We start from the raw sequence: 139,631 nt of genomic DNA, 5'->3' as shown, positions 1-139,631 counted from the left end.
AATACAGTTTAGGGCTGATTGCTTAAATCTCTCTTTTTTTCTTTTTTGGAAAGCTATGCATTTGGAATCCACAGTATTACAATGATTTCTCTCAGTAGATACAAGTGATGCAAGTCTCTTGGAAGTGTGTGGTGCCAGCTTAAGACTTAAGGGGAAAATCACAGCACATTGAAAAAGATGTAAATGTTCAATTGGTAAAAAAGGGGGGAAAACCCGTGCTAAAACATGTGCCTATTTCCATTAAGCTTAATTTACTATTCAAAACAAGTTTTTCCTAATAAGCTCTATTGTTTCTTTCTGTTTTGTAAAATTTAATATGTGTGAGACAAAAACCAGATTCAGAATGTGAATGAAGTCTGTTTAGCGAAAGCTTGTTGGAGCTTACAATTCAAGGAGGGCCTCACATTAAAAGCCACATCACCTTATAACACTGATAAGATATAAGGAAGCAATTTTCTTAGGTCAGTTCTAGAACCAGTTTCAACTAGATTGCTAACGTCCTCCCGCCTCAGAGTTCCTTGTGAATGAATTGGTACAAAGTGCAGCAAACACTAGAATATTCAGAACGATGTTACGTTGATGTTTACTTAATAGCTTTAGCTTTCTCTTTATTGCAGTCCTCTTCTTTCTGAAATCTCAATCCCCAAATAGAACAGGAGTATAAGTTCTCAAATACATTATTTCCTTGTCCTATCTGTACAAGGTTGTTTGTGTTTAGGTCACTCACACTTCTCCAGAGTATTTGCACCTGATTATGGAACCCCTTGATGTTGAACTGGTATCCCTCATTTGAACATCTCCTTGGAATCTGGAATGCCTGGATAACCTGGAGTGTGCCCATGCTTCCTTTGTTATTTATGGCTATATCGTAAATAAGCCTTTAAAATATCTTGCTTGTATCCTTTGGAAGCAATATACAAAAGATGAGTTGTCGCTTATTAATTAATTCAAAGAATAATTGTTTTAGAAATATCAAAATCTTAAAGATCACATAATCCAACGTTGTTTTTGCGTGGACAAAACAAAACTGGGTCTAAAGAGAATGAGTCCACAGGGTGGCCGGTTAGTTCAGTTGGTTGGAACATGTTGCTATTAATACCAAGGTTGCGGGTTTGTTTCCCTGCATGGGCCTGTGTGAGCTGCGCCCTCCTTAAAAACAAACAAACAAACAAACAAATAAATAAAACAGAAGGAGTCCTTCAAACCCACTCAAATAGCTAGAACCCAACTCAAATTCTTGTGCCTTGGAATCCACTATTTTTTCCATCATAATCCCTCACTTCAAAAAGATACACTTTTTCATTGGCTTTGTATTTGGCTTCAGAGGAAGCCTCAATCATTGTATCAGAAGTCTTTTCTACAGAGAGACTAATCATTAGCTTAAACCAAAGAGACAGTAGGGAGCCTGACATTCCTTGACCAGTGAGGTGTATTATTTATGGGTTATCAATTTATCAGCCCCCAAAAAGGGTCCAAAACATTTTTGCTGGGAGGAAGTAGCACTTTAGCACACTGAGTGTTGAGCCTTTCTCACTGCGTGCCCCGATGAGGGAACAGCCAGTGTTAGAACTTATTTTTGAAGCTTGAGACACCAAACCAAGATCAGAGAGAAGGCAAAAAAAAGATTTGTACCTCTAGAGCATGGAGTTAAGCCTCACCATAACACCGAAAACACAATGCTAACTTTTTAAACACTCCAGATTCTAAACCAAAGGTTATATGGGAAAGAAAAAAAAAGTAAACCAGTATGAACTGGAAGGGCGCCTATGTATTTTCTAAAACTATTAAACTGGAACTAGAGCATTCTCTAAAGCAAACAAAGATTTCATTTGGTTCAAGAAGAGTTGGCCTTCACTTGTCTTGCGACAGCCTTGAGGCTCCTCAGGAGGTCTGGGCATTATATTATTATTATCTTTCCTCAACTGTTGGTGAATGCACTCTGAAAGCAGCTCTCGTTAGACAAGTAGTCTCTCCTTTTTAAAGTTGTTAGATTGCAGTAATCGCCAGTGAGAAAGGGGCATCCTGTATGGGTGTATTCATACAACTTCAAGCAAAAGGAACCAAGCTCCCTGGGAGTCCAAAGAATCAGAAAGGGTGATAAAGCTTCCTTGAAAAAGCTTCTTTAACCAGGACAGAGGAAGAAATGCCTGCAGCAGATTTCCTCAGTTAAGCAGCTCACTCGTACACACACACACACACACACACACAAAACTCGCACTCCAATATACAAAGACCCCTGTTTTGTTTGTTTGTTCCTGAGGTTTTACCATTGACACTTGGAAAATTTTTTCTTTCAGCATCTACAAGGCCCGGATGAGATCTATTTGTGGGTTAGAGCATGTGATGAACTTCAAAGCAGATTTTGCTCTGTCCTTCCGCCTAGGAAGTTTTCAAGTCCCAACTTTGTTTCTTTCAAAATATAATAAATACCAATGAGTAATGTGGCTCCATAGTAAGAGTTCAGAAAAAATATATAATCCTGACATAGGAGTACCATAGTAATGGCCACTCTGCTTTCAGACACGCTAAGGTACCATCTACTGTACTAGCTTGGAAAGGAGCCAGCCTCAGGGAAGAAACGCTGGTCCGTTTTCTAGACAACAATGACACTGCCACTTCCTACAAAATATAAGGACATTTCCTAGCGTTTCAGTCATTTCTTCCTCCTCCATCCTACATGTGCTTGGAAAAGTATGCTGTGGGGGTGACTCATTTCCTTTAAAAGGCAAAGTCCCAATAAAAATGTCCCGAGTTTCCTGATATACATCAGAGAATGAGCCTTGATTCTTGTATGGTTTCTTCAATAAAGTATTTTTTTTTGGTTATGATAGCCACATTTAGCAAATAAAAATACAGGATGCCCAATTAAATTTGAATTTCAAATAAACAACAAATAATTTTTTACCAGGTACGCCCTATGCAATATTTGGCAACCCTACTTTTAATATATCAGACTATCAAGACGTGAAATTAAGTCTTACTTAACAGCTTCTTGCTTTTTGTGGGTTTTGGGGAGAAGGGTTGTAGAGGCAGTGATTAGGTGAAGAGCAAATATCCCTTTTTGTGTCTGGAATTTTCTTTCTTCGTTTCTCATTCTGCAGGGAAAGTCTCAGGGCCTCTTAAAATATCTCTCAGCATTCGCTGTACGTACTACTCCCCTAGCTTTTGATTATACAATGTTTTGTATTGTGTTTAAATGTGTTTATATAGTCTCCTCCATGATAATGTGAGCTTTTCAAAGAGAGGGAATGCGTATCACACCGCTCCCTCCCTTCCACAGAGTTCCCTGGCGTCTTTCTTGCCTCTCCTCCTAGGCTGCCTCAGGTGAGTCAGGAGACACTCCGGGAATTCATCACTCCCACATGGGGCCCAGGTGTAAAGGGAAACCGAGACTCGGGAGTTGAGCCCCGGGAGGCGCACGTTAGGGAAAGGCGAAAGCACGGTGGGCTTTAGGGCCCTTCCAGCCCTGCTCTCGGGGGTGAGGGCCTGAGACAGGCCCTTCCCTGAGGCCTGGACTGGAGGCCGCCTGCCGGCGCCTTCGCGGGACTGTCCCGCCCGCTGCCTGCTGGAGCCGGCGAGGCCCCGAGCCCTGGCGCCCGGGCCCCGGACCCCTCTGCCCGGCGAGCGGCGCGGGCCACCGACTGCTCCGAGCGCCCGGGGTCGCGGAGGCCGGGAAACCTCGGCTCCGGGGCGGGGGGCGCCCAGGCCTTTCCTGGCCCCCGGCTGCGCCGCGCTGCGCCGCGCTTCAGCCGGGCGATTCTTCCCCTCAGTTGTTGCATTGTTTGCATTAATATGAATATCTTGTTCTGTTTGTTTTGTCTCCTGGGAGCCAATAAAGCTGTGAGTTTTTTCTTTACACCAAATGCAGCTCTACGGGCGATCAATCAATGGGTAGTCTTCGGATAATCTGTGAGAGTGAGAAATCTAATAAAGCTAGCGACTAAAAAAGGAAAACAAAATCTATTTTTCTCTTAGGTTATCTACGTCAGGATGAGTGTGTTCCACTTACGCTGCTTGAGGTGGGTTTAACTCTTGTTTTTTTTTTTTTTTTTTTAAACAAATGTATTTAAATGTCAAGATGGGAGGGGAAGAGATCTGAAGGAAGAGTGAGAGAAAGAAGAGGGCTGTTTGGGGGCCTCTTACATTTTCTGGTGATTGGTGGATTCTTGCAAAAAGAGGAAAGAAGGTACGCTCTAACGACCCAGAAAAAGAGAGATGCAGGATTCTAATAAGATGCACTTGGCAAAGAGGTCCTTCCGCAATTTTCCAAGCAGACAGGAAATGTAAATTAATAAGGAAGTTAACGAAGTAATGATAATAAATCAAGTAATTATTAGTGTCCCCTGCCCCAATCACTTGTTCCCTCCTGCTAGACGCTAAACTCCCAAAATGCATCTTTGGAAGGCCCCTCATCTCTCCTGAGCAATTCAAGACAGATGAGAAAGGTCTGCCTCGGCTGCTGCAATTCTCCTCGCAGCACAATGCAACCCAAATCACTTATAAACAGATCAAAATAACAATCTGAATTATCTAACAGTCACAGCTGAACTGAAGAGCCCAAGATTATGTGATGAATTGTTAAATTGCAGTAGCATTGTTTTGGATTGCTAATTAAAAAAAAAATAAGCAAACCCCATGACTCTAGATATGACAACTGAAAATACCCACAAATTATTTAATAAATGAAGCGTCTAACAACTTTAACACTTCCTGGTCGCCTTGTTAATAAATGTAATTTGAGGTAGATTTTTAAAATCTTCAATCTAAACAGTGAATTCATTACGCGCCATTCAGATCTCTGGATGCCTATGGACTTCTTGGAATTAGGTGTTAAATAGACAAAAGTGAACCAAACTGCCTTTAAAAGCACAGCATGACCATGTAATTCTTTTTCCAGTTTGTGGTAAAAAATGATGAAACTTCTTTCCAAGTAGCTATCACCCAGATTTAGTGTGAAAAGTAGTGTAATTGTAATTCACGCCATCAGGGTCTATCGCTGATAGACGATCAGCTGTTCTGTAGTGGGGAGAGGCTTTCTTTTCAAATAGGAAAGCTGCCAAGTGCTCTGCGATACCTCCAGCAAGCTTATCGGATTGAGTTCAGAGCCAAAACAGCAGCTGCACACATATGCAAATTGGCAATTAATAGTATAACATTCTGGGAAAAAAATGTTAAAAATTTTTTTAAAGAAAATAGAAAGAAGCTACCTGAACATTAACCTTAACAGTAACTGGGACTTCTAGGATGAATAACTAAGGATTAATTACCCTCTGGAGAGGACTTGCTCTTTATTTCCTTCTCTCCTGCAGATCAAGTCTTTGTTGTCTTGCTGAGTTTTGTCTGTGTCATGGAACACAACAATGGACTCTACAGGAAGAAGTTTAAAAATAACTAAAAAGCTCTTATATTTTGGTTCCAGAAAAGAGGGCGATTAAGTTCTTTCCGTTGATCATTCATTCTATACACAGAGGTCACAAAGCAAGAGCTTTAGCATCCTGGTGGAGAAGACATTTTGTTCTGGATGTCATCATCTCCTTCCACTACAGCTCACAGTAGAAACAAGCTTTGCATCCTGGGGGTGCTGCCTAACTCTCTCTTGATTTCTGTCTGTCTCTTCCATTGACAGGGAAGCTGTAGGCTTCAGGCAGCAGTTTGCAGAAATCCAGCAAGATTTATGGTTTCTGTTGCCCAGCATGTATAAACACAACATTCTCAAATGTTTAAAGAAAAAAAATCACATGAATTTGTTAAATTTCTTAACATTCTAGTCCCCCCCACTCCCCACCCCAGTTCTTACACACAGGTACACTGTTTCCCTGATACAGTCACACCATAGTTGTGGCTGGGATTAGGTTAACAACTTAAACCCCAAGAAGGGCCTGGCATTTTCACAGCAGGCTTTTTTCCCCTAATGCTTTCAGTCTTCTTCTCCCTTTAGTATGGGAGTGGGGTGATTAGCAATTGTTTCAGAAAATCTGTGAATTCTTAATAGTCATATTTCCATGGTTGAAGATCTGCCTATTCTGGGATGTGGTAGGTTTCAGAAACGTTGATGGTGGGGGTTTTTACAGATATTTCCAAGTTCCAGGAGTTTGAAATTTGGGTCAGGATCCTGATTCCCTTCAATGTATAAGAGTGAAGGAGGTTTTATTTTGCTTTATTTTTCTAGATGTTTTGGGATGAGATTGTATCAATCCTGGCTGTAACATGTACCATAAATGCAGAGTTTTGACCATTATTTCTGCCTTTTTCTCCTTTTATCACCTACACTTCTGGCGTTATTACTTTCAGTTTTGTTGCAAATCAAGTGTGACTTTAGTTTCAAAACACTCTTTTTCTTACACCCTAGGGATACTTTATAATCAAAGACAAGTTATGGGTTATTAACATTCTGGTTGAAAGGATACCATATACTCTCATTGCCAATATAGGTTTTGAAGCTTGAATATCAAATTTTTAATAGGAAATTCATCCATGTGGAGTTTAAATATATTTGTTTATATTTCTTGGGAAAAAGATTTTAAATAACTGTCCATTAAGCATCCAGTCCCATTTGAAGTACAGAGAGATTTGAGCCCCCTAATCAGAAGGACCAGAACCCCTTCCTCTAAATAACCAACTCTGGGTCAGTAAATGGCATTTTTGTAAATATTTATGATTAACAAAACTTTTTTTGTCTGATTCCAGAAGTATTCTATGTTCTGAAGATTATAAGGAATGAGAGAAAAGTTGTCAAGCCTAAATTTTATTCGTAAGTATTATTTTTCTTGATATGTGGTTGATTTGAATGCATTGTTAGACTTTTCTTTATTCTCGTTACTAAATGAAAAGTGGTTTAAAATGATGTAGCAAGTCAATTGAGAAGTTGCTTTTGAATAAAACAGAACAATGGGAATGCCACTTTTCTTTCCTTCTCTATAACTTCATTAACATGGTTATGTAGACATTTGCATGTAAAATGTAGTTAACAAAGATTACACAGAAGTAACTTTAGTCCTTTAGTGCCTACCTCTGTGGTAAAATCAGACCATTTGGCATAGTTTGAAGTCTTCCAAGAAGCCTCGTTTCCACCTGGAAAATAAATCACTAAATTCGAATGTGTTACTTATATATGGTGAGTTGTCTATCTGTTACATATTATTTTAGTGCATATACTAGAAATTGTATTTAGAGTTTTCTAAAACTGTCATCTGTCAAGGTAGAGAATTATAATAATATAATTATACCCAGAAAAAGTATTCTGACTTTAGATTATTTTGGTACTGTTACAAATATGATGCCATTTTTAAAAATTCAAAATTTTTGTCACAAATTCATTTTTTCTTGTCAAAATTTCAGATTAATGTAGATTAGCTATAACTGTTGTAACCAAAGTTTATTTTCTTTGCATTTTTTGATGCATAGATAATACTTATGTATGGGCTTCAAAGAACACATATCCACTATTGCAGTCTCTAGCTGGACTTAACTTTGTTCCATCTGTAACTGGAACTTCATCTCAAAATTGTCTAAAGTTGGATAAATATTGCATATTTATCAAAGCATTGTTATAGTCTCAATTTAATATATTCTACTGTTTGCAATCATAAACTGTTTGAGTTATAAGAACTATTTTGATTAATCAAAGATTCTATGTTGAATGACACAAAGTATCATGAGGTGATTGGTGAGATGTCATGGATAGTGAAGACAGCACTCAATTAACTTATCCAGAGAGTGACTACGTTTTATCACGCTGCAGGTGTACACAGTGGGAGGAGGTGAAGATGTGGGACACTGGCTCAGTAAAAATTTGTTACCACAGTTAGTAAGAAAGGGGAAGCCATGTATTCATTACAATATATTTGTAGATTTTTCTTCATCTGAAGGGAGTGTGTATTAATCTCCTAAAGGAAACAATATTTCTTTTCCGAAGTATACATTTTCTAAGTTGAGTTAAATCACCAGAAGAGGTGTGGTTCTGAAACTCTACATTCTCAAGCCCAGAGACTTTATAATTCACTACAGTATATGCATATATGTCTATTTCCTATACCACTTTCATAATACTTATAATTTTTATATTTGTCATTTTTTAATTCTAAAGCACTTTGTGAATCCAGATGAATATATAATAGATACCACCTTCTGTGAAAAGAAGTGAAAAGAAGAAAAAATTGATTCATATTTAAATGTGTTATATTTGAGCAATATGATATTAAAATATTTTATCTTAGCACAGGGCATTTGTTTTGAAGAATATATCTGGAGGACTCAGGACATTTTTCTATATAATAGTAAACTGAATGAATAGCCTTTACTTCAGATGTTGAAAGGGTAATATTTTTAGAAAGTCATGCCTCTAGGATATTTAGTTGGTCATTGGGTTAATAGTCTAAGAAGCGATGGTGATAGAATAATAATAATAATTTCTTGGTTAAGTAATTTCTCTGTGATAGACACTTCACACGTATTCCCTCATTCAATCGTAATAACCCCCTTCTGAGACCAGCATTATTGTCTTTATTTTACTAATGGGGCAAATGAGGCTAAGTTGAAGTCACATAGCCAGTAATGGATGAGCCCCTATGGATGTGGAGCTCCCTTACCATGTGAGGCATTCCACCCTGGTGTCTGAAGGATTGAGGGATGGAGGTTAGAAAACCGTATCTCCCTTCTTAAAACTCCATTTTTCCTTTACTAAATCAGAAAGAGTCAATGAAGTCGTCCAAGACTTTAGCAGTGTAGTTGAGGTCCTTTTGATTAGGAAATCTTTATAGGACTAGAAACAGGATTGCTTTGGCACATGCAGAAAGACTCAGGCGATCTACACCTCCAACCTCAATTTTAGCAATGCGAAGCAGTTCGCTGCACGGACAGTTTTGTATGCATTGCTAAATGCAGACACAAAAACTGCATTTGCAAAAAGAGGAAACCCAGTTAAACTAGGTTGCAAATTTGGCCCTAATTTAGCGTAGCATTTGTGATACATATAGGTTAGAGTGACATTTATATAATGGTGTGAAATATGAGAAAGTTCCAATGCTAGACACAAAGACTTTTTAAAATTGCTTTTGCCTACTTTGGTTAGTTTAAGAAACAGGAGGGAGAATTTGGTTTTTCAAGTGATGGGAAGCCTTTAAGGATGTTGGAACACTGTTCGGTCCCCTGGGGTTCTGCCTGCTGTACAATTTTAAATGTCTTTTAGCTAAAAAATTGGCCAACAAGGGAAACATAGACATGAAATCTCTTCTTCCTTATCTGGAAAGTGAGAAGCTATAGGTGGCTAGCATCATTCAATTATGATAGTTAAATAAATGGTCAGCTTTTGGGTCAGAATGCCATAAGCATTTCTCCTAGCTAATGTTTCTGTTTAACTGGAGTAACTATCTATAGATTAGAATTGAATTGGGGGGTTTGTCCTTATGTTTGGTTGTAGACATAGGTTTCAGCTTAAGAAATATCGCTAGAAATGAGATTAGATAAATACACGGTGTTTCATATAAATGCTGCAATTATGGTACCTGAAATTATTTCCATTTTTTCCAATGACGACCACTGGAGGGCAGTGTTTTCTCCTTTGGGAACAGCACCCGGTTTTAGATGGAGCACGCAAGGATGCTTTAAAAAGGCATCTGGGTTATGGAAAATGAGTAGCACTTGGAATTTACCCCCTTCTGTTTACATGTCATTCAGGTTGTTGCTTATACTGCCAGCCAGATTAGTTATGCCTAAAATCAGATCCTAAAAGAAGATCACATAAGATATTTGTTACTTGGAAGTCTTTTAAAGGTTTGTATTAACTATTTGAGGATTATGCAAAGTTTGCTTTACTAACATAAATAGCAAATGAAAGGATATATGAACAAGAAGGTAGTTTTAACTAACTGCTTTACATGTCAAAATTTTAATATTTCATTAAGTTCACATTTATTTTACTTTCAATATAATATGTGCACATATGTTTGCCACCAAATCAACAAATCAGCATTTTCTAGAAAGAACAAATGAAGACTTTTCCTAGAAATTATTTGCCATATTTTATGGTATGACTTGTTCCCTAGGGATAGTATATGGAAAACTATTTCAAAAATTTTTATTAAAAATTATTTAATTCTGAGTACTAAATTTATAAAACTATACTTTTTGGTGTTCTCATTAAGCCAAAAAATGTAGCTGGATTATATAATTTGAAGGAGAGAACCATTTAATCTCAAATGCATATAATGATAATTGAATTCTTAAAATTATAAGTCATTTGTTTCATTTTTTAAAATAAAAATATCGTATTTTAGCTCTGTGATTTTTGTCTACCAAAAGATTGCTCCTTTTTACAAAATCAACATATAATTTTATTCTAATGATTTATTAGAATCTGACCTGGGATTATGCCTAAACTGCACAAAGGAACCCAAAACAACCATCACTTGAGGAAAAACATAAATTTCAATGTCCGTATCATAAACATTTGTTTAAAGTACTTTATTTTATAACATTATTTCTGATTATAAAACTATTGTTTGTTGTGGAAGTTATGGAAATAATATAATAAAATAAAAAACACCCATAATTCAGCCAGTTAGAGATAACCGTTGTTAAATATCCTTACAGCATATTTTTCTATGCAATAATATATATTAAAAATAGTTTGAATACATGACACCTGTCATTGTGAGCTACACTTTTCATTTAAAACATATCACAAATATTTACCATGTCATTAAATCTTGTCAACAGAATTATTTTAATTACTATGTAGTATACCATAGTTTATCTAACAAGTTTTCTAACACTGTATATTTGGTGGTTTCTAATTTTCCTACATTATAAACAATACTATGACGAACATCTCTGTGGATAATATTTGCATACGTCTATAATTATTTCCTCCACACAAATTTCTAAAAGGGTTATTTCAGGATCAAAAAGTTGTTTTGTTTTGTTTTGTTTTTACAAATTTTGAACATAAGGCCAAAGGGTCTTCTAAAATAGAAGTGGATGAATGTCCATTTATCCACATCTTCACCAGCACTAAATGTTTTTAATCTTCTGTAATTTGATGTTTGAAAAAAATTTGTTCTAGTTTTTGTTACTTTGGTTATTTGAAAACTTTAATGTGTTTCATGCATTTATTTGCTATTTATATTGTTTCATTATGGCTTGCTTTTTTCTACATGATTCGTTTTTTTCTATTGAGATGTTTGTTTTTTTTAAATTAATTTAGGAGAGTTCTTCATATAAGAAGAGTAACACTCTGCTATACATTTTACAAGTAGTTTTCCAAGCTAATATCATATTTTTATTGACATTTTCATTTTTTAATTATCAATTTCTCAAATGTTTTCATTAAAATTTCTACCCTTGCTTACACTTAGAAAACATTTCTTACAAAGATGAGATATTCACTTATATTTTCTTACATATGTACATAGTTTGTGCATTTAATGCTTTAATTACTCTGCAATATATTTTGGTTTATCATGTGAAGTGAGGATGTGATCCTTTTTCCAGTTGTTAAGCTATTGCCCCTGAATATTTAGTGAATAATATACTTCTTTCCTACTGATTTAAAAATACTTTGAATCATGCTGAAAGCTTTTATAGTCCAACGTCCAATCCTGAGATTAATTTCTGCTCCACTGATTTCTCTGTCGTCCCACCTTTATCACAATGTTTTAATTATACATTCTTACATCTGGTATTGCAAGTCCCTCTTCAGCAGTCTTTTTCTTCCCAAAGTTTTCTTTGTCATTTGTTTTCCCATTTATTCTTTATATACTGCAGAATTACTTTAGTAAGTTAAAAATATTCACTTGAGAACATATGTTTTCCTATGGAAAAATGCCCAAGATATATTAAGTGAAAAAAGCCGATTGTAGAACAATATGTATGACATTATACCTCCTATAATTATAAATAAGTCAGAAAAGGCATAGAAGTGCGTGTGCATGCCCATGTGTATGTAAGTATGTGCCTTATAGATACACACAAACTTTCTGGAAGAATAGACAAAAAAATTAGTAACTACAGTTACCTTTGGGGAGTGGGAATGGACATTGTGGGGAAGAGGAAATTTTGCTGTTTTGCTATAAAGCAGTCTTTTTAGGCAGTTTGGATTTTAAAATTCACCTGAAATTCAAAACAGAATTATATTAAATTTATAAACAAATTGAGACATCCTTATAATATAGTCATTTTCTATATAGGAACACTTTTCAAAAACTTTTATACTTCTCAGTAAAGTTTTGTAATTTTCTTCAGATGGGTGCTACACAAGTTCTATAGTTTATTAGTTTATCCCTGTATTTATATATTTATAAATATATGTAAATTATGTATCTCTATCTGTAGATTTATATACAGAAATGTAGCTATGTAATATTATAAATACACATTGCATAATTGCTATGTTTGTAAAATTAAAATTTGTCTTATTGAAGACTATTTTCTAATTGGATTTTTTCTTTAAATAATTGAGGGAAACTGTTGAGTTTTAAATTTTCTTGACAGGAACTTTAAAAATAATCCTAAAGTAATTGATCAGTTCAAATTGATCAGTTCAACTTTACGCATGGTTAATGTAGATTTATGGTTTATGTAGATGTAAATTAATGGTTTATGTAGAAATCCTTTAAATTTACTCAATGTAATGGTTTTTATTTATATGATTTTTTGAATCATATAAACATGGCTTAAGAGAATAGCAATTATAAGGAGTATTCTAAAATATAAATGACATAATACCTGTCATTTTCTGAAAAGGAATGCAGAGAAATAATGAATAAAAATAACGATTAATATGGATAGGATTTCCACGAACAATTTATGAGAATCTAGACAAGGAAGCAACAGTAGATATAACCTATTTTGAATCCTGTAGACTTTTTTTCCTTATTTGTAGTAGAAAATACTGCTATTTTTCATATTTTTTATTTTCAAAAAGGAAAGTGTTTTATTGCTATTCTTTTTCATTTTTTTTACATTTTTTAAATTTTCAGGTGTACAAAACAATGCAATAGACATTTTACCCCTCACAAAATGATAACACCCCTCCCCCAATCTACTACCCCTCTGACATCGTATATAGGTGTTACAATTCCATTGACTCTATTCCCTATGCTATACTCCATATCCCCTGACTATATATATTAAATTATAGTTGACATACAATATTATTCAACTTCAGCTTCAGGCATGCAGTGCAGTGGTCATATTGCTGTTATTCTTGAGTACAAATATTTAATATTCTCATTGTAAACACATTCAAATATTATAGAAATAAAAGTACTTTTTTATATACACATCAGCCATAACCTTGCCATCTAACCATAGCCAAAATGCTATTTTGCTTATTCTTCAAGAATTAATTGTATTCATTTACATTTCGTATAATTATAAAATGACACCATACTATACATACTCTTTTTAGCCTCCTTTTTTCTTTTAATATATAATCATTATTGTCTTTTAGTGTCCATAAATACAGATCTTCATAATTTTTAATAGCTACCTTTGAAATGTATTTTTTATTTCATGGTGTTCCATAATTAATTTGATTAATTCTCCATTGATTAACATTTAGGTAGTTTCCAATATTTTACAATGAATATTCTAAAACATCTTTTTACATTTGACACATTATTTCTCTGAGAAATGAAAATGCTAGATCAATGAGTTTGCATAATTTTGAGACTTTTGATAATGCTGCCAAATTGTCCTCCAAAAAAATCATAGTGATTTTTGCTCTCAATATTGAGTGTTGATATTATTTTTAAAATCTTTTATAATCTGATGGTGGGAAATGGTATTTCATTGTTCTTTTAATTTCAAGAATTTGATTACTGATGGAGTTTATTGAGTTTTCATGTGTTTATGATCTATTGTTATTTCTATATTTGTGAATTAACTATTCTACACTATTCCTACTTTTATTCTGAAATATATATCTTATTGTTATTGACTTATAAATGGCTCCTTAAAGATTAAAAATATTAATCTTTTGTTTGTGATACATATTTCTTTCAGTAAGTCTTTTGTCTTTTTACCTTATTTGTGTCATTTTTGCCACACAGAGATTTTATGTAATCAAATGTACAAGTTATCACTGAATTCAGTGTCTTTGGTATCATTCTTAGAAAGACATTCTCTATGATAAGATTAGTAAGAAAAAAATTCTATGTTTTATTCTAACTATATTTATATTTTGTATTTATATCTTTAACCTATCTAGACCTTCTTTTTTTTTAAGACATAAGTAGAGATCTACCCAAGTTTTTCCCCAGATTGTTAGTTAATGTTCCCATACCATTTTTGAGCAATCTATATTTTCTCCATTAAGTTTTTGAATATATTGTAATCTAGGTTCAGATTTTATCTTTTGTTTCATTTATCCGTATTAGCATGATCTGTATTAGTGAGATTCTGAGAATATAAGTCAGGTTTTGCTGCAGTAGTGTTGTGTAACAAACATCCCCCAAATTTCAGTAGCTTACAACAACAAACATTTATTCCTCTCCCATGGTTATCTGGGTCAACTGTGTCATTGCAGTATCCTGCTGGACAGAAATGGACTTTGCTTCTGGCTCCAGGTCAGGTTTATGACTGTTCCACGAGCTTTTATTCAGGCTGAAGTAAAAACAGCTCCCTAGAACATACTCTTCACATGACGGATGTCCCTAACAGGGCGGGTGAAAAGTTGGCCACACTTTGTAAATCTCAATTCAGCCCGTTCTCTTTTCCATCCACACTCCCATTGGTCTGAGAAGAACACATAGCCAAGCCCTAAAAAGTGAATGAGAAAGGAAAGTATACAGGGAAGGCATGCCACAGGCTTGGAGAAAATGGAGACTTATAAACAAACAATACTATTTGTCACATTGAGAATTATATTTTGTAGGTCTCGGGTTCCTCACTGTTAAAAATATAATTATTGTAAAGATTCAATGATATAGATAATAAATGTCAAATACATTATATCTGGAATCTAGTAATTCAATCACTGTGCATCTGTTTTCCTCACAGAATACTCTAGCGTTGAGAAATAATTTAATGTATGGGAGGGTAGAGTGGCTCTTATCCTATCACTTTTTCATTCACAGAAATTTTCTGACCATTTTTCCCCAAGTGAATAAATAGACTTTTCATTCCATTATATATGTTCATCTCATTAATCACTGAAGGAAATACCTTCTCAATCTAGTATAATACCTAGAATGATGAGCACGGCCTTACCATAAGCGGGTTGAGGGGTTACTCTTGGGACCCATAACAATCAACATATTTTCAGTTTATTTAAAAAAGTCAAAACTGTATTGCACAAATTTTCAAATTGTATTACATTAATTGAGGTGATTAGGATCCTAGAGAAACGGAACTAATCCAATTTAGGATAATGATCACATAAAAAAATAATGGTCAAAAAAAGCAAAGGCAAGTTGCACTCATAAACATTCAGTGCAACATAGGATTGTACAGAGTGTCTAGGCAAAAAGGACAGAAGAAAAAGACTTTAAGGTTTATCTACAAAGTACAAAGAGTCAACAATGTGGCAGAAAACATAATTTTTATGATTTCCGAAATAACGTTACATAGGCAAAGGACAGTTTTCCATCTGTATCATGTATTTAAGTTTTGTTTCAAAATTACTTCCTGTTGGATTACATTTTTTAAAAATGGGGAGAAATTGAGGAGAGTTCAAAGAACCGAAAAATAGCCAAAGAGATCCAGTTTAGGTCCCTGCAGAAAGTTAAAGGAATTGACATTATTTAGTATTAAAATGCTAAGGTGTGACTTGATTAGTATTCAACTGTAAGATTTACGGTATTTTCAGAGAAAAGATGCCAAGCAGAGATTCTGTGTTTAAATAAGAACAAAAAAAGTTTTATTGTAAAACAGTTTTATGTGACTTTTATAAGGAAGCATTGATTGTGAGGTCAGTGAGACACTAAAGATAAATCTCAAGAAAGATTTTTCAATTTTTTTATTTTATTAAGGAATATTGGGGAACAGTGTGTTTCTCCAGGGACCATCAGCTCCAAGTCATTGTCCTTGTTGTTAAGAGCTTGACTCTAACCAACTTAGCCATCAGGCCGCCCCTCCAGCAGCTCAACGCAGCTCTATGTCTTCAATCTCGTTGTGGAGGGTGCAGCTCACTGACCCATGTAGGAATCCAACCGGCAACCCTGTTGTTCAGCGCTCGCGCTCTAACCAATTGAGCCATCTGGCCGCCCTGAAAGATTTTTAAATTTCTGGAAAGAGAAATACTTCTATTTTATAAGTAAGAGAATAGACAATTATCAGTCTCATTAAAATAGTCATTTGAAAGTCAGTAACAGACCAGATGAATCCTCTAACACTGCAATCCTATGAATTTATCTCAAAATAAGTTGCCTCAAACTTTAATTTGTATTGTTAATAAATTAATTCAAATATTTATTATGTAGTTTCATCATACAAATATATTGACATATTTATGTACATTTTGAACATGAAACAAAAGAGTACAGTGGTCTAACTGCACTTACTTCTTCTTAAATAGCAATAGATATATTAGAAATACATTTGGGTCATTTTGGGATTATTCATAAGTGTCCAATAAAATGTTGTCAAAAGTATATCCATTCTTTTTTTTTTTTTTTTTTTTGAAGATTTTATTGGGGAAGGGGAACAGGACTTTATTGAGGAACAGTGTGTACTTCCAGGACTTTTTTCCAAGTCAAGTTGTAGTTGTTGTCCTTTCAGTCTTAGTTGTGGAGGGCGCAGCTTAGCTCCAGGTCCAGTTGCTGTTTCTAGTTGCAGAGGGCACAGCCCACCATCCTTTGCAGGAGTTAGGAATCGAACCAGCAACCTTGTGGTTTAGAGGACGCGCTCCAACCAACTGAGCCATTGGGGAGCTCAGCGGCAGCTCAGCTCAAGGTGCCGTGTTCAATCTTAGTTGCAGAGGGCACTGCCCACCATCCCTTACGGGACTGGAGGACTTGAACTGACAACTTTGTGGTTGAGAGCCCACTGGCCCATGTGGGAATCCAACCGGCAGCCTTTGGAGTTAGGAGCACGGAGCTCTAACCGCCTGAGCCACCGGGCCGGCCCCTATCCATTCATTCTTGATTATAACTAAAAAACTCCGGGTTTAAATGTGCTTTTAAGCATTACATTGAGATTTAATTTTAGTGCCATATATTTTAAGTTGTTCTCCAAAGACCCAAGTTTTGGAATTAAAATGCTCTTTTCAGTGTTATTTATTAATTCTGAAGACATGATTTTTGAAAGTGGGCATTTCAATGCATTTTAAAAGGGGTCTGTAATAAAAATTAAAAACCAAGAAATTCCCAATAAAAGGGCAATTGGAAGGAGCTGAAATATCCTTTGCTTTCAGTCTTATGAGGCCGATTGTTTCTTCTGTGTATATATATATATTTTTTCTTCTATATATATCTTCTATATATATTGTTTCTTATATATATATATATATATATATATATATGAAATGAGAAGTTTTAAGAAAGAATAAATATCAGTTTGTCAGTTTTCAAAAATATAACACAAACCTGTCAATTAATTTAGATCCAATCATAAGAAATGTGTTTTGGTGGAAAGCAAGAATGAAGTAAAGTGGTTTTTTTAAAATTTAATCTGCCAATGGTTCTGAAAAATATGTGTATATATGTGGAAAGCACATTAGTTTATTGCCAACTCTTGGCTCAGTGGTGTGACCTTTGTGCAAGACAGCAGTGCATTTGCATATTATAAATGGGTCAATTAATCTGCCCAATTAAAAAAAATATTCTTTCAAAACTACTGATATTATTGGCACTAATTTCCTTTTGACTCAAGTAAAGGCGTGTTCTCAATTTTTGTCTGCTTTACTCATGTTTACCTGATTAAACGGCCTTCACCGCTAGAAAGCCTTCCCATCAGTTCCACATTTTAAAAATTGCATTATATCAACTATTGATAACTTCATGTTTGCATGACCAATAGGCTGTCAAAGTGTGTTGATGTCTTTGATAGTTCTGAATTAATTAATTTGAATATCCCTTAAAGTGTTCTTTGCATCGAAGCTAGAGAGATCAATCCATTTGAAAGAATGTGATCAAAAGGGATAGTCTTGCCTTCTTGGTCATAAAATCACCAATGCATGCACAGAGGTGCACAGGTTGGAAATAATTTCAGCTGTCTACTTCAATTTCAAAAATCAATTTAGTTTTAAATTATTTTGTATTTTATTCAAATATTCATTCCTTTTTTGTAAAGCAAAGAGAAATTGCATGCAGGGGTTCTGCTGTCAGAACTAACTATGATCTTGATGTTAGGAGAGCGTTTATTGTACCTTGTAACTTACTGTCCCACTACTAAACAGCATGTGAGGCATGGCAGCACTCAATACTTGTTTGTTGGTTGGATGAACTGATAATGTAATATAATAGTATCAAAACTGGCCCTTTGGTACTTTGAACTAATAATTTTGCTGTTTTTAAAGCTACAGTTTAAAAGTGCTTAGCAGGCATTTTCATTCATTGTGCTGGCAATTTGACAGTGTTCATCAGAATTTAATACACATGAATTTGACCCAACAATTCCAGTTCTTTGAACCTATCCTATAAAATACTCAAACACACCCACAAAGATAGGTATACAAGGCTACTGCGTTGCATCATTGTTTTCAATAGAAAATACTTGAAAGAAACTAAATGTTCATCACTGGCAGATAGTTACATAAATTGAGGTACCTGGAACACTATGCAGCACTCTTAAAAGAAGGAGGTAGCCATATATATATATATATATATATATATATATATATATATATATATATATCTCCAAGATATACTATTGAGTTAAAAAAGAAAACTCCCCAACAAATGTATGTGATGTTAATGCGTAACGCTATGTTCTGAAACAATAGACACTACACTTTAATTTTATTTACCTTTGGGATAGAAATGTATATTGATGATAAAATTATGTGTTTTAAAGTGCTGATAAGGGCTTTCAGTTTTTACTCTATTGTACTGGTGTATTGTTTTAATTTTTAACAACAAACATACATTTATGTATTAAATAATTTTTTAAAACCTGTGATTTTTTTTTAAAAAAACACTACTTATTTACACAGAGAAAAATTTCCCTGGGAAACAATTGTTAAAGTATGACGAGAAATATTTATAATTATTCTCTACATTTCTGTCTTTCTGTCATTCCTCTCTTCACACATCCCACCCATTACACAGCTACAAAAAGCAAACAAATTCTCTAAAAAAACAGAAAAAGGGAAATAAATAAAAGATATACCGAGAAAATTCCTCATTCAGATTATGTCCCTCTCTTTGTTTAGTGACAAAAAAATTCTGTTCAACCCAGTGAATATTATTCATACACATGGTACAGAGTCCACCACTGAGTCTTGGCCTCTCTTAGTAACTGTGCAGGAAGACACAGCTGATCATTTCTACCAAAGGTTAAAGATAGAAGAGTTCTTCAGTGCTTTTGAATGAATAGATACACCCCATGTTAGCATTTTATACGATTGTCTTACATTGAATAGTATCTGACTGGGTTAACATTTTTCTTTAAGTACATCTTACACTGCTTTAATTACACTAGGTATTAATATTTATTAATGTATGTTCTGTTGTGATATATTATTTTTTATTTATTTGTCTACCTCACACAGACATTATTTATTGCTGAGACTAAGTCTTGTCCATGCCTTTGTAATTCAAATGTAAGAACTACTAAAGCATTACTAGTCTCTTGTTATTTCTTACTCTCTACTTTTACATAGACTTATATATAATCTAACACAAGTATAAATTATTTCCTGTTTCTATGTATATTATAATATGAGAAATATTTTAAATAATGAACAAGAAAGAGAAATGCTGATATAAAATGAAAAATTGCCCCCAAAACAAAGTAAATTTTTAAAATGTTACAAATGTTTAAACTTTCTTGTTATATGTAAACTCTCAATTAGATTTCAGCTACAAGTTTTGATGTACACTTTTCAAAACTGAATATCTAAACCAAGTCTTTAATTATTTCCTCTGAAGACTAATTTAATCTGAACAGATTTCTTTCTTGAAAAGAGAAGAAAATTTTTATGACTGAAGCCCAAGTTTGTCTCATTCAATGCCAATTTAAACTGACTTCTAACATAAGACTAAGAAGAAAATGTAAGCATTAGCCTGTCCCATTAGCCTCCACAGAATCTGATCTGGTCAGTATAAGAACTATAAACCAAATAATCGTTTCATAGAACTTACTGATCTTTTCTAAATAAAAAGGCATTATACTAATCAGATGAAACAAAATCTTATCATAGTTACCCCCTTCTGCTCTAACTATTGAAATTCAGAAACAGCCACCAGTTTTCCCAAAGGAAAATTTTTAACTAAACAAGTAGAAAATAAAACTGCTTTCATATATTTTTCTATTAAATCATTCCAAGGAAGAAAGAGGCAGGTTAAAACCTAAAGCAGGAAAATACAGCAAAAAAATAGTATGGCTTTTTGTTTGTTTTTAATCATTCATATTATTTTCATTATTTTTTTAAATCCACTTCCCTTTTCTTTGTAAAAGAGTTGTATTTCTAAAATCAATGGAAAATTATGACATTGTTGCAGACCTAGTAATAAAAGATATGTTAATGATATGGTGAACACACAATGTGATATATAGATGATGTAGTACAGATTTGTACACTTGAAACCTATGTAATTTTACTAGCTATTGTCACCGCAATAAATTTTAATTAAAAAAAAATGTGGAAAATCCCATCGAGATCTTAACGGTCCTTCAGGACATTGGCCTCTCCTTACATCCTATTTTCTCACCTCCCACCACCTCCATTTTCAATCAGTACTGCCATCATTACTGAGATGAGCAGAATAAATGATGCTCTGGGAGCTACAATTTTCATTTAAATTAGTTCATATTTTTAAATAGTTGATGTTCTAATAGGAAAGACAAGATAAGCCTGAAATGAATTCACTTAATACAGAGTGCCAAAAAAAGTATACATATTTTAAAAAAGGAAAAAATTATTAAAATCGTAATACTCAATATATACCGATAACAAAAACTGAATACAACTCATGTTTGACTTCTGCAATTTCAAGAGGTGCTCAAAGTGGTTACCATCAGCGTCCAGACACTTCTGATTACGGCAAACTACTGTTTGAGCAATGTTGACAAAAGTGTCCACTTGTGTACATTTTTTTGGCATCCCCGGTATATGCTAATATGGATTATTTAGTTATTCTAGTTATTTATTTGTGGGTTTGCTTATTATATAAATATTTATATGCATCCATTACACATTATTAAATATGAACACATGCACATGAAAGGGAGGAAGTGGGCAATTGCTCTGTATTAATCAGAGATGGCTTCTAAGGGAAGCAGACTCCACATATTTCAACATATGGATGGCTGATAATTACATGCTTGAAGAAAGCTTTAAGATTATAACAGACTGAAGGACTACCTGAACTTTTTACTTCTGGAAATTGCAGTGTTGTCACAGGAATGATTGTTCTCTATGGGACAACTAACTACACACACACACACACACACACACACACACACACACGGTGCCAAAAAAATGTATACACACTTTAAGAAAGGTAAAAACTGTATTAAAATTATGCTAACGGTAACCACTTTGAGCACCTCTTGTAATTATAGATGTCAAATGTGACTTACATTCATCTTTTGTTATCAGTATATATCGAGTATTACAATTTTAATACAGCTTTTTCCTTCCTTAAAATGTGTATACATTTTTTGGCACCCTCTGGGTGTGTGTATATGTGTGTGTATACATATATATATATATATGAAATATGTGTATAATAATAATTATATGCAATTATTAGGTTGGTACAAAAGTAATTGTAGTTTAAAAGGTTAAAAATAATTGCAAAAACCTCAATTACTTTTGCACCAGCCTAATATTATTGGCCTATTTGCATTAAGATGAAAAACTTCATTTCTTTGAACTTTGTTTTGAACTGAATTTTGAGGAACCGAAAATAACTTTATATGGGAAGAAGAAAATTTTCTTTCTGTATTCCATTTCTATACACAGAACAACACACACACAATAAGCACAGTTTGATAACTGAATTCTACTTTAGGACTATTTTTCACACAAATCTAAAGAATACACATGGAAAGAAATGTCTGCTGTAAGTAGGAACAGAAATTTTAAATTACTAGAAATATGAATGTCCTCATGTAACCTTCATTCAAAAGAGCCAAGAGCAAGATAAATGCATCCCATTTACTGAAACCACCATTTATCTTTCCAATACTGATGATTCAGTAAGATGGTACTTTTTAAAAATAAGCAGGCTGAAAGTGTTACATTTACCTGTATCTGTAGGAAGGAATAAATGACACTGTAAAACTCATTTTATCTTTTATTAGCTAGTCTATGTTTCTATAGGAATCAAGCTTCAACAAATCTGCTTCTAGTAATCTTTTTCTTGTCCTTGTTGGGGTGAGTTGGGATGCCGTGTTTTGATTTTCCTTTTTGAACTGAGGATACTTCCATAGTACTTCCAAATCCAAATCTTGAAGATCCCATCTAGCACAACTTTGATTAAAGATATTATTACCTACCTGCAATCAAAGTGCAAAAGTAAATTTTTGTTCAACCACAAAGTGGGAAAAGTATTCTGAATTATGTCACAAACTTGGTGCATTTCTCTTTAGGGTACACTGACCAATTAAACACTTTTCTTTCCAAATTTTCGTGGTTAAATGGCCTCTCCATAGTAAAACAGGCCACCTAAATGGTTTTCCTTTGAGATGAGACGTCCAATAGAAACATTGGGTTATTTTACCCAACACTTGTGCAGTGACTAACGAACCCATGGTCATGTTCCGAACAAGACGGTGAACGTGCCTTCCACCGCCTGATTTTGCAGGTTCCAAGGAATGCAGCTTCCACTACGTTCCTGGGAAGACAACTCTCCGCTGTAGTCCCTCGAATTCTTTCAGGTAGGTCTTCATTTCTTTAACATAGCTGGGGTATTCACGTTGGAGAAGCAGCTGCTGCGTAAGCAGCCTGACTTAAACTGACAAAAGCAAGGCAATTCTGGATCCATGATTCACCTCCCACCCCTTGACCTCACACACCGCCATATTAGCGCGATCACACCAAAATACCAGCTTGTGTTTACAGTCTCAGTCCTCCTGATGGCGGACGGGCGCGTGTACACGAGCACTCGCTCTGTGTGCACTGAATAGGATCACGATCCGGAGAGCTGAAAATGTAAACACAAGCTGGTATTATGGTGTGACTGGCGGTTTGTGGTTCTTTGTTTGGATACTTTAAAAATGGGCACCCTGGCAAGAACGAAAAGAGGCAGAAAGCAGAACTGCTTCCAAATGACTTCTCTTTGTCCCTCCTCAGGTAGACCCAAAATAACTTATATCTTTGACCGGATTCTCCCCCCCACCCCCCATTGTTTTTGCCTTGTTGGCTACACTTCAACGCAACAATTTTTTTTTCTAATGCAGGCCGTTAATATTTTGCCTTGTATGATTTAAAACTATTTTCTGAGTATTTGCAAGCACTATACTGCTCTAGTTATTATTTGTATGAAAATCTTCCACGTGGCAAATTCATTGTTTGATGTGCTTAAGCAAGAACCTAAATCACTTATGTGGCCAATATTTGCAAATTGACAATGGTTCTTTTACCCCAAATGAGGATTGGCATCGACATAACCCTACTAGACAACATATCTACCTACTGTTCTTGCTTATGCTATTTAGTTGTTGATTTTCAAGTGCAGAAGTTGACCTCAAGAGAAATGGAAACGGTGAAAAACCCTAAAATTACAAGCCGCCTTTTAGCATAACATCTATTTGCATAGTTGGTCCTTTAGTTTTCTCTGCAGTCTTTGTCATTTTTCCATCTTAACACTAAATAAATTTAACCATTGGCTCTTCACAGTGAACTGTGATTCTGAAATAGATTTCCTTATAAGATGAAGAGATGATATCATTTCAGGGAGAAAAATTAGGACATAAAGAAGGAAGTTTGAAAAAAAATATTTCCTGCAAAATGTCAACATAGCTCATAATAGGCTTGATTTTGTGGTAAAGTACCTCATCTTGTTTTTTAAAAAAACAAATTCTTTTCTTTGGAATTAGGTATGCTATCACTATCAAAAATCAGTAACTAAAGGAACAGTGGATAGTTTGGCAGATCCCTTTTCTTAAATAAGAATTACAAATTGATTTTACACCTATTGAGGCAGCCCTTCACCACTGTAAACTTATTTCTGACAACTGTTTCTTTTAGAATCCAGTAAGTAATTGAAAAACCAAAGTAATTTTCTCATACAATCGAAAAGCAGTTAACGTAAAGGCAAATACAAACAACTTACGGTTTTAGACAGTTTGATGTAGACTGCAGTACTTAATAAAGGAATAAGAGGGACCTAAGCTTGGGATTTTTAATGACGTGCCACTCAAATGGAAGCAAGTGATTTCAGAAGTGTTGTCAGTCACTTTAGACTGAAAAGAAATAACAAGAAATAGCTTTTCAGATATCAAATCATTTGCACTAAAATGCTGTACTATAGCACCTCAGCTTTGAATAGGCCAACAATTTGCCTTGTTTGTTTAAAACCTATTGTACTTGATCACTTCATTGAAACTGCACAACTTGACTGACCTTTGCCATCTTGTATCTTGATTATCTCTCTCCATGTGAGATCCCTCACCAAGATAGTTTGCAAGCATTTTGCAAATTATAATAAAGGAACCACCTACATGTACATCAATACTAACAGATCTGGATCATCTTATTTTCACCTGATATATGTTCGGGCTCAATTGAAAACTAAATTATGGAATGAATAGATTTACTGGAAGAGTGAGTTTGGCCTAATATTACCCACACATTTTGAAAACAACTGTATGAAGCTATTTTGGAGATTCAATATATGTAGTAATAGGTTCAGATATATAATTAATGTACAAAGAATTGACATTTTCACAAATTTTTATCCCTCATATCATATAAATTCATATCTTGTGTGCTGCATTTTCAATTCTGAAGAAATATTCCATGCTACAGGATTTGATAGTTTTAAACTAGCTTTTAGTTTTAGAGATTTTTAAAAATTCTTTATGTCAAATATGTAATTGTAATTTTACAGAAAATTTAAAACATCTTTGAGCCTGCAAGCATCCTTATGACTCCTCATAATTTGCTTTGGCCCGTCCAGTTTCTAAGGTCAACACTTTTCCTAGCTACTTCATACTATTAGTATCTTTTGGTAGTAAAAACAAGCAAACGTGACCTTTTAGATTAGAAGATCTTTGGCAAATTTATCTTGTGGAAACCAGCTAGGAAGGTAAAGTGGGGATCAGAAAAACTGCAGCAATGGCCCAATTCTACATCTCTAGCAATAACGATTAAAAAAAAAAAAAAAGATGGATGGAGATGGATGGTTAAAATGATTATACAACAATGTGATTGTACTTAATAACACAGGAACTGTATACTTAAATATGACTAAAATGGTAAATTGTGTGTTATCAATATTTTACCACTATTTTAAAAATAGGTGTTAAGATTAACTTGAATGAAACAGTAGACTCTAATAATCTACTTGCCCCACCAATAAAGCAATTATACTACAGCAAGGATGCAAACATATTTGAGACATCAAGCAGAAAAACCCAACTTTCCTTGCAGTTCATTGATGCAAACATGTAAGAATTGTTTGTCGTTGAAATTCATTCAAACACAAATTATCATGTAAAGTAGCCGAAAGATAATAAAGTAATACAAAGTTTATTAAATATTCTTTAATCCCTCCTCTATGTATTTTTCTAACTGGCCATCTTTTTCCCCCCAGTTTATTCTTTTAAAGCCCATGCACATGAGCATATAACTTGTCTGCATGACTATTTATATAAATGAAAAGAATAAAGTAAAAAGAAGTGAAAAATAACACTGCCTTAAATACTAATGAATTTTAAGTACTTGAATTTTTGAAAGCAAACTCTAAGTCATACTGTAGGGCCTACTTTCCCACCTTTTAATAGCTTTCTAAAAAAACTCAGACCTTGAAGTGCATGCAATTAGAAACATGCAACAGTGAGGCTAGGCTTAGTCACAGTACTATTTCAATGCAAGCTGCTTCTATTTTTGGTGTCCGACAGAGAAATAGAATCAGAATGTTCTAACCTCAGCTCATGCTGTAGGTGAGAGTGCAAAGCTGACTGCTTAAAAAATTGGGGTGGAAGGGGGCATCCTTTCTAGCCAATTCTCTTGTTTTATGTATTAGGTGACTATTTTACTATGATGTAGACAATGAAGGACAAATCATTAATTCTGTATACATAATTGGATCCAAACTCTCCTGGACAGATTGCCATGAATGTGGCCTACGAGCATCAGAACATGGTTTCTGCCTCATAATTCTATCACCCTAATAATTTTGTGTGCCCTAGCTGTATGTTTTTTAAGGCTTCTCCAAGATCTAAAACAGAGCAGCATTACATAAATGTAGAGAATCTCAGGGATGGACGAATTTTAAATGTATCCAGTTCAAACACCCATCTGATGCTTGAATCTCTTCAACTACTTACACAGCCTTAACATGAATACGTATTCTAGTGATGGTAATGCTTACTTCTGCTGGAGCATGTAGAATTGGCAACAGGAAACCTAAAAGCCAGGAATAAAGTAGTTTCTTCATAAGCCAAAATTTTATAAGATTGAGGATTAAATTAAATGACATAAGCTATGCAGTCATACCTAGCACAGTGGTAGAAATACAATACATACTAAAAATAGTTGTATTTAAATCCATTTATATCACACTCACTACTTATGTTTCAAGTACGTATCTAGTGCTAGTTAATGTCGTATGGTTATTTGAATATCTGGGTGTCTGCTATTATGTTAAGTTGCGAGTTACTGAAGTGTCATTAGTGTAATATGACATAGAACCAGTTCAAAAATTTTTAACGTGAAAAAAAATAAAGACAGTTAGTTATATGGTAGGTTCTTTTGGTGTTAGGTTTATGGCTGTACCATGATATACTTACATAAATATTTATCTGTTATTAAATTCACCTTCCCATTCAGTCACTAATGCAAAAATCTGTTATAAACTATAAAAATCACCCCAAATTTTGGAATCTTATGATAGCCTCAATAAATGCTTATCTTCACAAATGCGCGATTGCTCTTCTACTTCATTCATACCCTTTATTGACTGGATATTGAGAAGTACAAAAACCTACTAACTTCTACATCTAAAATATCTACATGTCTATATCTTAATTTTAGATTCAGATATTAAAAACCCTACAAAACTTCCCTCTGGTAAAATCACATTCAACTAGGTATTAGAGTCTTTGAGCTATGTTTTTAATGTTCTTAAAGATTTCTAGTTGTATGATTATTATTAAAGCAATCTGAATATAAGTAGTTTTGTTGAAGATAAATTAATTAAACTTATGAGTGTGTGACCTAAAATTTCTTAAAGTAATTAGCAGCTCTAGTTTACCTGAAAGATGCAGTTATCAGGATCATGTAGTTTAATATCAGCACATCTCTAATATCAATGTTATTTAAAGCCATACATTAAGAGTCATAAGCATCTGTAGTGACAGAAGAAGCATGCAGCAAAGCACAGAAAAACTGGAATAGAATTAATTGGTTTTGGTCTACCCACTTCAAATTAGAAAATAGCAACAGAAAAAGAAATTAAACACTAAATGTATTCGTTAGGCAGGATCAGCAATCATGCTGCGCACACATGATCTACAATTAATTTGTAAATAAGAAGATTCATCACCTGGAGGATAATAAACTCCAGTTTTATGGTCCAAAAGACTAGACAAGTAAAAACCACTAATGAATGCACTGTATAAACACAGGGGCAAGAATGTACATTGATTGAGCAAGTGAGGATAACGAGGAGACTCTGTTTTGTTATTAAAGTAGACCAAAAGATACATGACACAGATCTGGAGATTTTTCTGAAGTGTTAACACTGTTCAAAACAGGGTCACTGAAAAGGAACGGAAAAGTGTTACTACAAGGTAAGGAGGGCAAAGGTTGATTTTTAGAACGAGCATTTTAAAAATAAGTAAGGATCGGTGTAACAGAAAATGAGATTGTTACCTTAATTTTAATTAATTTTTCATAATTGCATATTAGAAAGTCCTACTAACATAATCTTCAGGGCCTTTAGTTTACCATCTTCTGATGTGATTTGCAATGGGAAGAGATGTCCCCAAACATTATTTACTGAGAAAAGAAGTATTAAATGGAATTATCAGTATTGCCTTACTTTGGAAAAGGCTTTGATATGAAAACTAATTTCCTTCCTTTAAGTTACAGTTGTATAACACACCTGAATTTTGAATCCAAAATAAAACACTCAACTTGATATCCATTCAAGTGAGAATTTCTTCTTTAGTGTCAGCTAAGAATTTTGAGAAACACAGAGAGGTAAAAGAATCAATTGGGATGTTTATTTAAAATAGAGTCTAGTCTCTACCAACTTGAAACACAATTTCTGGAATTGGGCCCGGTTATATGTATACATTTGTAACAAATTCTCTACTTGATTCTGATGCATACTACAGCTTCAGAATGCTTTTATTGGTTAATATCCATGTTTTCACAATTTTTTCAAATATTTTCTTTTTATAAACAAAATTATTTTTTCAATAGACATATGAAAATACATATGCAAAGTGTAAAAATTAGACCTGAAATTACTTATGTGAAATAAGTTCTCAGACCTGGAGTCACCTTAATGGAATCAATGGTATTATTAATGCTAAAATGAAAAGGAGAAAGAAGCCAAAAGGAAATCTTAATACACTAAATAACATTCAAATTTCTGAGTGCTCTGTATCTCAATTATTAATTAAAAATATAATTAATATATTCAAATATAGCACTTTTTAAGCAATTTCAACTATCAAAACATCTCAGTACTCAAAACTGCCGTCATAGAATACTCAAAACAGATGCCATAAAACAAAGTCCATGTAATCCATCAATAGGACTTATTGTGACCCAATTTTAATAACTTTATCTGGTTTATATGATCATGATACATTAATTTTAATAACTTTATCCGGTTTATTTGATCATAATACATTAGAGGTAGCAATATTTTCAAAACACAGATTGGTAAAAGAAGACATTTACTCCTAGCAGTTATTTTTAAAAAGTAACATCTGGAAAAAAGAGAAAAAAAATGCTTATTACAAAACAAGCCCCCAAATACTAGACTAAACTGCTGTAAAGAGTGAGCTCAAAAAGCACAGTTATCTGGAGCTGTTTAATGTAGGGTCAAACACTAGAGTAATCTGTATATGCTTGTGTAGTATTGTAGATGTTTGTGATGATCACGGTCAATCATTAGGAAACAGGTTTACATGCTCTAGTTTAAGAAGGGAGAGAAATGTATAGCTCAATTGAGAAAGATTTTAATCCAAATTGTCTAAAATAAACAATTCTTTAAATCTTAAAGAGAGAAATTTGACCTATCATGAACATTCATTAGCAGGATTTACCTCAAAGGAAGACAAAGATTTCCCAATGGTTTAACTTAAAGAATAGAGGTTGTGTTGTTTAGACATAGGCGCCATCTCGTGGCAAAAAGCGGTAGTTTCGGGGTAATTGTTTTGTCTTTGGATTGGGACAAGGTGGAGCTGGTTACATCCAGAGGTTTTGTTTAAATCGTAAAATAACTGTCTATTTTAAATTGTACAGATCACACTGAAAATTATTTATTTTATTTCAAAAGAATGGAGACTAATGAAGATCACAAAGTGAGGAAGAAGTTGAAGATGATGAATGTCGGTCAATATAAATAGTAAAGATATGGGAGGTATAAAATGAAAAAGACAAATAGTTTTAGAAAAAAACTTTGTTGAATATTGATTATAGATAACGATGTGGATAAACCTAACATTGAAATGAAAAAATAAATATAGTGCTTAATTGTGGGAGTTTTTGAAGCACGATGGAACTGGACAATAATAATATGGAAGATGGAACAGGAGTTTATTGGAGTTCCGGCATCCTAAGATCTTTGGTTTGGGAGAAATGAGACAGATACTGACTAAATTTAGACATTGACAAGTGAAATAGTCATGTTAAAATTTACGGGTAGTGACTAAAAAAAGATTAAATGTGTAATGTACAAGCTCAATTGATTCCTAGATCATATGCAATAATTTAATAATAATTAACACATAATCTTTGTTAAGGGCTTTACAAATACTAAGTCGTTTAATCCTTACAACAATTCTGTTGAATAAGTAGCATGAGTGTCTCCATTCTGGCTCCAGAATTCATGCTCTTAACCACTATGCTAGTGTTTTATATATGTCTTATTTGGTTACCATTGCAGTATATGTCAATATGTTTTACAGAGTTGGCAATAAAGAATAGTAAATGTGGTATGAAAGGTATGCAAAGTGGTAACAATTAGTACACAGAACTGAAAGTCTTCATAATTTAAAAAAATCAAGACTATAATATAATATTTGTCTTGGCAATAGGAGAAGGATGGGGAGAGATAGAAGCATCCCTAAAACGAAAGTACTAGAGATAGATTTGATGACATGTGAGAATTTATTATAGGAGAAAGATAACATTTGAAATCAGTAGGATAAAGACAAATTACTTAACAAATGGAGAAACAATTAGTACATAGTCATATTGAAAAATGTGAATTTGGAGATCTACCTTACTCCTTACATGAAAATAAAGTCCAGACAGATCAAGATTTAAATGTAAAAGTCTTCAAAGAAGGAAGATGTAATTGTTTAACAATTTTTATGCTGTGAAATCCTTTTCTGAGTATATACAATCTAGAAGCAAAAGCAAAATCGTCAAATTTTTTCTGAAACTTTTATACAGTGAAAAATAGCATAAATATATCTGCAGAAGTCTCCAAGTTTTCCCACCCACCCCCTCAACAAAGCAGTTCTGCATTTTCTGTTTTGTATTTGGTGCTCCGTGTAAGATTGCACTTGACAAAATGCTGTTTTGCTAGAATAAGAAAAAGAAAAGGAAGACGTTGAAAACCACTCTCTTGTCATGCATACAGGCTCAGAGCAGTTAAATGATTTAAAGTCACACAGTGAGCAGCATAATCTCATCCAGACTGTACTTTTTTCTTTTAACTATCCCTTTTTAAAAACTAAATGAAACAGTGCACTAGCCATTGAAATAAATCCTCTTTTGCAGTAAGTAATTAAATAAATAGCCTATTGACTTTTTCAGTTTGTTCAGTGCTTAGTAGTTTTAGTTGGTTTTAAATCTTTTGCATATGTCCCATTGTTGATTATTTAATTACTTCTTACAGCACTGTAGAATCTAGAATTGTGCATATTAGAAAAAATTGAATAAACTTTTCGAAGAAATACACAATGGGTGTTTTAGAGTCATTATTAAATTCCTCCGAACACTTAAAAATTTATTAGAAACTAACTTTTATTTTATAACCTAATGAAATTTGGCACAATGCTAAATTTCCACAGTATTTTATCATGAGGAGATGTTATCTCTGAGGCAATTCCATAGGAAGGATACCATGGTTAGTTAGTATTACAACTCTAGCAAGTTTTTTTGCATGCTATCTCATAAAGATACATATAGATATACCTGTATAAAAGATTTGATGTGTTGTATGTGAATATTTTAAAATGTTTTTGGTCAGAGCGATTAATAGTTCAGTTGCTCTGTTAAATATTTATGGTCCAATTATGTTTTGAAACATAAAAAATAATCTCTCAGTAAAGAATAATAACCTGCCCTTTATTTAATTCTTTTCTGGGGGGCTTTTTAAAAAAATAATTGTTGTATTTTTCAATTACAGTTGACATACAATGTTATATTAGTTTCAGGTGTATCACATAGGGATTAGACATTCATATAATTTATAAAGTGATCACCCCAATAAATCTAGTACCCAACTGACACCATACACAGTTATTAATATTATCAACTATATTCCTTATGCTATAATTTATATCCCCATGACTATTTTGTAACTACCAATTTGTACTTTTTAATCCCTTCCCCTTTATCACCTACCCTCTGAACCTCCCTCCCAGCTAGCAACCATCAAAATGTTCTCTGTATCTTTGAGTTTATATATCTGTTTTGTTTGTTTATTTTGTTCTTTAGATTCCACTTACAAATGAAATCATATGCCATTTGTCTTTCTCTGTCTGACATACTCCACTCAGCACAATACTCTCAAAGTCCATCATGTTGTTGCATATTGTAAGATTTCATTCTTTTTATGGCTTAGTAATATTCCACTGTATGTATGTACCAGCTCTTGTTTATTCATCCATTGATAGTCACCTAGGTTACCTCCATATCTTGGCTACTGCAAATAATACTGCAATGAACATATGGATGCACATGTCCCTTCGAAGTAGTGTTTTGGTTTTGGATAAACACCCAGAAGTAGGATTACTGGGTCCTTCTTAGTCTCTTGTTATAGCCTTTGTTTTCAAGTCGACTTTGTCTGGTATAAGTATTGCTACCCAGCTTTTTGCTTGTTTGTTTGTTTCAATTTTCATGAAATATCTTTTCCCATCCCTTTACTTTCAGTCTGTATATGTCTTCTGATCTGAAGTGAGGCTTTTTTAGGCAGCAAATATAAGGGTCTTGTTTTCTTTTCCATTCAGCCACCCTATCTTTTTTATTGGAGTATTTAATCCCTTTACATTGAAAGTTTATTGTTCATAGATATGTAGTCATTGCCATTTTATTATTCATATTTTTGGTTTTTTCTTTTTCTTCTTTAAGAGGTCCCTCTAATATTCCTTGTAATTCTTGTTTGATGGTGAGCTCCTTTAGCTTTTTCTTATCTGGGAAGCTCTTTATCTGTCCTTCAATACTAAATGATAGCTTTAATAGAGTAGAGTTGGGTAGCTGGGTAGAGTAGCTTTGGTTGTAGGTCCTTACTTTTCATCACTTTGAATATTTCGTGCCAATCCCTTCTGGCCTGCAGAGTTTCCATTGAGCAATCAACTGACAGTCTTACAGAAACTCCCTTGTAGGTAACTAACTGCTTTTCTCTTGATGCTTTAAAGATTCTTTCTTTGTCTTTAATCTTTGGCATTTTGATTATGATCTGTCTTGGTGTGGGCCTCATTGAGTTCATCTTGTTTGGGACTCTCTGCACTTCCTGGGCTTGCATGTCTATTTCTTTCTCCAAGTTAGGGAAGTTTTCTGTCATTATTTCTTCAAGTAGATTTTCGATTTCTTGCTCTCTCTCTTCTTCTTCTGGTATCCCACTGCTGCGAGTGCTGGTACGCTTGATGTTATCTTCATTTTTTTTAATCTTTTTTCTTTTTGCTGTTCTGATTGGGTGTTTTCTGGTACCTTAACTCTTAAATCACTGATTCAGTCCTCTGCTTCATCTATTCTACTGTTGATTTCCTCCAATGTAGTCTTTATTTTAGTTACTGTATTCTTCAATTCTGACTGGTTCTTTTTTATTTTACTATCTCCATTTTCATGTCTCTTTGTTAAAGTTCTCACTGAATTCATCTACTCTTCCCCTAAGTTCATTGAGCATCCTTATAACCAGAGTTTTGAACCTTGCATCTGGTAGATTGCTGTCTCTATTTTGTTCAGCTTTTTTTCTGGAGCTTTTTTCTTTTCTTTCATTTGGGACATGTTTCGTTGTCTCCCCATTTTGACTGCCTCCCTGTGTTTGTCTCTATATGTTAGGTAGGGCTGCTATATCTCCTGGTTTTAGTAGAGTAGCCTTATGCAGTAGGTGCCCTGTGGGGCCAGGTGGCATAATTTCCCTCGTCACCTGAGCTAGGTGCTCCAGGTGTATCCCTATGTGGGTTGTATGTGTCCTCCTATTGTAGTTGAGACTTGGTTGCTGTTTGCACATCAGTGGGAGAGTTGACCCTCAGCCTAATTGGTTGTGACTGTGACTACAGTGGAGGAGCTCTTCTGCAGGGGCTGACCCTATGTAGCAGTATTTGCTTTAGCAGGGCTCTGGTGCCTGCAGAATCTGCCCTTTGGGTGTGTTGCCTGCACTGTGTCCCATAGATTTTGCATTGTTTTCATTTTTGTTTATCTCAAGGTATCTTTGAATTTCTTCCTTGATCTCATTGTTGACTCATTCATTATTTGTTAGCATGTTATTTAGCCTCATGTGGTTTTGTGTTTTCCAGCTTTTGTCTTGTAATTGATTTCTAGTTTCATACCACTGTGGTCAGAAAAGAGGCTGAAGCCAGGACCCCTTCCTTTTCAGGGGAGACCTCTACCATCGAGGTGTCCCTTTGGGTGTTCAGCTACTATGTGGGTTTGGGGTCAGCCTGTTTCATGTCTCCATCCCTCCTACCAGCCTCAAAGTGGCCCCTTCTTTATGTCCTTAGTTACAGGGGTTATGTTTAGTTAGTCTTGAGATGATTCTTGAGGTTCATTGTTCTACAATTTATAATAGTTGTAATTTTGATGTGATCCTGGGATACACATTTGCCTAATCCATCATCATGGACCTTCTAGATGGCAACATTTTAAATAAATCTCAGCCATTGCATGAAAAATTCAAAAGTGGTAATTCTGAGACTACAAATAACTTGATTAAGAATTAAATAGGATTTCTAACCAAGATGACAGAGTAAGTAAATGTTGTGCTTGTCTCCCCTCACAACCACATCAAAATTACAACTGAACTACAGAACAACCATCATTGAGAATCACCTTATGTCTAGCTGAACAGAAGTCCTACAACTAAGGACATTCAGAAGAAGCCACCTTGAGAGTGGTAATAGGGGCGAAGATGCGGAATGTCTATATGGTAAGTTAATCTATGACAAAGGAAGCAAATATACATTGGGGTAAAGACAGTCTGTTCAATAAATGATGCTGGGAAAACTGAACAGATATATGCAAAAAAATGAAATTGGACTACCTTCTTATACCATGTACAAGAATAAACTTGTATTCTTGTATATTGGATTAAAGACTTAAATATGAGACCTGAAACCATAAAACTCCTAGAAGAAAATATATGAAATAAAGTCATATTTCAGACATGACCCTTAATAATATTTTCATTGATATATCTCCTTGAGCAAGGGAAACAAAAGAAAAAATAAACAAACCAGACTACATCAAACTAAAAAGTTTTTTTCACAGCAAAGGAAACCACCAACAAAATGAAAAGACATCCTACTGAACAGGAGAATATATGTGCCAATGATACATCTAATAAGAGGCTCATATCTAAAATTTATTTAAAAATTCACGTAATTCAACACAAACCCCCTCCCCAAACAATCCAGTTAAAAAATGGGGAGAGGACCCAAATAGACATTTCAACAAATAGGACATACAGATGGCCAATGGACATATGAAAAGATGCTCAATATGACTAATCATCAGAGAAATGCAAATAAAAACCACAATAAGATATCACCTCATGCCTGTCAGAATGACCATCATCAATAAATCAACAAACAACAAGTGTTGGTGAGGATGTAGAGTGTAGGGAAGGTGTTGAAGAAAATTTGCCTTCATTGGTTGATGTGAATGAGCTTTTGGCTATTAGCTTTTATCTGTTTCTGTGTGTGAGGTGATTTCTGTGCTGTGATCAGGGATTGAGTAAATTCCCCCTTTGTCCCATTCTCCCGAGCAGGGGAGACATGACATGAAGTTTTCTGTTTGGTCTCATTCTCTCAAATAGGGGAGATATGAGATTATGTTTGTTGTTCTGTCTGTCTTGTGAGGTGATGGTTAGCTTTGGGTTAAAGAAATTCTTGATCAGGGGTGGAGAGAATTCCCTCTTTGTTCTGTCTGTTTCGCCCACATCAGCAGATGAAGTGAAGAAGTAGCTAAGTTATATCAGGATGACGTGACAAGCACGTTGCCAGGCTTTGGAAGACCTTGGGCTGATGGTCCCAAGCAATAACAGTAGATATTGCTTATCTGGATGAATTGGCCCTTCGGCTGGATGGACAGCATTCATATCAGTAACTGCCGGACCCTCCCAGAACTGGCCATTCCCGGAGGAGGTCGGCAGGAACAAGAAAACATATAAGGTACATCTAAGGTACATCTGAGAAAACATATAAGACAGATCTTAGTTGGCAGTGAAATTATTATTTCGTCATTTGGTCATTTGTCATTAGTGATTTTTTATCATTCTAACATTTTGAAGACTTCCAGACACATGCAGCTTACAACACCAGGGGATATCCTGACTTTCAGCCATGAACCTGGTGAGGGCTGGCTGTTTCCTGGCCTCTCATAGTTAGCCTTCTTGAGAACTTGTTAGCATCTAGAAAACTCGTATGTAGCTTGCAGCTTGCAGTATCAGAAGACGTCCTAACTTCTAAAAACAACAGCAATGACAACAATAGCAACATTCTTCAGACTGTTAACACCTTGAAAACTTATATGCAGCTTGCAGCTTATAGCATCAGAGGACACCTTGACTTCTAACTTACAACAACAACAACAACAACGCCAACAGCAGCAGCATTCTTGGGAACTAGCAAACAGCAGTGTGGCAGATGCCTGAGTTTCTCTCAGCTACAGACGTGGCAAGGTTTTGATTTATGGCTTTTCCAGTGCTGTTCTCCCCTGGTTTGGTGAGCTTTTGACATCTACTGTAATAGTTACTATCCTACAGAGCTTATTACTGCTTTTGGATACTCCTTACTGATGCTATTTGTGTATTTAGCAAAGTGATTTTTGATCAATAGTAAACATATATTGGGATCTCTTAAACTTATATGTATGTGTACTCCTCTGACATGACATTGTTATCAATGTATATAGTTTAGTCTTAACCACCTTTACTTTCTGACATTAACATATTCTGCTGATTGCATTTGTCTTTTGCTCTTGCATATTGCTAAATAAATTTATTAGATATTACATAAATAATCAATTAGCCCCATTCTAGCATGTGTCCCTCCTCCTTCTTTTCCCCGCTCGTCATTACATGGAGAAAAGGGAACCCTTGTTCACTGTTGATGGGATTACAAATTGTGCAGCCACCATGGAAAACAGTATGGAGGTTCCTCAAAAAATTAACAATAGAACTACCTTATGACCCAGCAATTCCACTCCTGGGTATTTATCCAAAAAAAAAAATCCAAAACACTAATTTGAAAAGATATGCATCCCTATGTTTATTGCAGTGCTGTTTACAATAGCCAAGATATGGAAACAACCAATATGCTCATCAGTAGACGACTGGATAAAGAAATTGTGGTACATATATGCAATAGAGTATTACTCTGCTGTAAAAAGAATGAAATCGTAGGGCAGCCGGGTGGCTCAGTTGGTTAGAGCACGAGCTCTGAACAACAGGGTTGCCGGTTTGATTCCCACGTGGACCAGTTAGCTGCGCCCTCCACGACTAAAGACAATGAGTTGCCGCTGAGCTTCTGGAGGGGTGGCCGGATGGCTCAGTTGGTTAGAGCATGAACTGTCAACAACAAGGTTGCCGGTTCAATTCATGCATGGGATGGTGGGCTGCGCCCCCTGCAACTAAAGGTTGAAAATGGCAACTGGACTTGGAGCTGAGCTGTGCCCTCCACAACTGGTGAAGGACAATGACTTAGAGCTGATGGATCCTGGAGAAGCACACTGTTCTCCAGTATTCCCCAATAAATCTTTAAAAAGAAAGAGAACAAAATCTTACCATTTGCAACAACATGGATTGACCTAGAGAGTACATCTGTTAAGTGAAATAAGTCAGACTGAAAAGACAAATACCATGTGATCTCACTTATAGGTGGATTCTAAGGAACAGAATAAATGAACAAACAGAACAGAAATAGACTCATATCAGATACAGAGAACAAACTGATGGTTGCTAGATGGGAGAGGGGGATGAGTGAGAAAGGCGAAGGGATTTGGAAGTGCAAATTGGTAGTTACAGAATACTCACAGGGATGTGAAATACAGTTTGGGAAAATATAGGCAATAGCATTGTAAAATCTATGTATAGTGTTAGATGGGTACTACACTTATCAGGGGGATCACTTCATAAATTATATAAATGCCTATCCACTATGCTGTACACCTGAAATGAATATAAAATAATATTGAATTTCAACTATAATTTAAAATATATATATATAGTCATAGGATGTAAAGTACAGCATAGGAAATATAGTCAATGATATTGTAATAGCTATATACAGTGTCAGATGGGTAGTAGACTTGTTGGAGTTATCACTTTGTTAGGGATGTCAGTGTCTAATTATTGTGTTGTTTTGTACGCCTGAAACTAATAATAAAAATATATAAATAAATAAAATGTTACCATCTACCTTGTCATTATGTGAATGAATAATAAATTTTCTTCATGAAGGGCTCATTTTCACCCAAATTGTTAGGAAATTCATCTATTACACTAACATTTTAAAGCATTAAGGTTATTGCTTAATGTATTAAATACACAATAATTATAGAACAAATCACAAAATGCCAAGAAAAGTAATATAAAGATTAAAAGGGTTTATAGTGAACTAATCTCCAAATCAAGTAAGTTCATTATAAAAATAGTTATACTCTAATAATACGATTCTTTATAGACCCAATTAATCTCATCCAACACAGATGATCTTGTTTAAGCTACCTCATTAAAGGCTAAGAAAGCTTTTGAAATTTAACTGAAGCAATCTTTTCTGATACTTAACACATTTTGATTTAATTCTCATATTTATAAGTGGATCAAATTTCTTTTATAAAAGGTTCGGGGCTTTATGTAAGTCTGAAGCAATGAATCACTAATGTTTTTACTCCTAAAGTACAAGCTAATTGTCAGTTTGGTAATATCTAAAGTTCCTTAACTTGATAATTAACTCATTTCTTATTAACTCTGCTTGAGACAGTTGAACTTCAATTTCCTTCTAAAGCCCTGAGGATACAATGATAATCAAGGCAGGGCAGCCCTGTCCTGCGGAACCTGGGGTTGAGTGGATAATAAAAGCTGACATTCTTTTTACAGGTCCAGTACTGTGCTCGGTGTATTATATACACTATTTTGTGTAGTCACATAATCCTACAAGGTAGGATAATAATAATAATATTATTATTTTGATTTTACAGATAAGAAAACTGAAGCTTATAGCGATTAGGTGACTTGCCCAAGGTAAGTAAGAGATGGAACTGGAATTTGATTCTAGAAGTATCCAATAGCACAGTCTGGATTATTGTAGCTGTATAATAAGTCTTGAAGTCAGCTAGTGTAAATCCTTCAATGTTGTTCTTCTTTTTCAGAGTTGTTTTGGTTAATCTAAGTCCTTTGAATGTCTATATGAATTTTAAAATCAACTTGGGGAGAATTGATATCTTAATACTGAATCTGGTTTGGTTACATAGAAACACTTTGATCCTTTGGGGTCTTGCTTTTAATGTTTTTAAGAAGGACCAGATCTGCATTTAGTCTTGGGATAATTATTCCCCACTACCTAAGCATACCTTACTTGGTGCTCTAATGATACTGCTTCAGTTATGAGGGGTTTATTCCCTCAAGTCTGTTGCTGTTGGGAACAAGTATTATTCCTGGCCTCTAGGAGCCAGTCACCATTTCCTCTAATCCTCTCACATGGATTTTCCCCCAGCCACACACACTGCACTGATCACCACTCAACTGAATACTCAAGGGGGTCTCTCTGAAGATCCCTGGCATTCTCCCTCTGCATCTCTCTCCTCTCTGGTTCTCTACCCTGTGAACTCTGGCAGCCTGGCTCCCCAGTCTCCCACCTCTGTTTCTTCAACTCAGGTAGAATTCTGGCTTCTCCCTTCTTGTGCTGAAGCTTGGAAATTTTCTCCAGCCAGGAAGCTGGGACGACTGGAGGAGCTAGAGGGCTCTCCTCGTTTGTTTTCCATCTCTTAGTGTTCATTTCCCTTTGTTTCTTAATGTCTAATGTCTTAAGTTCCATTGTTTCCTTCCTCCCTAGTAGAGATGACAGTCTCTTTTGCAGTTAGTCATTAGAATGTAAACAAAAGTGATATGTGTAAGTTCTACTTCATGCTGTTAATAGAAAGCTGCTTGCCCTCTACTTCCTCTTTCCCCTTCCATATGCTGTAGTGTGAGAAGATGATGGATCGAGAAGATGATGGGTTAGCAAGGTAGGACCCCAGGTTCTGGACAACCTCATGAAGCAATGCCACCTTGAACTTTCATGTGAGATAGGAAGAAATGATGTAACTTGTTTAAGCCATTACTATTTTGGTCTTTGCTAAAGCAACCAATATACCAACCAATTCAGCCAAGGAAGGTAAATAACTTCCCAAGTTCACACAAATAGGAGTGATAGAGTCAATTTATAAACCCAGATTTACCTATGATCAAAATCATTGTCCGGTGTTTCCCAAATTTTGGTCATTTCTGCATCGATTTCACAATTTTTCTCCCCCACATACTATTTGTGTTATTGTTTATTTTTTTCTTTAAATAGATGCTTTAAAAATTCAAAAAATAATAGACATTAAGTTACAGATCAGATATGCTGTTTATGTATTTTTCTAATATATGTAAAAATAAGTATATATTTATTAATGCAGCAAATGCCCCTGGTCTGTCTAAAATCATCTGTGTGCCACCTGGTACTCATGATAAACAATGAAAAATACAGTTTATTTTGATTTTGCTTCTCAATCACTTTACACAGTGAGTACACAGATGTCAATGAGTAGAAAAATCAGACTCATCTGGGGATCTTGATTACACTACACATTTCCCCTATTTCATCCCCCAAATTTGAGTTTCCAGGATAGTTGTTCACTAATTTCCTCTGTTATTTGCAAAACAATGAACAGACCTATGACTTCTCAAGGTTCCCTATGGGTTTTAGCCTGCTTGGAGCAGCATTCCAATCTCGGGATGGCTAAGCCTGTATATTTGCCTAGCTATGCAATCTAAATTATCATCGATGTAGCATTAGGCCATGGTTGACCTGTTGACTATATGGCTACTAAACGACTAACAGGCTGGTAGCATATGCAGCGTGGAGACACTGGAAACATGGATGATTCTCATCCTTTGCAGGACGGAAGAGGATAACAAGAGATTTCATCCTGCTACTGAGAATGGCATGCAATTTAAAACTTATGAATTGTTTATTTCTGGGATTTTTCATTTAATATTTTGGACTGCTGTTGACCAGGAGTACCGAAACCACATAAAGTGAAACTACGGATAAGGGGTGGGGGTGGGGGGGAACTACTGTAAAACCTTTGTTTCAATAATCATCTAATATCAATTTCCTTTTCCCATTATATACTGAATGCTGCTTTCTGTGTCTCCTGTAAGGTTTTTTCAGTTAGAAACCCTTTTGTAATGTGCAAAATTATTTTGTTATATAATCACCCTCTTTTATAATCTTAAGAATATACTGGGTTTCTGAAGTTAAAGCACACAATTTGGAATCATTTGAGTTATTCTGTATATTTTATTTACTTTGCTAGAATACAGTAAATTACATTTTGGAGGCTTCTTGAAAACTGAAGTTTTGCTTTTCACCTAGTAGTAACTTAAATATAGACTCTGGATTCTGATGTATCCTTTTTTTATTTCTTCTTTGTAGATCCTAAGAAAATTCTTCATTGAATTATTTGCTTAAACAGTCAAAGGAAGATAATCTGAGAAGATTAAATTTTATTGACACCAAGGATACTTAGGCCACATCACTAAAAAATTTTATGGCAATATCAGTGGTTCCTTTTAAATTAAATGACAAATTGGAAGTGTTTAACAACATATGGTCGCTTTTCCTTGACATATATGATTAAGAATATATCTTTTTATCAAAATGTAAAATACCATCTGGCAGAAGTAACAGTCATTCTATTGGCCTTATACGTGAAATTAATTCACTGTACTTTAAAAAGTAAATATTTTCCTATTTTTCCTTTTTCTTGTGCTAGATCTATATTTATTTATAATACTCAAAAACTGCATAATTCAGAAACTATAATTAGGTATAACAATTAAAATGGATTTTGAATTTTGAACAGAAAACAATGTTTCTTAAATACATTCCAAACATTTCTTAAAAATTCAAATGGCAATAGCCCTTTTCTGATATTCATAATTATAAAGCTGGGCTATCTGAAAATTTACTGTTACAATTTTTTATGAGACATATAGTCAGATTTTTGTATATGAAAAGAATTATATGTATATGCATATAATGCTCTTTACAAACGGGAAGAAATTCTTATAATAAGGTTAATGCATTTTGAATGGTATATAGTAATACTACTTGCCAGAGATAATACATTCATTTAGCAAAAACTGTCAAGTTCAGAAGATATCAAATGAGCAAGAAAGTTTCTCTTTGACATAATGGCATATTATATATTTAATAATGTGAGCTTTTGGTAATTTTGGATTTTAGGAAACATACCAAATGTTTCACAATTCTGTACACTATAGTGTTCTCCAAAGTCACATTGGGATTACTCAAACCACAAATGCTTTAAGCATTAGCATGTAATATTCATATCAGACATGTAGCAATTTAAATTACATAAATTTGGTTATTTATTTTTAAAGAATTGATTATTTCAAGAGGGGCTGTATCTTGATTTAAAATGTTCCTGATTTTTTTTTTTTTAGTGTTCTGAGCAAGCACAGTACTTAAACAAGTACTATTTTAATATTCAATAACAATTTTTAGTATCTACTATGGCCAGTGGCTGTGTTCTCCGTTCTCAAGATGCCTAAAGTTTAGATCAGAGGGCAGACAAGTACAACAAGGATGACAGAGTTCAATTATAGGGTAAGATCCATGACTGGTATTAACTGACCACTCTCCGAAAAGGTGGGGTGGAATGTGAGGATAGGAGATGGGAAATAGGACATTTCAGATAGGAGAAACAAGAGGTTTGAAGATTCTGAGGCATAAAGTACAATTTGATGAGTTTTGACAAACCACCACCACAATAAAGATATAGAACATTTCCAACAACCCCCAAAGTTCTCTCAAATCCCAAACTGTCAATCCTGCCACCTAACTCCCCTTTGAATCCCCAAGATAATCACTGATCTTCTTTCCGTCACTGTGTGTTTGATTTCATTTGTTTAGACTCATTAAATGGCATATGGTCTCTCTTGTGTCTCACGTCTTTTCCTCAGCATGATGTTTTTGAAAGTCATCCATGTTGCATATATCACTAGTTTTCTTTGTATTGCTAAGTATTATTAAATTGTAAGGACATATCACATTTATCTATTTATCAGTTGGGAAATATTTGGATTATTTCCAGTTTAGGGCTATTATTAATAAAACTGCTATGCACTATCTTGTGTGAGTCTTGGTGTGGACATACATTTTATTTATTTTTGGTAAATATGTAAAGTGGAGTTGTTAGATAAAATAGTAATTGAATTTTTTAACTTTATAAAAAAGCTCCAGTACAATTTCCAAAGTTGTTTACCAGTTTAGTTACTATTTGTATGATATATATATTTTTCATCCTCTTAGTTTTAACATTATTTGTGTCATGGATTCTAAATTGTGTCTCTTGTGGACTACATCTAGTTGGATTTTTTTTTTTTTTACACATTCTGCCAATTGCTGCCCTTTAATTGGAATGTTTAATCTTTACATTTAATGTAATTACTGATAAGGTAGTATTTACAGCTGACATTTTGCTATTTGTTTTCTAAATGTACATCTTTTTTTTCTTCTCCATTACTGATGCCTTTTGTGTTAAATACTTATTTTATAATGTACCATTTTAACTCTCTTGGCATTAATGTTATATATTTTTTAGTGTTTTCTTAGTGGTAGCTCCATCGTCATGTTATAACGATATAGTTCAGAGTAATACCAACTTAATTTCAATAGTACACAAAAACTTTACTACTATATAGCTTCTTTCCCGCCTCCTTTTTGCTGTTACTGTAATACAAGTTATATCTTTATACATAAAATGCCCATCAACACTGATTTATAAATATTGCTTTATGCAGTGGTCTTTTAAATCATATAAGAGGAGAAAATGACTTACAAACAAAAAATATATTTGTACTATCTTTTATATTTACTTACGTATTTACCATTACAAGTATCCATTATTCCTTCATGTGAATTTGAATTATTGTCTGGTGTCCTTTCATTTCCACTTGAAGGACTCCCTTTAGTGTTTGTTATAGGGCAAGTTTCCTAGTGACAAATTCTAATTTTGTTTATATGTACATTTTGGGAATGTATTAATTTTTTCTTCATTTTTGAAGGATAGTTTCCTCGAGATAGAATTCTTGCTTGAAAGTCTTTTGAATGTGTCATCCCACTGCTTTCTGCTTCCATAGCTTTGGCTGTAGATCTTATTAAGAATTCTGTGATGAGTGGCTTCTTTCTTGACACTTTCAAGATCCTCCCCTTACCTTTGGTTTTCAACAAGTTGATTATAATATGTCCAGGTGTGGATTTCTTTGTTTATCCCCTTTGGAGTTTTAAACTTCTGGGATGTATAGATTGATTTCATCAAATTTGGAAAGTTTTTGGCCATTATTTTCCAAATAATATATCTGCCCTTTTCTCTTTCTCCTCTCCTTCTAGGACTCTCATTATATATATTTTAGTATGCATAATTGTGTCCCATAGGCTTCTAAGGCTGTTTATATTTCTTTATTCTGTTTTCTACAGGCATACCTTGGAGATATTGCGGTTTTAGTTCCAGACCAGTGCAATAAAGTGAGTCACACAGATTTTTTTGGTTTCAAGCGCATATAAAAGTTATGTAATTATAAACATATAAAAGTTATATAAAAAAAGTTATATAGTAATCTATCAGGTTGCAAAATGTCTATACCTTAATTTAAAAATACTTTATTGCTAAAAAATGCTAACCATCACCTGAGCCTTCAATGAGTCATAATCTTTTTGTTGGTGGAGGGTCTTGCTTTGATGTTGATGGCTGCTGACTGATCCGGATGGTGTAGCAACGGATCAGTCTGTAGCAATTTCTTAAAGTAAGACAATAGTGAAGTTTGCTGGATCAGTCAACTCTTACTTTCATGAATGATTTCATGCTGTTTGATTGCGTTTTACCCACAGTAAAGCTTCTTTCAAAATTGGAGTCAGTCCTCTCAAACCCTTGCAGCTGCTTTATCAACTAAGTTTATGTAAAATTCTAAACCATTGCTGTCATTTCAACAATCTTTATAGCATCTTCACCAGGAGTAAATTCCATCTCAAGAAATTACTTTCTTTGCTCATCCATAAGAGGTAACTCCTCATGTATTGAAGTTTTGTCATGAGATTGAAGCAATTCAGCCACATCTTAAGGCTCCACTTCCAATTCTACTTCTCTTGCTATTTCCACCACATCTGCAGTTATTTCCTCCACTGAACTCTTTAACCCCTCAAAGCCATCCTCGAGGGTCAGAATCAACTTTCAAATTCCTGATAATGTTGATATTTTAATGTTCATGGTGCCCCCCAAAGAATTACAAAATTAATATCAAAGGTCACTAATTACAGATCTCCATAACAAATATAATAATAATGAAAAAGTTTGAAATATTGTGAGAATTCCCAAAAAATGAGAGACATGAAATGAGCAAATACCGCTGGAAAAATGGTGCTGATAGGCTTGCTCAACATGTGGTTGGCACACACATTCAATATGTAAAAAATGTAATATCTGCAAAGTGCAATAAATCAAAGTGAAATAAAAAGAGGTATGCCTATATTTGTTCCCCAGACTGGATAATCTCAACTGCCTTATATTCAAATTTGCTAATTTTTTCTTTCACCTAATCAAATCTCTGTTGAGCTCCCCCCACTGAAATTTTCACTTCAGTTATTTTACTTTTCAGTTCCAGAATTTTTATTTATTTTAAAAAAACACAATTTTTCTCTCTTTATTGATGTTATCTATTTGGCAAAACATTCTTCTCATATGTTCTTCTAATTTTTTTTTTTTTTTAAAGATTTTATTGGGGAAGGGGAACAGGATTTTATTGGGGAACAGTGTGTACTTCCAGGCCTTTTTTCCAAGTCAAGTTGTTGTCCTTTCAATCTTAGTTGTAGAGGGTACCGTTCAGCTTCAAGTTGTTGTCCTTTGAGTCTTAGTTGTGAGGGGCGCAGCTCAGCTCCAGGTCCAGTTGCTGTTTCTAGTTGCAGGGGGCACAGCCCACCATCCCTTGCGGGAGTTGAACAGGCAACCTTGTGGTTGAGAGGACGCATTCGAACCAACTGAGCCATCCGGGAGCTCAGCAGCAGCTCAGCTCAAGGTGCCATGTTCAATTTTTAGTTGCAGGGGGCGCTGCCCACCATCCCTTGCGGGACTCCAGGAATCAAACTGGCAACCTTGTGGTTGAGAGCCCACTGGCCCATGTGGGAATCGAACCAGCAGCCTTCGGAGTTAGGAGCATGGAGCTCTAACCTCCTGAGCCACCGGGCCAGCCCTGTTCTTCTAATTTTTAAGACATGGTTTCCTTTAGCTTTGTGAACATATTTAAAATAGCTTACTTTAAAGTCTTTATCTAGTAAGTCCAACATATAGGCTTCCTCAGGGATAGTTTGTTATTGATTTGTTTTACTCCTGTGTATGGGTATTACATTCTTTGTTTGTTTGTATGTATCATACTTTTTTTTTTTTAATTTTGAAAACTGGACATTCAAATAAAATGTGGCAACTCTGGAAATCAGATTCTACCCTTTCCCCAGAGTTTCTGTTTGTAGTAGTAGTTGTTGGTTTAGTGACTTTTCTGAATTCATTTTTTAACATCTTTATTCTTTGTTATGAGTGACCACTGGAGTCTTTGCTCAGTTGGCTTAGTGGCCATCTGATGACTGGACAGAGATTTCCTTAAACATGTTCAACTAATAAGTCTCCCAGTCTTTGCCAAGGGTCTTAGTATGTGTGTTGGGGCATGACTTCAACACTCAGCCAGGGAATTTACAACTCTACCTTAGCCTTCACTTCTTGATTGAATAGCACTTTAAGGTCAACTAGAGGTGAGAGCTTAGGGCTTTCTCAGGTCTTTCCTGAGCATTCACATAGCCCTAGGTATTCATACAACCCTAAGCATGCATATTACCTTTTAGATCCCAAGAATATGTTGGAGTTTTTAAAAAGTCCCTGTGGACATCTTATTCCCCAGCTTAATACTTTAGGGTGGCTGGAGCAAGGATGCTCCAAAGTTGAAGGATTTTTGATCCTTGTATTGAATGTTATAAGGAAACACTGGTGAAATTTAAGGAAAGAAGGGGTGTGACTGTATTTGTATAGCAGGAAAAAAATCTTTGTCTATGAAGTAGAGAATGGATTGAAGGGGGACAGACTGGAGACAGGGAGATCAAGGAGGTTATTACAACATTCTAGGATAAAAGCAATGAAGGCCTGAGTGATGGTTAGAGAGAATGGAGGAAGGAGAGTGGTGGATTGGGAAAGCTATTTTACAGATTAGAAACTTCATGATTTACAAGGTGATTAATTGGAAGGCCAGTGGGAACAGGTGAATAAGAGGGAAGCATCTACTCTCAGGTCTGATTAGGTAAAGTAGTTGAAGAATGGGGTCACTCATGGAAAAAAAAAAAGAAAGAAAAGAAAAATAGAGGAGATGCGGGTTTGGGGGAAAACATAAAGATGAAGATCCAAATGCAATTAGTATTACTTATGATTAAATAACCTATATATTTTTTAGATAGAGATGGAGTATCTGAGAGGGAAATTCTGTGTAATTGCCCTACTCAAATAGCCTTGGATTCAGATACTATAATTCCTCTTTCCCCGCCACACATTAGATTCATTACCATCTTGGTTTAGGAATATTTTAAAGATGCTTATTATTTGCAATGTATTTGACAAAATGAGTGGACTTGGTAAACATGCTGCCCTAAATAGAGCCTGTTCCTAAGTGTGCTAATAAACTTTCAATAGTCTTTTTTGGGGGCGCTTTTGTTCTCTCTGAAAACCTAAAACAGAGCAGATAATGGATAAAACTTGTTGATGCACGTTACACGGAGAAACTTGAGTACATCACTCCTTATGCCCTGTAAATTAAATTGAGTTTAAGATGGGTGATTTTAACATTTGGTAAACGTTGGTTTTCCTGGAAATCCAATCTTGGCAAAGCGGTCAAGCCAAGACGTTGGATAGAGGGCCCTATGGGAAGGAACATCTGACCGATTCCCCCTCTTTTTACCCCCCTCCGTTTTCTCTTTTGCTTCTCAGATCACCAAGTTTAGTTCAAGTGAACCTTCTAGTTTTCGAGTAGGGCCGCGGTGAATACCAGAACGAAAGGGATTCTGATCTCGGCAACAATGCAGTTCATTTCCTCGCCAGTCACCTCCCGGGCTGGGTAGGCCGGCGTCCCGATCTGGGCGGCAGCCTGGGCGTTCGGAGGTGGGGAGGAATAGGTGGGGGAGGAGAACAGGGAGGACGTCGGAGGCGCGGGATCGGGCTCCGCATTATTCCGCCCCGCCCTCCCAGCCGGGAACGGAGAAGCGGGACGGCCCCGCGCCGTCTGTCCTGGGCGCTCCTCTTGGGCTGCCCGCCCGACTCCCGAGTCTTCTTCAATTGGCCGTCGGGAGAACGGAAGCCGAAGCAGAGCGGTGAACCCGGAAGTGCTTCGCGGCGGTGGCCCGGGCGACTCTTTTGAATGGAATCGGGCTGATTCATCGCCGGTTCGCAGAGCTAGACCCGGCCGAGTCTGATCCCCTGCAGCCGCTGCCGCCGCCGCGTCACCGCCGCTGGAAGACCAGGCTCCAGACCGCGGTCCCCCGCCCCGCGCGCCTTCAGGTAAGACTGGGGAGACAGGCCCCGGAGGTCCGCAGAGACAGGCGCGCTAGGCCGCCGCCAGCCCCGGGCTTTCCTGAGTCACGTTGCCCAGCGGAGTTGCCACTGGAGGCCCGGGCCCTGAGGGAGGAGCCCAGGCTCCTTCATCTTCGCCGGCTACCGGGCTCGCTGGTGGAGTTAGGTCTGGATGTGGTCTCCATCCTCCTGGTGTTTCCGCTCTGCTGAATTCACATTTTGGGAATCTCTCCTTCGTATACAGGGATAACCCGTGTTTCTGTCCTCTGTTTGTGCTCTCTTGCTAGTTACTCCTGGTTTGAAACTTCAAAGCAGACAGAGGAAACTAGGGAGAGAGCGTAAAATTAACTTCTTCACTGAATGACTGTTTGCCTTGTCACTTGTCCTTCCCATAGGCCTTGACCTTTTTTCCTCTTAGTGTTAGGTTCTCAATTCCCTTCGAAAAATAAACAAAACCCCCAGAGATTCACTGGGTTTTAACCTTGAAAATCTTCAAAACAAAGCGTGGCTACTCCTGATATGCCTTCTAACTTGCTTTCAATTTGTCCGAATTGAGCAGTTGTAAGTAAATTGATAACATTTTCTGTTTTCAGTAAAGTAGAAATCTGCTACCGTGTGTTACCTCTTGGGACTTAATTTTGTTGGGGACTTGACTTCGTTTCTGTCAGAAGAAGAAAAATGTACAACTTTTTGAAAGAGTCTGATTATAAATCTAGTGACCGAGTGAAAAATTCTTGAAATTAAAATGGTATCAAAAAAAGTTGATAAAGATTTCATGGGTAAGGCAGGAAAGAGGCTTGAAAAATTAGCATGGAAATATAGTTCTAGGGTGAAAATGATTTTTTTTTTTTTACTGCTCTCAAGTTTGTTTTTACGACTGCTGACTTAATGTTTATGAGTAAAACAGTAAGACACTCACGGATAATGTTGAAATAACAAAAAAGAACTGAATACAGTTTTAGTGGAGATGGTTAACACAATGGTGACTTGTGTCATGTTAAGCCTACCAAATTATATGTGTTTCAAACAAATTGTATGGGTTATTGTGCATTTGAAGAGATTACAATACATAATGGCTCAGAATTAGCTACAGTTAAGATGGTTTTATGCCTTCTAACTTACAAATTGAAAGTAAATTAGAAGGTGTAGCAGGAATAGCCACACTTTGTTTTGAAGATTGTCAGGTTAAAAACCAGTGAATCTCTGGGGGTTTTGTTTGTTTTTTGAAGGAAGTTAAAAACCTGACACTAAGAGGAAAAAAGGTCCAGGCTTATGGGAAGGACAAGTAGCAAAGCAAACATTCGTTCAGTGAGAAAGTTAATTTTCTTCTCTCTCCCTTGTTTCCTGTGTCCACTCTGAAGTTTTTCAAAACAGGAATAAGTATCAATAGAGAACAATTTAGTGAAAAGCCTGAATATTACCCTTCATTTGTTCTAGAACAAAATTACATCTGGCCAACAGAAGAAAACTTTTGAAGTCATGATCTTTCAGTGAAGTCTCACCTGTTGAATTTGGGAGATTTTTACCCCCCTCCCCAGTTGCTTAGAAAATAATATATTGCTGTTCTAATTGAAAAGTGGGATTTTAACCTCTCTGACATATTTTCATGCTGTGTGTGTTTTTTTTTTTTTTTGTCATGTAAAACGGTGTGTTTAGTACTAAATTCAGAACTCATGTTTGCAAATCAGTAACAAGAACCACTTGTGTTTTTGTCAGGTTCTATTCAGATATTAACTCAGTTGGGAGATGGAAAAGTGGAAAATCATTTAACCTTTTGAAAGTACTGATATTTATTTTGTACTGTTTTTACCAATTAGGACACATTACTGTATGCATGACATATTGCATATAGTTAAACACTATTCCTGTTTTCTGGTAATGTTTTAAGTAAAGTTGATCATAACCATGAATGAGCATCTGAGCCCTCCACTTTTAGATAGGTGTAAAAGCTTGTTTTCGGTCCATAGACCTCTTGTATTGCTTTAATTTCTAAGAACTGGAAGTACTCTCTTTTATGTTATAGGGTAACACTTTCATTTTATGAACCCCTTTGCTAAATTCTGCAAAATTCAAGTCCCTCCTCCACTGTGATTCATGTAGTACTGTGAAATATGCCCCGTGCTTTGAAACTCACTAAACGGCAAACTATGTGGGCAGAAAAATCTTTGTTGGATGAACTTTATGCACATAAGACGGTGATGCTGATGACAGCCGCTAGCGTTCATTGTTTACTTAATATATGCCAAACATGGTGTTAAATATTGTTTATGTCTATTGTCATCTTTAATCTTCAAAACAACTCTGTGAGGTGGATGCTGTCATTATCCCCATCTTCCAGATGAGGAAACAGGTTGAGAGAGGTGACTGACCCAAGGACACAGAGCTAATAAGTGTTAAGTGGTAGAGCCAGATTTGAATCCTGGCACTTGGACTGCAGTCATAGCTCTTCACCCTCATGTACCAAGAAAAATGGTAATCACCATTTGCCATCTGGTTCCAGAGCACGTTTTAAATTTTTTTACACTTTTAAGTCATTTTATGAATAATTTACGGGTGTGAAAATAATGTTTTTAAAAATGTCATACAACTTTATGTTCTGTATTTCCCTGGTTTGGAAGGTATATGTATGTAAAATGGACAACATGCTTTGAATGTAATTAACTGCTCATCATCCATTATGCATAAACCTGAACCATATCCACCAGCTCACATTTCAAATACATCTTTAATAGGCCCTACCTTATTATATGTTCTGGTTCTCCTTGCACTTGCAATACTTGGTATGTGTGTATGTATGTTAACATGTACATAACATAAAATTTACCATTTTAATCATTTTTAGGTGTACAGTTCAGTGGCATTAAGTATATTATGCAACCATCACCACCACCATCGAACTCCAGAACTTTTTCATCTATCCAATTGCAATACTTTTGAAAACATTGACAGCTCATAATTTTGTTGATGGTCATCATCTTTGCTTACAAAATATTTTTGTTTTAGATTTATAAACACCAGTTAGTGTTAGTCCAGTGATTTTTCTTTTTTTATTTCTACATACCTATTTCCTTTTACTCACTTTTGTGTTAAACTTCATTATTGTTCACATATGAACTCTGTCAACATCATAAAAGATAAAAGAATATGTCACATATCTCTTCAGCAAAACAGGTTGTTGTAAAACTGTGTGATGAAGTCCTTGCTGAAGACCTAACTGGATGAGAATGTCATGTTTCTTTTTTGGTCTTAGAAATATATTGTTGTTCACTCATTGATCCTTTTAAGAAGTAATTTATTAAGGTGAAGTTTACATAACAAAATTAACCGTTTTAAAGTGAATAGTTAGTTCACTGTCATTTAGTACATTCACAATGTGCAGCTACTACCTCTATGTAGTTTCAAAACATTTCCATCACTCTAAACTAAAATCCTTTACCCATAAAGCTGTTTCTCCATTTTACTCCCTCCCCAACTCCTGGCAATCACCAATATGCATTATATCTCTGTGGATTTATGTATTTTGGATATCTCATGTAAATGGAATCAACATGTGACCTTTTTTGCATGGCTTCTTTCACATAGCATAATGTTTTGAGGTTCATCGCCATTGTAACATGTATCACTACTTCATTCCTTTTTGTAGATGAATAGTATTCCATGCGTTCCATTGTTTGTGTACACAGTACTAGAACTTATCTTTTCATCCTTTGTTGGACATTTGGGCTGTTTGCACTGTTTAGCTGTGGTGAATAGGGATGCTATAAACATGCATGTACATGTACTTGTTTTGAATATTTGTTTTTAATTTTTTTTGAATGTATATCTAGGAGTGGAATTGCTGGATCATGTGGTAATTCCATGTTGAACTTTTTGAAGACCTCCCATACTGTTTCCAGCATACATTGGTTCTTAAGTTTGAGAAAATGAATCTAGGATATTGTCATCTGAAGATGCATAATCTGAGATTTTGCTTATATCGGTGGTTCTCAACTGGGAGTGATTTTGCTCTTTCGGGATATTTGGTAATGTCTGCAGACATATTTTTTGTTTGTTTTGTTTTTAAGATTTTATTAGGGAAGGGGAACAGTACTTTATTGGGGAACAGTGTGTATTTCCAGGATTTTTTCCAAGTCAAGGTATTGTCCTTTCAATCTTAGTTGTGGAGGGTGCTGTTCAGCTTCAAGTTGTTGTCCTTTCAGTCTCAGTTGTGGAGGGCGCAGCTCAGCTCCAGGTCCAGTTGCCGTTGCTAGTTGCGGGGGGCGCAGCCCAGCATCCCTTGGATGAGTCGAACCGGCAACCTTGTGGTTGAGAGGACGCGCTCCAACCAACTGAGCCATCCGGGAGCTCGGCGGCAGCTCAGCTCAAGGTGCCGTGTTCAATCTTAGTTGCTGGCGGCATAGCCCATAGCCCACCATCCCTTGCAGGAGTCAAACCGGCAACCATGTGGTTGAGAGCCCACTGGCCCATGTGGGAATCGAACTGGCAGCCTTTGGTGTTTGGAGCATGGAGCTCCAACCACCTGAGCCACCGGGCTGGCCCTGCAGACATTTTCGAGTATCATGGCTGAGTGGGAGCTGCTGGCATCTAGTTGGTGGAGGCCAAGGATGCTGCTGAACATCCTATAATGCACGAGACAGCCTCCTACAACAAAACATTTTTTGGTTCTGAATGTCAATAGTGCCCAAAAAACGCTGGCTTATACCATCACTGTTATTGTCATCAACAGACTAAAGTGCTGTTACTTCTTTCTTTACATTCACCTTGTGATTCTCTAATAGCAAACCTTTTTTCTGTCAGTTCTCTTTGTCATTATGGGTGGAATATGGAAAATTCTGAATTCTCAAGTGTGTTCAGTGAAAGCTAAAAGAAAACAAAAAGATTACAAAGATGGTGTCTCTAGTCTTTTATATCTTTTTTGAAAAATGAAGCAATGATTTGGGCAGCACAGTAAAAACTAAAGGATAATGCAATACCTGTAATGTAGTTCACTATTGCATTATTTTGGATATCATTCTTCTGTTTTCTTATTTTAATCTTTTTGGCATAGTTAGGAACAATTGGTTATGAAATGATGAACTAATTCCTAGGATAATGAAATAACAAACTTTCAAGACATAGGACAAATAACATCACTAAGATTCCATAATACAGATTTGTAATAATATTGCAGTAGACCTATATGGTAATTACACAATTGAATGAAATTTGTTCTATTTAAAATATGATTAACTTTTCTCTTTGTTCTTTGAAACACCTCTCAAAAGACTAAAAATCACGAAATGTCAATTTTTACATATAAGTAGAACTCAAAAAAGAAACTTACAGGCAAAACTTGGATCCAAGGTAAATCACTAGGTTCTTTTTTTCTTCTTTAAATTTTATTAAAGTAATATATGTCCATATTTTAAAAAGTTGAATTATGCCACAAAGCTTATAATAAAAACTAGCAAATCACCTTCCCCACCCCAGAGTTCTGCTTCCCAGAGTCAACTATTTTCAACTCTTTGAGCAGATTTTTCTGGTTTTAATTCAAAATTTCTAAATAATGTGATTTTTTTTTCTGTTATTTTTCTGTGCAACTTGGATATTATTTATTAATTTCATACTCTAGGAAATTAACATTTAGTTTTCTGCACACACATCTGCATACACTTGTCCTTTTTCCATCTTCCAAATGTAGTTGTGTCACAGTTTTTGTTTAAATTGATGCTTTTTGTGTTATTATCACATTAAATTATAGCTGAGCCACATAGTACTATTGGGATTGTTGTGAGACCTGTCCTCATTGTAATCACTGTATTCTGTGGCTCCTTGAGATGGTATTTCATTCTGTACTCTTTGGAAATGGTGATTAAAAATCAATTTTGATTTCTATTTCGTTTTTAGGAATTTTGCTTCCTTTAAAGTTCTTGGGCACCTTTTCCTCCTTAGTTCTCAACATAATTATGTCTTATTTACTTTTTTTTAGGAGAGAGAGGAAAAAAAATATTTGGGAGAAACCATACCTGCCAGTATTAACGCTGAAGTCAAGAAGAAATTTGTCAGCGTCAACAAATTGAAGCTTAACACCACACGAGTTGTAGTTACTGATCAGGTGAAAATTAAAAATGTATTTTATTCTTACCTATTCTTTAACGAGATGATATAAAGATATTATAAAAATATATCACTTTTAACATACCAAATTGTAAATGAGATAACCAGGTTTAAGGGTCATTTAGGTAACTATTATTTTGGTTCTTGTTTGCTTCCAAAAAAGTAGTGTTATTTGGAACTTTTATAAATATATTTCGTTTTCAGAATTAGCATTTTTTAATTAAATCCAATGATCTTATCTTAAATGTTTTAGTTTGTTAAATATTTTTTCCTGTTTGCTGAGACGTCTAATTTTGCTAAAAACAGAAATTTGACCTGCCAGATTTTCTTTCCCTCTGCTCCCCACATCACTCATATATATTCACAGCATCTGGAGTCTGTGTGAAGTCATCAGAAACAACACAGGGGGAATAGATAAACTGAACACAGCTGGGAATCGACTTTGGCCTGGAATATATATAATGTCTAAAGTATACTGTATGTTAAGTTTTTTTTTCCATTTGTTTTTTAAGTTTGTAAGCTTGAAATAGTCCACAAGAAAAAAAAATTTTTTATTAATATATTCTAGAGAAATGTCTTTAATATTTTAAAATTAAAGATTTCTTTTTTCTCTCTACAACCTTTCAAAAGTGCTATGTTTGAATGTTCAGTTGAGGAATTTTAATGAGAATTTGATGGAGATTTTATACGTAAATGTTGCTATTAGGGACATGAGTTAAGGTTGTAAAGCAGAAATTTTACCTGGACTATCAAGTTTTCTTGCGTGCCTTTTCATTTTTTAAAATGAGTTTATCCGTTGTGAAGCTCACAAAGTTTTTGAGTGTAAGCCAGATACAAAAGTATATGATTTCATTTATTCTTTATAAGATTCAAAAATCTAATCTATGCTGTTAGAAGTTGGAATTCTACCTTTGCAGGGTGGTAGAGACTAGGAAGTGTACATGAGAGGGTTCTTAGGTGCTGATAATGTCCTTTTTCTTCATCTAGGTGTGGGTTATGGGGGTATGTTCACTTTGTGAAGATTCCATGGCTGTATCATTTATGTACTTTTCTATATTTAGATTTGAATAAAGTTTGCAATGTTAATGTTGCTAAATATTCAAGGATTAAATTGGTAACAGGATTCAACAAACATGATTAGGCAGTAGTGTAATGATCATACAAGTAGATTATTGAGTTTTACTTTGTATAGCAGTTCTAACTATTAAAACAACATGGACAAATGACTAATCTGTTAGTATTTAACTTAGAATTTCTTTGTAGTATTACCATTTTCTAAAGCATACACTTAGAAAGGAGAATACTTTTAAGGTATAGCAGCAAGTAGGAAAAAATGCTTCCTTCTCATGTTTAAAGTATTTAGTTGTACTGGATATTAATTTTTATGATTCAATTGCTCCTTTTTATATATTGGAGGTCATATTAATACCCTTTCTATTTCTTTCCTTTGATTTCTTCTGTGACTTTTTCAGGTGTATGAGAAGGTCTTCTGTAGTTATTCCAGACATAAAAAAAAAAAAATCAGATTGATATTTCGAAGTTAATCCTCTCTGTATTAACTCTTAAAATTATAATTGAGAACATAGCTGAATTTCCTTAGTAAAAAAGGAAACATCTGAAATAACACATCCACAGCATCTGAAATAACACAAAATATCTGCATAGGTTCTAGAGCACTATCATAATGCACTTAATGTTTATAATATTTCTTTTAGTATAATGAGTTCATTTTTAAAAAGCCTTTGATGCTAATTCAGAGATCCATAATCTGCTCACAATGTCTTTTGCATGTAGTTTTGATGATAACTGACAAGCTGTAAGTTAATTAGCACAGAACTTACTAATGAGGATGTTAAAATTTAATTTAAAAGTGAGGATTTTTATTTGTACACTCTGGACAAATTGAAGGAAATTCAATCATACATATGATAAGCATTTCAGGCACTTTTTCCTCATTCAAGTACTTTATTAGCTAACAATAAGAAAATAAATTAACTTAATGATAGAAAAGTTTTGAAAGTATGCTAAGATTGCTTGTCTTTAAAACTAGGGATATCCCAAAACCAAAGCAAGTAAAATAAGGTTTCTTAATTAGCATGGAAGACAGCTTCTTGAATTAATATGTGGTGTTAATTAACAGGAAGTCTGATGTTGTGTTGTAATTACCACCAATATTTTTGACATACTGAGTGACTGAAGGTGAATTATATAGATAGCAATTGAGTAAACACTTTTGTGCTTAGGAACGTTTTCCTTTGTTTCTGTTTTCTAGAAATATGGACAGACTTCTTAGACTTGGAGGCGGTATGCCTGGACTGGGTCAGGTTAGTATATAGACTCTCAGTATTTCTTTGTGTGTAAATTGCAAGCTTTTCTCTATCCAAAGAGAAAGAAATCACTCCTAAGAAAATCACCTCATAGATAACCTTATTGCTGGTTGCTGTATTGCAACACTAAATAACATTATCTTAATTTAATTTTGTCCTGGGAGTAAGAATTTTCGCTATTTGCTTTGATTTAAAATTTTGGGATATTTAGTTAAAAAAGGCACTAAAACTGTCTTATTTCTGGGTGTACAATGTAGACTTTAGAAGTAACACATGAAAAAGTAAACATGGCATCCTCTTGGGAAGATACAGAAAACTGACTCTTAAAATGTTTGTATGTACCATCCTAACACTGATAAATTCCTGCTAGTAATTAAGATTTGGATGAATTAATAAGTAATATCTGTTTCTTTAAATTTGGTATATATGGTTTCTTTTACATTCTTATTAAAATTAAATGAGTTTTCAGTTGTTTTAATATCATTTATCTTGTTCCATGTTGTTGTTGGGCAAATGGACTCTATAGATTTGCCTTAGGATACTCTATCTGCTTTCTGTTAAAGAAGAAATTTCTGCCTCTTTTGAGTTCTGTACAGATTATCTTTATAGTCCTCCATTAATTAACAAAAGAGATGACTGTCATTCCTTTCCTGAGATTTATGTAATGCATTATTTTATGACCAAATTTTGAGAATATTTTTATAACCCACCTTTAGAATCCTTTTAGTTATCAACTTTCCATCATTCCCATATCACTGTCAATGACTTTGTCTTCCTTCATTCAAAGTAGTCTGTATTTTGTGTAAGAAACAGTTTTGCTTGAGATTTTATGAAATTTTCAGTGGTTTAGAGGCACTTTTACAATAATTATTTCATTAGGTCTTTCATGGTTTATGACTAATACATTTTTTTAGAAAGGGGAAATCATTTTGTGCTTCTACATTGCATCCTTGTATCCTTCAGTTATTTTTTGTTTACTTTTGTTAGTTTTGAATGTTCTCATGTTCCTGTACTGTCATCCTATTTCTTCATGATTTTTCAGTTTTATAAGATGTAATCCATGTTCTTAAGAGGCCTGAGCATCTCTGAACTTGACTCTTCCACAGATGCTGTCATACTTTTGTAAGCTTTCTAGATAGCGTCTAGAATTTCCCTAACTTATTCTGAAAATGGCAATAACAATGTTAAGGCATATAAAAGTGTCTGAAGTGAGCTGAGCTGATATGTAGATATTGCAGATTTATCTGCAAATTAGGTAAGGATGTTACCTTAGAATTCTTAAGGGAAGTTGCATCAAATTTAAATACTGAAATAACTTTCCTTAAGCATTAGGGGCAATAAATTATATATCCATGCTGGGAAATTGCTGGACATGAAATGATGGTTTTACTGACCACAAATTGAGCTACATCACATCTCAGTGACCACTGCAGACCTTTGCATTAAGTGGAAAACTAGGTGTTTGTTCACTAACCTCGCTTTGGTTTGTAACAATTTAATCAGCCCCTGTGTCCTCAGTTTGTATTCTTATTTGAACTTAAAAATATGTTACTTGAGAATTTGTCATTTCATGTGTGTGTTTCATCTTCCCAATTAGATCAGATGACAAACTTTTAAGGGAATCATTTGTGGATTCTTATTTCTGTGATATCTCCTTTATCAAATGCTAGGTGTTCAATGATTACATTTTTGTCCTAGAACTTTATTTTACTTTTGTTCTAGACTAACTTGACATATACCTATGATGTTACTTCTGCAACATGAAATGTTAAGTGTGTTATCTTTTAATAAACAGGAATAAAATTTTAAGTGTATTGTTTGCTTTTAATAAGAAGTCAAAGATCTTTGTATTCATAATAGCTACTCTTGCCATTGGGTAATGCATAGTAGCCAATAAAAGTAGAAAAGGTGACATAAGTTGTTTTATCCTCCCAAAATCAGTGTTACTGTCTTACCATTTAATGGAAAGGGCAGGATTTCATCATAAATAGTTTTCCACAAAACTTGCTGGTAAATTTGCAGAGGCCCTTTTAAAACATGGAAATGAGAGCAAAATAGGGTTCTCCATCCATTCAAAGGACTCTGCTTTCTCTGAATACAGGTAACCTTTCTTTTTTCCATGGCTAATCCTTCTGTGTATTCGCTGATCCCATCACTTCTTTTGAAACCTTGCTCATCTCCATTGACCCCCTTCTCTGCCTACAAAGATGTTTAAGTCTCCTGTATCCAAAAATTAACAAAACTTAATTGCATCCCTCCATTAAACCTTTTCTTCCATTTATTTCTAGAATTCCTGAAATAATAGCTTATATTCACAAGTTCTACTTCCTTACCTCCACTGACTCTCCTGAGATTATATTCTGGCCTCCTCCATTACTGTACTGTAATTGCTCAAATTGCCAAGTCTATTTGCCTACTTTTCGTTCTCTTCTAACTGGACTTCAGTATTCCACACTATTTACAATGTCTTTCTTAAAACTTTCTCTTCCATTAGCTTTGTCATGGTACTTCCCCCTAATTCTTCATTATGGTGTCCATACCTCCAAAATAATTTCATTTAAAGTTTTATTTTTTTTTAATATTACATTTTTAAATGTTAATACTTGAACAGTGGTATGCTAAAATCATTAACTTGGTGCAGTTTCCTACCTCAGTATGACTTATCATTAGTCTGACGCTGAAACAGATGTTTTGTTAGAACTATTAGAATTTGTAAACTAATAGCTTTAAATTTCAAATGTGTTTTTTTAATTTATTTTGCCAAAATGCTTACTAACTTGAAATTACTAAAAGATGTGAGATGATTGTGTTAAAAGCATTTACTGCTATAATTTGACTACCTGATTGTCCTTACCCCTACCGAGGTCTGGACAACTAAACTTTCCAAAGGCAGTGAAGGTAAAACCCAAGAGATGGGCATAGCCAAAGCATAGTCTCCAGTCTCTAAAAGTTTTAGTTGAAGTCTCTGGGTCCAGTTTAGCTTTAGAAACAAAGTAAGCTTAAGAGGCAATGAAACTTAAGTAAAATGTGAGTGACATCTATCTTGTCTTGTATTGAATTTGTTAGGCCAATATTTTGAGTTTCTGTGTATCTGGTGTTATGCTATAGGGAATACAAAGGTAAACAAGAACATCTTAATCTAGGGGCCTTAAATTCTAGTAGATACGTGGCAATTCTGTCTGGCTTGTGTTAACTACTTTGAATGAGTGGATACTAGTGCTCATTATAAATGTGATTTGTAATATAGTGGGTGTAGTGTTTAATTTTTTCCACAAAAAGGGAACAATGGGCCTGAATTAATGTGATGTTTGAGGTAAATTTTGGAATATATGCCAAGACATACTCAGAAAGGCTGGGGAATAGGCGATGTAAGGGGAAATAATGGGGAGAGAAGCTGGTAAAAGAGTTTGGAGTAGATTATGAAACATGTTGAATGTCACGCTTAGTGATTTTTACTTTTTATCATATAGACATTGTAGTTTCATGAAGATTTTTTTTTTTTTTTTAGCAGAGTTGTGAGATAACTCAGTTTGTGTTTTTGAAAATTCTAGTGGTAGTTTGGGTTATAGGTAGAGGGGAAGAGATTAAAGGCAAAGTCATCAATGATATGAAATATTTCTGACTTTTTATGTTCCAGGCACATTGTAGGATTATACTTCTCCATTATTTTTGAAGTAGCCTGACCATGATTTTGCTTTGACTAATGGAATGTGAGTTGGAAATTAACAGGTCACTTTTAGGTGGAAACGTTGATAATCAGTGCGTGAATTGCCTACTCTGGTTATCAAGGACGCATGGAGATGGAACCTTCATAGCTAGGACCCTGAGAGAGAATGACATACAACTTGCAAGTCAGAAGTCCTGTGATTTTTGGGTGAAATGCCCTGATCTTTTTGGTCTCTAGTTTTTGTTCTAAGAAACCTGGTGTAGGCCAAACTAAACCCATACACAGGCCCGTGTTGCCTGTAAGTGATCAGTTTCTATCTCTGATACAGACCTCAGTAATTTCCAGATGCAAAAATAAGGGAAAATACTGTATGTAGATGAGTAATCAGAGAAGGCTTTCTGAAAGGGGTGAGATGTAAGCTATATTTTGAAGGATTATTTCAGGTGGCTAGACTTAAAATAATTTCATGAATTGGATATGATCTATTTTGTTATAACTCATGAATTCATACAGTATATAGATTTTGTATATATAACTAATAACCATTTTGGTTTCTTATTGTAGGTCTTGGAGTAGAAATGTTCTTTGAATTATTTGTCTTTTAGGTTTTGGTCTAATGTTTTATAAAAAAGATTAATTTAACATTGCAATGGGGGAAATCACTGGAATAAATGAAGAAATAATACCGTTTTCATGGATGAGGCATCTTAATATCACATTCCAATTCTCTTCAATTAGTCATAAATTCAGTGTAGTTCCAATAAAAATACCAACCAGAATGTTCATGGAATTAGAAAACCGATTCTAAAATTGATATAGGAGAAAACAACCCAAGAATAGCAAAGAAATTCTTAGAAAGGAAAATGAAACTTGCTCTACCAAATATCAAAATATATGTTAATGCTGTATGACTCAAAGAGTGTTATATTGGTATAGATCAGTATAGTCAAATAGAAAGCCCAGAAATAGATATGTACATATATGGCAACTTAATTTGTAATAATCGATGGTCTTAAAAATTAGTGGGGAAGGAGAGACCTGTTCCTTAAACGATGCTGAAAAGCAAGGGGTTTTCTATTTGAGGGGGGAGAGCTAATATTAGATTCTTCCCTTATTCCATACATGAAAGTGCATATACTAAATGAAGACCTAACAGTAGAAATCAAAGTTTATAATTTTGGAGGACATACCCATTAGGATGGCTATTAATTCAAAACAAAACAAAACAAAAACAACTGTTGGTGAGGGTAGACCCCTGTGTATTGCTGGTAGAAATGTAAAATTGTGTGACCTCTGCAGAAAACAGAATTACCATACGATCCAGCAATTCCGTTACTGGGTATATACCTTGGGAATTAAAAAACTCAGGTGTGTGTACGCAGTGTTCATAGCAGCATTGTTCACAATAGCCAAAAGGTGGGAGCAACTTGTGTCCATTGATATGTGAATGGATAAACAAAATGTGATGTATACGTACTATGGATATTATGAGCCTTAAAAAGGAAGCAAATTCTGACACATGCTATAACATGGATGAATCTTGTAGACATTATGCTAAGTGAAGTAATAAGCAAGTCACAAAAGGACAAAATATTGTATGATTCACTTACATGAGGTACTAGAGAAGTCGTATTCATAGAGACAGAAAGAAAGTAGGATGGTGGTTGCCAGGGATTGGGGGCCGTAGTCGAGTAAGGAGTTAGTGTTTACTGGGTACAGTTTCATTTTGGCAAATGAAAAGTTTCTGGAGATGGATAGTGGTGATGGTTGCACGACAATGTGCATGTATTCAGTGCCACTGAACTGTATACTTAAAAATGGCTAAAATGATCAATTTTATGTTAATGTGTTCTACCACAATAAAAAATTCAATTATATCTTTAAAATGAGATCAATAATGTCTACCTTAGATGGTTCTCATAAGGATAAAATAAACTCAGACGTGAACATGTCGGACACACACAGTAGATAACTGCTCAAATGTTTTTTCGAAGAAAATTTTATGTCCTTATGACTTCAAAATAGGAAAGCATAACTCTAAAGAGAAGATTGATAATTTTACTACCTCAATACATTACTAACTCTTGTCTCAATAGACAGTAGAAACAAACTTAAAATGACAAGCAATAGAGAGAAGATAATTTGCAACACATTTGTCTACAATACATTTAACAGAACCCTAAGTCAGTAAGACAATAAAGATAACCTTATAGAATAAAAACAAAACATGAAATGGAAATTTGTAGAATAAGAATTGCCAACAAGCATATGAAAAGATACTCAATCTCACTGTATATCAGGGAAATTAAAATTAAAACAACTATTAGCTCTTTTTTTTTTTTTAACAGAAGTCTGTTGTATTAAGTGTTAACGAAGATTTTGGGAAGCAAAAATTCTCATGTAAACTTTTTTCCTTAGGGTGGGTTGGTGTGGGGTGTGGGTGTTTTAATTGATTAATGATTGTATCTCAGTGCTTGGAGCATTACCTGGCAAATAGAAGATCATAAATATATGTTGAATGAACAAACTGTGGAATATAAATGGTTGAAATCACTTGGAAAGCAATTTGACAATCTCTGGCAAAGTTGAAAATGCCCTGACTTCTATGACTCAGCAATTCCGTTTATGTATTCACTTTAGAGAAACTCTTAACACATGTGTATCAGGAGACATGTTTAATAATATTCATTACTACATTGGTTGGATCATTGAAAAATGCAGAATACTTAAGCATCTATCTGGCAAAATGTATCATGATGGAACATTATGCAGCAGTTAAAATAAACTAGACTCTGTATATCAGTATGCATAATAGACCTTATAAACATATTAAGAGGAAAATTCAGGTTGTAGAGGGTTATATGCAGTATGAAAGCATTAGCATTAATGTAAAAAACATAAAATAACACTTTTTTAAAGGGTACTGTCATGCAGGAGACCCTGCCCGCTGCACCATTTGTCGTGCAGGGAGTCATGCAGAGTCTCTGGTCCCGCTCCCCACATAAGAACGCAGGACATGATGAGGCCAAAAAGGAACACCCACGGAGCCATAGGTAGGGGAGTCACACCACTATCCTCTTGCTGGCAGCTGGGTTAGAGAAACAGGAAACAGGAGCCATACAATTCCCAACCCTCACTGCGCCGCTTGCAGGCTCAGCCACCATCTTTTGCTAGCTCCCATTTTTTTCTGCTAGTGTAGCCACAGCAGTTATATTAGTGGCCAATGGCTCACGGGTTACAGCTGACGGCCAACTAGCCACAGCTGATGGCCATTTGATCCCAGTCGATGGCCATTTACTACCTGAGCCAGCACCTTTCTATGTGAGGCTGAGAGCCTGGAAACTGCTTTTTGGGGCTCTGTCCCCACAGGTGCATAACTCTTGAATAAAAGCACTGTCCAGTAGAACTTTCTACAATGATGAAAATGTTCTATATCTCCACTGATAGAGTGGCCACTGGCCACATTTGGCTTTTTTTTTTTGGACATGTGGCTTTTAAGCCCTTGAAATGTGATTGGAGCAACTAAAGAATCCAGTTTTAAGTTTTATTTAATTTTAATTTTGATAAATTTAAATTTAATAGACACATGTAGCTGTTGAGTCCATGCAAAGTGCCTAGTATGACCGCAGAACTGAATTTTTAGTTTTACTTAAATTTGTGTGGTCACATGTAGCTGTGGCTATCGTCTCGTACAGCACAGGCCTAGTAACCCACACCAAATTCACGAGAGTGAAGGGAGCCTGAAGGAACTTCTACTCTTACGTAATGTTCTCTGTTTTTAGTAAACAAACAAAAACAAACGAACAAGTCAATATAACATTAAATAATGTTAAATAATATTTTCCTTTAGTACTTTCTTTAAAAACCACCAAATAAAATAAAATCAGAAATTCCTTTTATTGTTCAGTGCTTGTTCTCATGCCTTGCTTAAGCATTCCATATTCTCCCTCAGTGGAGTTGAAGAGGACAACACACTAGAGAGGCTGCCAGAGCAGAGATCACCTAGGGCCTCGTACAAGAGTCTCCTGAGTGCGTTGTGAAATCATGACAGATTTTTGAGCAAAGGAATTATGCTTTTCAGACTCAACATTTTTAAAGAACCTGGATACTCTGGATTGATGTGAGAAGGCAAGAATGGAAGCAGAGACATGAAGCTACTACAACACTGTTTTTAAATTACAGATTTTGATGTTTATTTTTATCGTATATTTACCAGCTAGAGAGATTCTGACGGGTCTTGAGCCAACATGGATTAATGTGTATAATGAATCTTTATACCTGTCACATTTGAAATAAAACCATTTATTTACCACTGGGCAGTAGCATGAAAATGAGCAGGCTTTTACAAAAGGCTTTTTATGAGTTCTCTTTATGTTCCTTGAGCTCTGTAACCTGTCTGTATTGACAGTTTTTATATGCTGATGGATGCTTCTGGTTACCACTTTTTCCCTTTGGTTCTTTGAGTAGGTATCCTGATGTGATCCTCTGAACATTTACAAAGACCTTCCTAAACATTGGTATATTAATTAGGCCATTTTTCTTCCTAGTAGGAAGTAGGGAAGGGTCAAGAAATTTTAATTGTTTTTCTTCTGTGCTTAACTACAGATAGTGATTTTGCTTTAGAAACAAAGCAAAAATACAAGTTGCCTTTAAAAGTATAGTTTCTAATCATTGTGTTCATATATTGAGCTGATGTTTCTTTTGTAGAAAATTAAAGAGGTCAGGTCAAAAGCAAGCTAATTACAGCATACGCTTTCTAGTTGTCATTGTAGCGTTGTTCTTAATAGATATTAAACCCCGTGAAAAATATGCTCCTGAGAGATCTCAAATCAATTCTTAAGAGTTCTCAAATAAGTAAAGGGGAAACAGATTCCTGGTGGTGCATTCTAGTTAATCTGTGTCGTTCTGTTTGAACATTCTAGTTGTGACTGGTCTGTCAAGGACAAAGGTCTTTGATATTTGTGATTGTTAAATTTCAATTTTGATATGAAATTACCCTAAATAATTTTGAATTCTTTAGAACATAAGGGGAGCAGTGACATATTTTCAGTTACAGTGAAATTGTCTTCCAAAATTAATACATTCTGATGAAATAGGAAATCAAAATTATGAGGGAAAATGAAACGTTAAGATTTTAAATTTGAAGTCAAGGATATGGTGGATCTATGACAGCTGATACCGTTTTTGATAGAAAAGGATATATGGGATGAGAAACGAGAAGATACGTCTGTCTAATATAGGAAATTAAGATTGTAATATAATCTCAGTGTTCCAAATGTATGGGGATGTTATGATCATAACACTTCAATTTGTTTCTTTTCCCTGCCCTTAACATTGTTTTACATGTTTGGTTTACTGGTTACATTACTCATTTGATACATTGATCTGTGGGTTTCCTGTCTGAAACCTGTATAACATAACTTCTAATTTTTCATATTATCATTTGGACAGTTCTGTAGATATCATACTCTTTTAAAATCTGGGCAGACATGAGCAGTGTCTCCCACAATATACATTCAAGGTGGTTCTTTGTGGGATGTTATCTGGGTTGAGTGCCCTGGAAGCAAGCCACCTGATCAGGGCAGTGGTTTCCGCTGGACAGCCTCCCAGTGCTGCTTTTCAAACTGTCTCCAGTGATTTCACAGGCTCTTCCCTCCAGGAGACCGAATGCCACGTGTGTTGGGCACGGTGGGGGTGGGGCTTAGGGACAATAAAGAGTAAATTAATAATTATGGTAGTTATACTTTTTTTTTTATGGTAGTTATACTTTTCTCTTACTCGTATATACATTTCTCCTCTTTTTACTCGATTGCATTCCTACCTGCCTATGGTAGCTCTCTGTTAAATAGTTCTTTATTCCCTAGTGTTGTAAACACCAGAGACTGAGTAATTGGAAGCAAAATGCTTATCAGAAGTAGATAGTAAACTGACACAACCTTGTTTTGGAGAAGCAACCCTCTGTTTTATTGAAAAGGTGTTTGTTTGTTTTTTTAATTTCATGGGAATCTATTTCATTTCCTAGCAGAATACATTTTTTGTTACCATTATATAACTGTCGCTATAGGGAGATAATTTTTATTTTACTTTAGTATTCATCTGGTTGCATAGTTTCTGGCTACTGTTTCTTTCACATTTGCTGGTTCTAGTTACTACTCACATTTCCTAATTTCTATTTTGTAGACTAAATGAGATCTTTGAATATTTTATAACTCAGTCTTTCTATAAGGCTCTTTCTTGAGGGTTTCCTTGGGGGCTATGAGAATTTTAGTAATATAGGGAGATAGCCAGATACTTTGAACAGGGGATGTAATTATGTATCAGTGGGATCTAGAGCAAATGTATGTATTTGTAAAAAGAACCCACATATTTTGACAATTTTATCAGGATTCCCTTCTAGAATTTATGGAGGTGGAGTGGGGGAGGGGGTGAGAGCCAAATGGACTAATGCTGAGTGCCTCCCATGTTTTGATGGGAGAGGTGGTCTGTGTATTTAATCTTCTCATTTAGTCCTCACAACAATCCTACATGGGTAGGGATAATTATTTCCATATTGTAGGGTCGAGTCACAAAACTAACAAGAAGTGGAGCTAGAGTTGGAACACAAGCCTTTCTAATGCCAAAGCCTATTTTTCATCAACACCATTTCCTCAGATTATAGTGTTGTCACTGGCTACTTGCTTCATAAATTTAAAAACCTTAAATAGTCTGGAAATTTGTAATGCAAAATGTAGGTGAAGAGTAAGATGCTTTCTTTTTAAATTTTAGGAAACAAAATATTTGAAAGGGTTTTTCTTTATTCTGACATGTAATACTTGGTCCATATTTTAAGAATATTTAAGGAATGAATCAATACTTCATTCATTTTATTCCCTATGGTAATGTATATCTTGACATATTGATAAAGGTAGAAGATACACATAGTACAACTTTTTAATGAAGGTTTACATTTCTTACTCCTTTTAATTTATAAAACATTTCCCTTACTATTCAGAAACTGATTAGTACTCTGCCAAAATATGTTGTTCTATTTAAAAAATTATTTTGGGAAAGAGACTTCTCTTATTAAGCTAATCTGAATGACCAATCTTGTTGTACCTTGACTTGTAATAATGGAAGAAGAGGTACAGAGAGCTGTTTTATTTGAATAATAGACTTGCCAATTAGCCATCAAGTGCTTCCATCTGTGAAATTGTTGATCAGATGGGTTAGCTGGGATGTTTCCAGACTAGGGCATCATAAATGGCACTTGAAAACTGTCACTTTGATGATGAGGTTTCAAGTATTACACTGCTTGATGCGGTAGAACCTTTATTTCCTCTTGCAGTACCATGTTTTTTCAGAACATACTGATCCCACTTATGAATTCTGTGGCATCAAGAGAACTTGGGAGACCTGCCACTGATGTAAAGTTCTGTTTAATCTGCTGCTCTGGCCTGTGCTGAGATGAAACCAGAGTGTTAACAGCTTCTTTCATGGCTTTCACAGTAACGTTTGGTTGTCTGACTGGCACAGGCAGGTGATGCTCTTGCCTGCGGGCCACAGAGCTGGCACACATGGGTAAGTTTCTTTGCACTTTCCCGTTTAGTATAAACTCATTTTCAAATGTCTCATTCCCTTCAATAAACGTATGGTAGTCTAAGGCCACACGTAAGAGATTTCTACATGTAGCAATTGTGTGAAATGAATTTAACACATGCCCTATACATTTTTAAGGATGTAAATTACCGGTCATTACTACATTTTAAAATTTGTTTACTAATAACTTGAAAATAAACATTTCTGGAAATCATTGTCATGTTCTTCCTCACTGTGCCACAGCTTCCTTCTTGGGTCTTACATTTTGTAGGATGTTTTCTTTAGTAAGTAGACCTCCTTGAATGATTGTGGATATGATTAGGTAGTGGAGTCCCTGGATGACATTCCTATCTGATAGGACCGTACTATGCTTTTGTTTCCCTACAAACCCGAATTCCTGAAATTTGGGCAGGCTTCCTGGTCACTAGTCTGTGCCCTTGTCACTTTGTAGACACCAGCTTGGCCTTCTTTCTGCCCGGCACAGACCTCTGAGCTGCCCAAGCTCTCTGAAAGGCAGTGTGTATTGGGCTACAGTGAAAGGCGCTGCTGTGGAGCTAGACTAGATCCAAACAGTGGCTGAGATCCCTGGAGCGGGAACTGAGAATGAGAATGCAGTGTTCACGGGCAGGAAAGCAGGTGGTTTGGGATTCTGTTCCTATTCATTTTTCTTCCAGGGTAGATTTTCATGTGTTAGCATCATCCCCAGATCCTTCCACCTCCCAGAGCTGACCATCTTCCAGTGAGAAAAGTACCTGTTCAGATGTTTTATTGTTTGTTATTTTATGGTACCTGACTACTGTGCCTTTTTTGTTCTCAAAGGTTTGGCTGTTTCCTCTCCTAGGCAAAAATGCCAATAGTTAGTATATACCATTGGTTAAATAACAGGTTTTCATTTTATAGATGAGGACATTGAGGCTTATAGCAGTTAAGTAACTTGTTCAGTGTATTAATAACGTTTGAAAAAAATGTGATTTCAGAGCAGAACGGAAAGACTATGTTGCTTTTAAGTGCTCTTCTGTAGAGCATAAAACGGGAGTACGTATAAGAAGAGAAATAGATGTGACAGTGTGACCTTGTGCCTTCCTTCCCAAAAGAATAGAACTTTCTCCTGTGCCTTTTGGCCACAGCTACTGTTTTATGCTTTGTAAGCATGTTTCTTCTACTTCTTCTGTCCCTGTTCCCTAATTCCTCAGAAATAGTAACTCTCATCTTTTGCATATAATATCCCAAATAGTATTGTGACTAGATGAATGCTTCATAAATTGAGGGCAGTAGTCAGGAGTATTTCTAGGAAATCTTGGAGAGGTGATTTCTATTCTTTATACTCTGTTATACCCCAGATCTTCTGAGTTTTTTTTTTTTTTACTTCTAATTAGCATTAATCAAGTTTTTGGAGAACTAAACAAGGAATTTTAAAATAAGTAAATAGTTATTTTTAAAAAAGTAGTATTTGACATGTTACAGAGTTCAGAAATTATAACTGTGTATATGTTGAATAAGTGTCCTCGCTGTTTCTGTCCCCTTCCCTAGAAACAATCACTGTTAGCATTTTCTCTCTGTCTTTCCAAAGATATTCTATATCCGTCTTGTCCAATAGAACTTCCTGTGAGGGTAGAAATGTATTATACCTAGCTGCTGAATGTGATGGCCAGTCAATGCCTTGTACATTTTGAATTTTTTTCAGTTTAGCTGGTGGGAGCAGGCACTATTTCCAGTGCTCTGTGAGAGGTAGGTACTTACTCTTTAATCCTTTCGGGTGGTTGTTTACCCCAGCCTTTGGTAGTTTTCTCACACGCACTGATTAGTACTCAGCTGAATACTCAAGGAGGACCCTCAGAAGATCACTAAGATTTTCTTTCTTTGCAGCTATTTTCTCTCTGGTACACTGTACTGATAACTCTCACTGCTTTGGTTTCCCAGTCATCTCAGCTCTATCACCTCAACTCAGGAAGTCCGTTGTACTCTGCCTGCTCCTTCCCCCAGACTGTAGCCTAGAAACTGTCTAAAGGCAATGAGTGTTTCCCCGAAAATAAGACCTAGTCGGACAATCAGCTCTAATGAGTCTTTTGGAGCAAAAAGTAATATAAGACCCAGTATTATATTATATTATATTATATTATATTATATTATACCCAGTCTTAGAGTAAAATAAGACCAGGTCTCATATTAATTTTTGCTCCAAAAAATGCATTAAAACTGATTGTCTGGCTAGGTCTTACTTACGGGGAAACATGGTACATTATTTTTGGTTCTCAAAGATCACCGTCTTTTGTTGCCTGATCAACAGTGTTGTACAAAGTACTCTTTCATATAGTTTTATCTGGTTTTTGTTTGTTTCAGGTGGGAATATCAATTTAGTTCCTGTTACTCTGTCTTGGACAAAAACATATATCTCTTTTATTTACTTTTTAATTAGAAAATTTTGTGGTGGACTGGATATTCTAGATGGAATTCTCTTTTCTACTTGAACTTTAGAGAGATCAGTATTAAAAATGTACTTAGATTTATAAGAAAATATACAGAAATTGAATAGTGAATTGAAACCAAATTAACAGAATGTGCTATTTTTAGTATTCAGAGGTACTGAATAAATAAGATAGATATTGTTGTGTGGACACATAATATTAACTATGTAGGGCAGGATTTCTTATACAATATAGATAGCACAAATACTAAAGGGGCAAATTGATAAATTAATTTACATTGAAATTTAAAATTCATTTTCCTTTAAAAACATTATAAAACAGTTAACATTTGCGGAGCCCTTACATGTGCAGGCACTGTTCTAAGTACTTTAAATATATTAACTCATGTAATCTTTGCAACAACTGTATAAAGTTGGGTGGTTGTTATCCTCATTTTTCAGATGCACCTGAGGCATGAAGAAATGTAAAAAACAAAACAGCCACAGATGGGGAAAGATATATCTAACATATAATGGACACAGCAGTAGTTATTAATATATATATCTTCAGCTTCTACAAATCAGTAAGAAAAAGACATATTTTTTAAATGGACAAAACATATACGAACATTGGAAGAAACGTGAATGGTCTATAAACACGTATAAACTAGTGTAGTGTAGTGCACGACCATTTTGGAAAACATTTAAAATCTAGTAATGGTAATAATTTGCCTATCCTACAACCTAGCAGATCTTTTCCCAATTATGTTCCGTATGGAACATTTCCCAGGTGGGTACAAGGACATTTATAACAGCATTATTCATAACAGGGGCTGTACTTTCTTCTTAAAGGGCCAGATAGTAAATATTTTAGGCTTGTGGACCAAATGGTCTCTGTTGCAACTACTCAATTGCATTCTGTCATTATAGTGTTAAAGCGCCCGTACATAATACAAAAATGAATGGGCCTGGCTGTGTTCCAGTAAAACTTCATTCACAAAAGCAATCAGCTGGCTTGCCTACCGGTCATAGTTTGCTGATCTCTAGACATAATATCAAAAAATGAATTGTCCATTTGTAGGGAAATGTGTCCATAATTTTACTTAACAGTGGAACTTTTTAAAGTAGGTGATCTTCACATATCAACATGATTAATCCATACTAACACAATGAAGGAAAAAATCAAGTGGAGGAATAATACAGTCTATATGAATAGTGTCTACAACTGGGCGTCTGGAGAAGATGGTCAGTCAGGGAGGATGGCACAGGAGCTTCAGCCGAAGTGTTTCATGATGTTCTATTTCATAAGCTGGGTAGTATATTTATTATTTATTAGATCTTTCTGTATAGCTTAAATATTTTATAAGTTTTAGAGAAAGTTTAAAAGAAACTAACAGTGGTTATTTAGAAAAAATATTAGTTGTTCACTCTGTGGATAGTTGTCACCTGGCTGTATCTTCCTCTTAACCTACCTGACTCATTGGCCTCTCTCACTCCCAGGAAGGCAACTTTCTACTCTTAGGCCTAAGAACAGATCAGCTGCTTAAATGAAAAACCCTTGTGCCCAGTCTGCAGCCTAACTGACTATCTCAGTATTCTCAGTAACTGACTATACCTAGAGAAGTATATTCTCTAGGTATACTTCAAGCACATTAATTTCCTTTTCTCTAGCCTCTCGTTTATTCTGCCTTTTGGATATACTTATCCATCTGGGAGAAGGAATACTACAGTTCTTAATGGAGACCACACAAGCAAAGGGTTGCCTTTGGCATTTCCATGTGTGCTTGGCTCAGGAGGCATCAGAATGCCTGCTTGGCATGTATGAGTGTGAGATAGCGATCAAAAATAAAAGCTAAAACTGCATTTATTTATAAAGAGATCGAACAGTTATTTATTGAGCATCTTTTTGTGTGTGTTAGATAATCTTCCTCTAGTATGGAATTCTTTCAATTATGTCAGTAGCTTTCTCTTAACTCTTTGACTTTTCTATTAAGATAGTCTATCAGGGAGCAACAGTAGTATGCAGCGCACTGACCCAGATGCTGCGTGAAGTTGCAAACAAGGAAATGCTGAGCCCTCACAGAGTGTCTTACTTAATGGGGAGTTTAATGACATGATGGACAGAAAAGTGTGTAGCAGAGAAAATCTAGTGCAGCTGAAGAGCGCTGCTCAGGACATGCATGGCGAGTCCACTGTTAGCTAGATTGGGGCCGAGGACGGGGACCAGCAGGGCCATATGCACAGTGTGCTCTGAATGGTGAGTGTTGTCTTGCCTAAAGTAAGACATCTGTTGCTGAATGAATGATTAGGTTAGCATTTGAAGAGGTGTTTCAAAGTAGATGCTGATTTCCAACAAAAATAAAAATACGTGTGTGTGTGTGTATACACACACACACACACATATATTATTAAGATGTAAATTTCATTTGTGCTCTTTTTATAAGAGGGAATTGAGTGACCATTTGGCAAGGGCACTGTAGTCTTAAAAGTATTATTTAAAGACATAGAAATAACAATAGGTTTTGAGTAAGTTATGGGTTTGTATAATAATATAAAGCTGCCTTTGGCTTAAGCTATGCAGAACAGGTAAAATGGAAAAGAGACTTAGAATATGGACTTAGAATGGAAAGTACTTGTAGTTACTTGGGAATAGGGTTGCCATCTTTAGCAAATAAAAATTCCAGATGCTCAGTTAAATTTGAATTTCAGATAAACAATGAAAAAAATTTAAATATAAATGTGTCCCAAATAGTGCATGTGACGTACCTGTTAAAAAATACTCATTTATCTGAAAATCAAATTTAACTGGAGTATCACATTTTTATCTGGCAATTTTACTTGTAGAACTTTAGTGGTCTATACGGAGAAGGAAGAAAACTAGTTCCTTTAAGACTAGATGTTGTTACTATGTTTGATTTTGAGTGAATAACTGATTGCTATTATGGTTTTCGATAATCTTAAATTTTTCCTGTTGGACAGGGTCTAACCTGCCATTTGCAGACAGACTAGATATAATGTTAGTACAGCTACATTGGTTTAAATGTAAACTTTCAGGTTCAAATTTGTCAGGTCTTGATTAATCAAGGTAATAGGAAGGAAAGATCTCATATCATTTTTAGTAAGAGTAAAAAACATAATTAGTTAGAATGAGGTATAAATGGATTTCGTTTCCATGTAAGGTTAATGGTTATCACCAGAGGGCCACAATGTATGTAGGTGATAAGAAGCAGTCAGATTCTGGAGATTTGGGATATGACCTGAAGGTATTTCCTATCTTGACTAATGGTATTGATATTTACCCAGCTGCTCTAGGCAAAACATGTAACCACTGTATACTTCTCGATTTCCTCCACATAATTACTCCCCAAGTATTATTTTATGACGTCTACTTTCTAAAAGTCTTGAATATATTTCTAAACTTCTGTCATTGCCTCTGCTTAATTCAGGCCTTTATATAATCTTTTTCTGGACCCTCCTGGTCACCAATCTCCCTTATTAAAATCTTCCTACCACCAGAAATGCCAGAGTCCTTTTTAAAATGTGGAACTGATTATTTATCCTTCATAAGGATAAATAAAGCCTTCCTTCATAAGGCCTTCCTTCATCCTTCATAAGGCCTCAGTCATCTTCACTGTAGGATAAAAATTACAGTCCTCAGGCCAAAGTGTAATGATTCTTGAGGAGACAGGGAGGGAGGACCATCTCTTTGAAGGACATGATCTGAACTAACTGGGAGCTTTCTAAAATGATACGTGTAGGAGTAGTATGCCGTTGTTGCTGGTGAGAGTGGGTCTTATCACTTAGACATACGAGGGTAGAAAGAAGGTTGAAGACTAGTATGAACCATTTTATGGAATGGCCCCTTTGGCCCTTTTATGAGTTGATATGTCTGGATTTTCCATCCTTCATGATTTGTCTCTTACCAGCTTCATCTCTTGCTCCAATCTTTTCATATCCTAAATTAGCCATATTATACTATTTTGTAACTCCTCAGGTGTCCCATGTCACTCTGCTCATTCATTTAGGACTTTGTGTAAGGCATTCTCTCTAAATGAGTGCCCTTTGCCTCCATTGTTTGTCTAATGAATTACTACTTACTTTTCTTCCAGACTGCTGAAATAATCCCCTTCCCCAGAAGTCTTCAATGGTGTGTCAGTCAGGGAGGCTGGGTTATGATTCAAGAACAATTCCTAATCTCAAGACTTAAAACTACAAAGCTTTTTTTTTCCATGCATGCTGTCTGTCTGTCATGGGTCAGCTGGGTGTGTTTTCTATGGTATCATCCTTACTCTGGGATTCAAGCTGAGAGAATTCTATCACTGAGCACTGGCTCTTAACAGAAAGCTTTGACTGAACATCACCGGTCACCGCTGCTTCTGTTTCATTGACTAAAGCAAGGCACATGTTCACATCTAACTTTGAGAGGTCAGTCAAGGAAGTGCAGTTCTATTATGTGCTGGAGAGAAGGACCAGAAATACTTGGTGGATAGCAGTAATCATCACACATGATGTCTTCAAACTTGATTAATCTCTCCTTATTTCATACTGATATGACACTTTGTAAAACCTCTGTATATACATTTGGCAATTGGCTCTAGACTGATATTCCTTCCCGGCTGGCTGGGCAAAACTCACCCCAATCATTTCATTAATCTCACAATAATTAAATCCTTTGCTTTATAAGTTTACGTTAATGGTTCTCAACTTTGGCTGTACTTGAGAATCACTTGGATGCTAAAATATAAAAAAGATTCCTGGGCTTCACCTCAGAGCAGTTTAAATCAGAATATGAGGGTGGGCCCACGCATCAGAATTGTTTAGGCTCTCCAGGTGATTCTGAAGAATAAACAGAGTTAAGAACTGCTGGCTTACACGTTCATCGCTTATTTGCTTTCTGAGGAGTCTTTTTGAAAAGGTCTTGTTTTTTTGTTTTTTTTCCCCCAAGTCAAGTTGTCCTTTCAGTCTTAGTTGTGGAGGGTGCTGTTCAGCTTCAAGTTGTTGTCCTTTCAGTCTTAGTTGTGGAGGGCGCAGCTCAGCTCCAGGTCCAGTTGCTGTTGCTAGTTGCAGGGGGCGAAGCCCACCATCCCTTGCAGGAGTCGAACCGGCAACCTTGTGGTTGAGAGGACGTGCTCCAACCAACTGAGCCATCTGGGAGCTCAGCGGCAGCTCAGCTCAAGGTGCCATGTTCAATCTTAGTTGCAGGGGGCAGAGCCCACCATCCCTTGCGGGATTCGAGGAATCGAACTGGCAGCCTTGTGGTTGAGAGCCCACTGGCCCATGTGGGAATCGAACCGGCATCCTTCGGAGTTAGGAGCACGGAGCTCTAACCGCCTGAGCCACCGGGCCGGCGCGGCCCGGCCTTGTTTTTATTATGTCCCAAGGCTGTTATTTTGGTACCAAACCCAAGTAACAATTATATACTCATTTTTATATTTGTATTATCTGTCTTTTACATATAAGACTAGTCCCCCATCTAATTCATTCATCGTTCATCTCCTTCATTTAAAGGAGAAATTTGGAGACAGATATTAAGGACTAGCCCCCCTTCTAATTCATCATATACCTAGTGTATGTCATAGTGTGTGGCATTGCAGAGCTTTCCCAAGTCTTTTTTTTTTTCTTCCAGCCATGCCCATAGTCACCCTTTTTTTTTTTTTTTGGATTCCCTCTCCTCTGCATGGTGCTCTTTTTTCTATGTATTGTTCCTTTGTCTTCTTTCACTAGGTGAGATAAATAACATATTTGAAAAACATAACACAAGATGCAAATGTAATGTATTTGAAAAAATATAAAGCAAGATAAACAGGCAAGGTTATTAGTATTCTCTGTTCACACCTCTACGGCCTGGCTTTCAGGGCTGCTTAGTGTCTAACAGCTGATCACAGTAGCATCCACTTAACCTTCAGCTCCTTTGATCAGTGATCCAGCTAATCCCAGACTTGAACTGTCTTCTCTTCCAGTGGTACCCATTGCTTGGATGTCAGATAATCAGCTTTTCATATTATTTGTTGAAAGGATATTTTGTTTTGAGAACTATGTGTTAAAAGGAAACCACCCTGGCCTAGGAGTCAGATATAATTATGGAAAAACTATAAACCAAAGAATCACTACATATTACTGTAAGACAACATTGTGTATGGAAAAGCACCTCATCTCTTTTATTGTCTTATAAATTATTTCTTTTAAGCATTCAGAGCACTCTAAACTGTTTGATTTATATTCTAAAGTGCTGAATATTTTTCATAAAGGCAAAAGTGGGTAAGAAAAAGCACTTCTTTTAAAATTGACTTTATAAAAAAGTCACATCCTCAGAAAAACACCCATTGAAATTGAAACAGTTTAACTCATATTTGACTTCTTAAGAGTCCCTGCTGTAGACAGCCTATTTTTTTAAAAAGCTTTGAATGGTAATGTGCGGGACGATTGCTGTTTCCTGTCTCTGTGCCTTTAAATGTGTAATTTTCTTTTCTTGGAATTCCTTTACCATCACTCCCTTCTCTCTTTTTTTGCTTGGAAAAGTTCTGCGTAGTCTTCAATTCTTAGCATAAGGGAAGATTTTATCAAATAGATTGCTCTGACTTCTGTGCCCTGTATACATGCCTCTACTTTTGCACTTAATCTACTGTTACATTTACAGTTTTTCTTTCTTTTTTTTTTTTAAAGGAACTCTGTGTTTTGTTTTGTTTTTAAAGATTTTTTTATTGGGGAAGGGGTATTGGGGAAGGGGTACAGGACTTTATTGGGGAGCAGTGTGCACTTCCAGGACTCTTTCCAAGTCAAGTTGTTGTCCTTTCAGTCTTAGTTGTGGAGGGTGCAGCTCAGCTCCAGGTCCAATTGCCCGTTGCCCGTTGCCAGTTGCAGGGGGCGCAGCCCACCATCCCTTGTGGGAGTCGAACCGGCAACCTTGTGGTTGAGAGGATGTACTCCAACCAGCTGAGCCATTTGGGAGCTCACCAGCTGCTCAGTTCAAGGTGCCGTGTTCAATCTTAGTTGCAGGGGCAGAGCCCACCATCCCTTGTGAGACTCGAGGAATTGAACTGGCAACCTTGTGGTTGAGAGCCCACTGGCCCATGTGGGAATCAAACCGGCAGCCTTCGGAGCTAGGAGCACGGAGCTCCAACCACCTGAGCCACTGGGCCGGCCCCAGTTTTTCTGTTTCTTGTCTGCCTTCTTGTTTATAAACCTTTTAAGGGCAGGGGCCTGTCTACCTTCATGTAGCCAGTAAGTATATGGCAACTGAGCTCTCAGATCTGTGGTTGTTGAGTGAATAAATAAAAACATGCATTCTGTATACGTGTGTGCCATTCCATACTTGGCTTTGCATAGTATAATTTAGAAGATGGGCTAATTAATGAATGATGAATGCTTCCCATAATAACCAGTTCATTTGTGGCTGACTATATTTTACATGTTTTATAATTTAAATATATAAGTAAATAGTACTGTAGTTGAACAGTGGAAAAGAAAAAGAGGCCACCTGTGACTGAAGAACTTTAAAGTCAAAGCCAGTGATAGGATAGGGCCTATTATGGAACAGTTCTGATACCTTAATGTTCTGTTGTAGGACATTCAAGGTTATGCTTGATGCTGGGGTCCTATTTCCAGTTATAAAAAATAGTGTGTTTTAGTCACTCCTAAACATCTGTGGTTATCTTAAGGTTTCTGAAATTTGCCTAACCGATCCTTGTAAATGATGATGCTTTATAACAAAGGTAGCCAAGCATTGTGGGGCAGAATGAAAGTCACCCAGTTTGGGGAGATGGTCAGTTCCTATTCTGGTGAGACAGATTTTATGGATGTCTAACGTGATTGGTGCTTACGGCATATTTCACACACACATACATACTCATTTTTAAGTAGATGAAAATTGCTTCAAAGTGACTATCAAGGGTGGTCTTAAAGAGAAAGACGTGTCACAGTTGGTCACTGTGCACTAGGCCACTAGCTATGTTGCTTTGATCTGATGTCTTTATAACCAGGTAATGGTGTCATCTCTCCTTTTTCCATTATATTACATTGCTCATCCCACTGCCAGTTCTCCACTGAAACTTTTGTATTCTTAAAATATTGGCTCCACAGCAGCCACTTAAGTTTGCTCTATTGGAGGAGCTCAGTAGGTGAAGGGAAAGAAAGTTTTCAGAAAAGCAGGGACTGAATTTGTCAAATAATTGGAAGACTTGAAAGAAGGAATGGGTGAGATAGGGAAGGGGATGTAGACTAGGGTGTAGGAAAACAGTATAATTCCCATTTTTTGACATCCTTGAGCCATTATATTGCCCATTATTATCTAAGCCCTCACTGATCAAATTTCTAATAAGCATATTGATGTTTATAATTACTCATGAGCCTACCTATATTACAACAGTGGGTGAAATTATATCTCTGTTGTCGTGTTGGTAATTTTGATCTATCACAAGCTACATAGTGTTATAACAGGTTTTCTAATCTTTGGTTCTTACTCTGACATTTTTATTAAAGAAATACTTACAAGATTACTCCGAGATGAATGATGCAGCATATGTATGTTAATTTTTTAATTGTACTATTTAGAATATTATTTATATAATTGCGTTTTAGTTTAAATGCCTATAATGTTTAAAAATATATGGGAATATTAGCATTTATAAATATAGCATTTCAGAAGCAGTGCATCATTATTTTGACATTTCCATTCTTATTTTTCTTATTTTTGTCTTTTTTTTTTTTTTTTTTTAAGAATTAATGTGCCATCTGGAAACCTGAGATCACTCCATAACAGGAATTTTGGCTTTTTGGCAACCAGTCATCAGGATATGCTGTGACTGTGCACCTTATCAGAATAATGAAACATAATTAGAAAAATGTTTTAACTTATATACGTTTCAAAATGTTTTTATGTTGGGGATTCTTGTATGGACACATTATGGGAATAGAATAAAAAAAATTAGTGTTTCCCCGAAAGTAAGACCTAGCCGGACAATCAGCTCTAATGCGTCTTTTGGAGCAAAAATTAATATAAGACCCAGTCTTACTTTACTAAAATATAAGACTGGGTCTTATATAATACAATATAATTAATATAATATAATATGATACCAGGTCTGATATTAATTTTTGCTCCAAAAGACGCATTAGAACTGATTGTCCGGCTAGGTCTTATTTTCGGGGAAACAGGGTAGTACTACTATATTCCAATGTTAAGGTGATTAAATTATCATCATGGGACAGTAGTTGGATCCTTAAACAGAAATGTAAATCAAAACTCTATGTGACTAAATGGTTCCAAGCTATATCTAAACAGTTGTATCCTATATCTTCTTTTCAGTGTTAAAATAAGCAAATACAATTAGTTTGTTTTTCATAGGGGAGAGCTGCAGTAATACATTGCACTTAATTTGCTCTGTTCTGAATAATATACTCATTGGAAATGTCAGCTAAAGGATCTTTTTTTGGAACATTTTTTTAAACTCTAAAAAGTAACAAGTTTTAAAAATTAATTGAGAGGAAACAGCTGAAATCATGCATTGAAAGGGTTAAGTCGACATGAAAGAATTCATTTCCACTTTAATGACCTAGCCTTGCTGGGTTAGGACGATGGGGAACATACTTCTGACTTGTACTCCTATTGCCAATTAACACCTCCTATAACAGGTTGCCTCAGCTAGTCATTGAAGCTCAGGCAGTAGAAATAGTTTACATGCAGCTTGTTTTTCACACTAGTTGTTTAATACTCACAAAATTAAAGTATTAAAAGGTTGTTTCTTACCTTTCGGGTAAGAGATAAACAATACAGTGCTCCTTATTTGTATATGTTTGAATTCACTTATTTTTTGTTCAGTTGTTTTTTTGTTTTGTTTTTTTTAAGGGATTTCTAATTAAGGAAACTGAAGGTGCTAGTTACATAAAAATTTTAATTTTTTTGACAATTTGTTAAGGATTATATTGGATGCCATAAATAAGGAATTATTTTTTTGTCAGCTATTCAATATATTATGTGTTTATGTTTTATTTTTAAAAATAATCACCTTTGTTTGTTTATAAAGTTTATTTTCTCTTTGCTGAAAATACATATTTTAATAGACATTTAACATAATCCTATAATGCAGGACCAAATATATACCTTTTAACAGCAATTATGAAAGTAAGTCCTATGTAATATTTACTCCTACAACAAGTTTTTTACAAATTTGAAATGTTTTATGTCATTTTCTAAGATAACTTTGTATTTTTAGATATTTTTGGATTGTTGAAGTTCATTGATACTCTTTATTTTACATTTCTTTCAAGTGACACTTTGGTTCATGTTTAATCAGCAGGTATTTTAATAACATAATAAAATTGGCTAAATAATTGATACCAGTTCACACTAAGAGAAAGGTGGAGTAATGTAACTAATATGTGTTAACAAATTTGTTAAAAGGCCTGAGTAGGTAACACTTTGAGGCGTTAGTTTTTATCTTGTTATAATGGCAAATGCCTTTTTTTTTTTTTAACACTTAGTCAACAAGGGTTGCCCAAGTAAAAGTCACAGCTTTTTATGCTAGATCAGATTTTAACCTTCTAAATGGAAAAAAAAAACAACAAAAAAAACCCAACCCGTATCTCATTTAATTTAACTACATTTAAAATTTGTGGACCTAGATAATAATTTCTCTTTTACTAAATGTGGCAGATCAGAACTCATTGAGCAGAGATAAGTTTCATGTCTTTGTAGAGTCCATAATAGGTATTATATCACCAGTTGAGTAGATTTTCATATATGTGTAAAGGTCAGTTGCAATGCTTGTGCCTGTGGCTCACCTGTTTACACCACAGTTCTGTTAGATAGCTGATTTATAATCTTAAAGTAATGGGGTTTCCCTCCCCTTTTAAAACGAACTTATTTTAATAAGAGTCAGACTTACTTAAGAGCTTTCAAAGTTGCCTATAGGAATGAAGTATTGAGAAATTATATAGCAAAAATAATTATTTCGATAGCTATTTCAATAAGTATTTCAATAGCATTTAGTTCCATTTTTTACAGCAGTATGTATTCCAATTTTCAAATTGTAACATTCATTTAAGTTTCTATTATAACAGTAGACTATAAAAGTTGCAGAATATTCAGATGTTTCTTATTTTGCTTATCTGTTGTGAGTGATGTGTGTGTTTCTACTTTATAGTGGCATTGTGTGAAATACCAGTTTTCTTTAGTTTTTCATTTTATTTTATTTTTTGCTGAATACCACTTTAGTTATACTGGTACCTTCAGTTATTTTAACAGTTGTTATTAAAGGACCTTGAAGTTTAAGTTACATCATGTTCAATCTCCAAGAAAATGACTTTCTGTACTTACTATGATGGTAAAATAGTTGTTATAAGGTTAGTAGAATTAACTTGAATAGTTCACCCACTACATAAGCTGATAATTTTAGAGCTATGCTGTTGATTAAGCACCAGAAAGAAAACAGTTTGTCCATTATTTATTTTTTATAATAGTAACAACCTAGGCCAATTTTAAAAATTCAAAAAATATTTTCATTTGATTTATATCGTACAGTTTTCACCTTAGTTTGCCCAGCATTTAGCTTAGTTTCTTAAGTATAATAAGTTCTCAGTAAATGAAAGATGATTGAAGTAATTAAATTCTGTACACTTATTCAGCTTTTTATTCATCCTATGCATGGGACGTGTAGAATTTGTCATTACATGTGATCACCATTTTTCCATTTTAGTTAAATATAAACATAGCCTAAGAATAGTTAATTGAAGTCTAAAAAGTTTCTATCAGTTTCTACCTGTGAAATCTTTTTTTTCTCTTGAAATCATAAGATTGTAAATTTGAGATATGAGGGTAGAGCTAGATAGAGGTACTTGGAAACTTTCTGTGGGTGAGGGATAAACACCATTGTTTTGTCTCTTTTGCCGAGTAGCACCTCCCAGTGCTGGGACTCTGTGCCCATTACTTCAATACCCTTAACTATTATTTGGATGAAGCCTGGGATTGATCACTCCCTCACATTTGAAAAAATGATAAATTATTTCAGTCTGTAAAACAAGCTCCAGATTTTCTCTGAGAAGATCATGTGGCCATGGAATGATTCGTAGAACTTGAGGTTAAATAAAGATAAACAGATTTTTTTCCACTCCAGAATTTTTCTTAGCGCTTTAATATTCTAACATGCATCATAAATTTGAGGGGTAGAGTAGATATACAGTATATTCTAAACTTACTTGACTAGGAGTGAACTCTTTGGATGGTATTTTCTTGAAACTCTTTCCCCAAAAGTGAATATTTTTGAAACCTCTGTCACATTGAAGAATAACAAAGAAGTGATAAAACTTCATGATGTGTTCAATATAAGAATTAAAAGAGAGGCAACAAAAATTTTGCCTAGGTTTCTAGTTTGAGATTCAAGATAATTAATTAGAATTATTATAATTTGGGAAAATTAGTTTATAGAGAAACGTGGTGAGTTTGATTTTTGAAGATGTTCAATTTGAGATGTCTCACATGGTAGACAATATGGTGATTGGTAGCATTAGTAAGTTAGGAAGGAACCTAAAAACACATCCTGATTTAATCAGTCACCGAATGTTTGAACCCCTTCTATACCATTTCATACGTTTGAACACTTACGTTTGAATAACTCCAATTATGGGGAACTCATTAACTTTAAGTCTTCTTTAGACAGCTTGGACCAATACAAGATTTTTCTTACATTGAATCCAAATCACTCCATAGCTTCATCCTATTAGCCATAGGTCTACAGACTATATAGTCTAAAATCAGTGGTTCTCAAAGTTTAGCAAGCATCAGAATCACCTGGAGGGCTTTTTTTAAATCCCGATTTCTGGGCTTTGCCCCCAGAATTTCTAATTCAGTAAAAATGTGAATTCTAACAAAATCCCAGATGATGCTGATGCTGCAACTGGTTCTGGAACTGCACTTTGAGAACTTAGTTTGAACTTGGTCTCACAGGTTTTCATATATTTGAAGATAGCTGTTTTGTACCTTGAATCTTTTCCAAGCTACATCAAGTTCTTTTGAGCCTTTCCTATATATCAAGATTTTAAGTCACTTTTCCACACTGATAGCTCAGATTTTCAGAGTAGAAATTTCTGAAGTGGAATCCCTTACACACAGTTAAGAACTGGCCAAAAAAAGGCTGTATTCTTAAGTGCTTTAGCTCTAAAATGCTTTACACTGGTAAACATTGAAGTCTATGCGATTGCCTTACGGGTTGATTCCTGATTTACCTCTGTTACTACCATAGCCCCCAAAAAGGGATAGCAGTCTGCTTCTATGTGAATGTACGTAGCAGCCGTCTTCCTGGTCTTAGCCTTATTTTTAAGTTAGAGAATTCCTTCAAGATTGGAAGTTTAAAATATTCAGTATAGCAGCAGGCTGGCATACTTTTAACTGATGGTAACATTGCCGATTAAGATGGTTACCGTCATCAGAGATCTCAGAAAAAGGAGCTTTCAACAATATTCTTTAATTATTGGTTATTTTGTTCCTAGGTTTATTTGCATTATTTTAAAAATAACTACCATGAACGCCCTGGTTCATGGAAATATCTCTGCTTATTTACTTAAATATTTATTTCTGGGAGTGCTAAAGTAGGTCAGGAAGTTTGTGCAGTTGTAAGGCTCTTGATACACATTGCTTAGTTGCTTTTCTGATAGAGTATACCAGTTCACATCCCCACCAACAGTGGTGAGAGTGTCTCTTTTATTGTACCCTCTTCCAAAATTGGGCATTGTAAAGCTTGTTTGATATTATAGAAAAACAACAACAATTAATGTGTTAATTGGCATTTCTTAATTATAGAAGGTCAACTAGTGAGGTTGGACTTTTTCATATTTATTTCATAGTGAGGTTGGACAATTTTCATATTTATTTCATCATGTGTGTGTTATGTAATTAATTTATTTTTTGCCCATGTTTCTATTAATGTTTTAGTATTTTGTTGACTTGTGTATTGATTTTTTTAATCATAAATGGGGTAACTACTTTTTTAGGTATTTTTTCTTTTTATTTTTTTTCAGTATTCAGAAATTTTAGATTATGTTGTCAGCTTTATATTGTTTTCTTTGTTCAGTTGGGTTTGTACCTAACCCAGATCAGAGATCGATTATATATGTGTGTATATATGTGCGTGTGTATATATGTGTGTGTGTATATGTATATATATAAATACACACATATATATGTATACACACACACACACACACACACACTGTTTTGATTTGCATTTCCCTAATGATTAGTGATGTTGAGCATCGTTTTGTTTACTTGTTGGGCATTTGTGTATCTTCTTTTGAGAAATGTCTATTCAAAAAATGCCCATTTTGAATCAAGTTGTTTGGTCGGTTTTGTTTTGTTTTTGTTTGTTTGTTTTGTTTTAGGAGTTCTCTATAATTTCCACATATATAATTTGCAGATATTTTCTCCCATTTTGTGGGTTGCCTTTTTACTCTGCTGACAGTAAAATTTTGATGCACAAAATTTTTTAGTTTTCATAAAGTCCATAGTATCTACTTTTTCATTTGTTACTTATGCCTTTGGTGTCATATCCAAGAAATCATTGCCAAATGAATATTATGAAGCTTTTTTCCTGTGTTTTCTTCTGTTATTGTTTTAGGTCTTACATTTAGGTGCTTGATCCATTTTGAGTTAATTGTTGTTTGGTATTAGCTAAGGTTCCAGTTTCATCCTTTTGCATGTGGACATCTAGTTTTTCCAGCACCGTTTGTTGAAAAGGACTGTCCTTTCCCTATTGAATGGTTTTGGCATCTTCTTAAAAATCATTTGATTGTACATGTGAGAAATTATTTCTGTGTTCTCTGTTCTATTCTATTGATCTATATGTCTGTCTTTGTGCCATTATCACAGTTTTGATTACTGTAGCTTTGTAATAAGTTTTGAAATCAGGAAGTCTGAGTACTCTAGTTTTGTTCTTTTTCAGAATTGTTTTGGTTATTCAGGGTCACTTGAAAATCCATATGAGTTTTAGGATGAGTTTTTTTCTATTTCTACCAAAAACATTGGGGTTTTGATAGGGATTGAATTGAAACTATAGTTTGCCTTGGATAATATTGACATTTTAACAATATTAAGTCTTTGAATCTATTAACATGAGATGTGTTTTCATTTGTTTATGTCTTCTTTAATTTTTTGCAGCAGTGTCTTGTAGTTTACATTGTACAGGTCTTTAACCTCCTTGTTTAAGTTAATTCCTAAGAATTTTGTTCTTTTTGATATTATTGTAAATGGAATTGTTTTTGTAATTTCCTTTTCAGATTGTTGGTTGTTTGTATATAGAAAGGCAACTGATTTTTGTGTGCTGATTTTGTAGCCTGCTATTTTGCTGAATTTAATTATTCTAATACGTTTTTTAGTGCAATCTTTAGGGTTTTCTATATATAAGATCATCTGCAGAGGTAATTTTACTTTTTCCTTTCCAATTGAGATGCACTTGATTTCTTTTTCTTGTCCAATTACTTTGGCTAGCACTTTCAGTACTATGTTGAATAGAAGTGGTGAAATCAGGCACCCTTACTGTGTTCCTGATCTTAGAGGAAATGCTTTCAGTCTTTTACCATGGAATATTATGTGTTTTTCATATATGGCTTATTTTGTTGAGGTAGTTTCCTTCCATTTCTAGTTTGTTGAGTATTTTTATCATGACAGTGTGTTCAGTTTTGTCAAAGGCTTTTTTTGAATCAGTTGAGATGACAATGTACACTTTTTCCCCCTTCATTCTATTGATGTGGTGTATTCCATTGGTCAGTTTTGTGCGTTGAACCATGCATGCTTGCATTGCAGGCATACATACCGCTTGGTTATGTGTATAATCCTTTTAATATGCTCATGAGTTCTGTTTACTAGTATTTTGTTGAGGATTTTTGCACCAGTTTTCAGAAGACTTACTTTAGCTCTCTTTCTGTAGCTTTCTTTTCTTGTTCTGTCTTTATCTAACTTTAATATCAGGGTAATGGTGGATCATAGAATGGATTAGGAAGTGTTCCCTTCAATATTATTAGCATAGTTTTTATTATGATTTGATTTTTTTTAAATGTAAATCAATCTTTCTGGGTGATAATGTGATGTGGAGAAACCAGTTCAGTTTTACATATTTTTAGTATGAAACAATTAAAAATTAAAATAGAATATGTTCAATTCTATGGTGATTACTTTGAAATCTAAACCAAATGAAGTATCTGAAATAATGTAATAGTCCATCCAGTCTCAAGACATATAATTTATTAATAAATAATCTGAATTTATTAATACCACTGAAAAAGTTACAACAATTAAAGCTCCAAAGTCAGCTTCAGAGACAAATATTTTACTAATGAATTCTTCCAAATTTTTAAGACATGGATAATTTAGTATATATAAATATTATTAGAGCATAGAAAGTGGGAAATAAAAAAACTTTTCAGTTTGTTTTATAAATTTAGCATAATGGTATCAAAACTTGACAAATTTAACAGCAAAAAAAAAAGCCAGAATCTCACTTATAAACAGGGAAACAAAAACCGTAAGTAAAAAAAAGTAGTAAATGAAACTTGAACAGTTTATCTCAGAAGTACAAAGGTCATTTAATACTGCAAAATCTATTTATGTAATTCATCACTGAAGAAAGGCAGGGTGAGTAAAACATAGTGGCTATTGTGGCTTCTTTTACAAGAAGAAGTCGGTATATCATTGATTGACAAATCTCACCAATCTTTTTGTTTTGTTATTTGTAAGCAGCATATACATGAATATCCATTTTAAACCCATTATGGGAGACTTTTAAGAAGGGACTTTAATTCATTTATTTATATTTTTCCATCACAGTAGAATTGATCTTACCTTATATTGTTTGCTATTTTTGTTTTGCTCCCTTTATGGTGCCCTACTGTTCTTTCATTTGTCAGTGTTATTTGTGTTTGCTTTTTATTCTCCAGTGATTTGCCAAGGTGTACATTCAGTTTTAATGTTTATCATGGTTATTTTAAAGTAGTTCAAAAAACTCTTTAATCCGTATTTCTATAATAGTCAAAGTCAACACTTGAACAGATCTTTTTTTCTCCTCCTATAAGTAATATAAAGAATTTAGCATATTTCATTTCTCTCCATTGCCTTATGTATAGTTACTTGGATAATATCTGCGTTTTTGGAACTTAGTTATTTATATTCCCCAGGAATGTTGGCCAGAAGATAATGTATGTAAATTGTCCACAGCCCCACATTTGTTTCATCTTGGGTCATCTTTAATCTATAGCCATATAAGTTCTTACATATCTTAGCTAAATTTCCAGGGTCTTTACATGGGGTTTTCTTCTCCGTCATTGGCTGGGTGTGTGCTATTCTGAACAGGTGAACATTGAGAAAAACGATAGCCTCAGATTTAGACACTCACTTCCAGCAGAGGTCCTTACCATCTCATCTGTCCCATAGACAGTGTTTTCCATGGGTTACTCTTTTTCTTTCTTCCCTTCCTCCGTTCCTCCCTTTCCTTCTTCCTTCCTTCGTGCAATTCACTGCTACAAATCCTTCTGTGCTTGTCCCTAAGTTTTCTGGAAAATTTAGTCTGACTAGATCAAGAAACGAATAGTCATGGAGTGAGTGGGGCAATAGGAAATATCACTGGCTGCTATCTCAAAAACCAGCACCCATACAGTAGAGAAACAGCTGCATGGTTTTCTGATAGTATGTTTCTGAGTCAGAAGAAAATAGTGAGAGGAGCTAAGAATCTTCATATCTATTTATATATGGCTTGTTCTCTCTCACAGAATAAATGGTGAGTGTTTTTCATTTCTGTCCCATTGGCTTGCAGTACCTCAGTTTATTCATTCATTCTTTTTCAACCAATATTTATCGAGTTCCCTTATTATTATGTGCCAGGCACTTTGCTAGGTACTGGTTATATACACCGTTGAACAAAAACAGTGTTTCTTCTTGGTGTCAGAAATAGTTTCTGGACTTTGTCGGTAATGCATTTTGGTGATGGTGTGATGTTGTATTTCCCTGTTTGTTTTTTCTTAATATTTTCTGAGAAGTTGAAAAAGGCTAAATATTAATAACTATAGTCTAGATGCCAGTTTAAATTCTTTCTCCATATGCATTTTTTTAAGTTGCTCTGGATCCAGGAAATAATTTTTATACAGCGTTCACTATCCTGACCTTAAAGTATTTCTTCCTCAAAACCTCTCACTACATTTTCCTACTGTCCTCACCTTTCTTCTTAAATTTTCTTAACTTTCTTAGAGGAATAAAATGATCATATCAACAAAATTATTATGTTGTATAAGATGACCTCAGCAAATATTTTGGTGTGGTAGATAGCACTGTGCCTTACCTTACAGTTTTCATTCTGAGATTCATATCTATTTGAAAGGCAAGCAATAAAGCTGCATTGGGTTATAATAGATGAAGAATTCCGTAGGTTTTTAAATGTATTATCCGACATTTATTATAAAAATAAAATTTGATTTTTCTTACAACTTTGTACGTAAGGAAACAAAGGTAGTTTTTGTATGGTTCTTGTATTTAGAGAAAACATATTATAGAACCTTTTATAGTTAATGCTTCCAGTAAATATTAATGAGCTTTTCAACAAAACCAAGAAAAATCACAGAATTTAGCATGTAAATAGACAAGAAGAAGCACACAGACACATAGAGCTGTAAGTGTGAAACACAATGAGTAAAGCAATTGTGTAATTTTCATAAATAACCTATGCGGGCGAGATAGAATATTGACATAATTTGGATAGCTAATATATTTGTTATATAACTTGTAACAGAATTATTGTCAAAGAAAAGGGACTTTAAGCAAAACTGAACCTGGCAATTATAAGTCACATCTCATTTTAATTAAAAAAAAAAAAAAGGACATCCCAGTATTTAAAAAAAAAGAAGTGTTCTATGAGCACTGGTTGGGGCAGAATGACATTTATAAGATTATAGTCATCTTGAGGGTAAGGACTCTATGTGCTGCAGAATGCTATAGTAAGAGGTTTGCTGCTTTTGACGAACATAGAATCCTTAGGGAGAAACATAGTGCCTTCCTTAGCTTGTAATAAGATTAATAGTAATATTTGTTTTAGAGGTAGTGGTCAGAATGTGGAAGTATTTTCATGTTAGCTGCATCAGTTTCAACCAGTTTGTTCACACCTGGGTTAATTGTGTTAAATTTGTTTGTAGGGGGAAGGGAACAGTGTATGTTGTTCACAGCTCTTTCACCTAGGGATTAGAAGTCTTCTGCTCGCCTCCTCCCACTACACCTACTATCTGCAAAGAGATCCCATAGCCCTAATCTACATGCTGTCTTTAGCTGAAAATCAAGCTCAGAGAATTTGCTGTATGTATTGCTCTTTCAGTTACTCATCCTAATCCAGTAGCTTTTTACGTTCACATTGCGGTAAGAAACATGGCTATTTGGTGCATTATAGATATTTTGAGTGGAGGTAGGTTAACAGTGCTGAAAGATGTAAGCTTGATGTCCATTGGATACTTGCCTGAGTACTAAGTTCTGTCTGTTTTGTACAGGTTTAATATATCAGACTTGTTTTGATTATGTGTGTTGTACCTGAATAAAAGGGTACTTGACATGTTTTCCCAAAATTCTCTGAAAGCAAGCGAGTTTCTGTAACATGTAACTTTAATTTTAGACTCATAAACTCTTAGTTTATAATAATTGATGTGCTTGTTTTTAGGGGCCACCTACAGATGCTCCAGCAGTGGACACAGCAGAACAAGTCTATATCTCTTCCCTGGCACTGTTAAAGGTAAGTATTGAATGGAGTTACTTGCTTTAGGGATCTCTGTTGCTTTCAGTGTATCTTTTACTTTGGATTATTTGTCACCTTAACCCTTTCAGACAATAGCTATTATTTTAGGCACATTTGTAAAATAGAGTGTTTTATTTCCACTGAAACGACATTAGGTTCTTAGTTAAAAGGTAAATAAATAAGAACAAAGATCTCAAAACTTTGTGTCCACATATCTTCCTCTTATAGATGTTAAAACATGGTCGTGCTGGAGTTCCAATGGAAGTTATGGGTCTGATGCTTGGAGAGTTTGTTGATGATTACACCGTCAGAGTGATAGATGTGTTTGCTATGCCTCAGTCAGGAACAGTGAGTACTTTTCTGGTTGCCTCCTGCAAACAAATGTGTTTCTTTTCTCTTTTCTTTTCCTATGCAAGATAACTTTCATCATATTATATTTTCCCTTCCTGATAGGAAAAATTCATCATAAGATTAATGATAGAAAAATCTAGGTTGTATTGAATTAAATTTTTTATGTTTCAAATGCATCATGAATTCCCTGTAGGCCCACAAAATGAATGATGCTAACGTTATATCCCTTTACTCGTACCTTCACTTCAGCTTAAACTGGGATAGCATACTGGATTTATAAGTTAGTTACCCTAAAATAGTTTGATTAGTTTGAACACTTGGTTCAAAAGATTTCAGAGACTTTCATAATTAGATTTTCATTTCCGTACATTATCTAGTCCTCATGTTTTGTTCCTGTTATTTTGAAATATGGCCCTTTGAAAAATATTCTATGCAAGGTGATAAATCGCTCTGAAGCTTCTCCTATTCAAAATGCCTAATTTGAAAACACAAAAAACTCTGATAAATTTTAATTCTCATTGCCCTGGTATGGTAATTTGTTAATAGAAGAAGCATACTTCATAAAGATTTCAGAAGTCATCTATTCTGTCTGTTTGGAACCATGGTTCTTTCTGGAAGTTTTTGTTTTGTTTTGCTATTTTATTTAATGCATTGGACTTGTGTAGATAGGTGTGTACATTGAGATTTAAAGAAAATGGACAAACAACAATGACTATTCTACCTACTTTCCAAAAAACAACACACATATCCTTCTCATCTGTTTGCCTAGAAAAATATAATATGTTTATCTTTATGATGGATGTTTTTCTCTAATATGCAACCTTTCACTTACTGAACCTTATAAAATATCTGGATTAAAGAAATTGTTTTTATAAAGCTGTTTGTTCTGTTTGAGGCTTTTTCCTATTTTGGTAAAGTAGATGCTAGAGAAACAAATTTTGTTTTTAAATAAGTCAACATATGTCTGTGTATCTGTAATAAGCATTTTAAATGGAGTTGTTGCTACAGAATACAGTTTATTTGTAAATGATGCAAAATATAAAAAACTATGTAACTTTTTCAATAGACCAGTTTGTTGAGGTAAATTAATTTGGATCTGCTGATTTTGTCCACCTGAATATCCTTTATATTTATTTTGTACTGTAGACATAGAGAAATGTACTACATATTAACTATAAAATTAGATTTGAATCTTAGACTATTATTTGCATCTGTCTTTTCATGTCAGAATATATAATACATAATACAATTAACTTATTTGTTACATGTAGTCCTTATGTGCTTATCTATTATAATAATGGGTTCTTAAGCTTTAATATCATTATTTCTGTGAAAATGCTTGTTTGACAGTATAAAATAGAAGATTTTGATCCCTTTGTTCACTCTGTGTAGTAGAATTAAAAAGTTTTTCTTCTGGCCCAAGAGGTTGCAAACTTTTTCTGTGAAGATGTATGCCTCTCTCATATTCTTGTTTTGTTTTTTTTTAACAACCTTTTAAAAATGAAAAAACAAAAAACAAAACATTCTTAGCCTGTAGGCAGCAGATTGCATACCCCTGTTCTTGATCATGCATTGTCAATTAGAATTTGAAATACTGTTTGTTTTCGTGGGTAGAAAGTGCTTATGTTAACTGGTTTGTTTAAGTAGATTAGACTTAAATTCCTGATGTTAGAAGAAAGCCTTGTGGGAGCTGTAATGACAGTGATCTATCACTGAAGAGATGATATGAATGCTTTTAATAGTTCCATGTTCTAAAATCTTGTTTTGGTTGAACTAGCAAAATAATGCAACATTTAAAATTTTGGCTGTAGATTGTCTCTAGTGGGGAATTTTTTGTGAATGCTTTTTTATATTTAATATTCAAAAGTCTTTATTTCCCTCCAGCCACCTAATCTACCAAGTACTCCTAACCGAAGCACTAAACTTCCTCCCCTTCCAACCCACTCACTCCCAAAACAAGTCAGGGAAACTAATAAATTATTTTCCTTCTTCAAAGTGTTCACATTACTAAAAAAAAGAATTGAAATTGTTGATTATGATTATAGATGAATAGTTATAGAACTTTGGGTGAGATGCTTATCAGTTATCAAAGGATGGCATTAGGAAGTATGCTTGTCTAGATAGGCCTAACCAAAAAATAATTGATTCAATTGTTTGGTATTTCATATACACATATATACAGATGTAACCATAACCTATTAAAGGATCCTGAAAATCGTCTTATTAGCTCACAGCAGTTTGGTACTTGTCAATTTTAGAAGCTTTATTGATGTTTGGTTTATAATTGAATGACAAGAGTAGGTATCAAATATAGGTATCAAAACCTATAAAATTATTTTGGCATCTCAAAGTAATATACGTAGGTTGTTTTTTTGGGTAGCTTTTTGTTCATTTACATTGTAATATATAGTTTTGTGGGATTTTTTCATAGTTATAAAAGCTAACCATTTTTTATTTCTTTCTAAACCAGGGTGTCAGTGTGGAGGCAGTTGATCCAGTATTCCAAGCCAAAATGTTGGATATGTTGAAGCAGACAGGAAGGTAAGTATTTTAGACGATCATTTAAAGGACAATAGAAAATACTTTCAGAAACATATCTCAAAATTTTGAATGTTTGTGAATATCTCTCCTAGAAAAAAATGCCATGTAGTTCATGTACAGTATCACTATCAGTGCTGTGCCCCACCTATCTAGTCTCTCTTCCATCTAGAATCAAAGAAATTTTGCCAGTCAGAAAACTGTTTTGTATTAAAATTCTCAGCCATCACATAGTAAGCTTGGGCTGTAACTTCCCTCTCTTTAGCATACGGAGTTACTCTCTACTCACTTATAATTGAAAGAGCTTGTCTGTTACAAGTATTTGAGAGTTTCAACTGAATAAGATTCTGAATATTTAATTATATTAATAGGCATTATGAGTTTTAAAAACGGCAGGCAGAATCTAAATATTCTTCAAGTTTTTTCTCTCAGATTAAATCTCTCAATAGTTGTCATTCTCTTGCTCAAATTCTTCTACTGTGGAAAAAACTTCAAAATTAATGTTAGCAAAAGGCTCAGCAGCTGAGCAGAACAGTGCAAATTGGTTTTTGACTGAGTTCCTAGTTCTACTGCTGGTTTAATTGATATTTAATCCTTTCACAACAGTGGATCCTGGTGTCCATTGTTAAAAATGTACTCTGCCTGGAAAATCCAACTCCCAGAGCTAAGGAGTTAAAGAGTAGATATTTACTTGAATGCTGAAAGAGTAAAAACTGGCTCTGAGAAAGTGTGGTAACAAGGTGAAAAACTGAAAGCCTTATCTACCACTGCTAATGTGCATCTCTTAATGATACCACTCCTTTGTCACACTTATACATTTCCATGTTTTCTGAATAATATGGTGCATGATTTCAGTGTTTCTAATGGTGCTTTTTCACACCTGTGTGTTTTTCATCTCTTCTTAATTTATACCCTGTTAGTGTGTTATTTCTTTTCATATCATAAATGTATTACTTGTTTTGTTCTGAGCCGCTGAATGCCCTCTTTGTTTCAGGCCTGAGATGGTTGTTGGTTGGTATCACAGTCACCCTGGCTTTGGTTGTTGGCTTTCTGGTGTGGATATCAACACTCAGCAGAGCTTTGAAGCCTTGTCAGAGAGAGCTGTGGCAGTGGTTGTGGATCCCATTCAGAGTGTAAAAGGAAAGGTAGAGTAGATTCTATCTTTATTAACATCTACTGCCACATTCTGTTTACACATACATTAAATAAAAATATTTTGTTTAAAGCAGTATTCTTAATTACACAAAACCCGTTTACTTAAAAAAACTGTGTAAGTCGGTAAGTGTGTCTTGGTATTTAGAGATTACTCAGATATTGTCTAATCATAAATGTTTATCTTTAATTTTTTTATTTCATAGATTTAGGAACGTTAAACCATATTAAAAGCCTGCTATACACATTTCATTAATATTTTAATAAGCATTACCTTTATTTTAAAATGGTGAATTTGGGATTGGCACATTTTTAAAATCTAGTTAAAGAGCTCTGTTTTGCAGACATTGTGGCAGGACATATTCTGGAGTTGTGTGTTCCAAATATTTTAGACAATGAAAACTTGTCCCAAAGACTTGGTAGCAATCATTCGCATTTTTGGAGTGAGGACACAGATGAATGATTAAATATGCTAAATGATTCTGAAAAGAGATTAACTTGCAAAGCACATTGGGTTATAGTTCTTTGTTGAAATCTTTTGTTCTTATTTAGTTTTTTTTTCTCTTTTTTGTTCGTTTGTTCGTTCCTTCTTTTCCCCCCCTTTTTTTTTATTTCTTTCTTTCTAGCCCCATATGCCATTTTCCTATTTCCTGCCTCATGACAGCAGGGAGCAGCTCTATTATCACCTTCACAGAGCTGTCTGCAAATGTGAGAGGCAATTCGATTTTGCTCAACCACAGGGAGAGTGGATTAGAAAAACTACAGAACATACAGAAATTGGCTAGGTGGTTACTGCTTTAAAATACTGCTGAGTGTCTTGTTTGAGCATGTACTTCCATTGTAGTGTAGAATAATTGTTAACATAAGATCACAATACGTTTATGGAATTCTTTTTATGCAGCTTTTACAAATAATTTTTAGAGCACTTAAAAGTAAATATCAGCTTGCTGTCAGACCTGAGGTTTAATTGTATTGCAGATTACATTTACATCTGCTCACCAGCTCAAACAAACTAAATATGGCTGTTAAAACATGGAATTTTTATCTGTCATGAATTTGAAGTCGAACACTTTCTGACATCATATTATGGTAAATAAAAATTGAGGTCTTCTCTAAATCATGATCCTATTAGATGTGATTTAGCTTTTCAGAGACAAAAACTAGCCACAAAAACAACAATAATAGTTGATATACTAGGCAATTCAGAATGGATAACTTCTGATGCTTGCTGCATACCTATATTTCAATTTATTTACTTTCTTTTTTACTAAGTGTATTGTTATGTAACTGATACAGATAAAAGGAGTTTAAAATCCTTGATTTTGATTATTAGTTTTATGAATTAAAGTACAATATAATACTTCTTCAATTTCTCTAATTATTAAGATACCTTTTTACAAACCCATTTACATAATGATTATTATTTTAGAAATGTAACAGAGTTATCCGATGAAGTTTTCCTACCACAGTATTTACAAATAATAATTGAGGCTTAATTTTAAATATAATTAGAGTTCCATTTTGTATTAATGTGACTTACTTTTTAATGATACTTGGCTCATGTGATGGTGGCCACTGTGAAAAGGAAAATACAAACTTAAATCCAATAAAAGCATTCTCAAAATGTAAATAAATTAGTATATATTTTATTTTAGATTATCTTGTTTATAATATTTTAAATGATAGTTTTAGTTTCCAAACTTAGTTTAAGTATTATATAACATTGGAATTTGCATTATTTCTAATTAATTATAATTCATATTAAAAGGATGTATTGCATTTAAAAATACACTTGTATCACATGACTGCTGTCATGTAAAATATGTGCTTTAAAAATAATATATCTAAAATTATGACATCACAAGTATTAAAATATTTTTGAAAAATGTTGTTACAAATATGTATCATTGATTCATATCATTTGTTGTACTTAACATATAGATTCATACAATTATATTACCTGACAAAAGATCCAGTTCTTTGTTAATTATATAACTTCATCTATAAAGTGTCTGAGTTTGGTTACAATTTAGGATTCTCCCAGTGTCAAGACTTCTCAAAAATATGAAGCAAATTAAATGCTAGTAAATCCATGGCCAATGTTCTACTTAAATCATTAAACTTAACTATATAAACTTGTAAAAATTGAAGAATAACATAGAACTTTCCCCTTCTTCCTTGTACTTGGTTTCTCAAAGATGTTAAAATATTTAATAAGGCAATGATTAGATCAAGAGTTAAAATGGCAGTCTGTATGAAAATGGTTGAGTCTCTGTTCACTTATACCTCTTTCCTATATATTTTTATGTTTCCATTTTTATAAATCCCACTATTTTCTCTGTTTTTGAATGATAAGATAAGCGTGGATTCTTTATAATCTCAATGTATAATGCTTGATTTCCTTTTATGTGACTTGACTATATCTTTATGGAATTACTCTTGTGCACCAGATATTATTGTGATAGCCACTTCCATTTGTCTTATTTATTATTTTCAGTAATTCTGGAGTTAGGCACTGTTATTATTCCATTTATCAATGAGAGACCAAAAATATTAGGCTCAAAGAGATTACTTTGCATAAAATCATACCATTGTTAAGCAGTCTAAAAGGGTACAAATCTAAGTTTATAAAATTGCAGAGCTCAAGCTGGTTTACTGGCTCTTTAATATTAGACAATTATGAACGATATCATTACAGTAACTCAGGAATAGAAAATGAGTATCAGAGGTCATCGCAAGGCCTTTCTTAACTTTTAGGAATAGGTATCACGCCCTTCAGCATAAGTCAGAAGAAGGAGCTACACATTTTCTCTTAAGTTTTCAATAGTTCTCTGTACTATTTATAATAGGTATTATATATTAATTGATTTTTCTCATGTAATATTTGTTCTGTTAATATAAAAAAACAATTTACAGACTCATCCCTGTCAGCTTTTCTGACATCCCTAGTACCACACATTGAGACTGACGTAAATAATAAAATATACCATATGATAAAAAGTCCATATCACTCCATATATTTTATAATTCTATAAATATTTAAAATGTTATAGGTGAAAATCAATGATAATAAAATTCATAATTTAAATGGAGAGTAAGCTCATAGAAATTACCAGTGAGCTCTGCTCCAAACTTATCAGTGAAGTAGTTTTTAAGATTCTGTTTTAGTTTATTTGTAAAATACACATATTCAAATATTTTAAACTTCAGTTCACAAGTGGCACAGTGACACCCTCTTGCTTAATGTTTTGTTATCTTGTATATTCAGCCTACAACTTGGACTTGATCCAGCAGCAAATTGAGAAGTTAATTCAACTTGTAATATAGCTATACTTCTTTAGGGCAAAAAGAATGATCACTGTGTGCAAAGTCATAAAACTAGCATAAAGCTATTACTGCTTTTGAGAACTTACTTTCTTGTCAGAATTCCTGTCAGTAAAATGTTCAAATGTTACCTGCTAACTCCCATCAATCTGTGTGTCTGTTCTCTATTTTGAAAACATAAAAAATAAACAACACTAATAACCCTTTCGTTCAAATAAATATTAACATTGGCTGGGTTATCTTGAAAATGTTTTATTTAATCTGATCAGAAATACTCGATGGATTTTTAAAACATGATGTTTATCTAGTTACAAATCAACTCATCAGTAGGTACATCTGATGTGCTGTGTGCTAACGATTCTGGGATACAAAATAAAGAAAAAATGGTCTTTGTCTCTTTGAGAAGATAAATCATATACATTTAATATTGCTAGTGAGCCAGATAACGTTTTGCTAATTATATGATAATCATCCTACCTGGCATACTGATAGAATACAAATTATACTGATACTGCTTTTTTCCTGTAACTAAGTATGCAGTTGGTTGCTAGAGATAAATCAACACTTACTCAGAACCTTATATATGCCAATATGCAATAAAGTAGTGCTTGTATAGCAAACATAGTAGATGCAAATTAAATTAGAAGAAGGGAGAAATCGGTATAGGCTGCACAAAGTAGATGAGGCTGGGACAGAGCTTTGATGGGTGGACAGGACATCACTCAGAAAAGACGAGCTTGTATCTCAGGGGAAGAATATAGAAACAATATCATTCCAGGTGGTATTTACCTCTTTGTTCGTTTTTCTTTCACAGATATATTAGAATGTAAGTAGTTTTTGCTGTTTTTTTTTTTTTAAATCAGTGTTTTACAAAAGAGATGGGACCCTGAAGAATAAATACAAATAAAGGAGAAAAGAGTTAGAGAATGAATGTTATAAGATCTTACCTTTTATTTTCAGATGTCTAGAAGGTTATGTCTTTTTCAGGGTAAGGGGGCAAATATTTTATTTTTTCAAGAAATTTTGTATTAGAAAGTTTTAAGATGGTAGAGATTTTAAACTGCTCAAATAATAGTTTTGTTTTAGCTATTCTTTTTTTCCCTCCTCCCAATATCATAAGGCAGGGCATAGAGTAATGAAGAACACAGGTTTTGGAATCAGATTTACATTAGAATTTTTATCTCTTTACAGCATGACCTTGAGCAAGTTACCTAATCTTGAGCTCCAGATTTCTCATCTTAACTATCTCATAGTATTCAGAGTATTATGAAATGGTATATGTAATGATTACAGTGCATGTGCCATAATAGGAGGTGTGCAATAAATGGCACTTTGTTATTCTGGGGCTTAAAATAAATTACAACTAGCATGTTTTTTAAATGAATACCTCTGAAAATTTTGTTGAGAACAAGTCTATAAATTAATTACTAACTTGCTCACATTACTTCAGGAAGATGAAGGTAATGACTACAAAAGAAATGAAAACTTTCCCTTATGTATTTTCTACATCCTGACTAATTTAGGAATACTCTCCTGATTCAGCTAATTTTTATTGAGCACTTACTATCTTCCAGCATATTTCTCTGGGGCATGCGATGAAGAGGAAAACGAATATATTACATTAAACTTTTGTCCTTTGAAATGATTAATATATTGTATTTAAAACCATTTTTTGTGTTTTATTCATCTGTCTGTGTTGTCTCCTTTGCAAGACTGGGGCCTCTTTTGGGGGAAACATTTTCTTGGAATTTATATAGTGTCTGGCAAAAGTAGTTTTCTTCATAAATATCTGTTTATAAAATAAAATCAAGGAATGAATGTCATTGGTTACCTGTTATCAATTCTGGCTTTCAGCATATTAGGAAAAAAAACTGCAGTTAATTTTGTGAGGTTTTTAAAGTAATTTTCATATGTTAGCAGTCTTAGAGCCATTTATTAAATACATGAAATTCATAAGGTCAGTGAGCCAGTTCATGGACATTAGCCTTGATGAATTTGAATTGTATGTAATCAGAGCTAGAGTTCAAGTTTAACATGTCATTTGTCTTTTGAAGGTAGTAAAAGATTTAGAATAGCTGTTATTCAGATTTTCTTTTGATCATTATCCCATAAGGGTCAATTAGGGCTGGATAGTCCTAATCTCAAATTGTACACACACACACACACACACACACACACACACACACACACACACACACCCCTTTTCTTCATCTAGTTTTCCACATTGAAAGAGGAAAATAGAAAATAGGACACAAAAAATTCTATTTCCACTTTTAATATTTTAATATAGCACTGTGAGCATACTCACCCAACTCTTGGAACAAGTTTAGTTACTATATTATCTTTTGTTTGCTTCCTGTTTTTCACTGTTATTATCAATTTGAAGTTTTATAACACTGTTAGATTTAATCTGTGAGGATATCTAAGAAAATATTACAGGTGCTAATGTGTTTATACTATCCCTGACAGACAAATTTAATAGTTTATACTATTTAACTGATATAATCAGAAATTGTCAGCTAGGAATGTTAAAGCAGTTTTATGTTTACAATTCTAAAAAGCATAAATCTTACATAAAATTAACAGTTGTTAGTGTGGTTCTTGTAATTTAGAGCTTCTATATTAATAATACAATCTCTGAGCTAATTTATTGTTTAGTACTGGCTACGCATTTTGAGTGATATAGATGTGCTTCAATAGCTGGATTAGTTTGAATCCAGCTGTTTCTGTAAAGATACAGGAAAACCTTTAAAACTGTGTCCCATTATCTATAAGAATATTATTTATTGACTCTTTTGCTTCTTGAATGCTTTTCTTTCCCCAGTCTAATGATCCCTGGTCATTCGTTCAACAGACACTTACTGACCACTACTGTATGCCAGGCATACACTGGAAACAGAGAAGAGTAAGGTCTGCTCCCTGTCCTTATTGCCAACAGATGGAAACATGACTTTGTATAAGAGGCCTTTTCATCGCCCATATATATTGTTTAAGATCATATTCAAATGATTTGTCATTAGCCCTTGTTAATTGTGAGGCTGTTTCTGCACCTGGGACTTAGTTTTGTCAGGTTTAATATGTTATTGTGATTTCCCAAAGAGGGTAGAATTGATTATGGTGGTAAATTTTCTTCTAAGTCGTAGTTGATTCTTCAGTGGTCATTCTTGGACTACAAGTAAGCTGATTAGTAGATGCCCACTGCCACTTTTTTACATTTCAGATAGCTTTATTATGTGCAGTTTTTATTCCAAGTTAAACACAAGTTCGTGCTTTGTGATGTTGGTGTTTTTCAGTTCAGCGTGCCATGGAGTTTTCCATGAATTCAAAACTGAGCCGTGGTAAGGAAATGGGAAGTGTATGTTTTATAAAGCCTAGTGATCAGATTTTTATAGATAATAAATGGTTTATTTTTTGAAAGGGACAATAAACATGAATGGTAAAACTTTATATAAAACAGTATCCAAAAATGCTTTCTTGGAGCTTTTCATTTCAATAGATATTTATCCTGCATCAAATTATATGTGCCAGGTACTCTACTGGGGAATGGATATTCAATAGTGAATAAGACGTTAAACTTGCTGTCAATTAACTGAATCTAATAGAAGTTTTTTCTTGCTTTTGTGTTAGAATAACTGTTACATCAAATAGCTTGGTGATGAACAGGACTGGCTTTGGCATGCTGTGTACATACAAATCATAATGGTATCACCTGCTGGTGTGTCATCTCACTGAATTTATTCAAGTTCTCCTAGCCTCAGTTTCCTCATCTATAAATTGAGAATATTAATACCTACTTTTAGTTGTTGAGAGATTAGACGAGATATTTTCTACACACTCATTTAATTAATAAGCCCAATAAAATACATAAAAGTGATACACAGAAAAGGAATTGACCTTTATTTTATATATTTTGTTTTACGAACATGACCTTGCCTATTGAGAGATGGCAGTTTGGAGAATGTATTTGCATTTTTCTTTGAAGGTGATGTTAAAGTACCAGAACTATGTAAGTCCTTTATTCCCCTCATCCACCCTCCCTACTTCCTCACTGACATGGTCAAGCCCCAGCCTTTAGTCTCTAGATCCTTTTATTCCTTTACTTTATGTGGAGCTGTTGATAAGCATAGCAGTTGTGTTGCTTTAGTTTGTCTACTAGAAAGGAATCTGAAATCACTTGTTCATTTTATGTAGGCTGTCTGAGTAGCCACCAGACAGAAGTGTATTCAGACCAGTGACCCAGAGATGACAGGCTCTTCTGTAGCTCATTAACAGTCCCCTGAGAAGCTCAGTTTTTAAGTTCACTATTTGTCGCACACAAGGCTAGAAATACCTATCTTACGGGAGTATCAAGATTCTAGGCATTTGTCATTTTAAAAAAAGATAATACTCAGTATAACTGGATGTTTTTTAACATTATTTTAATTAGGAATTTTCCTAAGGAAATATGTCTTTAAATGTCCTTCCCTAATTTCCTTTGATGTTTTCATATGCCAAGTGTTTGTGGATGCCAAAGTTACAATTCTGGTTTAATTTTTAGGGCAGCTTTGTTCTAACTTTAACAGTATATTACAGTAGCAGTCCTCTGCTTTGTTTACTTTGTCAGTTTGGGGCTCTAAGAAGCAGATGTCAAAATGGAGTTGGATATGCAAGAGATTTATTAGGGGGAAACCTGTGATGAATAAAGGGGAGAGCTTGCAGACATCAGTACAGGTCTGATCCTGTGGACTGCGAAGGGAAGGCAGGATTGGGTAGGAAATGCGTCAGACATGCTTTTTAACAAAGTTTCAGCCAGGCTGATAGGGGTCCTTGATACAGTTTCTCTTTAGAGGGATTCCTTATTTGGCAAGAATGGCGAGGTCCTGGGACCCCTACTGTGCTCAGTCCTTGCCTGAGAGCAGCCCCAGGGAAGGGTTACCTGGGGTAAAACCCCAGAGGATCCAGGGGTATAGCATCTGGAGGTTGTGAGTCAGCTGTGCTCTCCACAGCAGGTTCTACTGAAAGGAGATCTTAACTGGGCAACCCCATGACTGCCCCAGTTAATAACACTATGAACTGTGGAGGCAGGCACACATGTAGTATTTTATTTAATCATATCACCAACTCTGTGAGGTGTCATTCACGTGCAGATGGGACGTTGAGAGGTTAAATAACTTCCTAGATCACTTAGCTAGCAAGTGATAGAGCCAGAATTCTAACTTAGGAAGGATTCTGACAGCAGAGTGTCTCAAGCATTTAAACACCTATACCATACTGACTACATGCATACACTAAAAAATCCTGCCAAGCTTTGACTTAACTATGTTTTTTACAAAGTTTCATGAATCTAAAACTGTCTAATTACCTTTTGCCATACTAGTTTCTAAAGATCAATTTGTTTTCATTAAGTCATACACGCTCAAAACTTGTGGCTTTACTGTTTGAATTTTGATGCATGTCTTCACTTGTCAAAAAAAATGCATTATGCCAGTTACACCACGTCCCCCCTTTTTTGTCTCCCAATATATTGAAGTTGTACTACACATCTCTAGCTACAGTAAGCAACTCTCCAAGGATGAAGAAATAAAACGTACACACACTTAGGAATTTCTTTTCCAGAGCTAAAATTGCCATTTTATAAATAATTTCCGTGTTGCAAAGTTGAGACTAAGAAATCACAGCAATTCGGTGATATGCATTTGGCATGAGTCAGTTTTAGTTCTTAGTGCTTTTCATTGGAAATGGCATAAAAAAGTAAGATTTCTTTGAATTTTTTATGCTGTGGGCTTACAAGAGACATAAGATGTTCTTCTCTGGTAGATGTCTGGCAGTGCATGGCTGCAGAAGTAACAAAATGGCCACAGAGCCCAGCAGTACGTCCCAGGTCACATGAACCCTTAATTTTTAAAGAATCTCGAAACAACCTAAGCAGTTGATAACAGGTCATTTCTAGGTGATAAAGGGTATTTGATACGGGGTGTTGCTTTCCTTTCCACACCTAGTGCCTTTATAGTCATTTAGAGACTATATATGGTGGTGGGTTTATATGATTTTAAATATGTAACTTAACTGGTAACTGAATTGTAACTCTTCCTCTTCGATGTTTGACATTGATTTTGAGGTCTTAAAATTTTTTTCAAGCTTTTCAAAATTTACTCTAGTTCATTTTACATGTAAACACTTCTCATAGTCATTGATTTCAATACAGGTGCAATTGGAAGTGCCAAAGGCAGCAGCTACTGTTAAACAAAAAAAAGAGGAGGGGCAGAATGAGAGAGTGACTGTGAATTATAGTAACTTCTGCCAGACCTGCGTATGCATTTTTCTTTCAGGTATCTTTGTATTAAATTAATCTTAAGAGCTTTACTTAAAAAATAGCCTCCTTTGAATTTAAAAATTGCGAACTATAGGGTGGTGCTTTAGAAATTTAGTGATCTAGCAGTTGATATGAAAACACAAATTTAAAAATAAATAGCATATTGGATAAACTGTACTATACTTATGAAAGAAGCCAAAAAAAAAAAGAAAATAGATGAAACTGAATTTAAAAATAATTACAGTTTTGAGTCTTAAACCAAATTCGTTATTAAAATGAAATGATAGGTCCTTGACCCTTGGGTGTGCTTGGAATAAATATGGAACACAGTATTGTTTTTCAAACTATTTTGCTTTTATAAGCTGAGACAGATGTACAAAAAAGATGCAGTTTTTATTTTGTATTGGCAGCTTCCAAATATTTAGTATCTATTTCCAAGAGTTGCAATTAGTAAAGCAACCATGGTACTGAAATCTGCACATCCCACAAGCTAATTATATTTGCAGGGTCAGAGTGAATACATATTTTCAGAAAAATAAAGGGTTATATAAATATGTGTCTTCTACTTGGCTGTTATATCACAGTTTGTTGATCTGGAATATAATGTGTACAATTCACAAATTTGTCTGATAACAGAAAGTGGTGTGTGATTGTGTTTATTTTACTAACCAGTATATTCACAGCAATCACTTCCAAATATCTCTCCAGTAAAGATGTGTTAATTACAAAACAGACAAGGTCTTCTATTATATTAAAGCTACTAACAAGAAGACAGCAGGAATCACACATGTAAATAGCATCATCAGCCCCTATTTTAGTCCTCTGTTTTGATCTGTGAGTTGCGCATAGACCAAAGGTGCTATTAAAGACTGAGTGTATGAAATAGGCAGCATTATATGAACAAAATTTATTCAACAAGAAAACAGACCTTTAACATGAATTTAACAAGCCTGAGAAATTATAAACTATCATATGCTGCAGATTCATGCAGTGATAATAAACAAAAAAGGAAAGTAAGAGGTTTCCCTAAGCTAACCAAACTGCTAATGGTTTTGTTATAAGCTGTCTACTGTTGCAGTGACCTCTGAAAAGTCTCAAGGCACTTGTACCAGAAAAAATTAAATGGTCAGGCTGGTGAATAGAGATTCAGTGTGGTATGTAGGACTTCAGCATGGAAAGGGATTATAAACGTCGAGCATCATATTCCTGAAAATCTTCATACTCTAGCTTGCAAGTTTTTGTTACTACATGTTAAGGAGGTAGTTTTTGTGTAAAGTTTTTTGGTTAAATTACTATTTGGATTTATAAGGCATAACGGAACTGGTTTAATGTATATATATTTTAAAACAAACTGTTTAGAAAATCACGTAGATCCAAAAATTGGATTATTTCCTCTGCCCCCCACCCAATGCCTTAATTAATCCTTGGAGGTTCTTTGTTCAGCATATCGTATCTAATATTTCCATTCTTAACCATGGAGTGACCACTTTGCTGTCATTCTGTTGCATCATGCTATAAATACATAAACATGGAGAAACTCCTTCAGTTTATACACACCTCCAAGTGCTCACTAGGGCTTTTTCTTGAATCTTAGTGTGGCATAATTAACACCTTCTTTACCCATTGCTCATTAGTGCACAGGACATTAATGAGTCTATTTTGATAGTTTGCTCCAAAGGAGGAACCCACTTATTCTCACAGCACAAAAAGCAATTATAAAATTGTACAGAAATGGAAATGTAGGCTATACTGCCATATTTATATTTTTATTGCGTACTAAATCTAATTTTGGTCTGCAGGTTGCTGAAAATGTTAGTTTCCTTAGGACAGTTGCTATAGTGATGGCAGCAAATTCCTTTAAACTTGGTGTAAAGTATTCATTTTTGTATTGGCTATCATATTTCTACTCAGGAATTGTCAATCTAAGCATGTCATTTCACATAGGCCATTATTTATTAGTTGAACAGTATATTAAATTCTTGAATGTTTCTCAATTTTTTAATAGAGCTTAAAATTTTTTATTTCAGATGTTTTTAACTGGTTATGATATCTACTAATCTGGTATTTTCATTCCCTTTTTGTGAGGTTTCACACCTACTTACAATAATCCAGAGAAGTATTTCAGAGATTTTTTGCATGTAAAGTAGCTAGCTGTCTGCTGTTATATAGGCATTTTGTTGTGATGCATAGTGGAACTTTCGTAGTTTTATAGAGTGGTCTTTTTTCTACAGATGATTTTACTGAAATCTTAAAATGGAAGATTCTAAGAACAATTGGACCAAAATGGTGCTTTGCTCTTAAGTACTTAGCACTAACAGTAAGGGTGACAATTCTTAATTCTGTCTTTAAATTGTACAGTTATCTTTCAAAATGATCACAATTTTTTGCCTACATTTTAGGTTTACTTTATGTGTGCTTCTTAGTAGAAAATTTTACTTCTATATGTTTTTTAACAACTCTTTTAAAGTGTTTATTATATCTGATTAAAGCATGTTTGATATTAGTACTCATTGCTTTATGGGAAAACATAATTAGAATTTTTTTTAAATATAAGGAAGAGGTATCAACCTCGGCCATATTTATTTAAATATAAATGTGAAAGTTAAGTCCGGATTACAGTTACTGTATGAAAAGAAAATAGTTTTCACAAACTATTAAGTCATGTGTGTTCTGAGGATACTTGATTTTATTTTGAGGCAAGAGAAATCTTTGGGGAAATTCAAACTGTTAGAAATAAAAGCATAAATCAAAGTTGTTGGTTTTTTGTTTGTTTATTTATTTATTTATTTATTTTTTATTTTTGGCCTACCAGAGTGGACAGAGGCCCTAGATTGATTCACTTGCAATGCTTTGGGTATAAGTTTGTATTCTTTGGTAATATGGACCCTTTGTGGCATCCTTTTAAAAAGGGTGATTTTTTTTTCTCTTTCTTTAAATCTTGTTCTTTAGCATACAGCATGTAGTTAACACTTATTACAAACAGATTTCTCAGACTTGATTAGATTTCATTTGGCTTAACTTGAAAATAAATTTTATTTTAATCTCTTGGTATCCTCAAACAGTTATACAAATGAGAACCAGTCTAGTTAGCAGTAGCTTTTAAAACATTGATAAATCTCAGTTAACACTATCGATGGCAAACTTAGAAATACTATATTATCCTGGTTTAAGAGTTTTTTACGTGACAAATGTATTGAGTTTTTTCTCTAGGTTATTGATTTCAATTCCCTGGAAGAGGCATCTATCTTAAAGTCCCAGTGCTTTACTTAAAACTTCACAACATTTAAAAGCTTTAATGAGTTCTTTCAAATCCATGATAATGAACAGAAGAAAGCAATAGGATAGTATGTGATTCTCGTTAAATCTCTTACTGTATAAGAGCTAACAGATGATACTGTATCATGTAAGAATATGAAGTCTTTCTGTACAGAAATATTGAATACACTTAGCACAAAGAGGATACTTATTGTTCTTTCTTCACTGTGTACTTAAGGCCTTTTCATTCTATGCCACGTTCCTGGCTTAAAGCACACACGACCTTGGTTTTCTTGTATTGTGCTTCCTATTCTTGACAGTGGCTTGGACAGTTAAGGCCATCAGACAAGGTATAAAGTCTTTTATAGTCACAAGAAGTAAAAGGTATCTGACTAGAAGAGAATACGTGGAGCAAATGCCTTGCTGGTTGTAATTTTGTTGTCATTTCAAGTCGTGTGGTGGTATAATTGATGTGACAGGGCTGGGCTTTAGATGTGGTCCCTTAGCTCGTGCTCACTTTCAGTTTTAGTTTCTTTGTCATTCATTTTGATTAGGTAAAATTTAGGTGACAAACATATGCACACCAGTGAAGGCTGTTTGGTGTAAGTGTCATAATGACGTATTTCAATAATAAAGATGCAAAGTTAATATTTTCCTTTACTGCTTCATGAAAATTGCAATAATTGGTGTCACCTTACATTACAAGATTGAGGGTGGTGTGCTGATGGCACAGTCAGCAGGAGGTTCTTTTTTATTAATATTATAATTAAATGATTTTCTGGAACTAGGCCAGAAACAGATGCAAGTTGATCATGCCTTGTCCAGGGTTGCTTGGCATCATCACTTGCTTTTTAAAAAAGAATTGACCTGACACCTTGTTTTTACAGGTTGTTATTGATGCCTTCAGATTGATCAATGCTAATATGATGGTCCTAGGACATGAACCAAGACAAACAACCTCAAATCTGGGTCACTTAAACAAGCCATCTATCCAGGTAATGCCTATATTTGATAATGTGTTTAAAACTCTGTTTTGCATTTTAAAAACTGTTATAAGTGTCCATTCTCAGATTTAATATTTAGCATTTTAATTTTGTTTACAATTAATTTTTCTTGTGCTTTCAAAGATGATTATGGAAGTATTGTTGCAAACGTTAGATTTGCTCATATATGAGTCAGTTTATAGTGGAGTCTTTAAACTCTCCTAACAGTTTGAGGACACCCTTTTTGGGGGACTAGTAGAGGCTTCGTATTGAGATAGCCTTATGGCTTTGTATCGTTAGCATTTTATAATAGTAAAGGACCAATAAGGGTTTCAGGTGGAGTGCATTAGGGCTCTGTGATTCTTGATTGGTTAGTAGATATTTCTCATAGCAGCAAATAATGGGAAAATTGATGTAAACTTTATGAGATCCCCAGAAACAGTTTTTAAATAGTACTTAAAACATTTTCTATCTTTTTGTTGAATCCCCACCTACAAAACACATCTATATATTACCTTTGATTAAATTTTATATCTTGTTCCAAGTGATGTCTACCACCATTGTTACGGTTATTCAGACACTTAATATCCTCCTGAGTGATTAATGTTTTCTTTTTATCATTCACATGCCACATTGTTTTAACACAAATCTTTATTGTTCGCAGAAATTATTTTAAATGTGTTTTTAAATGCACCACAGCCTGTGCCTACATAGTTAATTGCTTCTCTGAAGATTAATTAAAATGACAAAAATACCATGTTTGGTTACATAAAACACATAGGACAAAGACTATAGTAGCTATTGCTGCTCCCCTTCTGAAACCTTGCTCTGTCATACATTGTCTCTGGGGACTTGTGGTTTTGACAGTAAACCATGGTTAAGCCTTGGTTACACTTTGATTACTTTATACTTTTAGATATGTACTTTCGTAGCAGTCACTCGTCTGAAATCTTCTTCAGCTGAAATGTTTTGTTTCAAAGGATTTGAGTGAGGTGTGCTCCTTTTGAAAACAAAAAATGTGTAAGTCAGGGAAAACTGCAGAATATAATGAGTATGAAATAAGCTACCAGTGTTTATGATTGGGTACAGACATGCCCATGCTTGCATGTTCCAAGAGAATATATTATTGGACCTGTTTAGGCTGTGATAATGACCTTTGTTATAAACCTCCATAGCATCATACTACTTCATTATTTTTTTGCAAAAGGTTAAGTAGCTTCTCACAACCAAGATCATTGTGATTATTCTGGTATGTTTCTGCCAGAAGTTTTTACTAATTGCAAGTCAGCAGCCACCTGTTGCAGATTTCAGTTTTTAAATTTAAACACTGCTTTTTAACCTTAAGAACTGAGTATAATCAGTATTAAAAATGTGTTGTTTTCCTACACCAGTCCACTTTGTACTTTTTGGTCCTACCTTATAGTCTGTAATTTAAGATGGACCTTATAAAGCAGGTTCCAAACCCAAGTTAAAACGACCTGTGTATATAGTATATAATAGCTACAGCATCATTGTTTTTTCTTATTTTAGTTTGTTTTGCCTTCCAATTAAAATCTGTAAATATATTTATTTCACAGTTTATATAGCGCCCATCAGAATGACATCTATCTGGGTGCTTTACAGTATTAAGACGATTTCAATACTAAAACACCCAAATGGGATCAAGCCAAAAAGTGACAGAACAAAGCTACACCTTAAAGCAGTTTCTTAATTTTCTAAGACAAGCTACAAAGAAAGCAACCCAGAAGAACCTGAAGTGAATGGTAATATCCATAATAGAATTTTAATATATGTTAGCAGAATTTTTAACTCAGGGATCAAAAGCCATTCAAAAAGGCCATGCCTTTTATTTTGAAGGAAAACTAGTTCCTGTTGAGATGAGTCTTGCTCCTAAACTAACTTTCCTATAGTGGGGATAGAAACCTAACAGCAACCATCAGCACTCATGCTGGTCGTTACTATGCATTTCTAATGCTGATTTTTTGTTTTTTTAACTATTATTCTTAAAGTAGTGGTAAAAAAATTGTGATTCTGTTGGAGACTATTATTTAATAATTTGAGGAAAGTTCCAAATATGTTAAGTAAGTAAAAGATTATAAAATAAGATAAACAAGTTCTACTCTTTGCAAACATGTATTTTATAAACTGTGCCTATATAGTTACACCATGATGTTAGTATTGATTTCCTCTGAGTGGTAGGATTATGGAATCTTTCTCTTGTGTTTTTTTTTTTCTTCCAAATATTTCTTAAACTTTCTACAGTGAAACATGTATTACTTTTAGAAAAGTTATTTTTAAAGCACTAATAATAATATTGAAGTATCTACCACAAGACAAAACTAATAGACCAAGTTTATATTAACTCTCGTGTTTTAAATAAGAGAAGTCATTAATAATCCTGGTAGAAAGGGGGAAGTATAATGCATGCACTATAGACTTTTATATTAATATATGAGATTTGTATTATATAGTACTTAGAACATTTGACCATTATTGTCAACTTTATAGAATTGAGAGTTAACAAATGTTTATTTTAATAACTCAACACTTTAAGCTATTGCACTAAAATCTTCAGTGACATTTCAGATCCTTAAGAGCCACAGTTTATGTGAAGACTGGTTGTCAACCACATGGAAATTTAGTAAATATTGGTGCATATATGCATTGTGCTAGGGCTATGAGCCTCTAAGTATAGTCCTGAGTACAATTGCATTGTCTAATAGAGTTAAGCTACTTGAAAAACATTGCTTTCAGTAGTTGTTAAACGGTTATAAAACAGTTGCACTGGAAGGAACGATTATGGTCATTTTCTAGGTGAAGAAACTGAGGGCCAGAAAGTTTGTGACTTGCCCAGGTGAGTTAATATAGGATATCCAGTGAGTTAATATAGGAACTGGTATTTATAACTAGGATTCCTCATTCTTTTATTCTATACTTGGAAATTTAATTAATTAATTTTGGCATAGGTAATATATGTATGCAGTTCAAAATTCAAAAGGCACTAAAAGGTATTTAGCAAAAACTCTTTTGTCTAGTTTTGCCTTCTGCAACTGCATTCTCCACTCTAGAGGGAAGGACAAAACACATTTTGTTTCAGATCTAAATAAACATGCCTTACATTTTTAAGAGTGTGAAACTTTTTTTAACCTATCAAGAACCTGTAAATACGTTATATAGTTCATAAACTGTGTGTTTTATAATATGCTTGCTTTCCCAGAGCAGTGACGGTATGGAAGTATAAGTTCTAACCTCTTCTCCATAGTGGACAATGTCTCCATGGACAGTTGCAATGAAGTATGATTAGGGTGGGTTTTAGTTGCTTTTACTTATCTGACATAGTCATTATGTAGGAAGCCATTTAAGCAGAGGGTCTTATTTTAGGAACTGTTGTGAACAATCTCTCTACATAAAATAGAGTTCTACACAATTCTACCCAACCTAGTAGCCGACCGCCTCTCATAAACTGCGTATATTTTTATTCCGTAGTTTCTACCACCTTTGCACATACATCACTGCAATTCCAAGTTTATTACTTTTCCTTCTTATCATTTAAGCTCTAGTGGTTTAGTCAAAATTATTCATTGGGATCAGGTACCTGTTCTCCTGCAGACATTTCTAGTGCCTTAGTTTAATAATTCACATGAATAAATGAATATGAAATATAAATAATTCAAATCGTGATTGTTATTGAACTTCATTTCATTGTGATGATTATTTGTGTACTTGTTTTGAATTTGTCATACCAACAAAATTATAAAGCTCTACTCTGAAGATTAACTAAAGAAGCTTAGAAATAACCTGCAAGTTATTCAGCAGGATCTCAAAACTCCCTTGTCTAGCTCCTCCTCCAAACCATTCTTCATCTGGAATAGATAGCATCTTAGACTGATGCTGAGTACTCACCCAGGTGGAACTTGCTTCTTTGAAAGGGTGGCAGGCTTAGAGCAAAGAAAACAAGGGTCAGGATATCCAAGAACCACGTAAGCTAAGTGCTTTTGGTAAATCCAGAATATATTATACTAGAAACAATGCTGTAAAAGTTGGTTATCTTCTTAGGCCAGCCAGTGAAAGCTTATTTAACCCGTAATATGTATTACCGTGTTTCCCCGAAAATAAGACCTTGCCAGACAATCAGCTCTAATGAACCTTTTGGAGCAAAAATTAATATAAAACCTGGTCTTAAATCAGACCCGATATTTTATGTTATGTTATGTCATGTTATGTTAAAGACCCAGTATTGTATTATGTTATATTATGTTATGTTATGTAAGACCCGGTCTTATATTAATTTTTGCTCCAAAAGCCACATTAGAGCTGATGGTCCAGCTAGGTCTTAATTTTCAGGGAAACACAGTATAACATGGAACCATGTTTTATAACACTGCGCCTGTGAGAAACTGTTGCAGATTTCAAATGGCTGATTAATGAGTGAGCTTCTGGAACATACCCTATTTTAAGGAAGAATTGTCTAATTTTTCCAAGGTCCATCATATGTTTTAAGTGCAAGTTAAAAAGTTAAGTACTGATGTTTTAAGACATTTCCTGGCTCTATAACTTTCTTCTTTATCTGCCTGACATACTATGGCATTTGCTAGTATATTGTGTTCAGTTTACAATTTGATCCTTTCAAAAGGTTAGTCTCCCTCTTGGTAAAACTAATCTTACATTTGGCGTATGCTGCCACAACTTGTAATTCAGTGTCGCCTAGATTGGTTAATTTGACAGAATTTATTCATTGAGCTAAAAGAAGCTGTGGTTTTGGGCTCATGTAGAAAGAGGACTGCACATGGCCAATTTACTTACGCTTTATGATAAATGCACTAGGGGTACACAGCAGGTGAGTAAGTGAAAGTAGAAGACTGCTTGAGGATAGCATTGCATTTAAACTTGTAACGTTTTGTTATTATACCCGCTAATCTTTCATGCTGCCTGTGTTAGTTTTGCTACTTTTATCTATTTTCAATACAATTGAAAATAGAGTAGGTAGTGTCTTCAAATACCAAACTGTGTATTTCAGCACTATAATCTCCAAAATGTGGACCTGTCAGTGGGCCCATGGGCTGACTTCTCTTTTTATTGGCCATAGCTATTATTAACTAACTATATGGCCACTGTGTATAATTTTGTAGTTAGGGCATTGCACAAAGGCACTTGGATAAAGAGGCAGTTGGCACCTGAAATCTAGTCTAAGCTCTACTCTCGAGCCAGGCTGTGTCTGCCTGGAGGACTGGGCACCTTTTTCTAATTCTTCCACCAGAGGATGCACTTCCTGATTTGCATAAAGGTGAGTATGGATTAAGGGAGGCTCTGATTAGTTCCACTTTTTGATCTATACAGTACAACATTTCTATGCACTGAAATTTAATTCATTGCTCCTGATGATTATTGAAATGCCTAAGGATTCAATAGATACTCTTAGGACTTTTATTTTTCTATATCAACTATTTTATTATAGCAGAAGTTAGGAATATAAGAATGGATTGTTACAGTACCTGTCTAAAATGTTTTAGTACTTGGTGGGGTGATTTTTGCTAGCAAAGCTTAAAAATAAGACTGTTTTATTTTCATCCTGATCCTCAAAATACAAAGACTTAATCCAAGAATTTCCTAATATATAGCATAGCATGGTAGAAACAACATGGGCTTTGGATTCAGAAAGACTTGGATTCAAATGCCAGCTTTGCCTTTTACTTGCGATAAAACTGGGACAAATTAAGGTGTGTGTCTTATTTTCCTCATTTGTCAAAATACAAAGGGAACCAGCCTACCTTACTGGGTTGTTGTGAAGATTAGAAGACAATGAATAAAGCAGATGCTAGGTGCTCATTAAATGGTTCCTTTCCACCCCTGCTTCTACCTTAATACCTTAACACCTGCACTGTAAAAATCCAATAATTGGAGTGTGTGATGATTGTTTTGGTTAGCTTTATCTTTAGTTTCCTGAGAGTTAACCCCAAAGCCCTCTTTGTTTTTATTGTTGAAAATATGTCCAAGGTGTATTTCTGTACTTCTATGTCTTAGGCTGACAGAGGGTCCCCCAGGATACCATTCTGAACCTCTTTGAAACTTCTTTTGTGAGAGTTAGATATTTGAGCAGTTGTGAATGGATTCGAGCCCCTGCAGGGTTATTGTTTCTTTATAAAGCCATGCCATTAGCTTAAATTTTTATTATAATTTGTTTGTCTTGGAGATCAAGTGCAGTGGGAAAAATATCTGGTTAGTGAAATTGTCTTGTCACTGGATTAGAGCATGAGCTAAACAGACCCAGTAAAGAACTAACTCCACTTTATTAATTTGGAGACGTGCAGACACAATTATTTGAATTCGTGAAAACTGAATTAATAAAAAGGGAAATCCCAGATTAATGTTGTGAGTGAAAAAATATGTCTTATTATGACTTAGACTTTTCCTTTGAAATAACAAATCATTCCCTAGACATCATAAAATTAGACTTAATAAATTACGTATTATTTATAAATTATAAACAAATTATTAAATTATTATGTAAATTATATAAAAATTATATAAAATAAATTATTAATTAATTTATAATTTGGATGATGATGAAGTCAAACCCTGTATCTAGCTGAGCAGAGCTACTGAAACTGTTGAATTTGTGCTGTTCTACATCATCCTTTGAAGAATGTGTGACTTATACCTCTAAAACTCCTAAACTTGTAGCTAAGGAAAAAATAATGTTTTTGGTTTTTTTTTAATTTATTGGGGTGACAATTGTTGGTAAAATTACATAGATTTCAGGTGTACAATTCTGTATTACATCATCTATAAATCCCATTATGTGTTCACCACCCAGAGTCAGTTCTCCTTCCATCACCATATATTTGATCCCCCTTACCCTCATCTCCCACCCCCACCCCCCTTACCCTCTGTTAACCACTAAACTATTGTCTGTGTCTATGAGTTTTTGTTTCTCATTTGTTTGTCTTGTTCTTTTGTTGTTTTTCGTTTATATACCACATATCAGTGAAAACATATGGTTCTCTGCTCTTTCTATCTGACTTAGCATCATACTCTCAAGATCCATCCATGTTATCACAAATGTCCCTATATCATCTTTTCTTACCGCCGAATAGTATTCCATTGTGTATATATACCACAACTTCTTTATCCATTCATCTTTCGAAGGACATTTTGGTTGTTTCCATGTCTTGACCACCGTAAACAAAGCTGCAATGAACATTGGAGCACACGTGTCTTTATGTATAAATGTTTTCAGATTTTTTTGGATAGATACCCAAGAGAGGGAATGCTGGGTCATATGGTAATTCTATTCGTAATTTTTTGAGGAACCTCCACACTGCCTTCCCTAATGGCTGCACCAGTCTGCATTCCCACCAACAGTGTATGAGGGTTCCTTTTTCTCCACAGCCTCTCCAACACTTGTTACTATTTGTCTTGTTGATGATAGCCATTCTGACTGGGGTGAGGTGATGTCTCATTGTGGTTTTTATTTGCATTTCTCTGATGATTAGTGATGTTGAGCATTTTTTCATATGTCTATTTGCCATTTGTATGTCCTCTTTCAAGAAATGTCTCTTCAAGTCGTCTGCCCATTTTTCAATTGGGTTGTTTGTTTTTTTGTTGTTGAGTTGTATGAGTTCCTTGTATATTTTGGATATTAGCCCCTTATCGGAGGCACAGTTTGCAAAAACATTCTCCCATTCAGTTGGTTGCCTCTTTGTTTTGTTGATGGTTTTTTTTTGCTGTGCAGAAGCTTTTAAGTTTCATATAGTCCCATTCGTTTATTTTAGCTTTTATTTCCATTGCCTTTGGAGTCAAATTCATAAAATGTTCTTTGAACCCAAGGTCCATAAGTTTAGTACCTATGTTTTCTTCTATGCAGTTTATTGTGTCAGGTCTTATGCTTAAGTCTTCGATCCATTTTGAATTAATTTTGGTACATGGTGACAGATAGCAGTCCAGTTTCATTCTTTTGCACGTGGCTATCCAATTCTCCCAGCACCATTTATGGAAGAGGCTGTCTTTCCTCCATTGTATGTTTTTAGCTTCTTTGTCAAAAATAATCTGTCCATATTCATGTGGTTTTATTTCTGGGTTCTCAATTCTATTCCATTGTTCTATGTGTCTGTTTTTCTGCCAATACCATTCTGTTTTGATTATTGTTGCCCTGTAGGACAAGCTAAAGTCAGAGAGTGTGATACCTCTAGTACTGTTCTTTTTTCTTAAGATTGCTTTGGCTATTCGGGGTCTTTTGTGGTTCCAAACAAATCTGATGATTTTTTGTTCTATTTCTTTAAAAAATGCCATTGGGATTTTGATGGGGATTGCATTAAATCTGTATATTGCTTTGGGTAGTATGGCCATTTTAACTAGGTTGATTCTTCCAATCCATGAGCATGGAATGTCTTTCCATTTCTTTGTGTCTTCTTCAATTTCTTTCAAAAATGTCTTATAGTTTTCAGCATATAGGTCCTTCACATCCTTGGTTAAGTTTATTCCTAGGTATTTTATTCTTTTTGCTGCAATTGCAAAAGGAATTATTTTTTGTATTTCTTTTTCTGAGATTTCATTGTTAGTATATAGGAATGCAATGGACTTTCGTACGTTGATTTTGTAGCCAGCAACTTTACTGTCAGCAACTTTACTGTATTCGTTGGTTGTTTCTAATAGCTTTTTGTTGGAGTCTTTAGGGTTTTCTATATATAGCATCATGTCATCTGCAAAGAGTAACAATTTAATTTCTTCATTCCCAATTTGGATGCCTTTTATTTCTTTCTCTTTCCTGATTGCTCTGGCAAAGACTTCCAACACTATGTTGAAAAGCAGAGGTGATAGGGGACAGCCCTGTCATGTTCCTGAACGTAGAGCAAAGGGCTTCAGTTTTTCACCATTTATTATGAGATTAGCTGAGGGCTTGTCATATATGGCCTTTATTATGTTAAGGTATTTTCCTTCTATATCTATTTTATTAAGTGTTTTAATCATAAATGGATGTTGTATCTTGTCAAATGCTTTTTCTGCATCAATTGATATAATCATATGATTTTTGTCCTTTATTTTATTTATGTGATGTATCACGTTGATGGATTTGCGGATGTTGAACCATCGTTGTGCCCCGGGGATCACTTGGTCGTGATGAATAATCTTTTTAATGCAGTGTTATATTCGATTTGCTAGAATTTTGTTTAGGATTTTTGCATCTGTATTCATCAGAGATATTAGTCTGTAGTTTTCTTTTCTTGTGTTGTCCTTACCAGGTTTTGGTATTAGGGTAATGTTGGCCTCATAAAATGAGTTAGGGAGTACTGTCTCTTCTTCAATTTTTTGGAAGAGTTTGAGCAGGATTGGTATTAGATCCTCTTTGAAGGTTTGGTAGAATTCACTAGTGAAGCCATCTGGTCCTGGACTTTTGCTTTTGGGAAGGTTTTGGATGACTGATTCAATTTCGTTACTGGTGATCGGTCTGTTTAGATTTTCCAAATCTTCGTGGTTCAGCCTCGGAAGGCTATATGTTTCTAAGAACTTGTCCATTTCTTCTAGGTTTTTGAATTTGGTGGCATATAGTCCTTCATAGTATTCTTGGATGATCCTTTATATTTCTGTGGTGTCCATGATAACTTCCCCATTTTCATTTCTGATTTTGTTAATTAGTGTCTTCTCTCTTTTTATCTTAGTGAGTGTAGCCAAGGGTTTGTCAATTTTGTTAATCTTTTCAAAGAACCAGCTCTTTGTCACATTTATTTTTTCTATTGTCTTTTTGTTCTCTATTTCATTTAGTTCTGCTCTGATTTTTGTTATTTCCTTTCTTCTGCTGACCTTGGGTTTCACTTGTTCTTCTTTTTCTAGTTCTTTAAGGTGTAACATGAGGTTATTTATTTGGGATTTTTCTTGTTTCTTGAGACAGGCCTGTAATGATATAAATTTCCCTCTTAAAACTGCTTTCGCTGCATCCCAAAATTTTTGGTAGGATGTATTTTCATTGTCATTTGTTTCTGTGTATCTTTTGATCTCTCCTCTAATTTCTTCTTTGACCCAGTCGTTCTTTAAAAGTATGTTGTTTAATCTCCATATATTTGTGTTTTTTGCTGCTTTCTTTTTGCAGTTGATATCCAATTTCAAAGCCTTGTGATCAGAGAATATGCTTGGTATGATTTCAATCTTCTTAAATTTGCAGAGGCTGATTTTATGTCCCAATATATGGTCTATCCTTGAGAATGTTCCATGTACACTAGAAAAGAATGTATAGTCTGATGTTTGAGGATGAAGTGCTCTATATATGTCAATTATGTCCATTTCATCTAATGTGTCATTTAGGGCTGCTATTTTGTTGTTTATTTTCTGTTTGGATGATCTATCCATAGCTGTCAATGATGTATTTAAGTCCCCTAGTATAATTGTATTTTGGTCAATTTCTCCCTTTAGTTCTGTTAGTAGTTGCTTGGTATATTTCGGTGCTCCCTGATTGGGGGCATAAATATTGATGACTGTTATGTCTTGTTGTATAGTCCCCTTTACCATTATGAAATGTCCATCTTTGTTTCTTGTTATCTTTTTCACCCTGAAGTCTGTTTCATCTGATATCATTATGGCTACACCTGATTTTCTGTGGGTACCATTTGCTTGGAGTGTCAATTTCCACCCTTTCACTTTGAGTCTATGCTTGTCCTTGTAGCTGAGATGTGTCTCTTGGAGACAACATATGGTTGGGTTTAGTTTTTTTGATCCAATCTGCAACTCTGTGCCTTTTTATTGATGAGTTCAGTCCATTTCCATTTAGGGTGATTATTGATATGTGAGGATTTCCTGTCATTCTATCTTTAGTTTTCTGGAAAGGCTGTGTCTCCATTGTTTCTTTGCCTTTTTGTTGTTGTCTATTATTTCTGTGTGGTGGTATTCTATGATGTTTCCCTCTGTTTCTTCTTTTATTACAGTATATATTTCAGTTCTGGATTTTTTTTGAGTGGTTACCCTTAAGTTTATGTAAAAGAAAGTTTGATATTTAGAGTATTCCATTTTCTTCAGCACGCTTACTTTCTCCATTCCCATATTCCGGTTCAGGCCTTTACGCTCCCCCTTTTTATGTTTCGGTTGCCACAAATTGTCCCTGTTGATGGTGGTCGAATAGCCTCCTTTAGTATTTCTTATAGTGCGGGTCGTGTATTAGAAAATTCCCTCAGCTTCTGTATGTCTGGAAAGGTCTTTATTCCTCCTTCATATCTAAAGGATATCTTTGCTGGAAATATTATTCTTGGCTCATAATTCCTCTCTTTCAATAGTTTGAATATTTGGTTCCGCTCCCTCCTGGCTTGTAGAGTTTCTGCAGAAAAATCAGATGATAATCTAATGGGCTTTCCTTTGTAGGTTATCGTCTTCTTTTCCCTGGCTGCCTTGAGGATTCTTTCTTTGTCGTTGATTTTAGACAGCTTCAATACAATGTGCCTTGGAGAAGGCCTGTTGGGATTGAGGTAATTAGGTGTTCTATTTGCTTCTTGGATTCGAGGATCCAGTACTGTCCACAAATTTGGGAAGTTCTCATCGACGATTTCTTTGAATATATTCTCTGTTCCCTTCTCTTTTTCTTCTCCTTGTGGTATGCCCATTATTCTTATCTTGCTCTTTCTGATGGAGTCAGAAAATTCTTGTAGAGTTCTTTCATTTCTTATAAGTCCCAAGTCTCTTTCTTGTTCTGTCCGTGTAATTTCCAGGTTTCTATCTTCGATGTCACTGATTCTTTCCTCCATCTGGTCAACTGTACTACCTAAGCTGGTTATTTCTTCTTCATTTCTTCTATTGAGTTCTTAATCTACAGAAATTCTATTTGGTTCTTTTTTAAAATTTCAATCTCTTTCGTAAAATGCTCATGTTGTTCTTTGATTGTGTTTCTGAGTTCATTAAACTGCCTTTCTGTGTTTTCTTGCATCTTGTTGAGTTTTTTCATAACTGCAATCTTGAATTCTCTGTCATTTAAGTCACATATTTCCATATCTTTAAGTTCCTTTTCTGGAGACTTTTCACTTTCTTTCTGAGCTGTCTTGTTGCCTTGGTTATTCATGGCAATTATTTCATGGTTATTCAGAGAAATTATTTATTATTTCTCTTCCTAGACATCTACAGGAGTGGCTTCTGCAACAGGTTGATAGGAAGAGGTCTTTCTTTTGTTTTCCAGTACTTGTTGGTAGAATGTTTTATTCTCTCTCCGACTGCAGACTTTTTTTTTTTCTCTCACACAGTAGTGCTGTGTTTTCTCTGCACTCTTCCAGCTTCTCACACAATGGGGGGATTCCCCGGGAGATGGGCTTCTCCTCTGTTAATAGTTCGCCTGGGTCACAGGACGCAGTGTCCGTGTGGGTATGCGGAGAGCTTTTGAAGTTCCAAAGCTTTTCCTGCAGCAGATTCAGAGCCCATATGTTTCAGCAGTGCTGTTTACTCCTGCAGGGATCCGCCCAGATAGGTGGGGCCAGGGCCGGGGTGAGTTGTGAGAGGTGGGGACCACCACCACAGCTGGTCCTGCTTCCACAGCTCCCTCCCCTTTGCCGGAACTAGTTGGGCTGCGAATCTTGTGTCTGTGGTCCACAGTTCTCAGAACAGCAAATATTTTGTTCTTTTGACCTGACACTGCTACTGTTCCGCTTCTAGTACCGGCCAGGTGGGGGTGGAGCGAGCTCTGGGAGGGTAGGGAGTGGGCGGCTAGTCTCAGTGCCTAAGGCTTCCGTTGGGTTCAGCCCTGTTATATGCTGTCCCCGCTGCCCTGCGGGCCATAAGCGGAGCCCTAGCAGTCCGAGTTCTTCCCTCTCCCACAGCTGCGGTAGTTCCGGGATGCAGCGAGCTCGGAGCACTGAGCTAGGTCTGCGTCCTGCGCCCGCGTGGCTCCATCTCCGCACTTCTCCCTTCCCCTTCCCCCCCCCCCCTCGTGATTCGCCCACCTTTAGGTGAATTCAATAGTGAGTCTCTTCGTCTTGCCTGTCTGCTGTGCCGGGAGTCCTTTGTGGAGTTATTGTTGTTCGATTAGTTGTAAATTCCAGGGGAGCTTTACAGAGGCTCACCTCATGCTGCCATTTTGATGACGTCTCTTTGGAATGTTCAAAAATAATCTTTATTTAAGATAAAAAGCCTGTTTTTAGAAGGTGATAAAAGTGTTCTCTACAGGATATGTCAACAATTTCAGACAATTGTATTTAATAAATGGAAAATATTAATTTGTCCTTTTTTAAATCATTTGTCTTTGTAGGCATTAATTCATGGACTAAACAGACATTATTACTCCATTACCATTAACTATCAGAAAAATGAACTGGAACTATTTATTTTAATAGATGGAAAATATTAATTTGTCCTTTTTAAAATCATTTTCTTTGCAGGCATTAATTCATGGACTAAACAGACATTATTACTCCATTACCATTAACTATCGGAAAAACGAACTGGAACAGAAGGTAAGTTTAAATTTTTATCTTAGAGGAGGAAAAGATCTTTTTCAGACCATTTAAACTATTACCTGGTGTATGTGAATTTGAATTCATTGATGTGCTCCAAATACTTTTTTATTCCTGGTGAATTGCAGTATAAATAAAAGAGTGTTTTATTGGACATATTTAAAGACATTATACCTTATTGGTAGGTGGTAAAGAAGGAAAGAAAGTAGGAAACAAACATTCCGGTTTGATAAATTGAAAAAGTCTTTATCCTAGTTCTGTGATTTTTCTGATTAATTTACCTTGTCTAAGAAAATGACCTTTTGTAATCAAATTACTAAATTACTTATTCCTTTCTAAATTTGAAAGGAATAAGTTAGATTGTAATTGTGTAATACTTTTAAAAAAATACCATGTTTACCTAGGGTAAAAGTGAGTGGAAAGGGAGATGCCATTTGGGGTTTTCAGATATGTAGAGCTAGATTCTTAACCCTGTTTATGCTAAGCAATTTTCAAATTTGATTACTTTTAAAATTACATAGCGTCTTAGTGATTAGCATTCTTTTGTTTCTACTATTTTAGGATTATCTCAAGTGTGGTTTTTCTCTCAACTAATGCCAAATGTTTAAGTCTGCCTATTGCTTTTTTTTTTTTCTTGGGGGCGGGGCCCGGGAGGTGACTGGCTCTCATGCCCACCCACTCCCAGACTGCTCCCAGCAGTTACCCCTGCCCCGGGGCACTGCCCTCCAGCCTCGCAGGTTCCCCTGCATATTGCTTTTTGAAATTACAATCTAAACTGCTTTTTTTTTTCTTTACTGTTACAATTACTCGGCCTTCAACTTAGCTTGTATTTCTCTCTGAGAAAGACAAAAAATATTTAAGAATACTGAGTACTTACTATTGATAGCCAGTTAAGTTTGGTTCCTATCTACACTCTCAAGTCCAAACATGATAAGTAATCAGTAGTAAAGAAGACCTTTCTTCCAGTTGAAACTGTTCCCTGCACAAAGGTACCTTAGAAAGGTATTCTAGCACATATGGTGAGTGCGAAGGGGAGCAAGTTGGGCTGTCATACTATCCCCTTTCAACCAGATCGCCTCATTTCTTACTCTCATTTATATATTGTGGGGAGGATGTGCTGTATAAGATTTTCTTTGAAAGAAGAATTCTATGTTTGCTTGTTTGTTTGTTTTTTAAGTTTGATTAACCACTTTTTAAAAAGGTCAAAACCACCAATAAACTCACCTGAAGGTCTTAGGTGCTTGAGCATGGTCATGAAGGGCTCCGGGGACTAGTTCTTCCTTGGCCTGAGGGGAGACACAGAGCCAAAGCTCTATTACAGCTGCTTGCTCATGTCCAAAAGTTTGTATCTGGTATTATCTGCTATGGTCGACTTAGTTGACAGCTTGAAGTCTGTTTTCATCACTTCTTTTTAATTTTACACAGAATAGGTACCAGTTGTGAAAAGGAGCACCACTGAATTACAAACTGAAAAAAATCATTCATGTAGATAAATATTTTATCAGTCTGATATCTTACATCCAACTGTTTGGAAATATCCAGCTGATTACATCAACATTTTTCCCCCTTTTTTGGTACTCCATTAAACTTAGCTACCATCCTTGGCATAAAAAATACACAAAATATTTACATAAATTAATTAATGTTTATGTTTTAGTAGCTCAGTTCAGGTGGTTTCTCTTTACCAAAAACCTTCCCTTTCCTCTTATCCCATCAACCTGTATGCTTAACCTCAAGCTTTACCCAAGAGTCCCAGTGGATTCCTAGTCCAGGCATGGTCCTCCTGCTGCTCTGTGGGAACTTCCTGTGCTTTTGAAGTGGTAGGAAAATCCAGTTCTCAACACTTAATTATAAGTAGCTTGCTTTATAGCACAAGTAGTTACAGCTGCACCGAAATTTCCTAAGGATGTATTTTCTAAAATACTGTCAGTGGCGAAGATGGGAAGTAATCAAAGAAATTGGAGCTACTTGTGCAGGATTTTTCCAATTTTTTTTTCTTTTTTCTTTTTTTCCGTAAACTACTCTTGCTCCATGAACCCTAGGAATAGCATGGGGGAATTTGGAGCTTTTGTGTCCTGAAAAATCTCATAGGTAGTTTTTGACATCCAGCCTAAGAAAAACTTTGTACCGTCAGTAGTTGCAAACGTCTGAACAAGTAATGTTTCTAAGCTAAACTCGGACATTTCCAACTATGTCTTCAGATCCTCGTGACTCAGAGATCTCACTTAAAGTATACTGGTTCTAATGGTAAGACAACAACAATCATTCTGTAGCCACCATTTTTTTCCACGCTGCATAATTGTATCAATCATGTAAAAAAAACTCTTATTCAATGATAGTCTGCAACTTTAGACTCTAAATTTGAAAATTTGTGAACTTCCAGGAATGTATACTCAGAACTAGGAGTCCGATTTGCAAAACAGTGAACTAAGATGTTAGTTTCATGATCACCAGTGGGGTCTGATCCCAGTTTACTGATGTGATTGCAAACTGGATGAACTTGTGATTTCCTTCCCAGTTTCATAACTCTTCCTTCTGACAATAAAAAACTTTTAATTTCTAAAATTACGGATGGAATATTAGAATTTGAAAGAAATTTAGAGATTATTTAATACAAGCCCTCAGATCATTTAAACTGAGGCTCAGAAAGATTGACACAAAGTTATTCAGTAAATGGGGCATTTACTTTTTTATCTTGGCATTTGAAAGCTGAGCTATATGAACTGTTAGAGAGCTTGTGTGTAGCATAGTAGTTTCATTCAACAGGTATTTCATTCAACAGGTGTCTGATATCATTAGTTACTGTTCTAGAATCTAGACCCTCATGATCTTGATAAGGAAGATAGTCAATGGTATTGTAAAAGTTATATAAGATGTCACAGGGTTAGTAACTTGGGGGACAGGGGAGTTACCACTTTGTGAGGGATGTAAATATCTATTATGTTGCTTCGTACCCCGGAAACTAATAAAAAAAGAAAAAAAGAAAAACAGGGCAAGGTCCTTGCCCTGTTAATTTCTCTTCAGTGAGAGAAATGCAGTAAACACAAAATTTTTCAGGTGTTGATGGTATTATAAAAATAATAAAACAGGGTAAGGGAAGAAAGATGTTTAAGATAGTGTCGGGTGACTTTTTAATATAGCATGACGAGTGAAGGTATCTGTCTCTAAGGAAGTGAGGAAGGTAAGTCATGCAAAGGTGAGGAAAATAACCCTCAAGGCAGAAGGACAGTGTACATGAAGACCATGGGGTTGGAATACTACTTGGGTTATATTGATATACATTTAGAATTCTTACTAGAGTTTAAGTTAAAATTAAATTTAAATTTATGAATTCCAAAAGTTTTTTGTGAAGTTATTTCTCAAGACAAGTGAAGGAAATACTCTCACTACCAGAAAATAATTACTTTTTATTTATTTTTTTAGATGTTGTTAAATTTGCATAAGAAGAGTTGGATGGAAGGTTTGACCCTTGAGGACTACAGTGAACACTGTAAACACAATGAATCAGTGGTCAAAGAGATGTTGGAATTAGCCAAGAATTACAATAAGGTAACAGTTACTTCCAACATTTATTTCTTACAGTCTTTGGAATATGTTTGATTAGATGTCAAGCTTTATGTAAATAGAAATAGCTAAAAACAGAGTCGCCCATTTTGTAGATTAGATAATAAATATTTTAGGGTTTGCAGGCCATCCAGTCTGTCACACTGCTTAGTTCTGTGTAAAAGTAGCCACAGCCAGTAGGTAAAGGAATGGGTGAGGCTACGTCCCTAGTAAAACTTTATATACCAAAACAGGCAGCTGGCGAGATTTGGCCCATGGGTTAGTTTGCTGACTCCTGTTGGAGACCAATTAAAATTGTTGTACATTTGAAATCTCTTCATTATTCAGAGGACTTTTTCTTGGAAGGGAAGGGGAACAAGGAGATGTTAGACAACAGCAGCAGCATTTAATGCTTGCTAAATAAAATTTATTTTGTAACTTTTTCTGTTTTTTTATTTAATAAGTATTTATTGAAAACATACTGTGTGCCAGGCATTGGGGATATGGTAAGAAGCAAGACCTGTCCTCACAGAACTTATTTTCTGGTAGGGGAAACAGAAAGTAAATAAACATAATACATTGTGATTTAGTGCCATGAAGAAAATAAACAGGATGATGTAAAAAAGAGTAACTAGGTGAGACTGCTTTATTGTGAAGATGTTAAAGTTATATTTTGCAGAATCTCCTGAAAATGTTTATTGTGTGCTAAATATCTGTGGCCATGATAATGTTTTGTTCACAGTTTTATGTTCTTTCACAATTTTGAAATTAAGAAAATACTTGAGTTAAGACTAAAATGTATCTTTTGTGTTGTATTAGTTTCCTAGGGCTGCCATAACTACCATAAACTGGGTGTCTTAAAACAACAAATTTATTCCCTCATAATTCTGGAGGCTAGAAGTCCAAGATATTGTCAGGGCCATGTTCCCTTGGAAGCCTCTATGGAAGGATCCTTCTGTCTTTTTCAGTTTCTCTTAGTCCCATGTATTCTTTTGCTGGTGGCAGCATAACTTCAATCTCTAACCAGGCTTAGGATTCACCATACCTTTTGGAGGAACATGATTCAACCCCTAACACGTATTTTCAACTTTTTGACCAAAACCACATAAAGAAGAGATTTTTACATTTTGACCCAGTACATGCAAAATTATATGGGCATATCTAATTGCAACAAAAGTTTTATGAAACAGTATTTACCCTTATTACAAGTGATATATACTATTTTCTTTTTCATTTGACTCAATTTCATTCTGTTTCAACTATATACATAAGTATTATTCACAAATATATATATGTATATATATGGTTTATAACCCATTAATGGGTTGAAAGTCTAGAATTTGTAAAATATATACATTATACAATGTTGTTTACTGAATCTCTTCTGTACAAGTTGCAGTGGAAAACAGGTATCCTTCCTTCACTGATAGGAAAAAGGGGGCAGTAAGAAAATTTGATAAATAACCAGAGTACTAGGCCAAAATTAGTGTGTTCCATAATACCTTAGTACCCTGTTTCCCCGAAAATAAGACCTAGCTGGACCATCAGCTCTAATGCGTCTTTTGGAGCAAAAATTAATATAAGACCCAGTATTATATTATATTATATACCCAGTTTTATAATAATACAAGACCAGGTCTTATATTAATTTTGCTCCAAAAGATGCAGTAGAGCTGATGGTCCAGTTAGGTCTTATTTACGGGGAAACACAGTGTTCAAACTGTCCACAGACCAGCTGCATTAGTATCACCTGGACTCTTCTTAGAAATGCAGACTCTCAGACCTACTAAATTGCAATCTACATTTTAACAAGATTTCCAGGGTATCTGTATACTCATTCAACTCAGAAGTTAGAGAACACTGCTGTGTGAAGAACGGTCGAAGTCCAGAGCCTCGTGCTTTCAGCTGCGGGGAGACTCAGGATACTGTCTTGGAGAATAACAACATTTGAACTAGACGTTAAAGTGTTTATTAGGTTGGTGCAAAAGTAATTGCGGTTTTTGTAATTATTTTTAACCTTTTAAACTGCAATTACTTTTGCACCAACCTAATAAATAAGATTTAGACATGCAGAGAAATGTTACCCTAGGCAAAATGAACATCGTGGGCAAAGACTAGGAGAGACAGAAAAGGCAAAGACTTGTTTCGGGAACGGTTTGGGTAGAGGGTGATGATGGGGAATAAAGTTTTTTTAAAGTTATTGAAGTCAAGTAAGAAGGTTTGGAATATCAGGATGGAGTTATTTTTGATCAAGGGCATGATATATCCAGAACCTGACTTTTAGGAACCTAAGAGCCTGACTTCAACTGTGGTTTAGAAGGAGTGTTTTAAGTGTAGATTCTATTTAGGAGGAGCTTGCTGTTATATAAACAATAGGCACTAAAAGTGTCTGGATTATCGCAATGGCAGTGGGAATGGAGGCATCAATAGACAAAAGAATAAAACATGGCAGCAGGATAGATGAAGTGAAAGAAGAAGGTATCAAAGATGAATTCAAGGTTCCCTGCCTAGATGACTATAAACGTATGCTGGTACTATTAACATTTCCACTGTAGATAGAAGTGGAAGGATTGAGAAAGAATTTCATTTTAAATAAGCAGTTAGAAATGTGGGACTGAAAATTAATGGTGGGTGCTAGAGCTTCAGATTTTGGAGACAGTTAAAATTGATACTGGTTGTCACACCAAAAAGTAATATTTATCTTTAAATTAAACACATCTTACCAAAATAAATATTAACCAAAACACTGTATGAAATTTGCCAAGTGTAGTGATGTCTTTTGAGAGACTTGAGCTTTAAAAAAAAGTTTCTGGACCCATACAAACTAAATTCCAGCAGAATTGTTTGGCTTTGCAGAGCATGCCCTGATTTATATATAGTGTTCCAGCTGGAAATCCCCATTGGTTCTAGATGATAGGGAATATTTTTTGTATCTTTCTAGTATATGTTTAAATGCTGTGACGATTAAAGAGAAAGAATAGTTATACTTAAAACAGCTAACCTTTTATAAATTAAAAAGTTATGGCAAGTTATTATTCAGCAAAGTGTAGGAATGGTTTTCATTTCTCTGTAACATTATGAGTTTAAGTAAATTCATATTGGTACCACTGCCAGGAAATAACCTATTTATGGTTACTGCTGCCCATCCACAGAAGTTTTTGCTATATTACAGTTTTAAAAAATCTCTGTAGTACTCAAAAACTTGTAAGGTTTGGTTGTAAAATGAAAACAATGTGTAAGCTGTGATATGAAGGAGTCCAAATTTGGGAATGTAATTCCCTCTGTGATTGAAAGAGAATGCAGTGGAGTTTTTAGTAACACTTAAAATATAAAAAGGAAGGCCCATGCTACCAATTTTTCATAGTATTCTTTTTAATTGGTTAGTGTTTTAAATTAAGGTAATTACTGTTAGGTGCCAGTTAGCTCCTAAAGTAAAAGGAGGTTAGAAGATGATTAAATTCCTTTGTTCTAACCTTTCAATTTCAAGTCTGAATTTCACACAAACATTCTGCTTGATTATTAGTCCTTGATTTCTCTAATTACTGAACTGCAACATACACAACTCTGTTATTCCAAATCTCCTAATTTATTTTGCCTGCCATCATGCATCATTTATTAAATATTTATAATATTTGATTGGATATTTATAAATGAATGTGCAGCTGCAAAAATGAATTATTAAAAGAGCATTTTAAGACTAGCATAGAAACACAGAATTTGCCTTGTTTTCAAACATGTAGCCCTACAAATTCTGAGTTCTAACAGTTTACTTTTCAGGTAGAAATATTGCCTATTTAGAACCTGAAAGAAAGTTTGGATGTATCTTTTATGTGATTATACATAAAATATGTAATTATATGATTATATTTGGTTTACTACAGTAGCTGTATTAAATAGGAAAATCTGGTTTTTGTGCTAGTGCAATAAGAAAAGAAAAACAAAATAAGATGTATGTACTGAAAAAATCAGATTATCATTATTTAAGTATGGTAGAATATGTTTGCAACCAAACAGAGAAATCCAAAAGGCTAAACTAGAGAACTGTTAGAACTATTGTAATCGAAAACATAGCTGGTAACCATGCAATTACATAGACTGACACCAGTTGAAAAATATAATAGTAAATCAGTTCACAGCATCCAAAATTATAAAATACTTAGGAATAACTACTATAAGAAATATAAATATATAAATGTATATGACTTATTTGAATAGTAAAAAACATTTGTGAATAAAATCCCTAGTTTCTGAGTGGAAAAATCTCAGTGTTATAAAGCTATGTTGAACTTCCCAGCTATGTAGAATTACTTCAATTCTAGTAATAATATCAATAAGCTTCTTTTTTTTGAACTTTTTTTTATTTTAATTGTGTTTTTCCAGGACCCATCAGTTCCAAGTCAAGTAGCTGTTTCAAGGTAGTTGTGGAGGGTGCAGCTCCCACTGGCGCATGTGGGGATCGAACCGGCAACCCTGGTGTTAACGAGCATCGTGCTCTAACCAACTGAGCTAACAGGCCACCCCATCGATGAGCTTTTAAAATTTTGATAATTTGATAGTAAAGTTTATCTGCAGTAAAAATAATAACATTTATTGAATGTTCGTTATGAGTCAGACTGGGGGAAAATATTTGTACCTAAGACACAGAAAGGGGATAGTATCCAAAAATATTCATAATATCCAAAGAATTCTTATAAAATAGTTTTTAAAACAATAATAAATTGGACAAAAAAGCTAGAAAACTCACTGAAGCTAAATGGCATGTAAACATGAAAAAAAATTCAACCTTATAAAGTAGTCAAAGGGGCGGCCGGATGGCTCAGTTGGTTAGAGCACGAGCTCTGAACAACAGGGTTGCCGGTTCAATTCCCACATGGGATGGTGGGCTGTGCCCCCTGCAACTAAAGATTGATAAACGGCAACTGGACTTGGAGCTGAGCTGCGCCCTTCACAACTAGATTGAAGGGCAACGACTTGGAACTGATGGGCCCTGGAAAAACACTGTTCCCCAATAAAAATTTTAAAAATAAATTAACTAAATAAAGTAGTCAAAAGAAAAGGTTTTAAATTATAAGTAGAAAATTTCTTTTAATTTAAAATTAAAAAAAGAACAGGTTTGGTAAAATGTACCACTAGTGGGAAAGTAAAGTGATATAACTTTTTGGAGGCTATCTTCCAATTTTAAATACATATAACTCTTTAAACCAACATGTTCTTTTTTTGGTTCTCTTTTAAGGGTTTATCATGATGAATAAAATTGTACAAGTACTAACTTAGAAAAATATTTACAACTTGTTATGTGTAAAAAATTAAACTGTATAACAATATGGAAAGTCCCTATTATGTTTCCTTTCCTCCCCTTTTCAAAGACACCTGTCTCACATATATCTCAATATATTACGTTGTTAGCAGTGTCATCTCTATGGTGACAGTGGCTTAAACAAAATAGAAATGTATGTATCTTGCAACTCAAGGCATGTAGAAAACTTTGAGGTCATCGCAAACCCACAATCCTTTAACCTTTTGTTCCATATTCCTATGTTGGCTTCCACCCTTTAGATCTCCTCACGATTTCAGGGTGATTGCAAGAGCTGTAGCCATCCCATCTGAGTTCCCAGGCAACAGGAACTCAGAAGAGGAAGGGCAAAGGGGGATATGTCCCAGCTAAATCAGTTCTCTTTCAGGATCCTTTTCCATAAGTCCCTCCAGCACTTCTGATTCTGTCTCACTGGCAGGACTTTGTCAAGTGAAAACACCTTGCTTTGAGAAAGGCTATATATAATGTAGTCTTTACCTGGGAGTATTGCTGCCTTTAATAAAATCAGGGTTATATTACAGAAGAAGAGCGGGAAGATATATATTGGGTAGGCAACCAGTGGCTTTGCCATAGATATTTTTTTCAACAAGCTGAACTACAATTTCTGTTATACACATACATACACACTTGTGTACGCACACGTGATCTTTATATCCCTATTTCATGTAATTACATTTTAAAATTGGATTCCATGTAAGATATTTAGAAAGAATTTATGCTGTTCAGGGCCACTTAATCATGGATTTAGTTTTATTATTATTCAAGATGTACCATGAAAAAGTAACGATTTCCTGAATTGCTATGAATGTTGTTTAAGCTCTTTGGAGACAGGATTGTGTTTAAGTCAGTTTCATTGCTTATTGGTTGTATGGTTATATGTGTCCCCATCATTCTTTGTACACACTCCTATATATATATATATATTGTAATTCTGTATTAAATATATATATATATATTTAATACGGAATTACAATTTTAGATTTACAGGCAAGTAAAGCCCAAATGTGAGCTCCTTGAAGAGCAAGAACTGTCCTTCTTAGAGTACTTAATAGTGATTATTGAATATGTAAAATGTTAAAAATTCTACTACATGCATGGGATATACTGGAATGTTACAAGCTATTCCAAAAAGAGAGTTGGAAAAAAAAATTTTATAGAAGTATTTCTAGAATTAACATACGACTCCCCCGATAAGATAGTGCCTAATAGCTTCATATGTGAAATGTAGATTAACTACTTCACTGGGCTGATTTAAGGATTCAGTAAATTAATATTTGTAAAGTGTGTGTATGTTATTGTTTAATTCCTGGTAGTGGTAGGCAACCAATATTATTGTTCTCCATACTCACACCTCATACTTTCTTGGATAGTTTTTTAATTGTTTTATGTTTGTTAATTTTGCTTTCCCAAGTATGTTTTATAAAAGCCATTTCTGTAAACTTACTCTCTACCCCCAAACCCGTAATGTGATTTCTAGTTAATAGTCAATACATTGACTTGATATAAAAATCAAGAAAGAAGTAAAATACATTATCTTGAAATTCGCTAGCAATTATGCAGAGATTGTTTAATGGTAAAAAATACCATATAGGTCATTTTAGAAAGCACGTGCTTTTACATGCGAGTATGGCATGTTATAGAGTGAACTAATTTAACATGTCAAAGGGAAAAAAAGAAGCCAAATGAATAGTCAGAGAAATATGAAGCGGAATAAGAAACCGTCACAAAAGTAACGGTTAAAGAAAAGATTAGAAAAGAAAACAGATATTGGAATAGCTTTAAAGTGCTCTGACAGTTCAAAAAAACTGAGTCCATTGGAACTCACCAGGTAAGATCCTTAAAAGACTATTAATGAAGTGCCAAGGATATAATCCATGTTTGTTAAGGGGTAAATAAATGGTAGAATTTGAGATACAAGTTTTCCATTTGAGAAATGTTACCATTACTAGAAAAAAGAGAACGAGATTAATGGGTTTAGCAAAAGCCTCTTTAAGATAGGGGGTATGTCTGAGGGGATTATGATAACATAAGAGACCAAATTCCAGGAATTTCTTAGAACTGTGCAGACCGTGCATGATGGGACAGCCATCTGGGGGTCTTTGTTGATAAACTGTTAAAAACGTTTCTAGTGTGAATAGCCACAAACATTTTCAGTGCTTTTTTGTTGGTTGAGTAAACCGAAGAGCACGAATGCAAAAGCAAAATTTGATGCCAAATCACAGAAGTTGCCATAAACACAGAAGTTCCCCTAGTGAGGACACTGCCTATGCTTGAATTTTATTTGTTTCTGCTGCTACCATTTCTTAATTTTCCCTGGTGACTAGCCAGATTAGAACTATGAATGAAGACAAGCTGGTCTTGCCCAGATGGTAGATGAGATCTAGGTAACTTAGGTAGATGGTGAAAGTATTTAGGGGTTTGATGTGATGATCTGGTCTGATCTGGTCTATCTTAGAGTGTAAGAGATTTGCTTACTCTTTTGTCGTGGGGGTTTGCAACCTTAGTATATGCCTAAATCTACAGCTGCTCCTCATTTTCCAGATGGCATCTATGGCTGGGAGTACTTTTTACCATCTGCACTTCTCAAAGAGTTTGTGAACTCTCTCTTTTAATTATTGGAAATGGAAAAACTAATTGGTAAAGTGGTTAAATGATATAAAAGATTTTAAAAATTGAGTTAGAGCTTTTGACATTCTGTTTAACCTTTCAAATAAGGTCAGCGCGTTAAATGCTGTTTGACTTTCATCTTTGCATATCTTCTATCTTTGATATTTACAATACTCCAAAATAGTCCATAATAACTAGTTTGTACATGGATTGGTATTTTGAGCCAAATTCCAAAACTCTTACCTCCTTCCAATACTGTAAAGTACTGTTGTTGGCATGTACATGCAACAACTAACACCGGATATAGAGTACAAACTTAACGTGAATTGTTCCATTCATCGAATATGTGTTCAAGTCAGTCAGTAAAATATAATGTAATAATTTGTAAAAGTAATTTAGAAAGACAAACTTTTTAAAGTGTTACAGTATATCCATATATGGAAAATATTGAGATAGAAGAGAAGCAATTTCCCAGTCAGGAAATACTTTTTTAACTAGTTGGGAATAATAGTGACATCTGACTCTGAAAATGAACATATTCTCTGTCTAGGGAATTCTGGATTTGGAGTATTATTAACTTGATTTTTCCTTCTTTCAGTTTTATAAATCATAAATGTGTTTCTTAATGATATGTTGTAAATAAGTATATTCTAATAATCAGTAGGTACAATACTTATTCACCATCTTTTCTCTTTAGGCAGGTTCTACTGGGGAAATTCTCTAGATAGTTTGTCCATTTATAAAATTAGACACTTGCCATCTTTGCTCATTTTCAAGTTCTCTGTTTACAAAACTATTAAGAAGGTGTGAAATGCAGCCAAACTTCCCAGTTTATGGGAAATGTCTGATGATTGCTTTTCCTACATGTTCATTGTTCGCACATGAAGAACTTGGCAGCTGCAAGATTATTAAGTTTAGAGTATCCAAATCTAACCCTCACTGGTGTTTTGGTTTCCTGCTTTCTGCCACCAGCATTTCATCCCCTTTTGTAACCATATTTGTGGTAAATGTTATTTCTTAAGGTTGGTGATCCTTAAATTTCCTTTGTTGTCTGTTTATCAGATGCTGTGACTAAATCATAGACCAGGAGTTCACCTGACGCAGAGTCCTAGCTTCAGGCAATAACATACCCAAACTGTTAAGGATGGTTCTTAAACTTAGACTTCTCAATAAAACGGTTTTGTGGTGGTACCATTACTGGGCAGTGGTGGTAGCTAATCTAAATGCTGTAATTATTTCAAAATTACTAGAAGATTTATGATTATACATATAAGAGTTTGTAGCTAACTGAAAATAGTTGGACGTGGTTTGTCTGCTTTGTTGATTTCGTTTTTATTTGATTTGGCTTTTAATTCAAATCTTTTTTTGATGTTGAAAACTTCAAATTAATCTGTATTTCTTCGTGGTTACTAAAGGTCATTCATGTGGAGAAGTCAGGTTTTTTCTGAAAACGTATTATTTTTAGAGATTTAAATATGTGAAGTTATTGAGGGAGAAAACTATATAATCTGTTAAATGGATCAAAATTTTCAACCCAAGTGCTAGTGATAGTTAAATTGATACTGAGTATGAACAGGTTCTGTTGACAAGAAAAAGGAGACAAAGAAATGGAAAGTCGGGGGAGAATTATAATGCAAGTAGGAAAAGAAGGCAGAATTGGACTAGTTAGTACAGTGGTGTCAATAGCCGCTACCGCAGGCACTTCTATCTTCCAGTTTAGCCATCCTTCAAAGAATTCCAGAACCATTTCCAAATGGTTAACGGGTGGTCCAGTTGGATTTTTCAGTGCCTTTTACATATTTCTTCAAGTCTGTTTTCAAAATAATGGTGGTTATAGTTTTCATTACCCTGAAGGAATTCTGAAGATTCACTGTATAAAATCTTTTGTGTTCAATAAATGACTCGAATAAAAGGTTTTGTGAATGAAAATTAGTATCACCATTATCTTTGGTGATTATTCTACAGTGGGAAAAGTAAATTTAGAATTTGAAACTCCGTCCTTTGTGTTTCACTCACAGGCTGTAGAAGAAGAAGATAAGATGACACCTGAGCAGCTGGCAATAAAGAATGTCGGCAAGCAGGTGAGGTGCACGGGGATGGGCTGCGCGCATCGCACAGCAACAGGCTCGTGTACAGTTAAAACTGTTCTGGGGCCCGTGTGGTATTTTTTCCCCTGTCTGTTCACTGTACATTTTTCTTCTGTCATATAAATGTGATGCTAATTTTAAAGGTCACTGAATTATTTGATGTCAAATTCTCTCTGCCATCTACAGAGAAGTAAATCACAAATATACCTGTGAGAGAAAGAAATTCGGAAACTTGTGTCTTGAGTTAATTTTTCAAGTATGATTTCTACTTGAAATATTATTATCAGTGAAGATAATAGAATTGTCGGTTTATTTCATGTGTGACAGTTTTTCAATGATACAGTTTAGCACTATGTAGGTAATGTTCCTGAGAAAGCTTAGGGCCCTATTGGATTATACTGAGTGAAGAGAGAGGGTTTTAATTTAAGTATTTGTTCTTTTACTTTTTCAAGATTATATATATATGTATATATATATATATATATATATTTTAGTTCCTATTTTCTGAGGGTTGGGGGAACACACCAACCAATTAAAAGAATCTACAGATTAATTAGACTGTTTTTTAAAGAATGTTGATTACATTTTTTTCATTTCATGGAACATGGTTATCATATTGCTGATGTTGGCAGAATCTTGATATTTCAGATGCAAGACACTAAGCTGTCTTTGCTTTCAGCCATCCTACCATATGCTCTGATCCCATCACATCTCACAAGCTATGTAGGTTTGGGCCAGGACCATTCTTGGATGGGAAATCTCTAAGAATCACCCAGCTGCCACAAGAAGTAATGTAGATAACTGAGGGAAGTGTGTCACCAATGCACTACAAACCAGTTACTCCAATAGAGCAATAAGGGCAAAGGTCTGCCTTAAAAATATTACAATTGATGAAATCAAATCTCACTACATTCCGAACATTATAGTTTAAAAACAAGAACCCTCCAAAACCAAAAGGAAATGTAATTCATCTTATTCTCATCCAATGCAGTATAGTCACCCCGTTGTCTTTTCCCACTACTTATTTTCATCAAATATATAATACTAGATCACCAACATGGAGCCTTGTACTGTATAAAATTCAGTAGCTATTTTGCAATAAATGGCTCTCTGAAGGTATTTGTAGTTGCTTGATGTAGGTTTTACTTAACAATTAGCAGCAAATAAAATGACTAAATTAAAATAAAAATGAAAAATATATAATTGGCAAAGTTTAATAATCATCAGAATCATTTCTAAAATATACTACTTCACTGGTTTGGCCTATTGCATAGCAAAAGCAAAACTGTCTATAATGGAATTAGACCAATAATCGTTTTCTCCTGCCAGTCTTTCTCAGGCTCTTTCACCTAAAACACCCGAAGTCTTATTTCTGAAACAAAGAAAATTTAATATTGTAGTCTAGTTACTTGAAATTATTTGTAGTATGTTGTATCTCTGGATTGTTTAAAGAAATCAAGTATATTGAAATTGTAGATTAGTTGAGGAACAGCCAAGAAATAATTCCAGTGATGAACATTTTTTTAAAGTAAGGAGTCTTGGATATTTTAGCAATACTAATAAGTAAATAATGCTTAATTGAAAGCTTTTTGTTATGTGTGATATATATCCTTTATTTCAAAGCTTTCAAATTTAGCTGAAATATTTCATTCAGCTCAGCATTAAACAAAGATAAATTAAGCATTTTAATTTAACTTCCTTTATTACAATGCAATTTTAAGCCTTGTTTTTAACTTAGACATTTCAAATATAGATTTGATCAGCTGTAAGTTAAAGGATTGTACCTATACACGTTCCTGTTACACATTTTTAAAAAACAGCTGCATGAAAGATTTATTAATATTTTAGAATTGATACAAATTGTATTTAAATTTTTAAACTGCTAATAGTGACTTTTGATCCAAGACTATTTCCTGAATCATTTAAAGCACTATTCCTAAAATATTAAAATTATACAGTAATTAATTTAAATTAAAATTATAGAGGAAGTGATGAGAATCCACGTTGAACTCTTACCTATTGGTGTGTCTGCTTTGAGTAAAGTACCCCCTCAGACGATGAATATATGTGAATGGCAGAAAATAGACACCTATACTCAGGCTTATAGACACATATAAATTCTTACACTTTTTAATCAGATGATTTCAGGCTGTATAGAATTTCTTGTTACTTTTTAAAATTTCTGGTATGGAGTCATACCATTGATTGTGTAAATCAATCTTTTGTTGTGTAATCTATTATTTTATCAGTTAAATTTTTAACAGCTTTAGAAATCCTTAAAATGTGACAATATATCAGGAAAGTTAAATTGTAAAATATAAATTTAGGTTTGGCTTTCTTGACTAGTTTCATCAGCTACTGAAACAAATCTAAGTAATTTGTCTACCAATAATATGGTTCTTTCTCTTTTTCTTATTTTTTTTTTCTTTTAGGACCCCAAACGTCATTTGGAGGAACATGTGGATGTACTTATGACTTCAAATATTGTCCAGTGTTTAGCAGCTATGTTGGATACTGTCGTATTTAAATAAAGCAATGCAAAAAGCAATTATGATACTTTCAGTGTATATTCCTATATAGTTCCTAATGCTCAAAATGAAGGGACCTCTGAAGGTGTATTTCGTTAACTGTAAGACATCTGGCATCATTTGCAGCACTGTAACACCTTCAGTCTCAATTGTGCAATTACTTCTGTTTCTTTAGTCAGGGTCTTTGCAGATTCCAAAGTTGTATAAGAAAGAATACATCAACGTGGACAAATTTTGTTAAGATCCCATTTAATATTTGAAGAAATCAGTCACACAAATATATTTTGATTGTTGCTTACAAAATAAAATACATTTACAATCTATGTCTCCTGAGGTCTTTTTGGCACTGGGTGGAATTGACAGAAAAACATTTGACAGTGTCCTAGAAATCTCACGGAAAGGTATGTTTCCCTTTTGCATTTTCAAATTTTGTAACACATAAAACATCAGTATGATAACAAAACTTTACAAATATGATTGCCATTAATGAGTGGCTACCTCATTAGTAACCTAGAAAAAAATGTTGATGTATTTTATTAAAAGTATTTGTCACAAGTTAATATTGTATGTTCAATATGTTATTAACATACGTTCAGGATTTCAGAAGAGTGCATTTAAGAAGAAAGGGTGCAATTGCAATTTTAATTTAGACTTTATCATTTTTTTAAAAGAGTGCATTCCACCAATAGTGTTGAGATTGTCTGGGAGTTGCCTGTTGCAAACTTCACTAGACTTTCAACTAAGAGAGCCATAGAAGATATTTATAATGTCTTCAAAGCAAAATGAGAAAATGTGAGTTTAACATACTGAGCACATAAGCAATAATTTTGTTGTTCTCTCATCTTTCCAAATCAACTTAGAAGTACCAGTTTTCTGATGACAAAAATTTGACTAATGACAGTTTTCATAGATGACCTCATCCTGCAACCTGCTTCTAACCTGATACACATAAGTATAGCCCCCATTAATACTCACTCATGATATAGCACCATACTGGGTATACCAAGGAGTATGGCAAAACATATGGAGACAAAAATGTAATTCTTAACTGTACCCTTTGTGAAATATGGCAAGAATGTTTCTAAGGCTTCATTAAAGAAGGGTTTTACTTGGGGACTTAGAATTTAGACTTAACCTCTCCTAGAGGTGGTATGACTGATGTGGTAGACCAAACACATCAGGAATTGGCCTGTCCTCCTTGAACAATTCTAGGCTCTTACTGGTTGCAGATTCCATGAGAAGTTACCAGAAACTAAAATTGAAGATGACTTAAATTTCTAGTGTTTCACAGTCTCTTTGGTGGAATAAAATATTCTAAGCATTTCTTGCCTTTCCTGGGGTTTCTCCTTTTAAATATAGTGAAGTATGTTTTATGTGGGACATGTAATATGTATTAATTTTAATTGTTGGGATTATAATAACTAATCATTTACAATTAAAATATAAGTTGAAGTTAGTAGAAGTTTTCCTTTTGACTAATTTAAACTTTTGTGCCGGCTATATTTTCGGCTACGTGATTTTTCCCTTTACATAAATACGATTCTATGACTGATTTCACAGATATTGTTCATTAGAGCTAGTCAAGACTTTTTCATACAATATACTCACAGAAGAATGCCTCAGTAATCCAAGGTCTGTTTCTCAACATTGTTT

The 139,631-nt window shown here is 34.7% G+C and overlaps 1 protein-coding gene across 1 annotated transcript; it reads left to right on the top strand.

Moving 5' to 3' along the window:
- The first annotated feature begins 48,583 nt into the window (after positions 1-48,583).
- PSMD14 (proteasome 26S subunit, non-ATPase 14) lies at positions 48,584-138,301 on the top strand. Its single transcript, XM_033112807.1, has 12 exons — positions 48,584-48,760; positions 54,741-54,866; positions 57,141-57,192; positions 90,515-90,586; positions 90,818-90,937; positions 93,411-93,481; positions 94,473-94,623; positions 108,389-108,496; positions 121,825-121,899; positions 125,323-125,448; positions 135,382-135,444; positions 137,883-138,301. Exons 3-12 carry the CDS (start codon positions 57,145-57,147, stop codon positions 137,979-137,981), a joined length of 933 nt encoding a protein of 310 aa, XP_032968698.1. The 5' UTR covers positions 48,584-48,760; positions 54,741-54,866; positions 57,141-57,144; the 3' UTR covers positions 137,982-138,301.
- The last annotated feature ends 1,330 nt before the right edge of the window (positions 138,302-139,631 follow it).

Source organism: Rhinolophus ferrumequinum, chromosome 8 (assembly GCF_004115265.2).
Source record: "Rhinolophus ferrumequinum isolate MPI-CBG mRhiFer1 chromosome 8, mRhiFer1_v1.p, whole genome shotgun sequence".
Classification (NCBI taxonomy): domain Eukaryota; kingdom Metazoa; phylum Chordata; class Mammalia; order Chiroptera; family Rhinolophidae; genus Rhinolophus; species Rhinolophus ferrumequinum.
The sequence above is the reverse complement of the archived record's forward strand: the minus strand, read 5'-3'. Positions and strand labels throughout refer to the sequence as shown.

Bases quoted from the DNA above. Each gene is read 5' to 3' on its own strand.
- PSMD14 (XM_033112807.1), top strand. From the start codon at position 57,145: ATGGACAGACTTCTTAGACTTGGAGGCGGTATGCCTGGACTGGGTCAG. The intron at 57,193-90,514 runs GTTAGTATATAG...GCTTGTTTTTAG, and splicing joins GTATGCCTGGACTGGGTCAG to GGGCCACCTACAGATGCTCC. The intron at 108,497-121,824 runs GTAATGCCTATA...TTTTCTTTGCAG, and splicing joins TAAACAAGCCATCTATCCAG to GCATTAATTCATGGACTAAA.